This window comes from Onychomys torridus, unplaced genomic scaffold, assembly GCF_903995425.1.
Source record: "Onychomys torridus unplaced genomic scaffold, mOncTor1.1, whole genome shotgun sequence".
NCBI lineage: Eukaryota > Metazoa > Chordata > Mammalia > Rodentia > Cricetidae > Onychomys > Onychomys torridus.
The window spans coordinates 51,754-177,411 of record NW_023412124.1 but is presented as its reverse complement, the minus strand read 5'-3'; the positions used below and the strand labels follow the sequence as shown (position 1 = coordinate 177,411).

The following is a 125,658-nucleotide window of genomic DNA, read 5'->3' as shown; positions in this document are numbered from 1 at the left end:
AAAATGAACATATTTGTCCAGCTCTATGCCTGAGCAGTATCAATTGTGACCAGCCATGCAGATAAGTACATCAAATGGGCAGTCATGTATTCCAATCTACTTTTATTTCTGTGGACGGAGAAGAGACACCTGTGCATTTATGAATTTTTTTCTGGTGTTTCCTCAACCCTTGAACTGACACTTTCTTCTCTGTGGCTCTGCATCTGATGTCTGCAGTCCATGTGAATAAATTTGGTTGATAAATATATATGAAGGGAGTTCAGGTAGTATCATGACATAACTCATCTTTGTGGAAATTAATGCCACTGGTAGGATGAAATCATGCAAAAATTATTAGGGAGCAGGACTGCCTCATCAACCCATTCATATTAATGCCTTTAGATGGGTTGTCATGGAATTTCAATGATAATCCACAGTTAGGCATGAATTCTGCTGTTCCAAAGCTATGCAGCTCATCAAAGAATCACAGTTCATTTGTACATTAAATATTGATTTTTAAGCCGGGCGGTGGTGGTAGATGCCCCTAATCCCAGCTCTCAGGAGGCAGAGGCTGGTGGATCTCTGTGAGTTCAAGGCCAGCCTGGTCTACAAAGTGAGTCCCAAAACAGCCTCTAAAGCTGCAGAGAAACCCTGTCTCAAAAAAACAAAAAAAAAAAAGATTTTAAACAGTCAACAAGGGCCAGAGAGAACAGCAGACCACTGTTCCTCTTTTAATATACTATATGAGACATATCTCTTCTCCTCCTCCTCCTAATCAAACATTCTTAATGAAAAGACAAGCTGAATATTTGATTTCATAACATGGTATTCCCTCCTGATTCTTGCATCTCACAGATCAATACCTTTGCAATAACCCATTGATTCTTCTTTGTCTTTGATTTCCCACATTGTTTTGGCTCACTTTATAATCCAGTAGTGGCTGCAAAGAAGACTATTTTGAGTTTCTTATGAGCAAATAGATATTGGCATGTGACCTCCTTATACCATGTCCTCAGTCTTCTACTTAGTCTGCATTCTAAGACATGTACTGCCTGTGTGAGAGTGTTCTGATGAGTATGGAATGATGAGCCTCTGTCAGTGGACATGGACTTCAGAGAAAGTAGGAATATATGAAGCAAGTCTTTGCCATGTGTGGTGATATGTCTTATTTAGTATTTGAGATGAGGCAAATGGGACTACTGTCCTCTTCTAGATCTTATTGAACATTTAAATAGAAATATTTAAAATGTACATGACCTCTGGTCCTGTTACAAGCTATTCTGGGATCCTAAGATGTAGATATGGAGGAATATGAAAGGAAGATTCTTTCATATGAAGACAGAGCAAATTCACCTTTACTATAGAATGCAAATTAAATTCCAGTGGTTTAGAATCAGGATTGTTTCTAATTTTGTTTTTGGTGCAATAATGATTTTTATTTAACATACATCATAAATGGTTTCATTATGGCCATTGACACATGTATAGCATATCATTTGTTGGTATTTGCCCCTCTGTTACCCACACCTATTGCTCACATAAATACTAATTCCATTTCTTATTTAGAACATCTTTATTTTCACTTTATTATGTATGTGAGCTTGTTTAATTTATGAGACATGTGTGAGGTTTTCTTCATACTTATTTCAAATAGTATACTTGTCCCAATTCCTTTAGGCATTCTGTCTCAGATAATACCTCTCCGACTATGTTCATGTAAAAATATGTGTATATGTGTATATATGCACAACCAAAGAGAGAGGCATAGCATGATATCTAGAATCTTCATAACATCTATATTTCCAGAGTCTTTCTCTTTAGTTATAATGACATCCTGCCTCATCCCCTATTCCTGCTAAAGACATCATCTACTTATTTCAGATTGGGGACAACTTCACTATGTGTATATAAATCCTGTGAGACTTTCATCTGAATTTGCATATGCCTAAGAGCATTCTGTACCCAGTAATCATATTTGTTAATTTTCATCACTGGTTTAGTCATTTGTGAATTGCATATAAGCTATTTATTGAAAGTTCTCTAAAATTAATATATATGGTATAGTAAAAAATCACTTGGCCAGATGGTAGTGGCACACTCCTTTATAGCCAGCTTTCTGGAGGCAGAGGCAAGTAGATTTCTCTTATTTCAAGACCAGCCTGTTATATAGCGTGAGTTTCAGTACAGATAGGACTATTACACAAAGAAACCCTCTCTCAAAAAGGCAAAAAAGAAATCATTGTGTATATGATTAATTGTAGTAATTAATGAAATGAAACATTTAAAATTCTATGAATGAAGTGGAAATAGCAATAATTAATCTTTATTTATATGAAATAAAAATAAAATTTTACATGAAGTATTTTATTTATTTCCTGTTAAGGGGCATTAAGCTTGATGTCATGTCTTCTATATTCTGAATAAAGCTGAAATAAACATGGGCAGACAAGTGTTTATGTGCTGTGCTGACTTATCTACCTTCAGAAAGTTCCATAGATGGTATGGATGGACCTTAAGATATTGATACATTTACTGACTGAATTAGATGTATGTACTTACAACAATGAGGACATTAGTTTCTACTCATACTAAAACAATGATGGGAATTCCCACAACTCCTACATGCTCATTAATTTATTTGGTCTTGTTTTAGCTATTCATTCTCACTGTAAACTGGGACATCTTCACTATGGTTTTCCATTATTACAGCTGAAACATTTGAATGTATTTTCACACTCACATTGTCTTATATGATTTAAAAAAGGGAAGTGAAAAATACCGGCTATAAAGAAATCAGCACTACTAATTTTTTTGTGTTGGCCATGTACTTGCTGTCAACTGTTGAGGCAGTTCCCTTACATACCGGTTCTGTTCCGAACTTTTATGATGAAATGGTTTTGGGTTTTGTCATCTAATGACATGGCCATGTGTTAGTTCTTTTTTTTTTTTTCATTTTGTTTATATGGTTGACACCTTAGTTGGTTTTCATCTATTGAACCATCCCTGTATCTCTGGGATGATCATTTTGATAAGATATTGGATTAGGTTTACAAGTATTTTATTGAGTATTTCTGCTTTGATGTTCACCAGGAAAATTGGTCTGCCATTCTCTCTTTATTAGGCTCATCTGTGTTTTGCTGATCAGGGTAACTCTATCTCATAATATGAATTAGGTAATATTGATTTTGTTTCTGTCATGTTGAGTAATTTTAAAAGAATTGATGAATCCACCAGGTTTAAATGAATCCCCAGGGGTGTCTTGATCCTGGAGGATATGGGAATGGAGGGGAGGGGCTGAGGAGAAGGTGGGAGTGGGGGTGGGAGGGAGGAGGACAGGGGAACCCATGGCTGATGTATAAAATTTAAACACACATAAAAATAAAGAAAAAATTTAAAAAAAGAATTGATGTTAACTCATCTTTGAAAGTCTAGTTCAGTTTTTCACTAAAACCCTATGACTGTGGGCTTCCCCCTCCCCATAGGAGACTAATAATGACTGCTTCTATTTCACTACAATTTGTAGGTCTATTTAAATTATATATCTGATATTGAGTCAGATTTGGTAGGGAGATCTATCAAGAAAATTATCCATTGATTTTATATTTTCCAATTTGGTGGAATATAGGTTATAAAAGTATGTCCCTATGATTCTCTGGATTTCCTTTGTGTCTATTGTTTACACCCCTTTCATTTCTAATTTATTTTTTAATCTGAATATTCTCTCTATTTCTACTAGTTAGGATAGATAAGGATTTGTTTATTCTAATAGCTTTCCCCAAGAATCAGCTCCTTGATTCATTGATTCTTTATTTTTTTTCAGTTTGATTCTATTTTATTTATTTCAGACATATATATATGATTATATTTTCCTCTCTGCTCCTCTGGGGTAAATTTAATCCAGCAGGATCTCTGTGAGCTCGAGGCCACCCTGGTCTACAGAGTGAGAAGCAGGACAAGTTCCAAAACTACATGGAGAAACCCTGTCTTGCAAACAATCCTGAAATATCATTTTTCCTTTCATGAGTATGCAGTGGCCTTCTTAACACTTTTGGCTCGCTTTGGTTTGAAATCCTTTTTTGTCAAATATTAAAATGTCTACACAACCTTTCTTCTTAGGTGCATTTCCTTGAAATAATTTAATCCAACAATTAATCTATCCTTGATGTTGATGTATGTTTATTGCTTGCAGCCAATGGATGAATCCTGTTAAATGACTGATATGAAACCAATTTCTTTTTAAGTAGGCAGTTAGTGACATAAACTTGCCTCTTACAAAGGCTATCAGTATATCTAAAGTGTCTGTGTACACTGTGTGTTCATTTTTACTGAGTTCTAGAATGTGTTAAATGTCTTTTTAAAATTTTGATCCATTTTTAATTCATTAAAGAATTGTTACATTTCCATGGTATTGTAAGTCTCATGTTGTTGCTATTGTTTTTATATCCAGCCTTAATCCATGATTATCTGACAGAATGTGGTGAGATTTGTTTTTAATATTCATGTATGTATAGTGACCTAATTTATGTCTAATTATGTCATCAGTTTTGGAGAAAGATTTTTTTTAATTGTGAATTATATGGCCTATGGTTCAGGCTTCTTACAAACTAGCTCTTATAACTTAACTCAACCCTTAACTATTAATCTATGTAACACCACATATTCTATAGCTTTAGCTGTGTCCCATTACAAGTTGCTCCTTGGGCAGCAGGCTTGCATCTCCCCCACTCCTGCCTTCTTCTTTTTGTATTTTTGGATTTCCTGCCTGGCTATAAGCTCTCTTGCTATAGGCCAAAATAGTATTCTTTATTAACCAATGGAAACAGTATATATTCAAAGCATACAGAAAGAGATTACATAGCACTTCCCCTTTTCTGACAGTCTCCTCTGTGAAACAGGAACCTGAAGAACCATCTCACATTGTTTTGGCAAAATTCAGTGGTCATTTTACTATGGATCCTGTGTATCTAGTTTATACAACACCCTGTCAAACAGGTCAGGCAATACCAGTTTCTTGCCCTTTTCTTCATAAAAAAAGCAAACTCCATATGAAGGTTCTTTGATGGCCCCTCACCTTTTCTGAAGTGAATTGGTGCTGCCTGGAGCAGACATGTCTCAATGTTCAGAAAGTCAAAGTTCTGAAAACACTTTAAATGCCATATTCTGTAATTCTTTGAAGTGTTTAAAGATCGAATACTGAATTGAAATATATCTACATCTATCTAGAAAACTCATTAACATGATTATAAATTTGATTATCCTATAGATGACTAAATATTAATCTATATTTCTTAATTATATATTACAATTTTAAATGAGTTGCATAAGCATAATACTTTATACAAGAGTTGAAATAAACATGCAATATAACTAAATTAACTTTAAATTTGTATCAATAATCTAAAATCCATAGCAATATAAAGTGTGACACTTTGCATAGCCTTGGTGCAGCGGGAAGGGTCTTGGACCTGCCTAGGCTCAGTGTGCTGGGCTCTGCTGACTCCTAATGGCTGATCTCAATTTGGGAAATGTGGGGATACTGGATGGCTTGGGAAAGAGGGCAGGGGTGGGAGGACGGAGGAGGAGAGTCTGTGGATAGCATATGGAGTGAGTAGAAAAATTCTTAATAAAGAAAAATGAAAAATAAAAATAAATATATAAAAATGGTTTCTTGGATGCATGCTGCTTGACGGAGACATACACCCACTCTCCAGAGCTGGCAATAAGTGTACCTCTGCTATGTTGTGAAGCTGAGATGGGCAGAGCCAGTAGCAAAAGTCATTACTTCAGTCCTGGTCAGGCTGCCATTTAAGGCAATGATCAGAAAAGTATTATAGATAAACGAAAGACAGATTCTGGTGGAATAGTCCTCTAAATGGTTTACAATATGTGTAAAAGGTATGTATGCTTAAGGGAAAGAAGATAAAAGATATAGATAGTCATAAAAATAAAATAAAGTAAAAAAAATAAAAATATATTAACAGCTTCATGAAGATGGATATTACACAGAGAGTCTGAATTATGTTATCTTGGGAATTTTTAAATGCAAAAAGACATTTGATTATTAAGTCTGCTAAATTAAACACATACACACACACACACACATGTTATCTTGACTTCGAAATTTGGATCTAAGGATATGTTGCTTTGCAAAGAAGGATCTGCTTATTTTCCACAGGAAGCCAGAGGCTATGGATTCACTGGAGGTTAAGATGGATCAGATTTGATCAAATGAGATCTCCTGAACCTTAACGGATGGTACCTATCAACAAATGTTATAGTCAGTCTTCCCAGAACTTGACCATTATTGGAAATTTCTCAGGATCCCAATAGGATGGCCAACATCCCCAATTAGCAGGAATTAATATGAAAAACTATGCCCGAATTCCCAACATATTGTTTATAAATGTTTATTTTTATTTAAAGGGGGTTGATAATAAATACAATATCTTTCTAAAGAAAAAAAGAGGGATATAGATATGATAGGATAAAATTGGTAGATTATTAAATCTTCTTTTAAAGAACAACAACTTGTTTGAATTTTTTTTTCTTTTCAAGACAGGTTTGATATGTCAGGAGTATCACCTCCAATATAAAAAGAAACAGAATTACAGACTGGATGTGGAAAGAGTATCTCTCCTTCTGGAAATAATAATAAATATATCTCAAAATCAAAGATATTTTTATTATTATATTTTTGTTTTAATTTTACACATCAGCCATGGGTTCTCCTGTCTTCCCCCCTCCCACCCCCATCCTCACCTTCCCCTCATCCCCTCCTTTCTCTTCCCATTTCCTCCAGGGCCAAGACTCCCCTGGGGATTCATTTCAACCTGGTGGATTCAGTACAGTCATGTCCAATCCCCTCCTTCCAGGCTGAGCAAAGAGTCCCTGTGTAAGCCCAAGGTTCCAAACAGCCAGCTCTTGCACTAAGGATAAGTATAGGTCCCACAGCCTGGATGCCTCCCAAACAGTTCAAGCTATTCAATTGTCTCACTTATCCAGAGGGCCTGATCCAGGTGGGGGCTCCACAGCCTTTGGTTCATAATAGTCTACCTCAGAGTTAATGGCTTGAAAATTTTAGCAAAATAATGTAGAAAAGAAGAGAGGGAAGCATTTCTGACATCTAACAAAATAAACTTCAAACCCAAATTAATCGAAGAAGATGAGAATGAATACTATATATTTATATAGGGGAAATCTATACAGATAACATTTCACTTCTCAATATCTATGGTCTAAATGCAAGGTCACTCACATTATTAAAAGAAACATAACTTAAAAAGAATGAAAAATAAGTGTAACTATAGCTTAAATCACACATTGACTCTTAGACATTAATAGTAGGCGATTTCATTATCCCACTCTATCCAAAGGACAAGTCATCCAGACAAAAGCAAAGCAGACTAATACTATGCCAACAGATGTTATAAACGAAAGACCTAACACATATCTACAGAACATTGCACTCAAACACAAAAGAACACTTCTTCTTTTCAGGACCTCATGGAACTTTGTCCAAAATTGACCAAACACTTAGTCACAAACAAGTTTCAAACAATGTAAGAATATTGAAACAACCCCTTGCATTCTAACAGACTACTACAGATTATTCCTAAACTTCAACAAAAAGAGAAAAAAAAACCAGAAGGCTTTCAAACTCATGGAAAATGAACTCTGTAATAAATGACTAGGGGATTAAGAAAAGAATAAAGAAAGTAAAGGCTTCATAGAATTAAATGAATATGAATGTAACATACACCCAAAGTTACAGGACAAAGTGACAGTGGTGGTAAAATAGGGTTCATTCATCTATCTTTTTACAGAATAAATTGGAGAGATCTGATAATAGCAATGTACAACACACCTGAATGCTCTAGAATGAAAAGAAGTAAGCACATCCAAGAAGAATAGACTCTAGTTTAATCAAACTGAAATCTGTAATCTAGAAGATAGAAAAAAAGTGAACAATAAAAAGTCAATGAAATGAAGAATTGTTTTTTTGAAAATGTCAAGAAGATAGACAAACTATCTAAAAGACAGAATATTCAAATTAACATAAACAGAAAATAAAAGAGAAATAACAAGAGATATCAAGTAAATCTGAATAATCATTAGGTCATATTCTAAAAACTCATAATAAACAAAATTGAAAAATCAAACAGAAATGGATAATTTTCTCAGTAGATACCTCTTACCAAGTTAAACAAAGATCAGCTAAAAAATTGCCACACACCTACAAACCCTAAGGAAATGAGAGCTGTCTTAACAGTCTCCCAACCAATAAAAAACAGAGTGAGATGATTTTAGCACACAGTTTTACCAGACATTCCAGTGAGAGATAACACAAGTTCTCTTCAAATTATTCTACAAAATAAAAACAGAAGGAAGACTGCCAACTTCATTTTATGAGGCCAGAGTCTCCTGGTTCAAAAAACACAAATAATTCACGCATGGAAGATTACAAATTCCCTTTATGTACATAGATATAAAATATTCAATAAAATATTTTCAAATTGTAGAAAACATGAAAAAAAAATCATCCATCATGACCAAATAGCCTGTATCCAAGAGATTTAAATATGATTCAACATCAGGAAATCTTTCAATGTAATCCACCATGTAAAAAAACCCAAAAAAAAAAACCCATCATATAATAATCTCATTAGATGTTGAAATAACCTTTAAGAAATTCCAATAGCCCTTCATGATAAAAGTCTTGGGGAATGTTTTATTTTTTTATTTTTTCAAACTCTAAGTAGGAAAGTGAGGGGGAATAAAGAAATTTGTAAATCAATCTTGGTGTCCACCAACAGAGAATTGAATGAGGACAATATGGTATACAAACTGTGAAGAGGCAGAATATATGTGATGGAACAATGTATAGTGTCCTTTCTTCACTCAGCATCCAGGCTTGGAAGTTTGAGGGTAACTGGGAGAAAAACAAAACACTTTCTGGAAAAATTAAGAGTTGAAATGGCATTGGGTCTCTAAAAGAATTTGGGGTTGTTTAATGGTATGCAGGTTCATACAAGGGCAAGTTTAGGAAACATGATTGCAATTTAGATGAGTCATTGCATACTTGAAGAAAGTGATGTTTTGCTTCCAGATATTAAGTCATTTTACTTAAAACAATGAATTTTTAAACACATGTAATTAGTGAATTTATGGAAAGTTGCCTCAGCTGTTGGCTTCTGCTTTTGCAGAAGACCTAAGTTCAGTCCACAGCACTCATATTAGATGTTGCATAACTGGCTGTAACTCTAAATACAGGTGTATTGGATGTCTCTCAGCTGCATCTGTACTTGGGTAGAAATAACCACCCATAACACATACATACAATTAAAGGCATAATAAAATATTTTTGTTTAATTCCTGTATTTATTGTTGTAAACATCATTTACTCTGATCTGTTTTTACATTGAAAATAAATTAATTATACTTTGTTTAATTAATTTGGTGGATGTTGTATACAGGAGTACCTGGAGATCCAAAGAAAATTTTTAGGTGTTGCCTACCTCCTACTACTACATGGGTCCATCCTGGGGATGAACTCCCATCATCAGCATTAGTCACAAGCGTTTCGACTGCTGAGTTGTGTCACTGGCCAAAAAGTCCTTTAAGGAATTTCATTTCATTTTGTAGGTTGACAGATCAATGAGAGAATAATATCTGACTGTCATTTGTATGTAGAAAGCCATAACTAAATAATCATTTGGCAAACATGGGCTGTGTAGGTGAAAACACTTTTTGAATAATTGTGGCTACCTGATTATCATACAAAACCATTTTATTCTATTACTTTGTGGCATTACTAACTGGTTGCTATATAAAAGAATATTGAATATAGGACTACTCATATTTGGCACATCATGTGTCAATATGTGTACCAACTTCCCTGAATTTGAATCACATTGAACCTTTGAAATGAGGTGTCAAGATATGTTATTAAATAGTCACTCTCATAATTAGCAGTTTCTGATAGTTTTCCAAGTAATTAGTTTCCCTTTTCATTACTCTTAAAGAGCAATTACATTTGGTTCCCAGCACACATATGTCAGAGTTCAAATGGATCTCATGCTCTGTTCTCTTTTCTATGAGCTTTTATATGTGCATGAACTTATGTAGGGACACATACATGCATGCAAAAAAAAAACTATCTTTAAAGATGTGTGAATTGAACCTGATCTACAAGTCATTTAGAGGAGATTAATCACTACAGAATATCTTGTATAGTATTTCCTGACACTGCAGTTTGGTTATTGAAACTACTTTTTTGACAAAAAGTGTGATTCACCTTGAATTTACTGAAACAAGATGTGAGTCGAGGCATAGGGAGTTTTATGTGGGGACATTGTTAGTGATCATATTCCTATAAAGCCTTACATAAGAAAATGGTATTTTTATTTATGCAATATTCTTTTAGATCCCTTCAGAATTCCAGTGAGGAGGTTGGGGAGCATGATCAATGTGAATGATTTTGTGAATAAACACTCCCTTGACTTATTAGAAACTTTATTTTCTAAGCAGGGTATACACCCAAACAGCAGGCAGTCATTGCCTCCTGACATAAATGACCAAATCAAGAAGCACAATCAGCACTAGACACAGATTATGGGATCTGAGGAAAATTAAATACATGCTAATATAAAGAGTTTTACATACTCCCCCATAACTGTATTATATTATCATGTTGAAGTATCAATACACTTATTTTATATAAAAGTAATGAGAGAACACATATAAATTAGTATATATGTTAATATATATATATTATAATGTCAAATACATAAAATTATGGAAACAAACTGATATAAAGTTGAGGAGTTAGCCAATACTAGCAATTTAGGAAGAAGAGCTAGTTGTTCCTTATGAGCAAACACAACAAAGCATGTAAACTGGGTTTTCTAAATAATTTCTGTCAACCTGACACACATTAAATTTAAAAAAATAGAGGTAAATTCTACTAAAAATTTATCTCCATCAAACTAGCTTGCTGTGATATTATTTAAGTATATATTAATGGATAATCGATGTAGGAATGCCAATTCCACTATAAGAAGTGCTTTCCTTAGGCAGGGATGTATGAGAAATCAAGCAGATGAAGCCAGTACACAGTGTTCTTTCTGTGTGCATGTCTTCATTGCAGTCTCCAGATTCCTGCATTTTCTTTCCTTGACTATAACCCATAAGCCAAATCAGCTCCAGCTTCTCACTTTGCTCATAGTCTATGGTTGATCACAACAACAGAGTAGTGAGCAAGGCCTGTCGGACACCTAAAACAGGAAAAAGATCTCGCCAAATCTTAGATAGTAAAACTGAACTCATGTAAAGGACCACTGCAAAGGAAAATGCTGACTAGGTAGAGCCCAGTATATTTATTGTGAAGAAGTCCAAAGTTGTATATTGACCTGCAAGGCAAAGCATTTCCTTATGTGAAAAGTCCTTACTAAGACTGCAAATGCAAAGGAAACCTGATTAAATGTTATATAATTTAAATTTATTTGAAATATGTCTTAAATTTGAGAAATATGTAAGTATCTTTGTAATACCACAATCCTCGTGATGGGGATCTATATGCTACTTTAGAATGTTCCCAATTCTTTTTTTCTTTTGTTTTTTGTTTGTTTGTTTGTTTATTTGAGACAGAGTTTCTCTGTGTAGTTTTGATGCCTGTCCTGGATCTCACTCTGTAGATCAGGCTGGCCTCAAAATCACAGAAATCTGCATGGATCTGCCTCACAAGTGCTGGAATTAAAAGAGTACACCACCACCAGGCTATTTTTTTTCTTTTTTCCCCAAATCCTTGGTTGCTAACTTTGCTTCCTTTTGTGCATCTCCTTTGCACAGGATCATCTCATGTTCCTACAATTCTTCCTTTTCTGTTGTTGTTGTAACAGGGTCTCACTGTGTAGTGTTGATTGACCTCAACTCACTAACTAGACTAGGCTATAATCTTTCCTTCTCCTTTGTATTATTTTTCCCCATTAATCAATATTTTAATGGATATTTTGAAGAAGGGTAAGTAAATTCATATTTTGTTCATTTTCTATTCAGTTCTTTCAATGCATTGTTTCCATAAGAGACCCTGTGTGATATAATTGCTACATAGACAAGGCTCTCTACAAGAGGACAGAGATGTTCTACCTGTGCTTCCAATGTGCTTGGATTGAAGACATTCACTACCATCCATACCTGTCATCATTTCAGATTTTACTGAATATTATTTGTTCTCTAGTGTAGGACAATGCTGTCCATAAGTTTACCATAGCAAAATGTAAAATGTGAAGATATGTTCATTCTATTCTTTCAGGCTTTGTTTTATTTTTTAACTCTGAATGGTTGCTAGATTTTCTTAAGTACCTTTTCTGCACATTTTTAATAAAAATGTAGTTATATCCTTATAATTTATTATGTAGTGTATTACACTTAACTGATCTGCCTGTGTTGAACTTTGCTTGCATCTCTTGAATGAAGTTAACTTGGACACAGAGGTGGATCTTTCTGTTGTGTTGTTGAGTTTTCTTGGAAGGTGTTTTCTATTGCTCTAATATGGTAAGTACAAATGTGATTATATTGCTGCCATCAGAAAGGATACTTAGCTCAGTAGCTACACCTTTAGCTCATAAGTCTTTTCCAAGAGAATGATTAGCCTTATTACTCTGAGGAAGAATGTTAACTGCCTATTTCATACTATCTGAGCAACCTAAAATAGCACTTAAAATCAAGTTAGAATACTTTTCTGAAGTTAACTCCTTTAAAAACCAATCCATTTTTTAGTTGGTCAATTAGAATTGGGTACCTTAAAACTATCCACATCAGAATTCATACCTATATTTATACCAAGACATATAAGAGAACATTTCATTCACAAATTTCCTCAAAGCCAAAATTTTATTACTAGCAACACGTGCCATACACAGAAGCAAACTAGATGTACTCTTACTGGTTTGAATGAACTATACAAGAGTATTGGGAACAAAGTAAGATTCCTCTAGTGAGCAATATTTTCACTGGGCAAATTTCAAGGTTGGAAAGATGGCTCAGCTGTTGATGAAGGGGATCAAAGTTTGATTTTCAGGTCCAATTGATTGGCATGAAGTTATCTCTATTTCCCAGGATCCTAAGTCAGTCTTCTTTTATCATTACACATCAGTAATGCCTCTGTTGCACAGAAATATATGCAGACAAAATACCCATACCCACATAAAGAAAGAAGAAAGAAGAAAGAAAGAAAAAGATAAAGTTGTAGTTCCTACAATTCCTAATATGGAGCATGAAAATGTGTTTTTGGAATGAAGTGTGGAAGATCTAGGACCTCTTTGTAAAAAGACTTATTCAAAATTATATGATACTGTCCTTAGTGCATGAGCTGGCTGTTTGAAACCTTGGGCTTACAGAAGGACACATCCTCAGCCTGGAAGGAGGGGACAAGACCTGCCTGTAGTGATTCCACCAGGTTTAAATGAATTCCCAGGGGAGTCTTGGCCCTGGAGGAGATGGGAATAGAGAGGAGGGGATAGGAGGAAGGTTGGGGTGGGTGCGGGAGAGGGGAGGACAGGGGAACCAATGGCTGATGTGTAAAACTAAAACACAAATATAATAATTAAATAAAGCCAAAAAAACCATGATCTATACTTAAAAAAATATATACGATAAAATTGAATCTCTTGTGCATGTTGACTTGATTCTATCCTTCAGTTAGCCAAATTCTTTTCAACATCTATTCCTGAGATTTTGCCCAATGGGAGCTAAATGTACTTTGCAGTACCTTTGCAGAAGGTTGTTGAAATAGTCTTTCTCCAATGGCCATTGCACTCTCCTAAGGAAGAACACACAATCTGTTAACAAGCCTCCATCCTTGTCTTTATTCTGCTTCATTCCCCAAAAGCACCGGGGATGAATGAAAATGGACACAAAAAGAGGAGTGTTCAAGAGCAAGAAGAGGAAAGTTAAACTGAACGTCTTTGTCCTGCTCTGAGCCTTGACAGTGTGTATTGTGAAGTGCTGTTCAGAAGAGTACATTATGTTTGAACACATATATTCCCACATGCCTTTATTTGTGTAGCCAAAGGAAAGGCTACCTGTGCATTCATAATTCTTTTTATTCCATGTGGTTCCTCACATCTGTAAGAATCTTGGACACTCTCCTCCCTGGGTCTCTGAATATGAGGTCCATGTGATTAATTTTGGTAGAAAATTATATGTGAGGAGAGTACAGATACTTTCATGACATCATTCATATAGGTAGAAATTAGGGCTCCTTTGAGATGCTATTTTGGAAAATTTGGTCCCAGGATTGCCTGAAAACTCTATTTACATTAATGGCTTTAGAAAAGATGTCAGTAAATTTTGTTAGATGATCCACATTGAGACATGCAGTAATGGGTCAGGGAGGGTTCATAAATCTGGAATTCATGGTTACACACTGTGAATTGTACCATACATCCCAGTCAGGGAACAGCAGCTCCATGTTTGTTTTTTGAGACAGGGTTTCTCTGTGTAACTTTGAGCCTTTCCTAGAACTCACTCTGTGGCCCAGGCTTGCCTTGAAGTCACAATGATCCACCTTCCTCTGCCTCCCATGTGCTGGGAGTAAGTCGTGCACTACCACACCTAGGTTTAATCCCAGAACCAGTTAACCATAGAGGTCAGAATGTCAGTAGAGACAGACAGGAAGTGATGGAGCTGAGTGGAAAGAGGAAGTGATGTAGCTCAAGGAGAGAGGAATTAAGATGGCAAGGAACAGATAAGTATATCAGTGTGAATATACAGGAAGTAGCTCTATCTTGTGCTGGGGTTTTCCATGAGTAAGAACTTGTGGCTGGATTGTTTTATCACTCTGGTCTTTCAGCTTTCACCCCAATATCTGGGTCCTGTTTTTTTTATTAATAAGACCATTTAGCAATTCATGTTACACAGAATAGCTGAAATAATGATGAAAAACTGAAGGTTCAGCATTCCTGATTTCAAATTGTACAAAAAGCTATAATAACAAAAACAGCATAATATTGGAATTAGAAGAGAGAGGTTGAACACTGGAATCAAATTGAAGTCCTAGATATAAATTCACACACCTATGGAACCTGATTTTAATAAAGAAGACAAAAAAACACAGTAGAAAAAATAGGGCATCTTCCACAAAAGTCATCATACAGAAGACATCCTGCACTAGATCCATACTGCAAAAACTCAATTGTCAACTGCCTTAACATAATACCTGTACTCTGATACCGGTAGAAAAGAAAGTGGGCAAGAGAAATGAAGTGATTGGAATGGGAGAAGAATTTCTGAAAAGAACACTATTAGTACACACACTAAGACCAACAATTAATTAATAGCGCCTCATGAAACTGAATAGCTTCTCCAAGGCAAAGATACTATCATTGAAAAAAAATCATCAGCCTAAGGAATGAAAAAAAAAAAGGTTTTACCATCTCTACATCTGATAAAGGACTAATATCCAAAATATATGAAAACTCAAGACAGTAGTTATCAAAACACAAATAATACAATTTCAAAATATGGTAGAGATCTAAACCCTGAATTCACTAAAGACGAAACTTGAATTGGTAAGAAACACTTAAAGAAATGTTCTTTTTCCTCATCTTACTGTGTATTCTTTTGCCTCATATGGTGTTTGTATCTTTGTGTCCTGCTCTTTTTGGTAGGTTAATAGAGGCATAGTGGATATGGGAGAAAGGATAGGGATAGGTGTGGTGGTATTGTGTTCCCTAAAATATTGTGCACCCTAATAAACTTATCTGGGGTCAGAGAAGCAGAAGAAAGGACAGCTTCCTCACCTTGGCAGTTCCTCAGCTGATTTTGTTTCCTCAGACTGTAGCTTCTGAGTCCTCATCCAAATGGATCTCAGCTGAACTGTGCTGCTCAAAGCCTAAAAGCTTAACCAGAGAAAAGCTCCTAGTTTGTAGTCTTCACACCTTGTATACCTTTCTGCTTTCTGCCATCACTCCCTGGGATTAACGGCTCAGTTTCTGGGATTAAAGGCATGAGTCACCTGCTTGGCTGTATCCTTGAACACACAAAGATCCAGGTAGATCTCTGCCTCTGGAATGCTAGGATTAAAGGCCTGTGCTACCACTGCCTATCCTCTAGGTTTAATACTGGGACTGTTCTGTTCTCTGACCCCAGATAAGTTTGTGTGCACAATGTTTTGGGGAACATAATATCACCACATTTCCCCTTTTTGTCTAAAATTTAAAAAGCTTATAACTAATACAAGAAAAACTATATACAATATATACAGTCAAGAATTACATTAACAGTGTCTAGTCCATTAACATTTGACAGGTTCAGATGAAAAACTTCATTAATACATAACAATCTGCAGTCCAGTAACATATGATAAACTCAAACAAAAATTTTCATTACTTATCCTATTTTCCTATTTAAAACACTTAGTTCTTTTTAAAAAGTAGACTCACTAATTGACCTTTTAATCCTATCATATCAATATTATCTCTTTTTTCTTTCCATAATACATTCAGTAATCTACCTTTTGTTATTTTTATATCTTCCTCTTTTTCTTTTTAGTGTATATTAAATGATCTACCCATTTATCCTCTTATTTATATTTTTTGCTCAGAGTAGTTTTAATGATCTACCTCATATCTATATTCTCTTATTTCATAAACAAAAACTCTAAATACAATCTTCTTATTCAGCTTTTTTCCTGACCATTAACAATTAACAACTTGTAGCCAACCATCATAAATAATAACAATATCCAAAACTCTTTAAATGATCAAAAACCACCACTCCATCTCTTAGGAATGCGGTCGTTGTTTTCTTAAAATTACTTCCTGCTTTCTAGGGGTGAAGGCATCTTTAGGGAATCCTGAAAAGAAAAAAATTTGTGGTTAATTGTCAAGTCCTGTATCATTTGTCCAGTCACTGCATAATGGGAAAGTGCAGAGCTTGTTTGATGTCCTTCAAGTAGCCTGTCAGGCTGGATCATCTCAGCTAGCCATCTCAAATTTGTCCTGAGTAGTTTGTAGTCCAGAGTTGATCATTCCTCGTCGTGTTAATCAGCTTAATGGCTTTACCATAGTCCATGTGGAATCATCTTTGTGGGTTCCTGTCATCCTTTTGAAGATTTCAAAGTTGCTGTTATGCTTAGTCATGGTTCACTGTAGACATTTTTTGGTGCCTCCATTGTTGTTTGGACCAAACACAGTCTGGTAAATGTCTGTCTTTCAGAACCATGAATGTTCTTCCTTAGAAGATAAAATCTTCACAGCAATTTCTACCCACCATTTGTCTTGCCAAACTTTACCAAACTGACCTTTGCCAATTATTTTTTGTAACATGATAGTCCTGGCTATTGGTATCTGAACAAACAGCAGTAAGCGCTTCTTCCCAGGTAGCAACATCACCACAGTCAACAATATGAAGAGAAGGAGCCAGCAACTCAGACCAGCAGCCACTGCCTTCATGATCTCACTGCCACACTTTGCAGTTTGTCCCAGCCAAAGTTTCTCCTTAGCAAGCCTCCTAGGCTTGCCTCAAACTTAAAATCCTCCTGCCTCTGCCTCCTTCCATAAATCCAACCAGTGTGCCACCACAAATACCTGAATGTAGCTTGGGTCTGAGCTGGGGCCAGCAAGGCCAAAGGCAAGAGGCTTTTTCTTGAGTTCATACCATGAACATTGGGCGCCAGACTCCACATGACTGTGAATTCAAACTGATGAGCCCCCTCTCCAGCCACACCCCATTTCCTGGGATGAATGGCTCTCTGCTCCAAACCACATTCCCCCAGAAGCAGGTCATCTATGAATGCTTTGTATATTATTGATATACAACATGCTTGAGCTTAAGGAAGGAGAGAGCCATTCTCCAACTCCAAAGCCAACTTTTATTTTTAATTTAACTGGGACTACGAGAAGACCAATAGTATTAATTTCTTTAGAGAAGGGCAGAAATAAACATTTAGGAAGATTTGTGAAATTTTATATATGATATACCAATAGGCCATTTTACTCTTTTTCCTGGGACAGATGATTTGTCCTTTTTCTTCAGCTGTCTCATTTGTCCAGTGTTCTTCAGATTCCTTAGCTTTCACTCTCCTAATAGTCAAAAAAAAACAAAAACAAAAACAAAAACCTTTCTCCAAGACCAATTTTGGGCAGGTTCCCTTTCAGCATTATCTGATTAAATGAAAAGGCATGTGTTAATGGTATAAGTTAGTTTAAACTGGATGGTCATGCTGATTGAAGAACTATCACCTCTTCAAATAAGAGTTCTCTCTTGTTCAAATCAAAGCTTTATCAATTTTGATGGTACCTGCAGCTTATCTTCTCCTATAGAAACAAAAGCAAAACCTCATCCCCAACATAACACATATCCTGGATTCCATTCTGAGGTCAGCACATCCTTAAAACATATAGGCTGATTTAATTCTGTAGTTTTTTTTCCATTATCCAATATTTTTCTGCTCATGTTGTTCCTTTCTCATTAGCAATGAGAAAATTCAAAGTTAATAAGCATTATTCAGTCTATTTCTGGGGATTCTTGTTACCCCTTTCTGTTTATTTTGTATATCCTTTAGACTTCTGCTTGATCTTTCTATAACTGCTTGGCCTGTAGGATTATGTGGTATACCTGTAATATGCTTTTATTTGTAATAAGAATTTTTTTTTTAATTTAACAGAGACATATGCTGGAGCATTGCCAGTTTTAATTTGTGCAGGTTAATGGCCATAACTTCTACCAAATGAGTGATTACAGAGTCACCTTTGCATTACATCCTGCTGGTAATGGCATCTGATTGTAAAAGGAACAAGAAGGACATTTCCTTACAATTTCCTTGGCTTGTTGCCAGGTTATGGAAAAATCCTTTTTTGAACCTTTACTACTGACATGTTTTTTATGAAATTCTGAGGCCTCCAGCATATTTTCTATCAATAGTTTATCAATCTTGTCATTACCTCATGATAGAGGGTCTGGCAGACCCATATGGGATCAGATGTGACTTATATAAAGGGGATGCTTCCTATTCCTGATTATATTAACTTGTAACTGAATGAATAACAATGCTAATTCTGACTCCTTGGGGATAAATTCTACAGTCTCAATATATAATACCACTCTTTCAGCATACTGAGAGTCAGTAACTATGCTGAGACATTCTGAAAAATCTATTAATACCAACAGAATATCATACAATTCTGATTTCTTAACTGAATTATAAGGACTTTGAGCCACTTTACTTAAATTTTCTGATTTATAACCTGCCTTTCCTTGCTTGTTTGTATCTGTATAAAATGTGCAAACTCCAGATATAGGTTTTTCCCCATACAATTCGAGGCAAAATTAAATCAGCTCTCTTTATAAGATGAATTCTATTGATTTGGGGATATTTGCTATTAATTTCTCCTACAAAACTACTGCAAGTTCTTTGCCAAGGTTCACTTTCTGTCCACAATTTTTCAATGTCCTCCTTAGTTAATGGTATAATAATTTCTGCTGGATCTATTCCTGTTATTTGTCAAAGTCTAAATTTTCCTTTCCAAATCAATTCAGAGATTTTTTTTTTGCCACATTAATTTTTAATTTTTATTTGGTTTATTTTGTAAAAATATCCATTCCAATATAATATCTTCTCTCTGGATTAAAATTCCTGTAGGAGAATACCTAGAGAGTAAAATAAACAAAATGCAATCAAGCTCTGGATCAATATCATCTGCAGGTCCTTCATGTACTTTCTTTTAAACCAAGGACAATTATTTCTCAGTTTCAAGTGATAATTCTCTGGGACTATTTAAGTCCTTGTCACCTTTTAAGGTTTTGAACAAATTATTCAGTTCATCATTTTTTAATCCAATAATAGTTTGTAGATGAGAAATGTCTCCAAATAATCTTTGAAATTCATAAAGAGTCTGAACTCAATCTCTCCTAATTTGCACCTTTCAGGGTCTAATTATTTGTAGCTCTATTTTATGTCCTAAATAATTAATAGAATCTCCTCTTTGTGTCTTTTCAGAAGCAATTTGTAATCCCCAGAAAGGCAACATTTTCTTGACTTCTTCAAACATTTTTTCTAAAGTATCTGCTTTTTGAGTCAGCTAGTAAAATGTCATCCATATAATGATAAATTATAGATTAAGGAAATTATTACTTATCATTTCCAATGGCTGTTGTACAAAATATTGGCACAGGGTTGGGCTATTCAGCATTCCCTGTGGGAAGACTCTTCACTGATATCTTTTAACCACTTGAGAAATATTGTAAGTAGGCATCATGAAGGCAAATCTTCCTCTGTCTTTTTCTTGTAAGGGCATTGAAAAGAAACAGTCTCTTAAATCAATAGCTATAAGAAGCCATCCTTTTGGTAACAGAGTAGGCAAAGGAATTCCAGATTGTAGAGAGCCCATTGGTTGAATTACTTTGTTAATTGCCCTAAATTCTGTTACCATTCTCCATTTACTGGATTTCTTTTTAATAACAAATACATGAGAATTCCAAGGGCTGGTTTATTTTTCAATATGCTGAGCGTTTAACTGTTCTTCTACCAGCTCTTCTAAAGCCTGGAGTTTCTCTGTTGTTAAAGGCCATTGATGAACTCATAAAGGCTTGTCTGTTAACCATTTTAAAGGTAGAGCTGTTAGTGTCTTTGGAAGATCATCAGGTTTCTGCCCTGTTCTTGTATAATATGGATGGCTGGGGACCACTCATTAGAATAATACCTTCTAATATTTCTCTCAGAAACATGTGCTAGTTTATGATTGTTTCTGAGGTCTAAGGGATGTTAATCTGAGTATTCCATTGTTGCAACAGGTCTTGACCCCACAGGTTCATAGCTATGTTAACCACATATGGTTTTAATTTGCCTCTCTGTCCTTCTGGACCTATACATTTGAGCCATCTTGCACTCTGTTTCATTTGAGATCATGTTCCAATTCCTAACATTTGAAGGTTTACCTCCTGAAGAGGCCAAGTTGGATGCCAAAATTCTGGTGCAATCATGGTCATGTCAGCATCTGTGTCTACCAGACCAGACAACAAAACACCATTTATTTTTACTGTTAATTTTGGTCTTTCTTCATTTATAGAAGTTTGCCAAAAATTTTTCCTTTTGGTTTCTCCTGAATTTTCTGGTTTCTCTGTCTCAGTTGTTCCACTACCCTGAGTAGCCTGGTTTGTTCCAATAGTCATTTGGTTATTTAATTGCTCTGAGTAGGGGTTTCCTCTATGACTGCAGGAAAGGTCTGAACTGGATTTTCTGTGGGAGCCTGTCTGAGACCCCTCTGGGAGTTTTCCAAAGAACAAAGCAAAATATTACCTTGCCTGTCCCTTGTTGATCTACATTCATTGGTCCAGTATTTTCCCTTACCACACCTTCTGCATACTCCAGAAGGAGTGAGCATTCTGGTGCCCTTGTTCCTTGAAGAAGCATTGTTTCTAGGAATGCCCTGTTTACAGTCCCTTTTCAAATATCCTTGCTTTCCACATCCAAAACATCTGATATTCCTCAAACCTCTTGAAATTGCTTCTCCTATCCACATATCATTATGGTCATGAGACTCAACATTAACGTGTCTCTAATCCAGTCTTCCAAGGATGCAGATCTTGCCTTTAATGGTCTGATTATTCTCTTGCATGCTGCATTCGAATTGTTGAAATCCAAATATTTGATTATTATCTTGCTAGCTTCTGAATTCGGGACCATACTATTTACTGCTGAAGTCAATCTTTGTAAGAAATTTGTGAAAGATGCCTTTGGGCCCTGTATAACCTTTGTAAATGACTCAGTTTCTTTCCTGGTTCCTCAACTCTGTCCCATGCATTCAAGGACGCCATTAAACATAGAATTAGGGTTTGGATATACTATAAATATTGTGTTAGTATTGCAGCATATTGGCCTTCTCCACCAAGTTGATCCTGGGAGATTTATATATCTTTAGCCATCCATTCATTTTCTATATTTTTAGTTTCCTCTTTGAACCTCATTTGCCACTGCAGCTGTGCCCTGGGTTCCAATACAGCATTTACCAGCTCTTGCCAGGCCTGTGGTTTAATCTTATTATAAATTGACCAGGAGTTTAGCATTTGCTTTACAAATGAGGAATGCATGCCATAAGATTCTATTCACACTTCTCTGATCTTCCAGCATTCATACCAGGGGCTATGACTTTGAAAGCCAGAACAACAGTAACTGTTTTGGCCAATACAGTGAAAATAGCCAGAGAAAATACAACTCCAAATGTGATTTGCTGCATGATGCATTTAGCAGGATTGGGATGGCCAATAAAGAGCAAGGGACACAGGAAACAAAATATGAGTGAGATGAGCAAGGTGTAGCTGAGACTGTGGTTATTGGCCTTCACAATAGGCATGTCATGATACCTCACAAAGATCCCAAGAACCGAGGCTGTGCATGCAGTGAGGCACAAGGCCATGAAAGTCAAAGCCATCCCAAAGGGGTCTTCATAGGTCAGAAAGCTCAGATTTGTGAATGCACTGGTTCTGGTCTGGATTCGCATATTGCTCTTCTGGACACTTCACACACTGATGCACATCTGATGGAGAAAGGAAAGTATGATTAGGGCAGATTCAGCATATTTAGAAACCAGATATTTCAATGAAGTGTGTTGCAGAAGCATAACAATGTATACATTCTTTCTGTGGATGGAGGTGTAAACCATGGCAATGCTTCAATTTCACAATATTCATTCATTATATTTATGTTTAAGGAAACTAAACAATAATTATGTTGTCCATATACCATGTGTTCATGATTCCATTTGTCATCTTAAGGAAAGCACAGATATTTTAGTACCATTGTGGATGTTATGATAAAGTTACTTAAAGTCTTTAATGAAAGAAGCTGAAATCATTAACCATTGTTTGCACAGTGTATATTTTAAATTCTCAGAAGCACAGATACATTGCCTACTGATTTTTTTCTTTCTGTTTTATGGATTCTGTCCACATTATACATGAAGACTGTGTCTTCTACTGGGACAAGACCTGTGATATATTTTCTAGTGTGAATTTGTCAGCCCCAAAACATTGACATATAAGCAACACTAAACAGATTCAGCAGGAAACCTCAGAGTCAGCAAGAGATACCCTAGGATCAAGTTCTCAACATATTTACCACAGAAGTAAATGTAAGTGAATAAGAGATAAAGATGGGAGATAAGAGGATGAGGGAAAAGGGAAAGAGACATGGGAGATGGGTATTTGGATGGAATACAAAGAACTTCCTCTGGATACAGAGGAGACAGACATACCCTTCAGTAAAATGGCAGTTCATAAAGGTAAAAGGGGCAGCTCATCTTGGGATGAAGTGTTTAATTGGATAGTCAAGTCTATTAGGACAGCCACATGGGGTGTTGCTATCCTGACTTCAATAGTTTGATAGCTGGACTTTGATAGTCAGCCCTAGGAGGAAGTAGTAGCCAAATAAGGGAAAAGTCCTTAGTGGCTAGTTTTAAGTATGTAATTCTCAGCCCTAGGTGGTGTCTTATGTCTTTAATCCTAGCACAAGGGAAGCAGAGGCAGGCAGAATTCTGTGATTTCAAGCTCAAGATAGTACCAGGATAGCCAGGGCTACATACATAGAAAGAAAAACCTGTCTCAAAAAAACCGAAAAAAAAATGTAAATGTTTCAGATAGTATTTCTATTGATGTGAATCGAAACCATCACCATGGCAACTCTTACAAAGAAATACATTTAATTGGGTATATTATAATTCAAATAATAAAAGAGTTCATGAATTTGAGGGTGATTGAATTTATCCAAGGTAAGTAGGAGGATGAAATGATAAAGGAAAATTAAATAATTTTGATGTTTGAAAATGCAAAAATAATTAATTATATTAATAAATCCACCCCTTTGTGCCATCATCATTGCAGAAAGGACCCTGTATTCCTGAGGCTTGTTCATAAGAAGAGTAACCCACTGGACCAGAGAGACCTCAGGCATTTCCAGAGACTTAGAAAAGAGCCCCCAGCTTCTATCCTGCCCTGGAACTCCCACCTGGACCAGAGGTGAGTGCCTGGGCTTATAGTCAGAGAGGCACCCACCTCTAGGACCCACCCCTGGGCACCAGCCATTCTGGGGAAGACTTGAAAAACTGGTCCTCAGGTTCTGGCAATAGGGCAGGACCCTCCCATCCCCACCTGGAAGGTTCCCCCTCTCCAAGACCCTATTGTGGACCCTGATAGAAGAGAAAGTAGGAAGTAGTCTTGAATGCATTGGCACCAGAGAGTACTTTCTAAATATAACACCAGTAACACAGACACTGAGAGAAACAATCAATCAATGGTACCTGTTGAAAGTGAGAAGCTTTTGTAGAGCAAAGGACATGGTAAACAAGACAATGTGAAAGCCTACAGAATGGGTAAAGGTCTTCACCAACCCCACATCTGACAGAAGGCTGATATCTAGAATAAGTAAAGAACTTAAGAAATTAGACATCAAAATGCCCAACTGTACAATTAAGAAATGGGCTATAGAACTAAACAGAGAATTCTCAACAGAGGAAGTTCAAATGGCTGAAAGACATTTAAGGAATTGCTCAACATCCCTAATTATCTGGGAAATGCAAATCATAATGACTCTGAGAAACCACCTTACATCTGTCAGAATGTCTTAGATCAAAAACACAGAAGACAGCTTATGCTGGAGAGGATGTGGATCAAGGGGAACTCTCCTTCACTGCTGGTGAGAATGCAAGCTGTACAGCCACTTTGGAAATCAACATGGAGCTTCCATACGAAATTGGGAGTCCATCTCCCCAAGACCCAGCTATACCACTCTTGTGGATATTCCCAAGGAATGCTCAGTCATACCACAAGGGCATTTGCTCAGCTATGTTCATATCAGCATTGTTTGTAATAGCCTGAATCTGGAAACAAACTAAATGCCCTTCAACTGAAGAATGGATAAAGAAAATATGGTACATATACACAATGGAGTACTACTCAGCAGAGAAAAACAATGACATCATGAGGTTTGCAGGCAAATGGATGGATCTAGAAAAAATCATCCTGAGTGAGGTAACCCAGACTCAGAAGGATGAACATGGTATGTACTCACTCATAGGAGGATACTAGATGTAAAACAAAGATGACTAGACGGCTATACAACTCCAGGGAGGCTACCTAGAAAATGGGACCCTAGGAAAGACACAGGGATCACCCAATGACAGAGAAATGGATGAGACCTACATGAACAACTTGGACGACAGTGGGAGTAATGAAGAGCAAGTTTCAAGGGACAGAAAGCTTAGGAGAGCAGGAGATCCCAGCTGGATCAAGAACAGAAAGGAAGAACAAGGAGTAACAGACCAGGATAAATGATGACCACATGAGAACAGGAATAGGCAGAGTGCTGGAGAGGTCTCCAGAAATCCACAGTGATACATCCTCTGTAGACTGCTGGCAATGGTTGAGAGAAATCCTGATCTGACCTACTCTGGTGATCAGATGGCCAAACACCCTAAAGTTCATGCTGGAACTCTCATCCAATAACTGATGGAAGTGGATGCAGAGATCCTCAGCCAGGCTCCAGGTGGAGCTCCAGGTGTCCAATTGTTGAGAAAAAGGAGGAACTGTAAGAGTGTGAATTGTTGAGACCAAGATTGGAAAAGCACAGGGACAAATAGTCAAATGAATGGAAGCACATGAATTATGAACCAAAGGCAGTGGAGCTTCCAGCTAGATGAGGCCTTCTGGATAAGTGAGACAATTGAATAGCTTCAACTGTTTGGGAGGCACCCAAGCTGTGGAACCAGGACCTGTCCTTAGTGCAGGAGCTGGCTGTTTGGATCCTTGGGCTTTCACAGGGACACTTTGCTAAGCCTGGAAGGAGGGGACTGGACCTGTCTGTAGGGAATCCACCAGGTTTAAATGAATCCCCAGGGGAGTCTTTGCCCTGGAGGAGATGGGAATGGAGAGGTGTGGCAGGGGGAAGTTGGGGGTTGGGGCGGGGGGGGGGGAGGACAGGGGAACCCATGGCTGAGGTGTAAAAATATAACACAAATATAATTTTAAAAAGACAAAAGAGAAAGAAAGAAAAGCAAATATATCACTTATGGCAGAAACCTCTGTATATTTTTATCATTTAAAACCCCTTTATCCAGATTCCATCACTGCTTGGAACAGACATGTACATTACTCCTCCCTGAATTTCCAATTATGTGAGACCGAGACTGTGAGAGTCCTCCAGTGTGAAAGAGATACTGATACAACACCATGAGCAACTCAACACAAGATCATTCAAGTAAGAGTGATAGCACAGAATGTTTGTTTTGAGGAGTAGGACTCCATTAATTACCCGTGATCTCTAATCTGGCAATATTAGGAAATGTGATTATAATTGCTCTGAATCAAAGGATTATTGAGGAGGAGAATATGCCTCTAGATTTTAAGTCTTTTGTATATAGAATAATGCATTTAAAGTCATATGTAATTAGTTAATTTGCTTAAGGGACTGAAAGTTGCCTCAGCTGTGAAGAGAATGTTCTGCTCTTATCGAAGCCCTGAGTTCAGTCGCCAGCACCCATGTCATGTGTCTCACAGCTGGCTGCAACACTAACTACAGACACATTGGATGCCTCTCACTTGCACCTGCAGTTGTGTACACATAACCACTCATCTCACATATATACAGAAAGTGAAAAAATAATATTTTTTGCTTAAATTTTGTTTTATTTATCATTGTAATTACCCATTACTCCTTTATGTTATTACATTTGAAACAATTTCCCTAGACTTTATTTAATTACTTCAGTAAATATTATATTTGTTAGTGCATAGAGGTCAGAAGAAAACTTCTAGGAGTTGGGTACCTCTTCCTACAATGAGGAATTTAATTGCTATATAATATTACTTGCCATGAGTGTCTTTTATACACTTTCATTTCATTGTACACGATGACAGGCAATAAAAGAGCAAAATAATCTATCTGCAATTTGCATGGAGCTAACTCTAATCAAATAATTTTTTGATTAAAAAGAGCTGTGTAGGCGACAACACTATTTAGAATATTGTGACAAGTTGCTTTCATACAAAACAATTTTAATCTTATATTTGTAACATTAAGAAATGGGTGATATATAGAAAAATATTGAACACAGGACATTATATTTTCTACATCAGGTGCCATGTCTTATTCACAATTTCCTAAACTTCAAATTACATTGATCATTTGAAAAAGGATCTCAGGATATTGCTTGAAGTTTTCTGTATCATGCTAAACAGTTTTTGATAATTTTACAAGTAATTATTCCTTTCTCCATTAATCTTACAGAGGATTTTCATTTGGTTCCTAGCAGCCACATAACAGAGTTCAGTGGCTCTGCTGCTCTGATCTGTTCTCCACTGACTCTTTCACATACATTGTGCCTTCAACTCATGTTTAAATTTAATAAATAAATATTAGTAAAGACTCATAATTGGAATTTAATCGACCTGTAATTTTAGAGGAGATAATCACACTAGAAAATGCTTTTTGTAGAATTCCCTCACACTGTAGTTTGATTATCAAAACTTTTTTTTTGATGACCCATGAAATGAATTTTCAACGAGTCAAAGCTATATGACAAGGCAAAGGGTATTACTTGAAGATAAGGTGTTATTGATCACATTACTGTAAAAATGAACATAGGAAAGTGATGTATTTGACTTGTGGAGTGGACTTTTAACCCTTTAATCATCCTATGTAGGTTAGAGAGGATGAGCATGAGAAGAATTTATCTAGCTGCAAACACTCACTGGTCTCATTAGAAACTTCATTTTCTGGGTAGGGGTTGCAATCAAAACAGCAAGCTGTCATTCCCTCCTGCCAGAATTTTCTGAATCCGGGACCACAATCAGTACTGCACACAGAAGGCGGCATCTGAGGATAATTAGACATATGCTATTATCAATAGTTTTACTGATTTCTTCCATATCTGCATTAGATGAACATGGTGATATAAACTTATTTTATATATAGCAAATGAGTTACCAGATTTCACTTAGTATATTATATAATGTCATTTATATAATGTGTGGAAACATTAATATAAAGTTGAGTAGCATCACATTGCTGGACAATTAGGAAGAAGAATAGGTTGTTTGTTGTGGGCAAACACTATGGCACTGCAAACTGATTTTTCTAGTTAATTTTAGTCAACTTACCACAAAGTACATTAAAAAGTTAGTGGGAACCTGAGCTAAAAGAATCCTCTTCATTGAACTAGCCTGTTGTCTTACCTGTAATACATTTAATAAAGAGGCACTTGATTTAGAAGTGCTCAGCCCACTGTGGGCATTTTCCCTAGACAGGGCATATGGGAAATAAAGCAGAGCAAGCCAGTAAGTAGAGTTTTCCCCCCTAAGGATTGCTGCTTCAGTTGCAGAATCCAGAATCCTACCATGTCCTCCTGTGATTCTAATCCATGAGACTATTCAACCACTCTTCTTCACTTTGTTTTTAGTCACTGTTAAATCACAATAATAGCATTGCAACCTAGAACTAGTGAACATATGAAACAGGGAAAGTATGTCCTCATATCTTAGATAGCGTACATGAACTCTAATAAAATACCACTGCAAAGCACGAAACAGACAGCATAAGAAAAAGTAGGTAAATGGCAGAGCCTGGTACATTTGTAGTGATAGCATGCTGAGTTGACAAAAATTGTTGCTCACTGAAATTGTCACCACTGAAAGGTGAAATGTTTTCTGAGGTGAAAATGCTTTACAAAAGCTTTAAGGACTAGGAGAACCTGAATAAAAGTTATCTTACTTAATCCTAATTAAAGGATTTCTTAAAGTTTAAAATAAAAAGTCATTTTTTCATCCAAAACCTGTTTAGAGTCATCTGAATGCTGCTTCAGAAAGCTGCTGATCATTGCGTCTTCACTTTGCATCCTCTCTTCATTCTGAGTTCTGTGTTGAAACTGCAGTGGCTCTTATACACTGGGCCTTTCATATTCTCCACAAATCTTCCTTTTCTTTGGCAGTTTTATGAAAGAGGGTTTCACAATGTTGTTGGGAGACCTCAACTCCTGATAGAAACTAGTTTGACATAGTTACCACAGAGACCTGTGTTTCTTTCCTCCTGAATACTGGAATTAAAATATATGCTATCAGCAGGCACATTCTTTCCCTTCTTTTTGGTTTATAGTGTTTACAACTTCTTTTTGTTCTTGCTACGATACTAAGGACTATTTTCAAGAAAAGTGGAGAATATGTATGTTCTTGAACCATTTCTGACCATGTATTTTTAGGCAGGGTCTCTCTAAGCAAACCTAGTTTGCTTGGACTTACTATCAATGCCAGACTGGACATAAACACTAAGGGATTTGCCTGACTCTACCTGCCAAGACTTTGGATTAAAGATATAAACCACCATGTACATCTGACCTCATTAATGATTTTAATGGAAATTCTTTGAGCTTCTTCTCATATAGTACAATGATGACAATAGGACTGATCTTTTTAAATGTGACTGGTCTGGACAATAATTATTAATCAATAAAAAAATTATCAAGTCAAGATGTTTTCAGTCTACTGTTTCAGGTTTTTGTTTTAAACTTTAACTCTGAATGGATGTTTGCTAAGAGCTCTTTTTGCCCACATTTGGATGGTCATATATCATGTATTTCTATCCTTGAGTGTATTTATGTGCCACATTTACTTTCCTGATCTGCATGTGGTGAACCATCCTGTATTCCTGGAATGATGTTATCTTTGACACAGGACAGGTATTTCTGTTGTGTTGTTGAGTTATATTACACAGTGTTTACTTGAGAATTGTTTCTACCACATAAATCAATGTGTTTAGTCTCTAGTTTTCTTTATTTTGTTCTATTTCTTCAACATTCTTCGCCTACATATTTACAGAATGGATTTCTGCATGTTTATAAGTGAGGTTAGTTTCTGGAAGCAAAAATGACTTTTTTCCCAAACCAATGTTGATGTATGCATATTTTGATTAGAAAATGTGAAGATTAACAGTTAATTGTTACTGAGAATTATTTACTAATTATGGCCTATTATTGTTATTGCATTATTTGATATTATACTAACAGTTGCCTTTGTGTCTGATGTTCTAATGCTGTCATTTTATTACTTTGTGATTTGAGTATATCTTATTTTTCCATGTGTAGAATTCTTCTAGTGTTTTCATAATACTGTAAGAATCATTATGAATTCATAAAATTTATGTTCACTGTTGAGCATATTTCTGTCTCTGTGCTAGTTCGGGTTCTCAGGAGTAAAAGGACTTATAACATGAATCTGTCCTTATATCTCTCTATCTTTCTCTGTCTCTATCTCTATCTATCTATCATCTATCTATCTATCTATCTATCTATCTATCTATCTATCTATCTATCTACCTATCTATCTATCTAATGTCTTATAGGCTATGGTTTACCTATTCCAACAATTGTAAACAAATGCACAGACCAAGAATCCAAAAACTTCATAATCCACGAGGGTGAAGTTTTCTGCTGATTTTCGGTATTCACTAGATTACCAAATAAATAGTTTTCGATGCCAATGAAAGAACAGACTTGCTAGACTGGTGACTGCAAGGAGATAAACAGCAAAAGCTTCCTTTTCAATGTCCTTATATTCACCACCAACAGAGGGTGTAACCCTAGACAAATATTAGCTTTCCAAAATCAAATTATCTGGTAAATGTTGTGTCTTCTCAAATTAAGCCTCAAATAAAAGATATGTTTTTCCAATCTTAAAAGATCTCTATTTGGAGTCTGTTCTCCGACCTGATGACCTTAGCCTCTAGGCTTTAAGCCAAGGATTACAACCTGTGCCCCTATACCTCCACCCACTGCAGCTCAAGTTGCAGGTCAGCAGGCAGGTCTCTTGCAGGCAGGGCTCACTACCACCCCCTCATCAGACACTATAAAGTCTAAGCCCACTCAACTGCCGAAACCCACCCATCCCCCAAGACTGCAACTGCTCCCTGAAACAGACTATACCATCTCCAATTGGACCAAGAGCTCCAATTGGACCAAGAATGCTTATGAGACCAAGTGTGGCTCCCTGACACACAGAAAAATTTGGCAGTGATTTGAGCAAAAGATGGGTAGATGCCAGTGTAAGAACATATTCAACACCATAAAGACCAATGTGGCACCACCATTTGTTTCTGCATCACCAAAACCAGAACATCCCAAAATAGAAGAAACAGAAGAAAATGACCTTAACAATGATTTAAAAATTATTGTCTTTTAAAGAGGGAATAAAACATCCCTTTAGGAAAAGAGACAAGAGAAACAAACAAAACAAATTGGAAGAAATCAATAAATCCCTTAAAGAAAGGCAATAAGACCAAGAAAAAGTAATAAAACTGGGAAAAGAATCAGTGCAAGAATTGAAAACTAAAATAGAGGCAAAAAAGAAGACGAACTGAGGGAATGCTGGAAATTAAAATCTGAGCATATGTACAGGAAATGTAGATGCAAGCATAACCAAAAGAACACAAGAAATGGAAGAGAGACTCTGTGGCACAGAAGATACAATAGAGGAAATAGATTCAGCAGTCAAAGAAGATATTAAAGCCAACAAAGTCATGACACAAAACCTTCAGGAAATATGGGACTCCTTAAAAAGACCAAACCTAACAATAATGGGGATAGAAGAAGGAGAAGAACAGCAGCTCAAAAGCACAGAGAATATATTCAACAAACTCATAGAAGAAAAATTTCTCATGAAAAAAATCAGATTTAAACAATATGTATCCACAAATCCAGCCCTACAGAAAGCACTAGAAGAAAATCCAACCTAAGGAATTTAGAAACATCCAAGAAAACACAGGAAATAGACAGTCCCATACCAACAAATACCCAAAAGTGAAACACACAACACTATCATCAAAAAAAAATGACAGGAATTAACAGTGAATAGTCATTAAGGCTGGGAAAATCCTTTCCATTCAAACAAATTTATGAAGCTAGAATGTGTAGTTATTCTCATAACTAAAAAATAGATTTCAAACTAAAATTAATCAAAGGAGGCTAGGAAGAAAATTACATATTCATCACAGGAAAAATTCATCAATATGAGGTCTCTACTCTTAACATTTTTGCCTCAAATACAAGGGCACCCACAGATGTAAAAGAAGCATTACTAAAGCTTCAGTCACTCATAAAACTCTACATGCTAATAGTGTGAAACTTCAACACTGCACTCTCTCCACCATAAAGGTCTGCCAGACAGAAACTTAATGGAGAAATAATGGAACTAAGAGATGTTATGACTCACATGGACTTAATAAACATCTACAGAACATTCAAACCAAACACAAGAGAATATACCTTCTTCTCAGCACCTTATGGAACCTACTCCAAGTATGTGACCACAAACTTGTTCACAAAGCAAATCTCAGCAGTTACAAAAATAAATAGAATAATCCCCTGTATTAGTCAAACCACCTTGTCTTAAAGGTAGAATTCAACAGAAACACAAATTATAGAAAGCATACAAACTAATGCAAACTGAATAATGCTCAACTGAATCAACACTGTGCCAAGGAAGATAGAAGAGAGAAATTAAAGACTCCATACATTTCAATGGGACACTTATGGGACACTAGGAGACAGTACTAAGAGGAAAATCTGTAGGTCTAAATGGCTACATAAATATGTTGGAGATATCTCACACTAGTGACTTAGCAGCATACCTGAAAGCTATAGAAGAAAAAGAAGCAAGCTCACCCAGGAGTAATAGATGACACGAAATAATAAAGTTGAGGTCTGAAATCATTAAAATAGAAATAAAGAGAACAATACAAAGAATCAATGAAACAGAGAGTTGGTTCATTGAGAAAATCAACAAGATGGAAAAAAAAACTTATCTAAACTATTAAAAGGCAGAGACAGAATGTCCAAATTAACAATACCATAAATGAAAAGGAGACATAACATCTGAGAATGAGGAAATCCAGGGAATCATAAAGTCATACTTCAAAAACCTGTACTACACAAAATTGGAAAACTAAAGGAAATGGAAAATTTTGTATATAAGTGCCATATACCAAAATTAAATCAAGACCAGTTAAACAATTTAAATATACCTATTACCCATGAGTAAAAGCCAATGACCAGATGGTTTCAGTGCAGAATTCTACCAAAATTTCAAAGATACAATAATACAATGCTCTTCAAATTTTTCCACACATTAGAAACACAGGAAACATTGCCAAATTATTTCTATGAGGCTACTGTTACCCTAATAGCCAAGCCACACAAAGATTCAAAAGAAGGAGAATTACAGAACAATCTCCCTCATGAACATTGATGCAAAAAATACTCAATAAGATACTGGCAAACCAAATTCAACAAAATATCAATAAATCATCTACAGTGACAAAGTAGGCTTCAACCCAGAGATGCAGGGATGGTTCAACATATGAAAATCTATCAGTATAACCCATCATATAAACAAATTGAAAGAAAAAAACCTACATGATTGTCACAATAAATGGTGAAAAAGCTTTTGAAAAAAGCTAACATTCTTTTATTATAAAGTTCTTGGAGAAATCAGATATACAAGAAGTAAACCTAAACATAATAAAGGCAATTTACAGCAAGCTGATAGCAAACATCAAATTAATGGACAGAAACTCCAGGTGATGCATCTTAATTCAGGGACAAGACAAGACGGTACACTCTCCCCATATAAATTCAATATAGTACTCAAAGTCAAAGCTAGAGCAATATGACAACAAAAGGATATGAAAGCACATAAACAAGACAGGAAGAAGTCAAACTTTATTTGCAAATGATATCATAGCCTACATATGTGACTCCCAACATTTCAACCAGGGAACACCGACAAATGAGGAGTACAATCAGGAATGTGGCTGGATACAACGTTAATTTAAAAAATCAACAGCTCTCCTATAAACAAATGATAAACAGGCTGAGAAAGGAATCAGAAAAACATTACCCTTTACAATAGCCACATATAAAATACCTTGGGGTAACTCTAAACTAACAAATGAAAGACTGGTATGACAAGATCTTTAAGTCCTTGAAGAAGGAAATTCAGGAAGATATCAGAAAATAAGGTCTCCCATGCTCATGGATAGGTATCATCAACATAATAAAAATGGAAATCTCATCAAAATAAATTTACATATTCAATTCAATCCCCACCAAAATACCAACCCAACTCTTCACAGACCTCCACAGAACAACACTTTAACTTCATAAGCACAAACAGAAAACCTAACATAGCTAAAACAATCCTGTACAGTACAGCAACTTCTGGAGGCATTATCATCCTGACTTAAGTTCTACTATAGACATATATAAATAAAATAAGCTTGATATTGGCATAAAAATGGACATGTGGACAAATGCAATCAAAGTGAAGATACTGACATTAATCCACACACCTATGTACACCTGATTTTTTTGCAAGAAAGAAAAATTTTTCAAGGAAAAAAAATAAAGGATCTTCAACAAACGGTGCTGGCATAACTGTGTGTCAACATGTAGAAGACTGCAAAATAATCCGTATTTATCGCTATGCACAAAAATCAAATCAATGTGTATCGAAACCCCCCCCCAGTCATGCCCTCTGGATAAGAGAGACAGCTTACTAGCTTGAACTGTTTGGGAGGCCCCCAGGCAGTCGGACCTGGACCTGTCCTTATTGCATGAGCTGGCTGTTTGGAACCTTGGGCCTATGCAGGGACACCACTCAGCCTGGGTGAAGGGAGGAGGGGACTGGACCTGCCTTGACTGAATCTACCAGGCTGAGCTCAATTCCCAGGGGAGTCCTTGCCCTGGAAGAGAAAGGAATGGGTGGTGGGCAGGGGGTTGGTTGGGGGTGGGCAGGGGGGGGAGGAAGGACAGAGAAATCCATGGCTGATATGTAAAATTAAATTAAATTATAAAATAAAAAATCCAGCTACATTGAACCTGAAAGAGGGGAAAGTAGGAAGTAGCCTACATTGCACCAGCACAGGAAACCACTTCTTAAATATAACACCAGTAGCACAGACACTGAGAGCAACAGTTAATAAATGGGACCTCCTGAAACTGAGAACCTTCTCTAAGGAAAGCACATGCTGGTGGGTGTGCTAATTTGTACAGCCATTCCAAAAGTCAGTATGGGGACTTCTCAGAAAACTGGATATCAATCTTCATCAAGACCCAGCTATACCATTCTTGGGCATACACCCAATGGTTGCTCAATCATACCACAAGGACACTTGCTCAGATATGTTCATATCAGTATTATTCATAATAGCCAGAACCTGGAAACAATCTAGATGCCACTCAAGTGAAAAATGGATCAAGAAAATGTGGTACATATACACAAAGGAGTACTACTAAGTAGAGAAAAAAATGACATCATGAAATTTGTAGATAAATAAATGGAACTAGAAAATATTGTGAGTGAGGTAACCCAGACTCAGAAACACAAACATGGTAAATGGATACTAGATGTAAAGCAGAGGATAACACATCCCCACAGAAGCTAGGACACAAGGCAGACCCTAAGAGGGACATAATAATCACCTTGAGAAGGGGAAACAGAGATCTCCAGGAGTGACCTGAGGATATAGAGGGGCAATTGAGGGGTGGATATGGAGGATGAGAACATGATGGAATGGGGTGGCTTAGCTGAGGGAGAAATGGAGTGGGAGAGTGATGAAAGAGATATTTTGATAGAGAGACACATTATAGGGTAAGAGAGAAACCTGGTGCTAGGAAAATGTACCAGGCTTTACTGTCCCACCATGAGAGAACTTACTTTTTTAGAGGCAGGGATGAAGGGTAGCTCAGGGGAGTTAGGTAAGGATTGGGGGTGCAGGAGTAGAAATGTGAGGGGGAACTGTGTTTGGTATGTAAAATGAATAAATTTTTGTTTTAAATAAAACATTAAGAGATGGTCTTAATTAACAGTATGTCTTCTTTTTCTTTCTTTCCTTCTTTCTGCCCATTTCTTTATTTTTTAATTTGTTTTTAGAGAGAAAGATTCTCTTTGTAGCTTTGGTTATTCTTGAACTCAGTCTGTAATAAAAAATAAAGTTTTGCATATGTGTAATTTTCTTCTCATTTACAATTAGCCTCAGTTTTTCAGCACTGTTGTCAGAGGTTCAAAAGAAGAGAGGAAAATCTTTGGGTAGTACTCAGAGTGCCAAGAGAATTTCACTTTATTGGAAATAATATTAAACAGTGCTAACAGGCATTTTTATATTTATATTAAAGACATAAACATGTTCTAGTATGATAAATATTCACTGTGTTCATGTCTGGTATCTTCAAAGAATTAATAAAACATCATATCAAAGAGTGAAAAGGAGAGTCATACTAAAGGAGGCTAAAGAATGGTCCCTAATGTGACAATGTATTTCATTTCAGTAAGTTACAAGGAATCACAAAAAAGAATGCTGTGTCATGGAAATAAGAACAGTTAGGTCAGACCCACCTCTCTACTTCCTGTGGCTCACTCTATAACATCTTCATATTAATGTAGCTGTTGACCAAGTGGAAAATATGGTATAAACTTTCCAATTTTCACCTAAAGTCCAAGACCATTTGGGAAATTCCAAATCTGGAAAATGTCATAATCCACTTGCAGTTTTTCTTTCTGTTTCATTATCACATTGTCACCAATAGTATAGGTGAAGTGGGTCTTCCTAAGAATGGAGTGCAGCTGAAAGATAGTCAACATTCTATAGTTTTTGTGCCCTTACTTGAAGTCAGAAAATATATTCTGATTTCAGCATAAATACAACTTTATTGAAGGTGCACAGTTGAGAAATCTCAATGACAGCAAGGGAATTAATAAAATTATCAAAATGTCCCTAGAATTGCAGTTCTCCCAGAGGAAACTACCAAACACAAATGCAGATATACATGCAGACACAAAACATAAATATTAAATATGCACACATACATGCACCCACTCATACAGATATAGAGATACATACATAATACAGCTACATACTATTTTCTCACACATACATATATAGGCCAAGACACACATGTAAACACACAGACACACAAAATCACACTTATGCACCCAAACAGACACACAGAAAAAGAAACTCACAAAAAACATACACAGGCTCACACACACACTCACAAGTTCATAGATATATACAGATACCAATTGCACAGGGAGACACTGGTACAGACAAATTTATGCTGAAATCCAAAGACAGACAGCCACACACAAACACAAATACACTGAAACAGAGACATACATGAGCACAATCAAATCCAAAAATACACACAAATAACACATGTCGGTACATGGAGACCCATGCACTGACAAATACATGCAGGAAGATACACATAGCAACACAAACCTATAGGAAAAACATTGATGTAAGACAAAAAATGCTAAGTTCTACACACAGACAGATATGCAGATTAACAGAAACACATTCACATCAACACAGATATACACCTAGATACTCAGAAACAAACACAAACACATCCATAAACAATGATAGCTATCCATCCACACATATAGATACACATGATGTACTGAACATAATCCTATCATTATTTTCTGTTTGTTTTCCAATGCCCAGATTCACAGTACTTTAGAAAATGATCCCCTACAAAGACTACCATTTATTTGACAACTAACGAACAAAATATCTTCCTATCAGGGAGAGGATTAATGAAGAAGGACTCATATGTTTCCAGTATTAGAAGAGGGGTGATGATATTCAGGTGCTCTGTAAAAATTAATTGATTTACCTGAATAAATTGTGTGTCCCACTCTACTGCCTTTGCAATTGAGATTTATACCAACCTCTAGATTTACTTTCTTGGTAGGAAAAAAATGTTCAGAAAGCTTTATATTTGGTAAAATATTCCCTAATCAACAGGAATGTGACATCAGAGAGACTATTAAAGACTCTCACATTGATGACACCAAATATCATCCAATAGGAGAAACAGCACCTTCAAGCAATTCAATAGATATCCTTCCACATTACCCATTGTCTTAAGAACCTTCTCCTGGGGCTAGAGAGATGGCTCAGCCATTAAAGGCTAGGCTCACAACCAAAAAAAGAAGCTTCTCCTGGAAGAAATAGGCCACGATATGCACAGCATCATATATATAATAATTACCACCATTAAATTCCAGGTCAAAAGTCTGTCCCAGCAGTCTACAGAGGATATATCATTGTGGATTTTTGGGGACCTCTCCAGCACTCTGCCTATACCTGTTCTCATGTGGTCTTCATTTATCATGGTCTGTTATTCCTCCTTCTCCCTTTCTGTTCTTGATCCTGCTGGGATCTGCTGCTCCCCTAAGCTTTCTTTTCCTCAAATCTTGCCCTTCATTACCCCCACTGTAGTACAGGTTGTTCATGTAGATCTCATCCATTTCTTTGTCATTGGGTGATCCTTGGGTCTTTTCTAGGGTCCAGTTTTCTACGTAGCTTCCCTGGAGCTGTGTAGCAGTCTAGTCATCTTTGTTTTACATCTAGTATACTTCTGTAAGTGAGTACATACTGTGTTTGTCCTTCTGAGTCTGGGTTACCTCACTCAGGATGATTTTTTCTAGATCCATCCATTTGCCTGCAAACCTCATGATTTCATTGTTTTTCTCTGCTGAGTAGTACTCCATTGTTTATATGTACCATATTTTCTTTATCCATTCTTCAGTTGAAGGGCATATAGGTTGTTTCCAGGTTCTGGCTATTAGAAACAAAGCTGATACGAACATAGCTGAGCAAATGCCCTTATGGTGTGATTGAGCATTCCTTGGGTATATGCCCAAGAGTGCTATAGCTGAGAAAGCCTGATCTGACCTCGTCTGGTGATCAGATGGCTAACACCCTAACTGTCATGCTGGAACTCTTTTCCAATAACTGATGGAAGTGGATGAAGTGATCCTCAGCCAGGCACCAGGTGGTACTTCAGGTGTCCAACTGTCAAGGAAGAGGAGGGTCTGCAAGAGCGTGAATTGTTGAATCCAAGATTGCAAAAAGCACAGGGACAAATAAACAAACCAATGGAAGCACAAGAATTATGAACCAAAGGCTGTGGAGCCCCAGCTGGATCAGGCCCTCTGGATAAGTGAGACAATTGAATAGCTTGATCTGCTTGGGAGGCACCCAGTCTGTGGGACCAGGATCTGTCCTTAGCGCATGAGCTTGCTGTTTAAAACGTTTGTCTTACACAGGGACACTTTGCTCAGTCTGGAAGGAGGTGACAGGACCTGCCTGTACTGAATCCACCAGGTTTAAATGAATACCCCGGGTTGCCTTGATCCTGGAGGACATGGGAATGGAGGGGAGGGGCTAGGGGGAAGGTGGAGATGGGGGCGGGAAGGGGGAGCACAGGGGAACAAAAAAAAAGTCTGTCCCATTAGCCATTGCAATGAAGCGTTGGATGAGCAATTCTTCAATGTCTTACAATTAGAAGCTGAGCCTTCACAGTTAAAGTTCATCCACTCCAGACATGCCAGGTACTTGATTGTGGTGAGAGGGCTCAATGTCTGGAGAAAATTTTTTAAACCAGAAATCTCAGCATGATGATGTGCAAAACCTAGAGTCCTTTGAGATGAGTCAAATGTGAAGTCACTCTTACTTATAGAGACATCCCACTGTGAGGTGGTGACCCATATTTTCTACATGTCTTGAGATTCCCATATTATATACCTCAAAGCTATAAATGATAACACCATAAATGATAACATTTGAAGATGAAGTCATGTTATGCTTATAATATGTTTCAACTCTTGACACATATAAGTGTATATTGACTGGAATCATGTTTACAAAGGCAAAGCAGACTGTATTTTCTTCCATCTCTCTTCTCAAATATGAGAGAAACTGGATACCATGATCATTGTCTGAGATTGTCAGCCCAATCCAGTTCCAGTTGAAGTGAATCATGAGAAATCATGGCCAGAGCTAGATATGTGTCCTTGGGGGCCATCTGATAAAATAAGGAAATTGTTCATGATCACTCAGGATAGGATGGAAGGGTCCAAAGGTAAGTTGAACGACCTGGGACACAGGGAAAACCATGAGTACCAAGCATTAAAGTAAGTTGTTAAACACACTTTTCTGCAAAGACATCTTAAATACCCCTTTACCTATTACTTATTCCCTTATCTATACTTTAAAAAGAGAAATATGCAAGGCCCATGAAATTTCTTAACAGTACCATTGAACTATATCATTTGACATAATTGTAAGGTCAGTTTCTCCCTCATACTCTTTTTGGCATCTCCATATGACACCAATAGAGACAGGATTTCTTGTAAACTACCACATAAAATCTCACCTGCTGACAATTGTAGAGGTCCATTGCTTTCCCAATGACTAGGGAGTCTGTGAAGTTTGGTCCTGAAAGCACCACTGAAAAATGTCCAGATTATTACAGTTATAATTAGGTGTATTATAACGATGTTTTACAGAAGATTGAATGACATTGTATTATTTTGACATGCATTTACAGTCACCTGCTAGAAATCCAAATGATAAAGACATATTTGGTAAAAGATCAGGTGCCTGTTGACTTTATCCACTGAAAAACTAAGGCCAGTGCAAACTGATTGTTGTCATTTCCTCCTCTGTAAAAGGATTCAGTGATTAATAGAGACAGAGATTAACAGATAATCATGTGTAATCAATATAAGGATTATCCTGTACTGGATGGTATTCCCAAGCAACCCCAAAGACTGAAATACTTTTTATATGTTGAGATTTTGTGATGACATAGAAGGATGGAAGCTTACAAAAACATTTAAAGGTACATGAGAATATAGGTCCTATAATTACAACAAGCCATAAGTATCTTCCACAGAATGCCTTATATATCTCTGGTTTATCAGTACTTTCCCAAAAGGTAAAGACAATGCACAAGGCTTTGACCAAACAGTGAAGCTGATTGTATTTTTTTATGTGTTTTAAATTTTATGCATCAGCCATGGGTTCCCCTGTCCTCCCCCCTCCGGCCCCCAACCCCACATTCCCCCCAGCCACTCCCATCTATTCCCATGTCCTCCAAGATCAAGGCACCCCTAGGGATTCATTTATACCTGATGGATTCAGTACAGACAGGTCCTGTAACCTCCTTCCTGAATGAGCTAAGTGTCTGTGAGTAAGCCCAAGGTTTCAAACATCCAGCTCATGCACTAAGGACAGATCCTGGTCCCACAGACTGGATGCCTCCCAAACAGATCAAGGCATTCAATTGTCTCACTTACCCAGAGGGCCTGATCCAGCTGGGGGCCCCACAGCCTTTGGTTCACAATTCATGTGCTTCCATTTGCCTGGCTATCTGTCCATATGCCTTTTGCAATCTTGGATTCAACAATTCACACTCTTGTGATATCATTTTTAAATTATTGAGCAGTATGTAAAGTACACATAATATGTGAGCCATTGATTTTATAGTATTTTCTTATGAACTTAACTGAATAGGGTAAAGCAATCTCCAATGTCAGATTATACACAATAGTTTGGGCAACATTTGGCTCTGTTACTTCCAGTTCTTTATATTCAGTGGACAATAAAGCTGACATATGCCACCCTGACAATCTTTATCTTTCTTCTTTCTGGTTTATTTTTTGTGGCCATAAAATCATTTTTAAGGATTTATTTTTAAATAAATTCAAATACCAGAGACGGATTTGGTAAAAATTCATGTCTGTATTCATCTTGGGTATGAGTAATATTAATGTTCAGTTAGTCAATAAGTAGGGAATGGATTCAAACTGTAGACTAAATGGACCTCAAATTCCATGGATACACTTCCTTTAGGTCATGAGTGGAGAGATTAAGGGCATGTACTACCTTTTAAGTATTGTTCACTTATTTTATGAAAAAGATTATGGAGTTTTATGTAAAAAAAAAAAATGGGTGACAGGTCTGTTGGAAGAGAATGATACCAGTTTTTGTTTTTGTCTATGGTAAGAATAATAACTCCACTTTCTTCCTAGTCATACCATCTAACCAATAAAGATAAAATATACACAAAAACAAAATGTAGATAGTCTTGAAATTGGTAAAATAAAAAGATATAATGAATATATTTACTTAATGAAAAATAAAAGTGTTAAATGTGATGTGTCAGAGAATAAGTAGATTAGACATACACACACACACACACACACACACACACACACACACACACACACATAGATATATATGACTCAGCTTATGAAATAATGGTAAAGGTGAGCTACTGGCAACACCTCTATCCCTACTGTCAATTGCTGCCAATTATCACATGCTACAGCTGTCTCTCAGGCAAATGACTAGGGAAGGAAGCAGTCACCACGATTAAGGACAGCCACAGTTCTCAAAGAATGCAAACCTATCATTTATAGTCCATACAATCCTTCTTTACTGTAAAGAAAGAATGAATAAATAGACTTTGAAATTAAAGGCCAGTGATGATACATGCATATAAGTGAAGTGTGGAGAAACTGAACGTCTATGTGAAAATTTTCTGTAGCTAGTGTGCCAAAAATATCATTTGACCTAGCAATGTGTTAAAAACTACACATCGGTGGCATGTCCATCAGTTGACTCTACTCTATGGCCAATTATTTTACCCAGTTAGAGTGGCATCCACTGAAATAGAATGAAGTTCATTTTGATGAGACATCACCAGTTATTGTGATATGGAAACTGTGAAGAGGCAGACCACACGGGATGCAACAATGTATGGAGTCCTTTCTTTATTCAGCTTCAAGGCTTAGAAGCTAGAGGGTAACTGGGAGAAAAACAAAACACTCTCTGGACAAATTAAAAGTAGAAAAAGTGGTATTAAATCTCTAATAGAATTTTGGGATGTTTATTGATTTGCAGAAATATTCATGATGTCATCTATGTAGATATTATAAGGCACTTACCTTTCTTTGAAAGGTTGTATGAACTCTGTTATCTCCACTGGCCCAGGTACTATGCCAAGTACAAAGGCACATGACTGAAATATTTCATCCTTGTCTTCACTCTGCTTCATTGTCCAAAAGCAACTAGGATTAATGGAACTTGATATGTGAAGTGGAATGTTCAAGAGCAAGAAGAGTAAACCCCATGTAGGGATGGAAGCTGGGGGTTTGGAGTTCTGGTGCAGGATGGAAGCTGCGAGTGGTTTATAAGTCTCAGGAATTGGCTTGGGTCTCCATATCTTGTCCCAATGGGAGCTCCGGGGCTTGGATGCATCTTTATCCCCAAGGGCTTCACAATTTTGTTATGAATAGACAGACATTGTCCTCAAAGTATCAGAGAGAAATCATCTTCCTGAACTTGTATATAATGAATTTTCACTGGCAAATAAATAGTTGGTACATAGACAAAAAATATTGGATTACATTGCAAGTCCTATCTTTTTTAGAATGACTCTCACTATTTTCTCTAATGATGTTTCCAAGCATATCCTGTCTAGTATTGTTTCCTGCATTGTTTCTTATAAACTACTCAGCCATATATAAGACCTAGCTATTCAGCAATAGTGTAGATTGGAATACTCTACTCTGCTCTAAAATACACAAGTGTTCAAAGTAAATTCAAACTTCTTATTTTAATATCTGAGTGAATGCTTGACTATGATTCAGTTGAGGGGTGAGAGAACAAGACAGGATATTTGTTAAACAGTGAAAATTTTGTCAATGCGAGTAAAGCACTATATGCTGTGGAATGATCTGTATGTAGATGTAACCATCTTGTTAAATAAGAAACACAGAGCCAGTTGCAGATTAAAAGCCAAGAGGTCAGAGCAATAGCTGAGAGCTGAAATCCTTACCCTTTAATGCTGTTCTGTATTTTCTCTCCACAAGAGACCTACTTCCTGTGTCCTGTATTTTATATAGACTTTCTGTTCTGCCTACTCATTGGTTGTAAACCCAGCCACATGACCTCCTTGTCACTGCCTGTCTGTACAGACCTCCAGGTCTTCTATGGTTGGTATTGAGATTAAAGGCATGTGTCGGCATGCTGGCTACATCCTGAACACATAGAGATCTTGCCTAGCTCTGCCTTCCATGTGCTGGGATTAAAAGCATGCACCACCACAGCCCAGCTTCTGCTATGGCTTGCTCTGACCCCAAGGCAACTTTATTAATATACAATTAAAATTACATTTCAGTACAAATAAAATATCACTATATTTCTCCTTTTCTTTTCTAATAAAAAGAAAGAAGGAAGAAAATTAACTAATTTAAGAAAAACTATATACAAATGTACAATAACTTTATACCATATATATAAACATTAAATACCTAAAAAAAATCTCGTCCATTTGTATTTGACAAATTCAGAGAAAATATTCCATTATCTATCCTATTTTGGTAAGTCCAAAATGTACATGATTCACTTTCTATCCTAACTTTTATTACTAACAGAACTGTCTTATAATATCTCTCAAATCTATACACTTACACCTCTAGTGAGTTTCTTTTCTGATATTCTTAACAAGGAAAACTGTAACTATAACTAACTGATCTTCAACTGCCTCAGAGACCAAAGAAGGAAATACTATTTACCTAATAAAAATAAAAATAGGAAATGCATGCAAGCAGCTTCCAAAAAAATGTGAGTTGACAGGAACGGCCAGCTGCCTGGAGAGTCACCTGAGGTTTCTCTGCAGTGTTGGGGCATCATCTTCAGCCTATAGGCTTAGCATATCTGACAGACTCTTTTGTGAACTAGGATGTATACAAGGTCAACAGTTTGAAGTCACATTTGGTGAGAGCAGTCTGTGTACCAGAAACACCTGAATTCCATTAGAGTCATGTCATGATTCAGGATGTTAAATTCTGGAAATTGTTGATTTTTTTGTTTTGGTTTTGTTTGTTTTTTTGTTTTTGTTTTTGTTTTCAGCTGTCCATTTTTCTTGGCTGTGTATATGTGGCTTCATCTTGGCATCCCGTTCTTCTCCACATCCCTCTATTAAATGCCAGTCTAGTGTTGAGAGGGGTGAACTTAGTTATTCTTCAAGAATAACTGTTTCATCTGCTGTACCACTGCACCTCAGAAGCCATTGGCCCACTGCCTTTTCAACTGCCTTCAAAGAAAAGGTCACAGTACCTTTTGCAGATTGCAAAGGCCACTCACTTCAGGGATGGTGCCATATATATTGTCCTGGCTTCAGAAGATGCCTTTTGTTAAGCCACAACCACACTTGTTTTTGGCAATAATAGGTAGTTCTTTGTTTCATGCCCTTTCTGTCCTGTTTGTCATCAGTTGATTCGAGGATGCTTTGTTGTCTAGTAGCTAACATTTGTCACAATGAAAGTTAACTCCATATGCAGTTTCTTCAATGCCCATATTTTCTCTGAAGTAGAATGGTAATGCCAGGAACTGACATGTCTCATAGACATAACAAAGAAGAAAAAAATTCTAAGTTATTAGAATATTTTAAATGCCATATTCTGTAGATCTCTGAAGGGTTTGAAGATGTCCTGTCTATCTAAAATATATCTGTTTGATCTTGGAGAATATGACTACAAGTTCGATTGTAATGTCTAATCAGTAACTTTCATTTCTATATATCCTAATAGTTGGTAATATTAAAATTCAAGGATTATCAAATTGCATTACATTGTTAAATGAATGGTATAAATACAATATCTCAACAAGATTAGAAATATGTATGGTATATTCACACACACACACACACACACACATATATTGCATATAATATAAAACAATCCAATCCAATGTAAAGTATTTAAAACTAGTAATTGTCTAAGGAAACAAGACCAGCTGAGGAACAGGCAAATGATGTGGCTGTGGCTTGTTTTGTCTTTCTGATCTTCCAGCATTCATTCAAATAACTGGCCTCAGGTTTATTCTTAATAAGACCTGTTAAGATTCCTGCTACATCTGTATGATAAATGTGTTGCTCTGATTGGTTAATAAATAAAACACTGATTGGCAAGTAGCCAGGCATGAAGTATAGGTAGGACAGGCAGAGAGGAGGATTCTGGGAAGTGGAAGGCTGAGGCAGAGAGATGCTGCCAGCCACTGCCATGACAAGCAACATGTGAAGATGCTGGTGAGCCATGAGCCATATGGCAAGGTATTGATTAATAGAAATGGGTTAATTTAAGATAGAAGAACTTGATTGCAAGAAGCCTGCCACCACCATACAGTTTGTAAGCAATATAAGTCTCTGTGTGTTTGTTTGGTTGGATCTGAGTAGCTGTGGGCCTGGTGAATGAGAGAGATTTGTCCAGACCATGGAACAGGCAAGACCAGGAAAACTCTAGCTACAACTATAACTTCTTTCAAGAAGATAGGAAGAGAATTCTTTTGCTTCCTAAGAGTTAGAACAGAAGAATTTAGAAGAGAGTGGTATGTTTTGGTAAACAGGTAGAAATAACATTACAGAAGCTAAATTGATATCTCTAGTTAATATCACATATTTCTATTACAGAGGTCCTCATATGTATCCTCAACAAAATGCTCTTCACAACCACTTGTATCAGTAACTTGAAAGGCTCAGATGGCTTCTTTGGGACTTCAGAATTTTCTCAACTCACATGTGCACATAACCACATATACACACAAACACACAACTCAAGTTACCTAATATTTTTTAAATATAGAAAAGTATTACAAAGACTATGCACTGAGATTTCACTTTTCAATAGGTTCTTAAGATGTCAACATTGGAAAAAATCTACAGAGGAAGCATGAGATATTAGAAGTGATGAACAGGGCTCTCTTCATGCATATGACATAAGAAACTTCAAATTTAAGTGTACCAGAAAAGACACAATTATGGAATTGATGTGGGAAGAACAACTTGGCAAATAGATCTCATGTAGTGTGTATAAATTTTAGATGATCTGACCATCAAAACTCCCTGAATTTCTCAAATTTCTATTTAAGGAAGTCATGAGTCCTAATATAAATGTTTTATAATAAGAACTACCAAAGACTACAAAAGATTTATTTTTGTAGTATAGATATTCCTGGTCACAGTTTCTAATGGGTAGTGTTCTCATCTGAAAATATTTTACTTTCATTTCCTGTATAATGTTTTCTAATAAGCATGCAGTAACCATAGAGACAAGAATATAGCTTTGAATCATAAGAACTGGCTTTATCCACTTCCAGCAGTTATTGGATGAGAGTTCTAGCACAACAGTTAGGGTGTTTGGTCATCCGATCACCATACTAGGTCAGTTTGGGCTTTCTTTCGACCATTGCCAGTAGTCTACAGTGGAGGTATCATTGTGGATTTCTGGGGGCTTCTCCAGCATTTTGCTTCTTTCTGTTCTCATGTGGTCTTCACTTATCTAGGTCTGTTATTCATTCTTCTCCCTTTCTGTTCTTTATCCAGCTGGGATCTCCTGATCCCCTATGGTCTCTTTCCCTCGAAATTTGCCTTTCAATATCCCCACTCACGTCCAGATTTTCCATGTAGATCTCATCCATTTTTCTGTGATTGGGCGATCCTTGTGTCTTTTCTAGGGTACTGTTTTCTAGGTGACCTCCCTGGAATTGTGAGTAGCAGTCTAGTCATCTTTGTTTTACATCTGGTATCCTCCTATGAGTGAGTACATACCATGTGTGTCTTTTTGAGTCTGGGTTACCTCACTCAGGATGATTTTTTCTAGATCTACCCTTTTGCCTACAACCCTCATGATGTCAATTTTTTCCCTGCTGAGTAGTACTCCATTGTGTATATGTACCACATTTTCCTTATCTATTCTTCAGTTGAAGGGCATCTAGGTTGTTTCCAGGTTCTGGATATTACCAACAATGCTGTTATGAACAAAGCTGAGCAAATGCCCTTGTGGTATGATTGAGCATTCCTTGTTCATATGCCCAAGAGTGGTATAGCTGGATCTTGGAAACAGAGATCCTTGACCAGGCCCCAGATGGAGCTCCAGGAGTCCAATTGGCGAGAAAGAGAAGGGATTGTATGAGCAAGAATTGTTGAGACCAAGATTGGAAAAAGCACAGGGTAAAATAGCCAAACTAATGGAAACACATGAATTATGAACCAAATGCTGTGGAGCCGCCTGCTGGATCAGGCATTAGGATAAGTGAGCCACTTTAATAGCTTGAACTGTTTTGGAGGCACCCAGACAGTGGGACCTGGACCTGTCCTTAGTGCATGAGCTGGGTGTTTGGAACCTCGTGGTTATGTGGGAAACTTTTCTCAGCCTGGAAGGAGAGGTCTGACTTGCCTGTACTGAATCTTCCAGGTTGAGCTAAATCCCCAGGGGAATCTTTGCCCTGTAGGAGATGGGAATGGTGGGGGGGAGGTGCTAGGTGGAAGGTGGGGCAGAGCCTGGAGGGGGAAGGACAGGGGAACCCATGGCAGATATGTAAAATTAAAACACAAATATACGTATAAGAATGTTTGAAAAATTTTTTTTAAAGGATAGGATTTATGATTATTATTAAATGCCAATTGGGTTGTTGTTGGTGAATTTCTAAGTGCTCTTAGTAAATAAAAAACACAGAGCCATAATTTGGAATTAAAGCCAGAGAGATTTCAGAAGAATGGGACAAGCCACCAACCAAACTCATCTCACCAAATTTACAGATTCCAAAAGGAGCTAATTCCTGTCTACTCATGCATATGTACCTTTCTGGTCTGTTCTCTCATTGGTTCTCTTAGTCAAGCTACATCACTGTTTCTTTCTGCCCAGCTCTGTCACTTCCTGTATATCTGTACAGAGTTCCAGACCTCTGTGGATGGTCTGGGATTGAAGGTGTGTGTCACCATGCTTGGATCTGTTCTCTAGAGTGGCCTTGAACTCATAGGCATCCAGACAGATTCCTGCCTCCAAAGTGATAGGATTAAAGGTATATGCTACCATTGCATGAATTCTGTGTTTACTTATAGTTGCTACCTTTTTCTTCTGATCTCCAGGCAAGATTTATTTATTAAATCACAAATAAAATATCACCATGTATTAGCACAAAATATCACCGTATTTCCCCTTTTTGGTCTAATAAAAAATAAAAAAGTTATAAGTAAGAAAAACTATATACAATAAGTACAACAACTATATACATATATACAAGCAGTAAATACATCAACAATGTCTAGTCAATTTGCATTGGACAAATTCAGAGAAAATATTCCATTATCTATCTTAATTGGTGACTCCAAATGCACCTAATTCGCTTTATATCCTATCTTGTATTACTAATAGAAAACTAACTTATGATAACTTTCAAAACATTTTATACATTTTATACATTTTATACATTTTATAAGTTTTTGTGAGTTTCTTTTCTGAAATATTTAATAAGGAAAACTGAAACTACACCTTTATAATCTTCAATTCCCTCAGAGACCTGAGAATGAAATAATATTACCAAGAAAAACAGGAATTGCAAGGTAGTAACTTCGAAAAATTAAAGCTTAATAAATTGCTTTAATATTCAAGGTCATAAATTATATAATTATCTTGACATGTGAAGAAAACATTTCTAGAATTCTTCACTTTCACTAAAATACTCAGCATAGAAGAAAATATTAGGACAGCATGAAAGAACATATGACAAATGTATGTCAAGAATTAAAAAAAAAATAGAAAACTGAGAGTCTTTCCTATAAAACAACAAAGGATAAAAATACACATTCCCCTGAAAAAAGAATAGGACTTTTTGTATTCTTCTAGAGTAACAAGTCATTGGGAAAGAAAGGGAATCACATTATCTATATGTGCTAATGATTTTGTACACATACATGAGGCCCTAAATATAAGCTGTGAAAATTCTTCCATTTGATGATTATTCTCTGGAGGGTAGCAGATTGTAAAATCACTACACAAATTTAATTGTTCTTCCATATAACAGAAAGGATCATACTGAGTAATGTATCAAGGAAGCAACTCCATTGTAGTAACCTCTAAAACATTAAGTACCTGGAAATAAACATTACCAAGGATGTTAAGCATCTTCATGATGAACATTTTTAACACCAAGGAACGAAACCAACAGACACTGAAAGACGGAATCTATCTTCAATGCTTCTGGATTGATAATTAATATTGTGTGAATAATATTGTCTATATAATGAACAATATGCTGATATTATGCACAATGTTCATCAAAATTCCATTATATTATAAAGACAAAATGGAACTATGAAAAAATACCTAAAATTCAAATAGATGGATGGATCAAGCAATGGACAACAAAAAGAACAAAGCTGGAGGTATCATCATCTTTATATTCCATTACACATTATTGATATAGTCACAGAGGATCATCATACTGACACTACAGTAAACAAATCTTTCAGTGGGGTAGAAAACTCATAATCAGATTGCACAGCTATAGCAAGCTTAGCATGGACATTGATTTAAAAAACACTAATGGAAAAGACAAAACAGCTTAACAAATACTTTTGGGATCCTGGGATTAAAGGATTAGTATATCTAGAATCTAAAAGAATGTAAAATCTGAACAAGAAAAAAGTTAGCTCAATTTTGAAAAGGTACACAACTAAGAGTTCTCAGAAGATGAAGCACACATGGCTGAGCAATACTTAAGAATGTTCAATATCTTTAGCTACCAGGAAAATGCAAATCAAATCTACTTTGAAGATCAAATGTGGAGAGGTCTGGCAGGAAGGAAGAGTGAGGAAATGTGTAGAAAGGTGGCTAAAATTAAAGGCCACTTGAGGAGCATGGTGTAAACCTAATACAGTAGAAGCTTTCTAAATTTTACACATGCCTAAAGGGGATCTAAGTAAATTCACTGAATAATAAGGGAGACAGAGACCCAACTGGCCATTTCATCACAAAATGAAGTTGGGTCACATCTAATTATATTGTTGCTTATAGGGATCCCATAGGAGTCACCAAACAACCCAGGCTTTGCTGAGGATTATAGGTTGTTCTCCACAGACTGGTGGCAAGGACCAATTAATAAGACCTTCACAGCTTCACCTTCACAACAGATTGAACATGCAGAAGTTGATTTTGTGCCTTCATTGAGATTTCACACAGTATTCTTGTATCTTTGGTACTGAAATGTACTCTGGCCATTAACAAACGATAAATGTAAATACAAACACATCCAAAAAGCCTTTGATCTAAAATGATGTCCTGCCTGAAAGATAGCTAGGGAAATGCTTGTACAAATTTGTAAGAGTATGCAACCAATATCTGATTTGACTGCATAAATAATCAGTTTGGGTGAAAAAAATCAGAGACTAGATATCCCAGTTACCTACAGTACAAACAAATGCTACAGTTCTTTACAAAGCAATACAAGGGCTGGAGGGAAGGCTCAGAGGTTAAGAGGCCTTGCTGCTCTTCCATATGTCATGAGTTCAATTCCCAGCAATCACATGGTGGCTCACAACAATCCATTATTAGATCTGGTGCCCTCTTCTGTATACATAATAAATAAATACATATTTTAAAAAAGCAATACAATATCATGTAATTGCATTGTGTTATACTCTTAGATCAAGGCCTTGTTAAATAATCATCAGATAATCTTGATTCTGAAACAGACAATAATGAATATAGAAATTAACAGCCAGATATTCTAGTGAGAAATTTAAAAGGGCTGTCTCCTTCACATATCTCCTTACAAGGCACAGAGAATAGCATGAATGCATATGTACAAAGAGTATGAAATCCAGAGGGCATTCAGGACACCAGAGAAAAAAGATCTTCTAAATAAATGGCATTGATATACAAAAGAAATCACAGGACCTGAGGGTATAGGAACAGTATCTACATAGATGTTTTCCCATTTGGGGTCCAAGACCTGAAAGTAGAATGAACAGAAGCCTCCTCCCTAATTCAGAAGCAAATTTGAGTTGATAACCACCAGCTAATGGGAATTTACTTTGCTCAAAAGGAGTCTCAATAAGGAATTATACGACTTTTAATTGTATACCGAATGCCCAGAAGTAGATGAAAACAGACAATTCAGTCAATCTAATTTTTGGAAGTAAGTCCTTGTCTCAAGTCAGAGTTCCCTCTTTTCGCAGTTTTTTTAGCAAATACACACAGACACATACACACACACGTATATCTATGTATATATATACTATTTTATATATTCATAATGTATTTTAAGTGTACAAATACATATATATGTATACACACACACACATATATATATATATATGTATACTCTCACACACACAAATATATATATATATATATATATAGATAGATAGATAGATAGATAGATAGTTATAGATATAGGTATAGATATAGATATGATTTTTATGGAAATCCTGATTATGAAAACACATGGGTCAGATTTCCATGCATTCTCTTGGGCTGTTTTCCTTCAGTTTGCCGATTTTGACCAATTCCAATGTGTTAGATAGTCTTTATCTTAGTATATTTTTATTATTATCCCATAGAAACCTGTCTGTTTTTAAATTATGATAGATATGAGGAGGATTCAGACTGGAAGGGATGTGGGGAGGAGCAGAGGGAGGTGGAACTTAGTTATGGGACATGATATGAAAGAAAGTCCATTTTCAACGAATGAGAAAACAAAGAAAAAAAGTGTTGCACTATAGTGCTATGTAAAATTCAACTTAAAAAATTCATTTAATTTCAGTTTTGTGTTTTTGCTTTTTGAGTGTGTTATCATTTTCATATGTGTGTAGGTATTTTTGGAATACAGAAGAGGGTTTCAAGTCCATAGGAGGCTGTGGACTGTAAGATGTATGGATAGGTTAGTGAAACCATTTCCTCTGATAAAGCTACACATGATTGTAAATGCTGAGATATCTCTCCATATTTCTCAATATTCTTTCCATCTATTTAACAAAACAACTTCCTGTATTGTAAGTTTTACTCTTCTAACTTCCAGGATACAACAGGTTTCTCCTGTCTTCCTCTGCAAGGGGAAAATGAGTTTCATCATCTGAAAACATTCATTCACTTTACCACAAATTTTCCCTAGTTTTATTTTACATTCAAAGATAAACATTCACTCAGATATCAAAAGAATTACTCAGAGTTTATTTCAAGTCTATTTTTGAATAAGAGAAACAAAAGAATACATCCCCCATGTGCTAATATCCAAGAACAAGGTCTTGTATAATAAGAGGCTAAATGGAAGATTTTAGGCCAGGATGTACAGAAAAGTAGCATACATGGTGTTTCTTGACATAATCTTTAGAAGAAGCAATGGGAATCACTAGCTAATGCATCCACCTCACATTGTATCAGAGTAGCTGGTTCTGTACCAGCACTACAGTTATCAGTAAAAAGTTATGAAATGAGTGTTCAGGAAGATGTTTTCTCCCTTATCTTTTCAAGAGAATTTCTCTCTGGTTTAAACAATATTATGTAGCACTTGGGAATAAAGATACATCCCAGCAGGCCTGCACTGGAGACCAAGATGGAGAAGACCTCCACAACAACCATGACCTTGCCCTTGGTGCTGTGGTAGACAGGGAGAAAGGTGACCCAGACACTGCAGAACAGCAGCATGCTGAAGGTTAGCAACTTGGCTTCATTGAATTTGTCAGGGAGATTCCTGGCCAAGAAAGCCACAATGAAGCTCCCTAATGCAAGGGAGCCATGTTACCCCAAGACACAGTAAAATGCAGTAATTGAGCCCTTATTGCAGACAATGATGATTTGGCCATGCACAGAGTGCATGTCAATGTCAATAGAGGGAGGAGAAACTCGAAGCCAAATTGCACAGAGAATAATTTTGATGAGGGTACAGATGGCTATTATATAGTTGGGTGCCCCCAATACCAGAAAGTATCTCATCCTTCCAGGGGCAGTGACTATGAAGGCCAGCAGCACAGTCACTGTTTTGGCCAACACAGTGGAAACAGCCACAGTGAATACAACTCCAAATGTGATTTGCTGCAGGACACAGGTACTTGAGATGGGTTGACCAATGAAGAGCAAGGGGCACAAGAAACACAAGATGAGTGAGATGAGCAATATATAACTAAGTTTCCGGTTGTTGGCCTTCACAAGGGGAGTGTCATGGTGCTTGACAAAGATCCCAAGAACCAGAACTGTGAATGCAGAGAGCCACAAGGCCATTAAGGCAAGAGCTAACCCCAAGGGATCTTTGTAGTTCAGAAAGATCACGGCTTTGTGAATGCACTGGTCCTGCTCTCTGTTGGCATACTGGTCCTCTGGACACCTCACACATTTATCCATATCTGATGGAGAAAGAAAAGTATGATTAGTGCAGCTTCAACCATTTATTAACAGGATATTTCAAAGAAGTGTGTTGAAGAAGCATTGCAAAATCTACATTTGTTTCTGAGGTTGTAGTTGATGGACATTGCTGCATAACAATGCGTCCATTGCAATATAGTCATTCATTTTTTTTATGAGGAATGAAATCAAAAGATTATTATGTTTTCTATTTAACTGTGTGTTGATGATGCTATTTGCTATATTATCACAGGTATTTTAAGTACATTCTGAGCACTATGATGAAAGGACTTAGTCTGGTGAATTGACAAAGGGTAAAATCATTAACCATTATTTTGCACAGAATTTATTTTATAGTATCAGTTCCCATGGTTGTAGTACCTCCTAATGTCTTTCTGTCTGTTTTATGACAGCTGTTAATGTAATTGATGGAGACTATGTTTTCTATTTGGACAATTCCTGTGATATACTTTCTAGTTTCAATTTACCATCCCAAACATATTGACTTCGAAGAAATACTAAACAGAATCAGTAGGGACGCTTGCAGTCTGCACATGACATGTCAAGACCACATTCTCAATGCAAAGTATATTTATTTGTACCAGAGGACAATGGCCAGGAAATAGGAAGCAAAAACAAGAGACAGGGAATGACAGAGAATGGTGAAAACCAAGAGAGATGGGGAAATGGTTTTAGGACAGGGAGGACAAAGAACTGCCTCTGAATAGAGAGTCCTTTAGGAAATTGACAGTTTATAAAGGAAAAATGGGAACCCCATGTTAGGATGAAGTGTTTAATTTTGATTTATAAGGAGGCCCAAAAGGGAGTTTTGCTAGTTGTACTTCAATATTTTGGTAGCTGGACCTTGATAGTCAGCATTAGTAGGAGGAAGTGCCAAATAAGGGAATAGACCCTGTTGGGTATCTTGAGGAATGTAGCCTCATTTAGGGTTCCTATTGCTTGCTATAAAGAGAACCATGACCATAGTAGTGGTTATGAAAGAAAACATTTAAATGTGTGGCTTATAGTTCAGAGGCTCAGTCCATTTTAATCATGGTGGACCATATTGCTAGGCAAGCAAAAGAAGTGCTGGAGTAGAAGCTGAGCATTTTGCATATTTTGATCCATAGGCAATAAGAAACATAAAGTAAGTTGTCTCTTTGAGTATGGCTTAAGCATTTAATGGTCCTTGAATTCTGCATCCACAATGACACACTTCCTCCAATAAGACTACACCTTCAACAACAAGCCCACACCCTCTGAAGGGGCCAATTTCATTCAATCTATCAGTGGTATCTAATGGATTTTAGCAAGGCAAAGGGAATGGGGGGAATAGGGCAGGACTTGCTAGAGCCATATTTGCCCTAATCATCCTCACTAGAGTCCCTTCAGGATAAGTAATGTGTGTGTGTGTGTGTGTGTGTGTGTGTGTGTACATAAAAAAGTAACAACAGAGCACAAATATGAGAGGAAGGGTTTATATGAGGAAAATGGGAGAATGAGAGAAGAATGTTCCATAAATATAATTCTATGTTGTAAAATGCAAAAAAAAATAAATCAAATAAATATGTTCCTAGTTGTGTCATCTTATGGCAGTAGAAATGTTTATCCCTGAGTCTTGTTCATAAGAAACAGTAACTCCCTCCTGAAGGTAGAAACCTCTGCACATAAATAGCATTAACAAGCCCTTCTTCTTGATTCTATTACATTTGGGAACAGCCAGCCTCCTTTCTTCCTCTTTCACTGATTTCCATCTATGTGAGTCTCAGATTATGTTAGTGTACTCAAGTGTGAAGTAGATACTGATTACACAATGCTCACAATAAAAGAAGGACACTCATGCAAGAATGATAGCACAGAAGGTTTGTTTGGAGAACTAATATCCTATCCATAAGTTGTAATCTCCACTAGGGAAAGTTTGTCAATTGAGAATACACTTGCTCTGAATCATTGGATAATTGAATAGAGTGATGAAGTGCTTCTAGGTTTCAAGTCTTTTTATCTAGAACAATGCATTTATGGACCCATGTTATTGGTTAATGTTTTTTTGGAATGGGAATTTGTCTCAGTTGTGAGAAGAATGTGCTTCTCCTGCAGAAGAAATGTATTCAGTTCCAACAACCCATCTTGGGTGTCTCACAACTGGATGTAACTCTAAATACAGGGGCCTTGGATGCTTCTCACATGCACCTGCAATTGTGTATACATAACCACTCATCTCACATACATACACATAATATAAGGAATAATAAAAATATTTTTAGTTAATTATTGTTGTATTTATTGTTGTAAATACCCTTTACTCCTATATGTTTTCATATTTAAAACAATTTCATTAAAGTTTGTGTGATTAAAGAGGAGTATATTTTATGTGTGAGTGCATAGAGATAAGAACACAACCTTTAGGGGTTGGAAACCACTTCCTACTATATGGGTCCTAGGGATGAACTCATCATCAGCTTTAGTAACAAGGGATTTAATTTCTGAATCATCTTAATGGCATAAAATCTTCCAAGGTCTTTCATTATATACGATGTCAGGGAATATGAGTGAAAACCTATGTATCTGCCATTGTTCTCTAACCAACTCTAAACAAATACTCATTTGACTAACATGGGCTGGGTAGGTGACAACACCATTTGGGTAACTGTAGCTAGTTGCTTTCATATAAAACCATGTTAATCTTCTACTTTTGGAAATTATTAACTGTGTGCTGTATATAAACAAATTGAGTATAGGACTCAATATTTTCTATATTATGTGCCAACACTTATCCACAATTCCCTAGATTTCAAATCACATTGAACATCTGAAAAGGGGGCTCCCTGGATAATGCTTGACATCTTTTTTATCATAGTGAAAATTTCTTATAATTTTACAAGAAATTATTTATACTCTTCTTTAACCTTACAGAGGATTTAGATTGGTATTCTAGTACCCACATAAATGAGCTCAATTGATCTGATACCCTAGTCTGTTCTCACTTGATTTCCTTCATGTACATGGTACCTATAAATGGTACCTTACCTATGTAAGCACACATATAAATATGGAAATACAAAAGAATAAATATTATTAAAGATTCATGACTGGAATCTAACCCACATGTAGTTAAAGTGATGACTAATAACTACTTAAGACACTGTGTAGAAATTGGTCACATTATGGTTTGATTATCAAAATTTTTCCTTTGAACAAATTTCATCTACAATGGATTTTCAATGAGTCAAATATATATGTCATGGCATAACATGTTACTCAAAGTGGCATTGTTAATGATACTAGTCCTATAAAAACTAAATTGGGAAAGTGATGTGGTTTATTTGTGCAGTGGTCTTTTAGAACCTTTGACCATTCCAGTGTGTTTGGGAGAGAATGATCTATGTGAAGGATTTATGTCAGCAGAAATCACTCACTTGTCTCATTAGAAACTTCGTTTTCTGGGCAGGGGATGCAATCAAAACAGCAGGCTGCACTTCCCTCCTGATGGAATTTTCTGAATCCCCAACCACAATCAACACTGCACACAGAGGGTGGCATCTGAGGAAAATTAGACACATGCTAATATCTGTAGTTTTAACTATTCCTTCCCTAACTATGCTATATTAGCATGGTGAAATATTGATAAGCTTATTTTACATACACCAAATGAGTGATCACATTAAATTTACTGTATGTTAAAATGCCCAACAAGCAAATTTATGAAAACAATCTGATGTAATTTGAGTAGCTTCCCAATCTTAGAAATTTAGGAATAAGGATGGGTTGTTTGCTGTGGACAAACACCATAGAGTGCAAAGTGATCTTTCTAGTTAATTTTCATCACCTTGACAAATTTTTTATTGAAATGTTAGAAGAAACCCTAACTGAAATATCTCTCTCCAATGACTAGCCTTCCGTCCTATTATTTATGCATTTTAAAAATGGGTAATTGATGTAGGAGTGTCTAGTCCATAGTGATATGAAATAGATACCAGTAACCCAAAAACCCATGTGGCAAAGTACATTATAGAAATTGGTTTATTTAAGATGTAAGATCTAGCTAGCGAGCATCCTGAACAAATAGGCCATACAGTTCATAATTAATATAAGCCCTCTGTGTGTTTTTTGGATCTAAGCAGCTGCAAAACTGCAAGGATGCAGAGCCTGGTGGGCACAGGTAACATGCCAGGTACAATGGGCAGTGCTGTCTCTAAGCAGGGCTATTTGAGAGGTCAAGCAGAGCAAGCCAGTAAGCAGTGTTCCTTCAGAGTTTAATTGCAGGCTCCAGATTTCAACATTGTCTTCCCTTTACTGTAACCCATGAGCCTAATCAACCATTCCCCTCAGTTTGCTTATGGTCAGTGTATAGTCACAGCAACAGTGCAGCAAGCTAGGATAAATGAAGATCTGAAACAGGGGAAATATGTCTTCAAATGTCTGACAGGAAACAAGAACTCCAATAAATACCACTGCAAAGCATGACAAACAAAGTGTAAAAGAAAAAAACAGCTAAACAGGCAGAGCCTGGTGCATTTGTGGTGAAGAAGTGATGGGTTGGTATGTATGGAGCATGATGGTGGAATGTTTCCTGATGTCAAAGTACCTTACAAAGGCTGCAAGTATTTGGGGAACTGGAATAAAAGTTAAATAGTTTAAGTTAATGAAAGGATTTCTTAAAATTTATATTACAAAAAATTTGTATAAACAAAACCTGGTGATAGTGATCTACTTACTTTTTAGACACCTGCTTCTTGTTGCACACTCATTTTTCTTAATTCAGTATTGAGTTCTGTATTAAAATCACAGTGTCTTTATGCATGGCCTCTTTCACTTTTTACATAATATGATTACCTATAAATATTCCTTTTTTGTTTTGGTTTTCTTGAAACATGGTGTCACAATGTATTGGTGGTATACCTCAACTACATATATAGAGTAGGCTAACTGAGATCACACAGAGATCTGCCTCTCCTGCCTCCTGAATGCTAGGATTAAAGGTGTATGCTACCAGTGGATGCATTTATTCCCTTATTTCTGTATTTCATGTATAACATTTTTACTTGTTTGTTTGTTTTGATTTTTGAGCTGAGGATTGAACCCAGGGCCTTTTACTGGCTAGGTAAGCACTGTACCACTAAGATAAATCCCCAACCCAACCATTTCTTCTTGTATTTGCTAAGATTAAGGATGATTTTCAAGGAGAGTATTGAAAATGTACATCCTTCTCCAATTTCTTTTATAAGAAAATATTTATTTTACTTACCAATAACAATTGCCTCTCTCTCCATTCATCCTGTTCCTTTTTTGCACCTCCTTTCATCCACCCTATCTACTCCTCAGAAAGGGTAAGAACTCCCACGGGTGTCAACAATGCATGGTATACCAAGTTGAGGCAGGACCAAGTTCTCCCCCACCCCCGCATCAAGGCTGGGCAATTAATCCCACCGTAGGCTATATGTTCCAAATCCATCTGGTGTACCAGGACAGATCTTGGTCTTGCTGAAATGGCTACAAACAGACTCAGCTACATCATTATCACCCACATGCAAGGGGCCTAGGCAGGTACCATGGAGGACCCCTAGCTGTAGTTTTAGAGACCCTAAGCTCGTACTGCTTGGGTCAGCTTTCTCTGTGTGTTGCCCTGTCATTATCTTGACCCTACTTGCTTAAATAATCCCTCTACCTCTATAACTGGACTGCCAGAGCTTGGCCCGGTGCTTGACTATGAATCTCTGCATCTGCTTCTATAGTTATTGGATGAAGATTCTATGAAAGAATTAAGATAATCAAAAATCTGATTTCAGGAAAAGGCCAGTTCAGGCACCTTTTCTAGGGGTCTTTGCTGTGGTCTTTGTTGGGAAATCCTAGGAGTTTCTTTGGCACCATGTTTCTCCCTAACCCCACAATGCCATAATGCCCCACTCTATCAATATGTCTCTTTTGTTGCTGTCCTTCAACATTCCTCCCCCAACTGGACCATCCCAGCTCCTTGTGTCTCCATTCCCCATCTTCTTTCCTCTTCCCTTTACCCCTAGCTTACCCAGGAGATCTCATCAATTTCCCCTTCCTGGGGTGATTCATATGTCCCTCTTAATGTCTTCCTTGTTACCTAGCTTCTCTGAGGCTGTGGAGTGTAGCAGAGCCTGGTTTTCATTTGCTTTCTATTTAATATCCACTTTAAATGAGGACATAATTTGTTTGTGTATCAGGGTCTGAGTTACATTGCTCAGGATGATTCCCCTTGTCCAAAGAATACATAAAGATAATGTGGTACATTTACACAATTGAGTATTACTTAGCAGAAAAAAAAAACAAAAAAACAAAAAACAAAACAATGACATCATGATATTTTCAGGCAAACGGATGGAACTAAAAATATCATCCATGTCCAATTTCTTCTCATTTCTTTAGAGGGAGCTTCTCTCATGCAACCCTCACTCATTTTTACTCTCTATGTATGCCAGAATGGCCATAAACTTAGAAGGTTTTGCCTGAGCCTCTCTCCAAGAGTTTTGATTTAAAATGTGCACCACCACATACGACTGACCTCTGAGAAGTTTCATGGAAACTTTTTGAGTTTATTTTCATATAGTACAATGTTGTCAATAGAATTGCCATAGGAAAAAAATTAAAGTGAAAAGGCTGGTACAATAAACTTAAAATCTTATCAATCAGGATGTGTTCCTTCTATTTTGTCAGGTTGTGTTTGTTTTAAATGTTAAATCTGAATTGTGCTGGACTTTGGGAGGAGCCCTATCTGCACATATTTGGATGATCACATAGTCCTATTCTTGATTCTATTTTTGTGCAGCATTTACTAACTGATACACCTGCATATGTTGAACCATCCTGTATCCCTGGAATGTAGTCATGTTTGTCATAGGGACAGATCTTTCTGTTGTGCTGTTTAGTTACATTAGTCAGTGTTTAGTTGAGAATATTTTCTATCCAAGTCTATCCAAGAGCTTAGTCTATCATTTTCTTTATTATATTCCATTTCCTCAAAATTATTTCCCTCTATATTTACAGAAGGGTTCTCTGCATGTTTGTAAATTTGGTTTGTTTTTGGAAGCAAAAATGAATGTTGGTATTTACAAAACAATCTTGACATTGGTGTATTATGATTAGAGAATATGAAGTTTAAAACTGAATTGTTATTGAGAATCATTTGCTAATTACTGTTCATTTTGTTAATGCAATACATGATACAGTTAAGTTATTTTTCTGTCCAATGTTCTATCGGTGCCTCTGTCTTCTATCACCACTTTTATTTATCCTGATTTTCAGTGTGTAATCATACTTCATGTGTCTTCCATAAAAATGTTTGTGTTGTTATGAATTCTTATAACTTACATACATCACCTAACATTGGTATGTCTCTGTATTAGATAGGGTTCTTTAGAGTAACAGAAATTATAAAACGAATCTGACTCTGTCCTCTGTAAACTGTTAGGATGTCTTTTAGGAAGTACTCTAGCTAATCTAACAATTGCTAGGTATAGATAGTAAGCCCAAGAAAGTAGAAACTTCTCATTCCTTGATATAGAATGCCTCAGTTGATCTTTATTAAATGCTTAAATCCCATAGATTTAGCTTCTAATGCCAGTGAAGAAATGGACTCACTAGAAGCTGCGAGCAAGCAGACAAATAACACAAGTTTCTTTTTTCAGTGTCCTCATACAGGATTTTGGAGAGGGTATAGCCCAGATTAGAAATGTATTTTCAAAACAAATGTTGCAATTTAAAGTTGTGTCATCCCAACGTGAGATGCAGATAAAAGATGTGCCTTTTCCCACTAAAAAACACCAATTAGATCTACCCCAGGATTCCCATCTGGACCAGAGGTGAGTGCCTGGGGTGATACCCATAGAGGCCCTCACCTAGGTCCTAGGCCTGAGCACCAGCCATTGTGGGAAAGACCTGCCCAACTGGGCCCCAGGTTCTGGTCATAGGCCAGGACCACCCCATCCCTGTCAGGAAGGATCCCCCTCTACAAGACACTACTGTGGACCCTACAACCTCCACACCATGCCCCCACACCCATCTGCTGGAGACCCAGCCATTTCTGGAGACTTAGAAACCAGCTACCATCTGGACCATAGGTGTGTGCCTGGGGTTATTGTCAGAGATGCACCCGCCAATAGGTCCCATCCCTGGGCACCAGCCATCCTGGGAAGGCCAGGCAAACTTAGCCCCAGTTTCTGGCCATTAGGCAAGCACTGTGGGAAGGCTCCCCTTTCCCAAGAGAGCAGAGAGATGCTACAATCTCCAATCCCTGCCCCCACACCCATCTGCCTTACACCCCAGCCCCTTCCTGAGACTCAGAGTCCAGCCCCCAACTCACATCCAGCCAGCACTTTCATATGGATCAGAGCTCCCATCCGGCCCAGAGCTTCCATCTGGACCAGAGAGATGCTCCTTAAATCTGTCATCTTGTATATTTTTGATTGTGAGCTCAGCTCAAAAAAAAATAATAATGTTTTTATATCTGTCTTCTCTGTCTGGACCAAGTGCACTGATAAAACCAAGAATGAATCCATGAGGAGATGGGCAGACATCAAAGAAGACATACATACAACAAAATAAAGAACAATACAGCATCAACAGAACCTAGCTCTCCTCCAACAGCTAGAACTGAACATCACAGAATGGAAGATGCAGAAGAAAACCACCTTATAAGTAACATCATGAAGAGTCTGCAGCCGTAAATAGAAGAAATAAAAAATAAAGTAGAGGAACAGACAAACAAAAAAATTAGAAAAATGCTATAAAAAACTGGAGGAAAGGACAAATAAAGCAGAAGAAAACCATCAGTCCCAGAAAGAAAATATAAAAAAACAATGAAACTGACAAGGGAAACAGTCCAGGACCTGAAGAGGGAAATAGAAAACGTGAAGAAGACACTAGCAGAAGGACTGCTGAAAATAGAAAATCTGAGAAAATGAAGAGGAACTTCAGATGCAAGAATAACCAACAGAATGCAAGAGATGGAAGAGAGTATCTCTAGTGTTGAAGATATGGTAGAAGAAATAGATTCATCAGTCAAAGAAAACATTAAGGCAACAAAATCATGACCCAAAATGTCCAAGAAATTTGGGACACCATGAAAAGACCAAACCTATGAATAATGGGGATAGAAGCAGGAGAAGAATACCAAGTCAAAGGCACAGAAAATATATTTAACAAGATCATAGAAGAAAATATTCCCAACTTAAAAATGGAAATACCTATGAAGATACAAGAAGCCTATAGAACACCCAATAGACTAGACCCCCAAGAAAAGTCCCCTAGTCACATAATAATTAAAAAACTAAATGTACAGAATAAAGAAAGAATATTAAGGGCAGCAAAGGAAAAAGGTCAAGTGACTTATAAAGGCAAACCAATCAGAATAACACGCTGTTTCTCAATGGTGGTTTTGAAAGCCAGAAGGACCTGGACAGATATAGTGCAGACAGTAAAATATCATGGGTGCTAGCCTAGACAAATATGCCCAGCAAAACTTTCAATCATCATAGAAGGAGTGAACAAGATATTTCAAGACAAAGCCAGATTTAAACAATACTTATCCACAAACCTAGCCTTATAGAAAGCGCTAGGAAGAAAATTCCAACCTAAGGAAGTCAGATACAACCTCAGAAACACAGGCAATAGATAACACCATAGCAGTAAAACCCAAAGAAGAGAAGTACATACACACTACCAACAAAAAATAAAAATAATAACAGGAACGAACAGTCACTGGTCATTAATATCCCTTAATATCAATGGACTTAATTTACCTATAAAAAGAAACAGACTAAGAGAATGCATACAAAAATAGGACCCATCATTCTACTGCATAAAAGAAACCCTCCTCAAATTCAAAGATAGACACTTCCTAAGAATAAAAGGCTAGGAAAAAATATTCTAATCAAATGGTCTTGAGAAGCAATCTGGTGTAGCCATCCTAATATCCAGCAAAATAGACTTCAAACTAAAATCAATCAAAACACATGATGAAGGACATTACACACTCATCACAGGAAAGATCCACCAAGATGAAGTTTCAATTCTGAACATTTATGCCTTAAAAACAAGGGCACCCACATGTGTAAAAGAATCTTTACTAAAGCTTAAATCACATATAAAACACCCCACTTTCACATCTGGACAGAGCTGCCAAATTGAAACTTCACAGAGAAATAATGGACTTAACTCGTATTATGACTCAAGTGGACTTAATTGATATCTACAGAACATCCCCCCACAAAAAAGAATACACCTTCTTATCAGCATCCCATGGAACCATCTCTAAAATTGACCACACACTTGGCCACAAAGCAAATCTCAACAGATACAAAAAAATTGGAATAACTGCCTGTGTTCTATCAGACCACCATGGTTTAAATTTAGATATTAACAACAACAACAACAAAAACTACAAAAAACCTACAATCTCATGGAAACTGAATAATGCTCAATTGAATCACCAATGGGTTAAGGAAGAAAGAAAGGAAGAAATTAAAGAGTTCCCAGAGATCAATGAAAATGAATACACTACATACCCAAACTTATGGGACAAGAAAGCAGTGCTAAGAGGGAAATTCATAGCACTAAATGCCCACATAAAGAATTTGGAGAAATCTCACACTAGTGACTTGACAGCACACCTGAAAGCTATTAAACAGGAAGAAGCAAAGTCTCCCAGGAGTAACAGACACCAGGAAATTATCAAATTGAGAGCTAAAATCTATAAAATAGAAACAAAGAGAATAATACAAAGAAGAGTTAGTTCTTTGAGAAGATCAACAACATAGACAAGCCCTTATTCAAACTAACCAAAAGACAGGGAGTCAGCATCCAAATTAACAAAATCAGAAATGAAAAGAGGGACATAACAACAGACAATGAGGAAGTCCAAAGAATCATCAGGTCATACTTCAAAAACCTCTACTCCACAAAACTGGAAAAACCAAAAAAAAAAAAAAAAGATAATTTTCTGGATAGGGACCACATACCTAAGTTAAAACAAGACCAGATAAACCATTTAAATAGTCCAATAACTGCTAAGGAAATAGAATCAATCATTAAAAGTCTCCCAACGAAAAAAAAAAAAACCCTGGACCAGATGGTTTCACTGCAGAATTCTACCAGATCAAAGAAGACATAATACCAATACCCTTTAAATTGTTCCACACAATAGAAGCAGAAGGTATATTACAAAACTCCTTCTATGAGGCTACAATTACCCTGATTCCTAAACAAAACAAAGATGCAACAAAGAAAGAGTACTAAAGACCGATCTCCCTCATGAACTTTGATGCAAAAATACTCAATAAAATACTGGGAAACAGACTCCAAGAACACATCAAAACAAATATACCATGATCAAATAGGCTTCATCCAAGGCATGCAAGGGTGGTTCAACATATGAAAGCCAGTCAATGCAATACACCATATAAACAAACTCAAAGAAAAAACACCACATGATCATCGCACTAGATGCAGAAAAGGCATTTGACAAAATCCAAAACCCCTTCATGATAAAGGTCTTGGAGCAATCAGGAATACAGGAAATATACCTAAACATAATAAATGCAATCTACAGCAAGCCAGCAGCCAACGTCAAATTAAATGGAGAGGAACTCAAAGCAATACCACTAAAATCAGGAACAAAACAAGGCTGTTTCCTCTGCCCATACTTACTCAATTTAGTACTTGAAGTTCTAGCCAACTAAATATGATAACATAAGGAGATTAAGGGGACACAAATTGGAAAGGAAGAATTCAGGCTTTCCCTATTTGCAGATGACATGATAGTATGCATGTGTGACCTCAAAATTTAACCAAGGAATTGATGCAGCATATAAACACCTTCAGCAATATAAAAGAATACAAGATCAACTCAAAAAATCAGTACCCCCCCTAGATGCAATAGACAAACAGGCTGAGAAGGAAATCAGAGATTCATCACCCTTTACAATGGCCACAAATGGTATAAAATACTTTGGGGTTACTCTAACTAAGAATGTGAAGGACCCATATGACAAGAACTTTAAGTCCCTGAAAAAAGAAATTAAAGAAGATGTCAGAAATTGGAAAGACCTCCCATGCACAAGGATAGGCAGGATTAACATAGTAAAAATGGTGACCTTACCAAAAGCAATCTATAGGTTCAAAACAATCCCCATCAAATTACAAACACAATTCTTCACAAATCTGGAAGAATAATACTCAACTTCATATAGAAAAACAAAAAACCCAGGATAGCCAAAGGAATCCTGTACAATAAAACAACTTTGGAGGCATCTTGATCCCCTACTTCAATCTCTACTATAGAGCTACAATAATAAAAACAGCTTGGTACTGGTATAAAACCTGACCTGTGGACAAATGGAATCAAAAAAGAAGACCCTGACATTAACCCGCATACCTATGAACATATAATTTTTGACAAATAAGCCAAAAATGTACAATGGAAATAAGAAAGCATCTTCAACAAATGGTGCTGGCATAACTGGATGTCAGTGTGTAGAAGGCTGCAAATAGTTCCATATCTGTCACTGTGCACAAACCTTAAGTCCAAGTGGCTCAAAGACCTCAACATAAATCCAGTTTCTCTAAACCTGATAGAAGAGAAAGTAGGAAGTACTCTTGAACGCATTGGCACCAGAGGTCACTTTCTAAATATAACACCAGTAGCACAGACACTGAGATAAACTATCAATCAATGGGACCTGTTGAAACTGAAAAGCTTTTGTAGAGCAAAGGACATGGTCAACAAGACAAAGCTACAGCCTTCAAAATGGGAAAAGGTCTTCACTAACCCAACATCTGACAGAGGGCTGATATCCAGAATATATAAAGAACTCAAGAAATTAAACATCAAAATGCCTAACAGTCGAATTAAGAAATGGGATATAGAACTAAACAGAGATTTCTCCACAGAGGAAGTTCAAATGGCTGAAAGACATTTAAGGAATTGCTCAACCTCCCTAATTATCCGGGAATTGCAAATAAAAATGATTCTGAGATACCACCTTACACAGTCAGAATGACTAAGATCAAAAACACAGAAGACAGCTTATGCTGGAGAGGATGTGGAGTAAGGGGAACTCTCCTCCACTGCTGGTGGGAATGCAAGCTTGAGTGCCACTTTGGAAATCAATATGGTGCTTCCTTTGAAAATTGGGAATCCTTCTCCCCAAGACCCAGCTGTATCACCCTTGGGTGTATACCCAAGGAATGCTCCACCACATCACAAAGGCATTTGCTCAACTATGTTCACATCAGCATTGGTTGTAGTCGCCAGAACCTAGAAACAACCTAGATGCCCTTCAACTGAAGAATGGATAAAGAAAATATGGTACATATATACAATGATATACTACTCATCATAGAAAATCAGTGACATCATGAGGTTTTCAGAAAAATGGATGGATCCTGAAAAAATCATCCTGAGTTAGATAACCCAGACTCAGAAAGACAAACATGGTATGTACTTACTCATAGTAGGATACTAGATGTAAAACAAAGATTATTAGACTGCTACACAAGTCAAGCGAGGCTACCTAGAAAACAGGACCCTAGGAAAGACACAGGGATCACCTAATGTCAAAGAAATGGATGAGATCTACATGAACAACCTGGATAACAGTGGGAGTAATGAAAGGCAGGGTTCGAGGGGAAGAAAAATTAAGGGATGGGGAGATCCCAGCTGGATCAAGAACAGAAAGGGAGAACAAGTAATAACAGACCATGATAAATGATTACCACCTGAGGACAGGAAGAGGCAGAGTGCTGGAGAGGTCCCCAGAAATCCACATTGATGCATCCTCTGTAGACTGCTGCCAATGATTGAGAGAAAGCCTGATCTGACCTAGTCTGTTGATCAGATGGCCAAACAACCTAAGGGTCGTGCTGGAACTCTCATCCAATAACTGATAGAAGTGGATGCAGAGATCCTCTGCCGGGCCCCAGGTGGTGCTCCAGGAGTCCAATTGAGGAGAAAGATGAGGGAATATAAGAGTTTGAATTGTTGAGGCCAAGATTGGAAAAGCACAGGGGCAAACAGCCAAAGGAATGGAAGCACATGAATTATGAATCAGAAACTGTGGAGCCTCTACTGGATCAGGCCCTCTGGATAACTGAGACATTTGAAGAGCTTGCATTGTTCCTAATCTTTTGTATGCCTCCAATGGATGTGTTTTGTAATTCTCAAGTCATCTTGATTAGAGAAGTCTTGAAATTTCTTTGCTGCTCTCTGAATGGATAGAAAGTGCAGTTTCTATACCTTCAACACATAAGTCCTCTTCACTGATAATAACTTTCCTTGCCATTTTGAAGAAGAATGTTTTTGTAGATTTTATACTATCTGTTCTCCATGAGATATAACTTTATAATAAGCTTGAAGACTTTTCTGAAGTTATATTCTTTAAATTTCAAGCTACTTTATAGTTGGAAAGATGGAATTGGATAACATAAACCTACCTACATCCCAAGTCACACCTATAGCATACCATAGACTTATAGTAGAATAAATCATTTATAAATTTTTGAAAACCATTTATTTTGCTACTAATACTTCCTCCCCATACGTAAGTAAATCAGACACACCATTGATTGGGTGGACTGTGAAAGAATTAGTGGTACCAATAAATGTTCCTCTAGTGAGCAATTTCTTCTACACAGGACATGCTGTAGGACTGGAGAATTGGCTTAGCTGTCTATAACAATTCCTGAGCAAGTCAAAGGTACAATATTGATTTTAGTACCCTCTGTGAGGCCCTGCACTGTAGTGGATAGGCATCCCAGCATTGGCCTGGAAGTTCCAACCCCCACTGAGGCTTCGGTAATGGTCACACCCACAAGGCGGGGCAGAGGAGGAAGCGGAAGACGAAGGATCGGGAAGGACTGACTCTCTTGGTTCCGGGACGCGGGACGCGAGAGGTGGACCGAGCAGAGTTCTCCAGTGAACGCCTCCGGACTACCCTATACCTTTGCCAGACTCTGCGACCTACCCCTTCATTTGTAAGTTACCCCACAAAATAAACTTCCCTTTTAACTACGTGGAGTGGCCTTAATAATTTCACCAATATCTGGCGCTCACGTGGGGCAAATTCCAAAGGCCCAGGCGGCTCGCTCCCTCAGCCTCCTCCTGGCTGGCGGCTGGCGGGCACCTAAAAACGCCTGCAAAGTTCCATTTAACCAGGGGACGCCTACAAGGTCCCATTCCCGAAAAAGGGAACAGCAAGTCGGGTGTCAGTTTCCGGGCTTAGCCCCCAGACCAGCAAAAAACCGCTGTGAGTGAGGCATTCCCACTCCTCCCTGAGTGCTGGCTCCCTGCCACCTTGACTCTGGTGGCTCCTGCCTTCAGCTGCCGCCAGCCAAGGTCACTAGCAGGCCTTGCTTTGGAGCTATACCAACGCCTCCTGCTGGCTGAAAAGTGCTACTGCACCCCCCAAAACCACGGAAAGGTAAGCTTCTTTCAAGTAAAAGTACTTGATAATTTTACACCTTAAAACTGACTAACAAATCTTGAGTAATTCTTGTAATATGGCTGACAACATTACCTCACAAGAATTTAAAAACCTTTTTGCCTGTATGATGAATGACATTTTCCTGGAAATATACGACCTCCCTAAGACATATCTGGCCTGTACCATTTTGACATTCATTGTAATAATTCACACAGTGTTCAAACACTGGTTTAATAGTAAGAACAAAGATGAGTCATTATTGGGACTGATACAGGCTTTAAAAATTAGCAATGAAGGCTTACAGAAAAAGATTCTGTCTATGGAATCTGCTGACCAGGACTTACATAAAAAGATTCTCTCTCTGGAATCTGCTAACCAAGATTTACGAGTTTTAAAAGATAGCAATGAAGACTTACAGAAAAAGATTCTCTTTCTGGAATCTGCTAACCAGGAATTACAGGTTTTAAAAGATAACAATGAGGACTTACATAAAAAGATTCTCTCTCTGGAATCTGCTAACCAAGATTTACAAGTTTTAAAAGATAGCAATGAAGACTTACAGAAAAAGATTCTCTTTCTGGAATCTGCTAACCAGGAATTACAGGGTTTAAAAGATAGCAATGAGGACTTACATAAAAAGATTCTCTCTCTGGAATCTGCTAACCAGAATTTACAAAACAAGCTTGTACCCAAAATTGCTTTTATTGATAATAAATATGAGTATTTAATGGATAGAACACTAACTCTCCAGAGTGAAGTTGTAGCTACTCAGACACTATATAAGGAAGAAAAATTATCATTACTTGATAAGATAAGGTCCATGGAATCATATGTTTCAGAAGAACATAAAAACTTCCATGAGTCCATGAAAAATCTGGAATCCCTTACAAGAGAGGAGGTTTACTCCCTGGAACAGACCCTAGGAGCTCGTTTACAAGACCTGGAGGAAACTCTCAATAAACATGACAAGGGACCTAATAAGCAGAAGGGCAAGACCATACAGGTTGTAACATCTCCAAGTGGCTCTCATACAATGGCTTATCCTGTTATCATCCATGAGAAGCCAGCAGATGACACACACCCCGAGCCATATACGACATATACATTACAGCCAATTTCAACAAGGGACTTTAAAAATATAAAGGAAGCAGTAGTTACATATGGGATACACTCCACATATGTAAAACAGATGTTAAATTCGTGGTCTACCTCACATAGAATCATTCCAGATGACTGGCATCAGTTAATTTCAGCTGTTCTAGAATATAGCCAGCAGTTACAGTGGAAAAGCTGGTTGAGAGAAGAGGCAAGAAATTTAGAACAAAAAGGTAAACTCAGAGGTTTTGAGGTCTCCCAAGATAAAATACTTGGTGAGGGATGTTTTGCTGACAGGAATGTACAAGCCATTTATGATGAGCATACAATATCCCTATGCCGTACAGCAGCTCTAAATGCTTGGGAAAAAATTCCAGAACCTGGAAAAGCAACTGAGGTATACACAAAGATATTTCAGGGACCACATGAACCCTTCACTGATTTTTTACAAAGGCTGAACACAGCTATAACAAAAGCTGTATCAGATAAAGAATTAAGAAAAGTATTAACTGAGTCCTTGGCATTTGACAATGCTAATGCAGAATGCAAAAGAATACTTACACCATTAAAGATCAGATCAGCTCCTTTGGAAGAATGGATTCAGTATACTAATGCTGTTGAATCTTTTAACTACAGTAATGAGGCTTGGATAGGAGAGACAAATCCCAGAGGTGAAAGAAGGCCCCGTGGTACCAAATGTTTTAGATGTGGTACACCAGGTCATATAAGTAAAAACTGTACATGGGGTAATCCTAGAAGTAATACTCCTTCTAGGAATAGCCTAAACAGGAGACCCCAACCACCTCGTGGATTATGTAGAAGATGTGGCAAAGGCCGACATTGGACAAGTGAGTGCAGATCAAAAATAGATATACAAGGCAACCCTTTACTGGCGGGAAACGCCTCAGGGGGCCTCTTGCAGGCCCCCAAATCAAATGTGGTAAGAACATTCCCGGCCACTGTGGAAGACATTCCTCTCCAGGACAACTGAATAAACCAATGCCTATTGTAAAAACCAATACTGCAATGGATGATAAAACAGCTCTGATAGATGAATCACAGTTTACAAAGAACCCAATAAAACAAATATTTTGGCAGACTTCCATAAATGAACAAAGACCAAAGCTTAGAATTCGAATTAATGGCTTGGTACTGGAGGGCCTGGTAGACACAGGTGCAGATGTGACTGTAATTACACCAAAATCATGGCATCCAAATTGGCCTCTTCAAGAGGTAGATGTCCAACTTTTAGGAATTGGCACCCTATCTCAGATAAAACAGAGTTCGAGATGGGTTGAATGCATAGGGCCAGAAGGACAGAGAGGAAGGCTGAAGCCATATGTAGCGAATGTAGCAGTAAATCTATGGGGCCGAGATCTGTTACAACAGTGGAATACCCAGATTAAAATTCCTACACTCTCAGAAAAGGAATACAGGCCAATGCATGTTTCTAGGAATAATATCATAACATGCTATAAAAACCAGTCACCAACCATTCAGGCTGTACACAAACAGAGCACAACTGCTGTTGAACTCCCAGAAGTACCAACTGCCTTACCTTTAAAATGGCTAACTAATAAACCTGTCTGGGTTGGACAGTGGCCTTTGACAAAAGAGAAGCTACAAGCTTTAGAACAGCTGGTTCAAGAGCAGTTAAATGCTCAACACATTGAAGAATCTACCAGCCCTTGGAATTCTCCTGTATTTGTTATTAAAAAAAAGTCTGGTAATTGGAGAATGCTGACAGATCTGAGAGCTATTAATAAAGTAATTCAGCCAATGGGCTCCCTACAGACTGGGATGCCCTTGCCCTCTCTGCTACCCAAAGAATGGCCTATAATAGTTATTGACTTAAAAGACTGTTTCTTTACCATACCATTACAAGAAAATGATAGAGAAAAATTTGCCTTCACAGTTCCTAATTATAACAATTCTCAGCCAGTCAAGAGATATCAATGGAAGGTCCTCCCACAGGGAATGTTAAACAGCCCTACCTTATGCCAATACTTTGTGCAAAAACCATTGGAGATAATTCGTGTAAAGTTTCCACAATCCATAATTTATCACTATATGGATGATATCCTATTAGCTGATCCAAAGTTAGACACATTAGAAAGCATGTTTGAAGAAGTAAAAAAAGTTTTGCCTCGCTGGGGACTGCAAATTGCTCCTGAAAAAATACAAAGAGGAGATTCTATTAATTACTTAGGATATAAGATAGAGTTACAAAAAATTAGACCCCAAAAGGTACAACTGAGGAGAGATCGATTAAAGACTCTTAATGATTTTCAAAAGTTGTTAGGAAGCATTTCCAACTTATTGGGTATCATGGGAATACCCAAAGATGGACTACAAAATTTGGCTAATACTCTAGAAGGGGACAAAGAATTAAATAGTCCTAGAGAATTATCAGCTGAAGCTGAGAAGGAATTGGCTCTAGTAGAAAAGACAATTCGAGAAGCACATGTGGATCGTGTGGATCCAGAACTTAAATGTATTCTGGTCATATTCCCCTCCAGACATTCCCCCACAGGTATTTTGATGCAGAGGGAAGATATTATATTGGAATGGATATTCTTACCACGTAAACCAAATAAGAAATTAAAGACTTATATAGAAAAGATCTCTGATTTGATTCAAAAAGGTAAATTAAGACTTCGTCAGTTGACAGGAATGGACCCAGCAGAAATTGTAGTACCTTTAACTAATGAGGAAATTGCGTCACTATGGAAAGATAATGAATACTGGCAGAGAGCCTGCAGTAACTTTTTGGGAGAGATTAACAACCATTATCCCAAAAGCAAGAGGATAGAATTCATAAAGAAGACTGAATGGGTCCTTCCTCACATTGTACTACACAAGCCAATTTCTGGAGTCCTCACATTCTATACAGATGCAAATAAATCAGGGAAAGCAGGATACAAATCAGGAGACTTAAGTAAAGTGGTACAAAGTCCATACAGCTCTGTACAAAAGGCAGAACTGTATGCCGTTCTTATGGTACTGATGGACTTCACAGAACCCCTCAATATAGTCACTGACTCTCAATATGCAGAGAGAGTTGTTTTACACATTGAAACTGCTGAATTTATTCCTGATAACACAGAATTAACTTCATTATTCATACAATTGCAGGAAATCATCAGAAAAAGGGAACATCCTATATATATAACACATATCAGATCCCATACAGGTCTGCCAGGACCTCTAGCACAAGGTAATGATGAGATTGATCAGTTACTAATAGGTAATGTGCTAGAAGCCTCAGAATTTCATAAGAAACACCATGTAAATAGCAAAGGTTTGAAGAAGGATTTCTCCATTACTTGGCAACAAGCTAAGGATATTGTGAAAAAATGTCCTACTTGTTCCTTCTATAACCAAACTCCATTACCTGCAGGAAGCAATCCAAAGGGTATACAAAGAAATGAAATTTGGCAGATGGATGTGTTTCATTTTGCAGAATTTGGAAGATTAAAGTATGTACACCATACCATTGACACCTATTCAGGATTTCAGTGGGCAACTCCTATGAGTTCTGAAAAGGCTGATTCTGTGATTACACACCTATTAGAAGTTATGGCCATCATGGGAATACCTGTACAAATTCAGACAGACAATGCCCCAGCATATGTCTCCAATAAAATGAGACAGTTCTTTGCTTATTACAATATAAAACATGTTACAGGTATACCACACAATCCCACAGGCCAAGCAGTCATAGAAAGATCCAATCGAACTTTAAAGGATATGCTAAATAAACAGCAACAGGTAACAATGACTCCTCGAAATAGATTGCATAGTGCTTTATTAACCTTGAATTTTCTCAATGCTGATGAGAAAGGAACAACAGCTGCGGAGAGACATTGGACGACAGACAAAACTCCTGAGCTAAACCAACCGGTTTATTTCAAAGATGTGTTGACCTCAGAATGGAAACCTGGATATGTCCTACGTTGGGGAAGGGGTTTTGCTTTTGTTTCCACAGGAGAAGAAAAGCTATGGATACCAACAAAATTAATAAAAATTCGATTCGAACAGGAGAAACCCCTTGAGGAGGAGAAATAAAAGATCATCCACCAATATGACATCTCTTCAGGTTGTAAGAAAAATTTAACAATCAAAGGTTGGGGTAGGGTTCTGTTTTTGTCTTTCCAGGATAATGGAAATACCCATCTTCCAGAAATCATAAGGCCTTGGATATCCGGATGTTTACAGCAGAAAGAAAGAATCTATTGGTACCAATCTACACAGGGTAAGATATCACTGTCTAACATCTATATCTCTATCAATCTAGAATAGTTGTGGTTCCAATTTAATCATAAACCAAGCTGGCTTTGGAGATGGAACTGGCTCACTCCTTCTCTAAACCCAAGCATATTGATAAAAGAAAAGGTTGAGAGATTCTTCAGTCCCATATCAGAAGAGCCCTCTGGTGTGAGACAGAAGGAAACCAATTATAAGGGACCATTATCTTCAAGATTCTAATTCTCTCCATGCTTACTCTTGATTTCTTGGAATCCTTTCTTACATGTCATGACATCTTTAAATCCAAACCTTCCATTCTGATAAAAAATAAGTTTTTTCCAATAGCAATCTCTGAAGTCTCCAGAAGGAAAATGGGGCCCCAACAACAACAACAACTCTACCCAATCCAGAATGATGCCATGGTAATCATCATCATACTACACTTCTTGCCAAAATTTCAGACAGTCTTACCCATTACTCTGAGAGTTGCTGCAGAATCTACAGTTAGTCTAACTGAGATTTAACTATCTGAGCTTTCTCACAATACCCAACAGAGATACCATCGCTCCCTAAACAGCAGGAAGCAATTCTAAGAAAACGACGCCCCTTCTCCCTAAGGTTCATATTTCTCAGGGTTATGGTTCTAGGGTTGGGGGTGGAAGAAACTGTTAAACTCAGTACTCTCCTTAAGGAAAGAAAATATGTCTCAAAAAAAAAAAAAAAAAACATGGGAAAAGAAGAAATGGAATGAATAGGTATAAGATATTATGGTAGACTGTCATATACATTAGTAAACAAATTTAGTGATATAGCAGCCTTTGCACTGTTATGAATTCTTATATGTTGATAAAATTATAAACTTTTTACATTCCTATTTAAGATAATTTGTATATTGATACAAATACAGAACTATGTTTGTTATATTATACACATATTTTTACTCTCATGTGAAATATTTGTATATTGATACAAATGTGAATTTATATCTGTCATACTGTATGTATGTTCTACTTCTGTTTAAGATATTCTGTATACTGATATATATTTAGGATTTGCACTATACATTCCTACCTCTGTTAAAGTTATTTTGTGTATTGTCACAATTTAAAGTCATTGTCCTTTTACTGTACATTTGCTTACAGACTGTTTGCCTTATTTATAGGAAGCTTAGTCCTTAGGTTGTTTAGGTAGATAAGACTTACATAGTTATTGTCACCTATGCTTGTCATCTCTATAATTATGTTAGTTAGGTTATCCAGATTTATAAATACATAGGTCAGATGGACAGGTAATCTTCAAACACTTCATGGACCTAGAGAACATGGCATTTAAATAACTTAGAATTCTGTTGACGTGAGACATAATTGCTCCTGGCAGCACCAATTTGATCCCAAGAGAATGTTGGGCTTCTAAGACATTTCCATTTGGAAGTTTGTCTTCTTGGCACAAAATGGCCTACTGGGCAAAGAACTGCCCTCGCCTCAACTGCTGACAGTACAAATGCTGTCCTTTCTGGACAAGCGGGACACAAGGAAAGCGACCACTATACTTTGCCAAGACAGGGTAAGATGGTCTTTCAGAATTCCTGCTTCTGAAAATGGTCTGTCAGATACTCTAGGCTGTAGCCAATTTGAATGCACCAACGATACTGAGAAACGTTAGGTGACTGTCCAGGCTGCTAGCTGTCTCTGTCTACTCTTGCAAGACTCCCGAAAGTTGCTTGCATCCTTCTCTCATTTCTCAGATATTATTATATTCCTTCTCAGGTCTTTGATGAGGTTGGAGATTAGCAGTTATAGTTACAACTTAGTATATATACATATATAATATCTTAGATAGGATATATTATGTATTAGACTCAGGTTCTTTAGGATAGGACACCTTTTGGAATGATCTTTGTAACACGCCACCTACCCATGCCCTAGACTTCCCTGGATTTTACTATGTGTTTTTTGCTTGATATTGTTTGTACTTATTGTAATTCCAACTTATCTAGGTCATTATCCCTCATTACTCCTGGACAATATTTGATAACCATCTCTTTGTATATAGTCTTGTATTAGGTTAGAACTTTCTTATTTAGACAAAAGGGGGAGATGTAGTGGATAGGCATCCCAGCATTGGCCTGGAAGTTCCAACCCCCACTGAGGCTTCGGTAATGGTCACACCCACAAGGCGGGGCAGAGGAGGAAGCGGAAGACGAAGGATCGGGAAGGACTGACTCTCTTGGTTCCGGGACGCGGGACGCGAGAGGTGGACCGAGCAGAGTTCTCCAGTGAACGCCTCCGGACTACCCTATACCTTTGCCAGACTCTGCGACCTACCCCTTCATTTGTAAGTTACCCCACAAAATAAACTTCCCTTTTAACTACGTGGAGTGGCCTTAATAATTTCACCAATACTGCACCATCTCCACTTGCCAGGAATCCAAGTCATTGTTTTGTCATCTATATGCACTAGGCATACCAGTGTTGCAGAAACATATATACAGATATATACATTTAATAGAAAAAAATGAAAAAATAATAAAGAACATTGTTATCATCTGTAGCGTCTCTAAATGGGTTATGAAAATATTATCTTAATGTATGGTTAGAGATATTGACCATTTAGAAGACTGTTGGTAAAAAGGATTAAAGCAAATTATATAATAAGAAATAATGGTTTGCATGTATTTACTTCATTCCTCCTTACATTTAGCCTCATTCTTTCAGTATCTATGTCAAAGGTTCAGCAGAAAAGAGGACAAGCACTGTGTACTAATCAGAATGGCATCGAGAGGATATTGCTCACTTTAATTGAAATGAAACACTATAGTGTTAACAATCAATTTTCTTTATATATAAAACACAAGAAACCTGTTCTAGAGTGATAAAAATTCACTGTGTGTGTGGTATCCATGTCTGAATCCATCAATGACTTAATAAAATGTCACATCAAAAACTGAAAAGAAAAAATATAAATTAGAAGGCTAGAAAATGCTTGTTGCCCACCCCTAGATCCCAACCCTGGGGACCAGCCATTCAAGGGAAAACCAGTCCAACTTGACTCCAGGTCCTGGCAATTGGGGGGTTGGGAATTAAAGGCATGTGCTACCAACGCCCTATCTGGCCATTGGGTAGGACCCCCACCCCCACCAGGAAAGATCCCCTTCTCCAAGTCACCCCCTCCTGCCCCACAGACCTAGAATCTCCACGCCCTGCCACCACACCAATCCTCCTGAGAACTCAGCCACTTACTGAGACTTAGAAAGCAGGCCCCAGCTTACATCCTGCCCCAGAACTCCCAACTGGACCAGGGGTGAGAGCATGGAGTCATAGCTGGAGAGGCCTGCCCCTAGGTAGCACCCCTGGGCAACAGCCATCCCGGGAAAGACCAGCTCAACATGGCCCCAGGTTTGATCATCCCATAGGCCCTGCAGATAGGTTCCACTTTTCCAAGACTGCAGGCAGGCCCTGCAATCTCCACATGCATCTGTCCTAAATGCCAGCCATTTCCTGAGAGTCAGAGAACTGCCACCAGTGCCCATCTAAACAGCACTCCCATCTTGACCAGAGCACCCATCTGGCCCAGAGCTTCCATCTGGACCAGAGAGAGGCTCCCTAAATCTGTTAGCTCTGTATGGACCAAGTGTGCTGATAAGACCAAGAACGAATCCACAAGGAGATGGGCAGAATCAAGGCAGAAGTACACACAACAAAATAAAGAGAAATACAGCATCAACAAAACCTAGCCCTCTTCCAACAGCTATAACTGAACATCACAGAATGGAAGAAGCAGAAAAAAACAACCTTATGAATAACATCATGAAGAGGCTAGAGCCTTATACAGAAGAAATCAAAAATGAAGTGGAGGAACAGACAAACAAAAAATGGGAAGACTGCTAAAAAACTAGAGGAAAGAACAAATAGAGCAGAAGAAAACCATCAGTCGCTGAAAGAAATTCAAGAAAAAGCAATGAAACAGATGAGCAAACAGTCCAAACATAAAAAGGGAAATAGAAAAAAATGAAGAAGACACTTGCAGAGGGAATTCAGGAAATAGAAAATCTGAGTAAATGAACAGGAACTTCAGATACAAGTATAACCAACAGAATGCAAGAGATGGAAGACAGAATCTCTGGTGTTGAAGATATGGTAGAAGAAATAGATTCATCAGTCAAAAAAAAATTTCTGAACTCTCATCCAATAACTGATGGAAGTGGATGCAGAGATCCTTGGCCAGGCCCCAGGTGGAGCTCCAGGTATCCAACTGTCAAGAAGGAGGAGGGACTGTAAGAGTGTGAATTGTTGTATCCAAGATTGCAAAAAGCACAGGGACAAATAGGGAATCGAATGGAAGCACATGAATTATGAACCAATGGCTGTGGAGCCTCCAGCTGGATCAGGCCCTCTGGATAAGTGAGACAATTGAATAGCTTGATCTGTTTGGGAGGCTCCCAGGCTGTGGGACTGGGACCTGTCCTTGGTGCATGAGCTGGCTGTTTGGAACCTTGGGCTTACACAAGGAGAGATGCTCAGCCTGGAAGGGGAGGAATGGACCTGCCTGTACTGAATCCACCAGTTTTAAATGAGACCCCACGGGTATCTTGTTCCTGGAGGACATGGGAATGAGGGGCGGCTGGGGGGAGGTGGGGGTGGTTTTGGGAGGGGGAGGACAGGGGAACCTATGGCTGGTGTATAAAATTAAAACACATAATAATAAAAAATAAATAAAAATTTAAAAAAACGTTAAAGCTAACAAAGTCAGAAACCGAAATGTCCAAGAAATTTGGGACACCATGAAAAGACCAAACCTCCCAATGATAGGGTTAGAGGAAGGAGAAGAATACCAAGTCTAAGGCACAGAAAATTTATTTAACAACATCATAGAAGAAAACTTGACAAACTTCAAGAGGAAAGTGCCTATGAAGATAAAAGAAGCCTATAGAACACCAAACAGACTAGACCCCCCCAAAAAGTCCCCTTGCCACATAATAATAAACAACTAAATATATAGAATAAAGAAAGAATATTTAGAGCGGCAAAGGAAAAAGTCCAAGTGACTTATAAAGGAAAACCCATCAGAATAACACCCAATTTCTCAATGGAGACTTTGAAAGCCAAAGGACCTGGACAGATAAAATGCAGACACTAAGAGACCAAGGATGCCAGCCTAGACTAATATACCCAGCAAACTTTCAATCATCATAGATGGAGTGAACAAGACATTCCAAGACAAAACCAGATTTAAACAATACTTATCAACAAACCCAGCCCTACAGAAAGCACTAGAAGGAAAATTCCAACATCGGGAAGTCAGATACACCCTCAAAAATACTGGCAATAGATAACACCATGGAAGTAAACCCCAAAAGAGAAGTACACACATGCTACCACAAAAAATCAGGAATGAATAATCACTGGTCATTAATATCTCTTAATATCAATTGGTTTAATTCACCTATAAAAAGACACAGACTAAAAGAATGGATATGAAAGCAGGACCCATCTTTCTGCTGCATACAAGAAACACACATCAAAATCAAAGATAGACACTACCTAAGGTTCAAAGGCTGGGCATCCAAATGAACAAAATCAAAAATGAAAAGGGGGACATAACAACAGACAATGAGGAAATCCAGAGAATCTTCAGATCATCCTTGAAAAACCTCTATTCCACAAAACTGGAAAATCTAAAAAAAATGATAATTTTCTGGATAGGTACCACATACCTAAGTTAAATCAAAACCAGATAAACTATTTAAATAGTCCAATAACCCTTAAGGAAATAGAATCAATGATTAAAAGTCTCCCAAAAAAAAGCCCAAAACCAGATTGCAGGGGCAGGGTTGGGAGGTGGGAGGACAAGGGAACCCATGGCTTATATGTAAATTTAAATTAAATTTTAAAAAAGTATAAAAAGAAAAGAAAATGCTTCTCAATGTGACAATCAATTCACCACCTAACAATGTTACCACTGTGTAACAGAAATAATTGCAGTTAGGTCAGAATCACCTGTCTATTTCCTGTGGCCCACTCTATCATGTCTTCATATAAATGGAGCTGTTGACCATGTGGAAAATATGGACTATACTCTCCTATCTTCACCTTAAATCCAAATCCATTTGGGAAATTCCAAATCTGGAAAATGTCATACTCTGCCTGCAGGTTTCCTTTCTGGTTCATACTCACTTTTTCTCCAACAGGATTAGTGAAGTGAGTCTTCCTCAGAAAGGAGTGCAGCTGAAAGAGAGACAGCATTCTATAAAGTGTGTGCCATTCCTTGATGTCAGAAAACATATACAGATTTCTTTTTAAAAGCAATGTTATTGAAGGTGTCCAGGGGAGAAATACAATAAAAGTAAGTGGATAAATGAAATTATCATAACATTCCTGGAATTAAAGTTCTTTCAGAGGAAACCACCAAAAAGAAACCCAGACATACGTACAGATACCAAACATTGATATGAAAAAATGCACACAGAGAGAGTGAGAGAAAGACACATGGACAGAGAAAGAGACTCACATCCATATAGACTTACATATATCATACAGCTACATACAATATACACACACTTAAATATACATATACATGCTAGACACACACCTGAAAATCCTGTTATAAACAGACAAACACAAGAACACAAGCAGACACACAGAAACAGAAATCTGCAAACACACAGGCTCACACACAAATGCACACTTTTATAGACAAATACACACAAGAAGATACACACAGATAGAAGCACCCATACAGAAAGCCATTGACACAGAAAAATTTTTGCTCCCATCCAAAGAGATTTTGACAGACAAATATACAGATAGACACAGAGAAACACAGATACACAAATGTGCATGAAGTATGCAAAACACACAAATGGTCACAAGCAGACAAATATAATGAAAAAAACACACACAGGAAGATATTTACAGAAACAATCTCCCTCAAAAAAAGGCACTGACATTTTATTCTCAGTTCCACAGACAGATAGATATGCAGATAGAGAGAAATGCATATATAAACAGCAACACAAATATACACAAAGAAACATACACCCATACTCAGTGTGAACCATACATTCACACATATAAATACACATGTATGTTCTGAAATGAATTGTAGCACTCTTTCCAGGGTAATTACTCTCAGAGTGCCAAAGGAGTTCCCCAGAGCCTAAAGTGGGACAGAAACTGCTGAGACCCCTTCTAAAAACCATCTGAACACTGATCACCACATATTTGACCATTGATGAACAAGGGCTCTTCTTCTTTCCATGGAGAGCATTAATGAGGAAGGACTGTTATGTTTCCAGTGGTAGAGCAGGGACAATGATGATATTCAGATGCTCTGTAAAATAATTACTAGTATTCTTTGATAACTTGTGTCTTCCACTCCACTGCTTTTGCATTAAGATTTATGCGACCTCAAGATTAAGTTCTTACTAGGAAAAATTTTTTTTTGAAATATGTCTATTTTATAAAACATTTACTAATATAGTAAATCAGGGCATCTGACAGACTCTACAGCTATGATATTGATGACACAACATTGCATCCAATAGAAGAAGCACTACCTTCAAGCAGTTAGGATAGTGTCCTTTCCCATCATCCGCTGTTGAAGAAGCATCTCATGAACAGCATGGGCCACAGTGTACACAGCATTATATATGTCATAACTGTCATCACTAAAAGCCATTTCAAAAGTCTGTCTCATTAGCCACTGCTGTGAAGCAATGGATGAACAATTCTTCAGTGTCTTACATTTAGAAGCTGAGATCTCACAGTTAAAGGTCATCCATCCCAGCTCTGTGAGGTATTCATCTGTGTATTTGAGAGGGTTCAGTGTCTGGACAAATTTTTTAAAACCTGAAATCTCAGAATGGTGGTGTATAAAGGCTAGTGTCCCATGGGATGAGTCAAGTGTTAAGTCTCCCTTACTTATAGAGATATCCCACTGTGAGGTGGTCACCCATATTCTCTGTAATCCTAGAGATTCCCACATTCTAAAGTTCAAAGCAACAGTACTGTCTGGTTCACCATAAATGATAACTGTATTTGTGGATGATGTCATGATTTGGTTATGATACAGTTTGGCTCTTGACATGTATAAGTGCATGTTGACTGGGATCATGCTCACAAAGGCAAAGCAGACTGTATTTTTTTCCATCTCTCTTCTCAAATGTGATAGAAATTGGGTACCCTCATCATTGTCTGAGATGGCCAGTCCTATCCAGTTCCAGTTGAAGTGAAGCATCAAAGAAACCATGGCCAGTGGTAGAGCTGTGTCCTTGGGGGCCATCTGATACAGATAGGGAAATTTTTCACGATCACTCAGGATAGGATGGAAACGTCCATAGGTAAGCTGGAGGATCTAGGACACATGGGGGAAGCATGAGGTTGCATGCACACTGAAGAACTTGTAAACAAACTTTCAGCTAAGAGTTCTATAATATCCTCTTACCTGTTACTTCTTTCCTCATCTCAATTTCAAAAAAGGAAATGAAGCCCTATCAAGTCTCTGAAAAGAACCCTTGAACCACATTGTTTGAAATAAATGTGTGGCTAGTATCTTCCTTACACACATCTTAGCATCTGGGAGTGGTACCAACAGAGTTACATTTTTTTTCCTTTTTTATTTATTATATTTATGTTTTAATTTTGCACATCAGCGATGGGTTCCCCGTCCTCCTCTCTCCTACCCCTGATCCCACCTTCCCCCTTCCCCCCAGCTATTCCCCTGCTTAGCCTGGAAGGAGGGGAATGGACCTGCCTGTACTGAATCCACCAGGTTGAATTGAATCTCCAGGGGATACTTGGCCCTGGAGAAGATAGGAACAGAGTCACATGTTCTTGCAAATCCACACCACAAATCTCTCACCTGTTGAGATCTGTAGGGGTCCAGGCATGTCCCAACCTTTGCTGATGTTGCCCAGTGTGGTCCACTCAGCACCAATATACACACAGGCTCTTCATTACAATTATAATTAGGGAGAAAATATTGATTTTCTTCAGATAAAGGCATGAGACTGTATAATTCTGACACAGTCTTACAGCCTCCTTCAGGGAACTCAAATATAAATGACATATTTGGCAAAAGATCAGTGTTCCTATTGACTTCATCCAGGGAAAAAGCTAAGGCCAATGGAAAGTATTTGTTTTCAGTTGATGTTCTGTAAAAGGGTATGGTGTTTATTATGGACAGCGATTTACAGATAATCCTTTGTAGTCAATAGCAGGACCAACCTGAAGTGGATGGTATTCCAAACCACCCCCAAATTCTGAAACAAATGGCCAGTGCTGTGAGGTTGGAATGACGTAAGAAGCTGGAAGCTTACAATAGCTTTTAAATTTCATGAGAGTATTCTCCCATAAATAACATGAGCCATTGGCATCTTCCATAGATAGTAGTGTCCATTTCTTCTTTGAGAGTCCTTACTTAGCAGATAAAGACAAAGATTATAGGCTTTATCCAAACAGCAATCCTGATAATGTCTTCATTTTAGAATTATCAAGCAATATGAAAAATACATGTGATTTGTGAACCAATGAGACTTTGATATTTCCTTTTGATTTTAACTTAATTGGCTAAGGCAGTCAAATAATATCTTATGAGCCCACAATAGTTTGCACATTTGGTTCTTGTGCTTACAATTTTTTTATAATCAGTGGGAAATCTAGTTAACATATACACTGATATCCATTTTCTCTTGTTCTTTTATTATTCTGGTTGATTTAACTCGGGTGTAAAATCTTTATTTTAGAGATTTGTTTTTAAATAAATGTAACTACCAGAGATGCATTTGCTAAAGATATATGTCACCATTCACCTGTGTGTCTGGACAGGATTAATGCTTACATGGGCCATAAGTGGGGAATGGATGATATGCTTTTGAATGATACTTTGCTCTAGAGCACACTGGCCTGAAATGTATGGGGATATACCTGCTGCAGGTCCTGAGCGCAGAGATTAAGGGCATTTGCTACCTCCCCTATTTTATGTTTACACAGGCACGCCTTTCATTCATACTTGGTATATCAGATCTACATGATTTTTTCTAGAAAACATCTCATGACTATCTTTCCTCTTATACTAACACAAAATTCGCATCCTACTGAAGTTTGGATATGCCAGTAATAAATCTTTATAAAATAGAAGATTGTAAATTGTAAAATGTATGAAAGAATGTTTATGAGGATATTTTTTGTAATAAAAATGAGTAATATTCAGTTGGGGGTGAACAATACCAACTTCTGTTTCTGTTTATGAGAAGAATAATAACTTATGTTTCTTTATAGTCAATTCATATCACCTGACCAATAAATATCAAACATAATCTTTCATTTGAAATTATTTACTCAGAGTTAAATGCAGTCTCATTTTCACTTAGAAACTGTACCACTGCTTTTCTTGATATATAAAAATAAGATTTACCTGTACATTTTAAAATAAAAATTATTTTAATATCTCTTTATAACAACACAGAGAAATATAATTGAAATTTTCAGGATCCCACAACAGGAATTTGGAACCAGAAGTTGTGAAGGTCAAACACTTACTCTTGCATAATAAACAGTCAGAAACATCAAGTACCTGAGCCATTAGAGTGGGCCAGTGAACTGAAGTTGTATTTGATAACTGCCATCAACAATCTACAGAATGAAATGTGCATTATGACCATTTATACAAACTATGCAGATACAATAAGCAAAATTACAGAAAATAAGCATAGGAGGTAATTGGGATGTAAGTGTCAGAGAATAAACAATTTAAATATAAAGAAAAAAACACATGTTTCTTAAATAATGGCAAAGATGTGCAAATAGGTACCTTCTCTAACCCTGTTCTCAAGTGTTATCAAGTATCTCTTATCACAGCTGTCTCTCAGGAAAGTGACAAGGGAAACGACAGCCCCACTTTCAAAGAAATTAAACACATCGTTTATACTCCATAAATTCCTTATTTACTAAATAGAGAGTGAAGAACTCAACTCTGAAATTAAAGGCCAGGGGTTGTACATGTATGTAAGTTAAGCATGGAGGAATCGGAAAATATGATGTTCACAATGAATATGTCTGCTACTTTCGTTCTCAATGAGGCTTCAGAAGACATAATGTAAGCACATTCAGAGCATCAGAAATAGTAACTGTACATCTGTGTGAAAAACTCTCTGCAGCTAATTTTGCCACAAATATTAGTTGCCCTAGCTCATGCATTAGGATCTAAACAGTAATGGAATGATCATTAGCTGACTCTACTCTATGGCTGTTTACTTGTACCCTGTTAGGATGATACTAATTGAAATAGCATTGTAGTCCATTTGATTAGTCATCACATTCAACTGTGCATCGAAAACATTGAAGAGGAGGGCTATATGTGATAGAACAAGGTAGAGTAGAATCCTTTCTTAACTCAGTTTCCATCCTTGTAAGTTGGAGTTGTAACTGAGAAAACACTCTGAACAAAATAAAATTAGAAAAATAGCATTGAGTATGTAAAATAGTTTTGGGTGTTTGTTAATGTGCAGATTTGAAAAATGGGGGAGAAGATTCAAAGCTTTGCTCTGATCCTCATCCTCTATCCCTCATGAAATATTGATGATGATATTTCATAAAACATACAAAGAAACTAATGTATATTTTACTCACTCATAGGAGGGCACTAGATGTAAAACAAAAGATGACTAGACTTCTACTCACAACTCCAGGGAGCCTACCGAGAAAACAGGACCCTAAGAAAGACACAGGGATTGCCCAATGAAGAGAAATGGATTAGATCTACATGAGCAAACTGGAAGTGAGTGGGGTAATAAAGGGCAAGATTTGAGGGAAAGGGAGCTTAGGGGAGCGGGAGATCCCAGCTGGATCAAGAACAGAGAGGGAGAACAAGGAAAATGAGACCATGATAAATGAAGACCACATGGGAATAGGAAGAAGCAAAGTGCTAGAGAGGTCCCCAGACATCCACAAAAATAACTCCACAATAGACTACCGGCAATAGTCAAGAGAAAGCTGAACTGACCTGCTCTGGTGATGGGATGGTAAAACACCCTAACTGTCATGCTAGAACTCTCATCCAATAATGGATGAAAGCAGATGCAGACATCCAGGGCCACACCCCAGGTGGAGCTACAGGAGTCCAATTGGTGAGACAGAGGGGGGATTGTATGATAGAGAATTATTGAGACTATGATTGGAAAAAGTCCAGGGACAAATAGTCAAACTAATGGAGACACATGAACTATGAACCAACAACTAAGGAGCCCCCAACTGGATAAGGCCCTCTGGATAATTGAGACAGTTGATTAATTTGAATGGTTTGGGATCTCCCAGGCTGTGGGACTGGAACCTGTCCCAGTGCATGAGTGCATGAGCTGGTTGTTTGGAACATGAGGCCTATGCAGGTACACTTTGCTCAGCATGGGTGAAGGAAGGAGGGGACTGGACCTGCCTCAATTGAATCTAGCAGGCTGAGCTGAATCCCTAGGGCAGTCCTTGCCCTGGAGGTGATGGGAATGGGGGGTGGCCTGGGGGGATGAGGGCTGGAGGAGGGAGGATAGTGGAATCTGTGGTTGGTATGTAAAACTAAATTAAATTATAAAATGTAAAACATTGTTGAAATTCTCTTTTTCCACTGGCCACAGCACTGCTACAAGGGAGAAGACACAACCTGTCACCAAGTTTCCATCCTTGTCTTCATTCTACTTTCTTTTCCAGGGTCATCTGAGATGAATGAAACTGGACACAAGAAGTGGAATGCTCATGAGCAAGAAGAAGAAAGTCAAAATGAACATATTTGTCCAGCTGTATGCCTGAGCAGTGTCATTTGTGACCAACCATGTAGATAAGCACATCAAACCAGCATCTATGTATCCCCATTTGCTTCCATTTCTGTGAACGGAGAAGAGACTCCAGTGCATTTTTTATTCTTTTTGTGTTTGCTGGTGTTTTCTCACTCTTTGAACAATCTCTGACACTTTCTTCTCTGTGGCTCTTCATCTGATGTCTTCAGTCCATATGATTAAATTTGGTTGATAAATATATATGAGGAGAGTTCAGGTAGTTTTCTGACATCACTCATATTTGTGAAAATTAATGCCCCTGGTAGGATGAAGTCTTGGGAAAATTAGGGACCGTGATTGCCTCATCAGTCCATTAATGTTAATGCCTTTAGATGGGTTGTCAGGGAATTTAAGAGATGATCCACAGTGAGACATGATATTAGTTAAGGAGGACTCAAAACGTCAGAACTGGTGGTTACATAGTGGGCATTGTATCACAACGTTGTTGTCAGAGTAAAGCAACTTCATATTTGGAGGAACTGAGTTCCAAACAACATGTAGAGTGGGCCCTAGGCTACAAAAGTGACAGGTACAGAATAGTTAGCGTATTTTGTGTTACTGTTTTCTTTAGAACCAGTAATCAAGCCTTATTCAGAAATTCCATGAATTCTGCTATTCCAAAACTATCCAGCTCATCAAAAAAATCACAGTTCATTTGTACATTTTACATTGTTGATTTTTAAATATTCAACAAGACCCAGAGAGAACACCCAACCACTGTTCTTCATTTAATATACTATATAAGACTTATCACTTCTCCTCCTCCCAATCAAACAGTAGTAATGAAAAGACAAGCTGAATATTTGATTTCTAAAACATAATATTCCTTCCTGATTCTTGTGTCTCACAGTTCAATTCCTTGCGATATCCCATTTCTTGTTCTTTATCTTTGATTTCACACATTGTTTTGGCTCATTTCACAATCCAGTAGTGGCTGCAAAGAAGATTATTTTGAGTATCTTATGAGCAAATAGATCTGGGATGTGACCTCCTTATACCATTTTCCTAGCCATCTACATAGTCTGCATTCTAGGACATGTGAGAGTGTTCTGAGGAGTATGGAATGATGAGCTTCTGTCAGTGGACATGGACTGCAGAGAAAGTAGGAAGATATGGGGCAAGCCTTTGCCATGTGTGGTGATATGTCTTATTTAGTATTTGAGATGAGGTAAATGGGACTACTGTCCTATTCTAGATCTTATTGTATATTCAAATAGAAATATTTAAAATGTATGTGACCTCTGGTCCTACAATGACCTGTCCTTGGGTCCTAAGATGTGGATATGGAGGAATGTGAAACAAGATTCTTTCATATGAAGACAGAACAAATTCACATTTCTTAGAGATTGTAAATCAAAATTCCAGTGGTTCAGATTCCAGTGATTCCAATTTTGTTTCTGATGTAATAATGATATTTACTTAACATACATCATAAATGGTTTTATTATGGCCATTAATACATGTATAGCATGCTGTTTGTTGATATTTGCCCCTCTGTCACCCACACCTATTGCTCACATAAACACTGATTTCATTTCTTAGTTAGAACACCTTTATTTTCACTTTATTATGTATGTGTGCTTGTTTAATTTATGAGACATGTGTGATGATTTCTTTATTCTTACTTCACATAGAATTCCTGTCCCAGTGCCTTTAGGCCTACTGTTCTCAAATAATACCTCTCCTTCTTTCTTCATGTAAAAATATATGTATATGTCTATTTATGCACACCCAAATGTCTCTCTAGACACATTGTGACCAGTAGGAGCTGTGAAAAATCTGAATTTCCAGTATGTCTCTTTAGTTATTATGACATCCTAAACCATCCCCAATTCCTGCTAACGGCATCATCTATGTATTTCAGATTGGGGATAATTTCACTAAGTGTATATAAATCCTGTGAGACTTTGATCTGAATTTGAATATGCCTAAGAGCATTCTGTACCCAGTAATCACATTTGTTAATTTTCATCACTGGTTTAATCATTTGTGAATTATTTGTAAGCTATTTATTTAAAGTTCTCTAAAATCAATGTGTATAGTATAGTTAAAAATCAGTTGGCCAGATGGTAGTGGCACACTACTTTAAACCCAGCACTCTGGAGGCAGAGGCAAGTGGATCTCTGTTAGTTCAAGGGCAGCCTGTTCTATAGCATGTGTTTCAAATTATAATTTGATGAATATATAATTAAATTATATATTTAATTGTGGTAGTTAATGAAATGAAAGATTTAAAATTCTATGAATGAATTGGAAATGGCAATAATGAATCTTTGTTTATATGAAATAAAAATAAAATTTTATGGTAAGTATATTCTTTATTTCCTCTTCTGTTGAAGGACATCAAGGTTGATTCCATATTTTCTGTATTCTGAATAATGCTGAAATAAACATGGGCAGACAAGTGTCTATGTGCTGTGCTGACTTATCTACTTTCAGAAAGTTCTATAGATGGTGTGGATGGACCTTAAGATACTGCTACATTTACTGACTGAATTACATATATGTGCTTACCACATTGAGGACCTTAGTTTCTATTCATACTAAAAACAATGATGAGAATTCCCACAACTCCTACATGTAGTAGGAATCTTAAAAGGTACTTGTTAATGAAATCAAACCTGAGGCCAGTTATTGGAGTGAATGCTGGAAGATCAGAGAAGCAGAACAAGCCACAGCTTTCTCACGTCTACAGTTCCTCAGCTGATCCTGTTTCCTCAGGCTGCAAGCTTCTGAGTCCTCATAACAATGGCTCTCAGCTGAACTGTGCTGCTCCAAAGCCTGAATACTTTGCCAGCCAAAATGCTTAACTAACTAAATACTTAACTAACCACGTGCTTTACTCCTCAGTTCCTGGTCCTCACACCTTATATACTTTCTCTTTCTGCCCCCACTCCCTGGGATTAAAGGCGTGGGTCACCATGCTTAGCTGTTTCTAAAGTGGCCTTGAACTCAGAGATCCACCTGGCTCTGCCTCCCAAGTGCTGGGATTAAAGGCGTGCACCACCACCTCCCAACTTCTGCTATGGCTTACTCTTCCCATTTTCTAGCCACCATTTTTGGCTTTTTTTCTAGTGGCTGTCTGTTCTCTGACCCCAGATATGTTTATTTCGGGAAACACACAATATTTCAGGAAACACAATACCCACCACACCTACATGCTCAATAGTTTATTTTGTCTTTTTTAGCTGTTCATGCTCACTGTAAAGTTGGATATTTTAACTATGGTTTTCCATTATTACAGATAAAACATTTGAATGTACTTTCACACTCACATTGTCTTATATGATCTTAAAAAGGAAGTAAAAAATACTGGTTATAAAGAAGTCAGCATTATTAATTTTTAGTGTTGGCCATGTTCTTGTTGTAAGCTGCATTCATCATGTTGATGCAGGTCCCTTACATACCTATTCTGTTCAGGACTTTTATGATGAAATGGTGTTGGATTTTGTCATCTAATGAGATCATCATGTGTTCTTCCTTCTTTTAAATTGTATATCTGATATTGAGTTAAGTCTAGTAGGAAGATCTGTCTAACAAACTATCCATTTGTTTTAGATTTTCCAATTTGGTGGAGTACAGGCTATGAAAATATGTTGCTAGGATTCTCTGGATTTCATTGGTGTCTACTGTTTGCACCCCTTTAATTTCTCATTTATTTTTCAATTTATTAATTTTTAATAAACAGAATATACTCTCTGTTTCTTTTAGTTAGAATAGATAAGGATATTTTTATACTGCTAACTTACTCCAAGAATCAGCTCTTTGACTCATTGATTCTTATTTTTTGCACTTTGATTCTTTTTTATTGATTTCAAACGTATGTATGATTATATTTCCCTTTCCACTCCTCTGTGGAAAATGGTGTGGGACAGAAAAAAACCAATATTTTTATTTAAATCAGGTTGTTATAAATGTGATCTTTCTAAAGAAAAAAAGGGGATATGATATACATATAATAGGATGAAAGGGTAGATTAATGAACTTACTTCTAAAGAGCAGCAACTCATTTAAAATGTTTTACATTGGTATAGATTTTAGTCTATTTATACAAACTTAAAGTTAATTTTGTTATACTGTGTGTATATTTCTACTTTGGTTTAAAGCATTATGTTTGTACAGCTCATTTAAAATTGTAATGAATAATTAGAAATAGATTAATAATTAGTCATCTATGATAATCATACTCATAGTCAAGTTAGTTAAGTCTTCTAGGTATACACAGAGATATTTCAGATAGATAGGTAATCTTCAAATACTTCAAAGACCTACAGAATATTGCATTTTAAATATTTTTAAAATTTAGACTTTCTGGACAGTGAGACATGTCTGCTCCTGGCAGCACCGGATTTACTTCCGAGAGGAGGATGGGCATTGAAGACACTTCATATGGAATTTATCTTCACCTTGGTAAAAATAGCCATTTGAGCAAGAAACTGTTCTTGCCTGGACAGCTTGATCAACTGGACATGCAGGACCCATACAAAGGTGACCACTGAACTTTGCTTGGCAACATGGTCCTTCAAGTTCCTGCTTTGCAGAGGAAACTGCCAGACATTCTACAGGACACTGAGAGAAGTGACCCAGAGACTCTCGCCCTGTGGGCTGACAACAAATGCCCCAACTTTTCAAAGGAACATTAGGTGACTGTCCAGGGGGCAGCTGTCTCTGTCTACCCTACAAGACTCCTAAAAGTTGCTTGCATCCTTCTCCCATTTCTCAGGTAATATTATATCCTTCTGAGGTCTTTGATGTGGGTGAAGACTAGATAGTTATAATTTTCTCAATTATGATAAAAGATAAGTTTGACATAAAACCTTAGACTCACAAATAAAAGATAGATAGGATATCTTCTTTAATAATGTAACTGTAATTCTTGCTTGGTAATTGTTTTGTTATATGTAATTTTATATGTAAAGAAAGAAAAAGAAAAGGGGAAGTGCTGTGGATATCGCTCTGTATAAATAAAATGCTGTTTGGTCAGTGGCCAGGCAGGAAGTATAGGTTGGACAAGAGAGAAAAGAATTCTGGGAGATGGAAGGCTGGGGGAAGAGACACTGCCATGAGAAAAAAGACATAAGGTACTGTTAAGCCACGAGCTATGTGGCAAAGTATAGATTAATAGAAATGGGTTAATTTATTATTATTACTATTATTTTTTTGTTTTTGTTTTTGGAGACAGGGTTTTTCTGTGTAGCTTTTCACCTTTCCTGGAACTCACTCTGTAGACTAGGGTGACCTCAAACTCACAGAGATCTGCCTGCCTCTGCCTCCCGAGTGCTGAGATTAAAGGCATGTGCCACCACTGCCCAGCTGAAATGGGTTAATTTAAAATAGAAAAAATCGATAACAAGAAGCTTGCCACAGCCATACAGTTTGTAATAATGTAAGTCTCTGTGTGCTTACTTGGTTGGTTCAGAGCGTCTATGGGCCTGGCGGGGGAGAGAGATTTGTCCTGACTGTGGTCCAGGCAGGAAAACTCTAGCTACAGGTAAATTTAATCCTTTTTTGCAACAGACTTTAAGCATTTTGTAAAGTTGTTAGTGTGTGATCTCTCCAGTGTTTTTATGTAGGCAATTAGTGCTGTGAACTTTCCTCTTAGTAACACTTTTATCTTGAGGCCCACAATTTTGGGTATGCCGTATATCCATATTCACTGAAGTGTAGGATGTCATTTTTTTTTTATTTGTCCCTATGTACTTTTCATTCACTAGAGAGTTATTTGGTTTCCATGCATATTATGAATTCTGTTACTGTTGCTTATATCTAGATTTAAGTTGTGATGGCCTGATATGTTGTAGAAAGTTATTTCAATTTTCCTCTATCTGTTGAGACTTGCTTTGTTTCTGAGAATGTAGTTAATTTTTGGAGAAAGTACCATGATGCACATAGAAGGTATATTCCTTTGAGTTTTGGTGCAATGTTCCACAAATATCTGTTAGGACTATTTTGTTTACAACATTTGTTAATACCAGTATATCTCCTTTAAGTTTTGTCTGGATGAAATATCTCTTGTTGGGGATTGGCAATTGATTCTCCCCCTATCAAAATGTATGTTCAATACATGATTTAAGAAGTATTGGTGTTCCCCTGATGAAATTTGACCACCTTGTCTGGGGAGTATAGATGTTAAGAATTGAATCAGGCACCAGTGGGGAAAGCCTTTAATCCCAGTACTTGGGAGGCAAACCCAGGCAGATCTCTATGAGTTCAAGGCTAGCCTTGTCTACAGAGTGAGAACCTGGCCATCTCAAGAACTTCACAGAGAAACCCTGTCTCAAAAAAAAGTATTGAAATGTCATTTTTCCTTTGACAAATATGCAGTGACTTTCCTAACACTTTTGACTAGGTTTGAAGTATTTTTTGTCAAATATTAAAATGTCTACACAACCTTGCTCTTATGTACATTTCCTTGAAATAACTTAATCCAACAATTTATCCTGAGGTAATGTCTTTCCTTCCTCTTGAGGTGTGTTTATTGCATGCAGCAAAAAGATGAATCCTGTTAAATAACTGGTATGAAATCAATTACTATTTATGTAGTCAGTTAGTGACATAAACTTGCCTCTTACAAAGGCTATGAGTATATCTAATGTGCTTGTGTGAACTGTGTGTTCATTTTACTGAATTCTAGAATGTGTTAAATGGCTTTTTTCTATTTTGATCCATTTTTAATTCATTAGGGAATTGTTAAGTTTCTATGATATTGTATGTGTCATGTTGTTGCTATTGTTTTTATATCCAGACTTAATCCATGATCATCTGACAAAATGCAGCAAGTTTTTTTAATATTCATATATGTGTTGTGAATTGATTTATGTCTAAGTATATCATTAATTTTGGAGAAAGGTTTTTGAAGTGCCAAGAGGAATGCATAATTTTTTTGGTTGCGTGAAATGTTCTGTACAATCTTTTATGACTATTTGTTTTACAAACTATATTAGTTCCAGTATATTTCTGTTTATCTATTGTGTGACTGATCTGACCATTGTTAAAAGTGGGGTGTTGAAGTCCCCCACTATAAGTGTATGAAGGTCAATACGTGAAACTATAATTATAATTATTTTGCAAACCTGGGTTCCCTTGTTTTGAGGCCATACATGTTAAGTATTCAAATATCATCTTGGTGGGCATTTCTCCTGATGAGTATGTAGTGTCTATTCCAAATTCTTCAGATTACTTTTTATTTGAATTTCTATATTGATTTATATTAAAGTGAATGCAAGGATTGTTTTTTAGGTTCATTTTCTAGGAATATCTTTTTGCAAGCTTTTAACCTAGGGATGTTGAACCTGGACATTGAAGATTCTTTATTGGATTCTATAAACAGATGAGTCATATTTTTACATCCATTCTGTTATTCTGAGTCTTTTTGTTGGTAATTTGAAGCCATTCCTATAGAGAGATAGGAATGAACAATGAGTGTTGATTTCTGTTAATTTGATTTTGTCATTGTAGTTTTGGAGGTTGTGTGTTGCTTGGTAGAAAATTTTTGGCATCATGACAGAAATGTCAATTGAGGTTCTCATGTAAAATATATTTTTTAGATAAGTGGGAGCTGAAACTTATTAATCAAGATAGGCCATGTGGAGGAATCTGAAGGGTTCTATTGAAGAAAGGAAAACAAAGAAAAAGAAATTTAGCTCAGTGTTAGAGCACTTGCCTAGCAATTCAATGACCTGCTCTGAAAAAAAAGAAAAAAGGAAAAGAAAAAGAAGAAAGGAAAGCAGGTTTTCCTCACTTATATGTCTTTGTCACATAGGAATGCATTAGAGAGTCAGGAAAGTGCAACACAAAATATCTGTTTCAAAACTGAGGATGGTAGTATGCGATTTGACTGGGAAGAATGGAAGGAAAGGTGAATATCTGTGGATAGCCCATCAGCTTCTCTGGCCACTGTGTACTGAGTGTTTCATAGCTATAGTTGTTCAGGTTGCATGACTGCGATAAAAATCATAGAGAAGGGAATGGGGAAGATGGTTGTGATCCACTGGAGAAGTTAATGTGGCTGGCTGAAGCAGGTAGTTGTCTACAGAGCTGGGTTTATATATGATATGGCATTGCATTTTTTGTCGAGCTGAAGGAAAGGTGAACGTCTGCAGATAGCTTTTATTTTTCCCTGGCTGAAGTGGGCTGTGAGTACCCAGGAAATTTCTTCTGGAAATTGTGACTGCATTAATGCAATGAGTGATAGGAACAAGGTCAGAAAACAGGAATATAAGATATGGAGTAGAGAATCTAAATCATTGAGATACAAGAGACAAAATAGATACAATTATCAAAGGAAATGTTAAATCTAAAAAATCCTTGACACAAAACATCCATAAACACTTGAGAAGTCCCAACATAAGAATAATAGGAATAGAGTAATGATAAGAATCACATCACAAATGCCCAAAATATATTTTTCCCAAAATCATAGTTTTCCTAACATAGAAAGGAAAAGCCTGCAAAGGTACAATAAAGTTTAAAAAACACCAAATAGATTGTAATGGAAAAAGGATGCCCTCAGAATATAATCAAAATTTCAATATACAGAAAAAAAACAATATTAAATGGTATGAGGAAAAAGGTGAAGTAACATATAGATGTAGAACTATCTGAATTTCATCTGACTTTTTAATGGAGGCTATAAAAACCATAACTATGTGGTCAGTTGTCCTGCAGATGCTAAGAGAGCACAGATGTCAGCCCATACCACTATACCGATGTAGTGGGTAGCCATCCCAGTCTTGGCCTAGAAGTTCCAACCCCCATTGAGCCTTTGGTAATGGTCATTATCCCACTCTCTCCAAAGGACAAGTCATCCTGACAAAAGCAAGCAGAGTAACATTTGTGCCAACAGATGTTATAAATGAAAGACCTAACACGTATCTACAGAACATTGCACTCAAACACAAAAGAATATTTCTTTTCAGGATGTCATGGAACTTTTTCCAAAATTGACCAAATACTTGGTCACAAGCAAGTCTCAAACAATGCAAGAATATTTAAACAACCCCTTGCATCCTAACAGACTACCACAGATTATACCCATGCTTCAACAATAAGAGAAAAAAAAAACAGACAGCTTTCAAACTCATGGAAAATGAACTCTCTAATAAATCACTAGGGGATCAAGACAAGAATAAAGAAAGTAAAGACTTCATAGAATTAAATGAATATGAATGAAAGATACCCCCCCAACTTATTGGACAAAGTGAAAGAGGTGGTAAAATAGGGTTCATGCATCTAGCATTTACAAAATAAATTGGAGAGATCTGACTAACAATGTACACACCTGAATGCTCTAATTATAAGAAGAAAGCATATTGAAGAAGAATTGACTCTAGTATAATCAAACCAAAGTCTGTAATCTAGAAGATAGAAAAAAAAGAGAACAATAAAAAGAGTCAATGAAACAAAGATAGATTTTTTGAGAAAATCAAGAAGATAGAAAAACCTTTATCCAAACTAACTAAAAGACAGAATATTTAAACTAACATGATCAGAAAAGAAAATGGAGACATAACAAGAGACATCAAATAAATTTGAATAATCATTGGGTCATATTTTCAAAACTTGTAATTAACAAAATAATAAAATCAAATAGAAATGGATAATTTTCTCAATAGATGCCTCGCACCAAGTTAAAGATCAGCTAAACAATTGCTAAACACACCTCCAACCCTTTAGGAAATGAAAGCTATCTTTCACAGTCTCGCAACAACAACAAAAACAGAGAGAGATGGTTTTAGCACACAGTTTTACCAGACATTCTAATAAGAGCTAACACCAGTTTTCTTCAAATTATTCCACAAAATAAAAACAGAAAGAAGACTGCCAACTTCATTTTATGAGGCCAAATCACCTTATTCAAAAAACACAAATAATTCAACCATGAAATAGATTTACAAACAAATACCCAGTATGAACATAGAAGAAAATATTCAATAAAATATTTTCAATTGAATCCAAGAACACATGAAAAACATCATCCATGATGACCAAACAGCCTTCATCCCAGAGATTGAACTATGATTCAACATCAGAAAATCTGTCCATGTAATCCACCATATAAAGAAACTGAAAAAAAAACCCACCATATAATAATCTCATTAGATGTTGAAATAACCTTTAAGAAATATCCAACAGCTCTTCATGATAAAAGTCTGGGGGAACTTTTTTTTTAATCTAAGTAGGAAAGTGAGAGGGAATAATGTAATTTGTAAATCAATCTTGGTGTCCAACAACAGAGAATTGTAAGAGGTATACAAGCATAAAATTTTTCAGTATTAAAGGCATGAAGTTATTTTTTGTATAGGAAATTAAATGCAACTGGAATAATAATATTAATCATATTAAGCAAATCACAGAATAAAAAACAAACTTTTTCCTCTCAAAAAATTCTTGGGGAAAGTAGGAATACAGGGAGCATACTTCAACATAATGAAGGCAATTTACATCAATCCCATAGCCAACATCAAATTAAATGGAAAGAAAGAAACTCAAAGTAATCACAATACAATAAGGAACAAGATAAAGCTGTCTATTCTCTTTATATTTATTCAATAAAGTATTTGAAGTTTTAGCAGGAAGAGTAAGACTATGGAAGGATATCATTATCAACAACCACATGCACACACACACACACACACACACACACACACACACGCCCACTGCTACACATAGACACACATCATCTAGAAATAAATAAATAATATATTCACATACTCATTTCTACACACTCAGATACATGCCCAGACACACAAATAAACATAGTGGCACACATAGACAGAAAGACATATACCTCCTAACAGACACAAGAAAGTTAAACTTACAAAACACATCCACAGGCACACACAAACATGCATAGTCTCAGAAATACATACAGAGTGAGACAGATGCACATACAAACAACTACACAGAGTGACATTGACACAGAAAGATTTATGCCCACATCCAAAGACATACAATACAAACAGACACATGCACAGCAACACAGATATATGTATGTGCAAAAACATACACAGAAACATACAAAACACAAAGAGGCATATGTAGACCCATGCACTAACTAGTACACACATAAAGATACACACAAAAACAAACACTCATACAGAAAGATATTGGCATAGGGCAAATTTATGATCACTTCTACAAATAGACAGATAGCTATGCAGCTAGGTAAAATACACACACAAATATAAAGCAACATAGATACATACAAGATACACAGAAACAAACAAACAAACATCCACACACAGTGAGAACACCCATTCACATACACAAACATGCATGTATGTACCAAAAAGAAACTTAGCAAATTTCTTATATAATTACTCTCCTAGATCTAAGTGAGGTTCCCAGAGCTTAGAGTGGGAGCAGAATCAGCTAAGGACACTTGTAAAAACAATCTCCTACACTGATTAGAACATATTTGAGAATTAATAAATGAAGGTTAATTTGCTCAACATGGAGAGCATTAATGACTAAGGACTGATACGTTTTCAGTATTAAAACAAAGTGAGGATATTCAGGTGCTTTGTAACATAATCACTGATTTTCATGGTTAAATTGTTTCCTTCACTTAATTCCCTTTGCATTAGAGACAAATAACAATGACAAGATTTACTTCCTCAGCAGGGAAAATGTATAGAAATCTATTTCATGAGTATTTTTAATACATTAGATTTGAGCATCAAAGAGATTCTTAAGCACTATAAAATTGATGACAGCAAATATCATCCAATACAAGAAACACTACCTTAAAGCAGTTAACATACTTTTTTCCATTGTCCATTGACTGATTATCTTCTTGTTGAAGAAGCATCTCATACAGAGCATGAGCCACAAAATACACTGTATTGTAAACATTGTAACTGCCCTCATTAAAGGCCACATTGGAAGTCTGGACCAGTGGCAATTGTAATGAGGCATTGGATAAGCAGTCCTTCAGTGCCTTAGACTTAGATGCAGAGACTTCTCAGCTAAATTTTATACACCCAAACTTGCAGGTATTTATCTGAGTATTGGAGATGAGCCAATATCTGGACAAAAATTTTAAAACCAGATATCTTAGTATGGTGGTGTTTTGTAGGAGTTTGCTAAGCCTCTGTGTGTCTGTTTGTGACCAAGCTGCTGCAGGAAACAGCAAAACTGTCTACAGTGGTGTGCAAAAGCTAGAGTCCAAGGAAGGAGTCAAGTGTGAAGTCTACCTTATGTGTAGTATTATCACCCTATGAGTGGGGAACCCATATTCTCTGAATACCTGGAGATTACCACATTCTATAGTTCACACCTTGAGTACCGTCCATGTCACCAAAAATGATAACTAAATTTGGGGTTTATGTCATGATTTTGGTTATAATACACTTCAGCTCTTGGCAAGTATGAATGCAAGTTGCCTAGGATCATGCTCACAAAGGTGAGACAGACTGTATTTTTCTATCTCTGTTCTCAATTGTGAGGGAAATTGAGTAGAGTGATCATTGTCTGAGATGGCCATCCCAATCCAATTACAGTTGAAGTAAAGCATCAATGAGATCATGACCAGGGCTACAGATGTATTTTGGGGGGCATTGATACAGATAGGGAAACTGATAATTATCAATTGAGATAAGATGGAAAGGTACATAGGAGAGCTGAATTACCTAAGACACAGGAAGCAACATGAGGTATCATGCACTCCTAAGAAATTATAAGCAGTGTTCTAGAAAATCCTCTCATTACTTCTTCCCTTATCTCTGATTCAAACAAGGAAATGTGGAAGTCCCATCAAGTCTCTGAATAGTACTCTTAAACTGAACAGTTTAATATAATTTTGAGGTCTGTCTCTTCCTCATACATCTTAGCACCAATAGAGACAAGCTTCCTTGCAGTACCATCCCCCACCACACACACACACACACACACACACACACACACACACACACACGCACAAAAGAAAAACTCACATACTGAGATATGTAGAGGTCCAGGAATATCCCAATTATTGTAGATGCTTCCTAGTAGGGTCCTGTAAGCACCGCTATATACCTGATTTCTTCATTACAGACACAATTAGGGGAGTTTCATGTTTTTGTTCAAAAAAATGAATGAGACTGTGTAATTGTGACACATTTGTATGTTCTCTGCTAGTAATTCAAATAGTAGAGACATATTTGGTAAAAGATCATAGTCCCTGTTTATTTCCCCAAAGACCAAGCTAAACTGGTAGGTTACAGTTGATGTTCTATAAATTGAAGAGTATTTATTGTGGATAAAAATCTACAGATGACCATTTGTAGTTAGAATGAGGATCATCTTGTATTGGACAGTATTCCCAACCATCTACTATAATTAAAACAAATCTCCTGTGTTGTGAGGTTGGGATGACATAAGAAGCTGGAAGCTTGCAAAAACTAAAAGTTCATGAGAGTGCCTTTCCCATAAACAAGACAAGACTTTGCATTTTTCACAGAGAGGGATGTCCATCTTTAATTTCTGAGTGTTTGCTCAGAAGGTAAATACACGGGCATAGCCTTAACCAAACAGTAAACATAATCATGAATTCATATTTAAATTATTTAACACTATGAAAAATACATGTAACGTATGAGCAAAGTTTCTGGTAATTTTAAGGAAACAAACTGAATTGGGTAAAGCATTCAAAGCCTAACTGGTAAGTGCTCAGTAGTGTTTCTGTGTAAATGTTTGGCTCTTGTACTTATAATTAATTGTAATTAGTAGACTATATATTTAACGTACTCTCTCATGTCCATCCTCATCTTAGTCTTTTTTTTTTTTTTTTGGTTTATCTGTTGCAGGCACAAAATGTTTTTTCAGAAGATTTATTTTTAAGTAAATTTAAATACCAGAGTGTATTGGAAAATATATGCATCTGTGTTTATAGACACGAGAAATACTCCTTGAGAAAATAAAAGTGCCATGAATTCCACAGTTTTGAATGACATTTGGCTTTAAAATGGACTGGCCTCTAAGTCACAGAAATACTCTTGCTATATTACTGAATGCAGAGATTAAGTGCATGTATCCAGTATTGTTTACATATTTTATGTTTACAGAAGTATGTTCAATGTAAATATACTTGGTATATCTGTCCAACATCAATTTTTTTATAGGGAGCACCCTTTATATACATTTCAGTTACAAATCCACAAAACTAGCATTGTATTGAGAACTAGGGACATCGAGAAATTGTAGTGAGATTTGTTTGTGGCAGTATTACATATTTGTAAAGTAAAAGAATATAAAGTGTATGATGAGTGGGAAATATTTATAATTTTGAAAATAAAAATTATCAATAAGTTAGTAGGAATAGAACAATAGCATTTTGTGTTTATATTTTTGGGAAGAATAATAACTTCCATGTCTTCTTACTCATTTTATATCATCTGACCAATAAAAATCAAATTCAAATAAACATACTCTTTCATTCTGAATGATTCTGTGATTTAAACACAATGTGTTATCCACTTATAAATTGTATCATTATGGTATCTTTATGTATACATATATTTATCTGTACATTTTTAAAATAAAAACATCTTAGAATTGCCAAATGGAAAATGTCATTGAAATTTTCAGCAACAGTTAACAGGTACTTGAGATTACAACTTATGAATCTCAAACACTAACTTCTCCATACTATACATTAAGAAACATCAATGACTTGAGCTGTAGACTAGTCTACTGGACTAAAGAGCTATGTTTAAAAACAACTATCAGCAATACAAACAATCAAAATGTGTATTGTGCCCAAATTGGTAAAATATGTAGCTATCATTAGTAAAATTACAGAAAGAGAAACATAAGAAGTTAGTGTGATATAAGTGTCAGAGAATAAACAGCATAGACATGAAGGGAAAAGACACATTCTTCTTAAATAATGAATGGCAAAGAAGAACTGGTAGGTAGCTGCTCTCAAGTGTTGCCAAGTATCACATGTCAGAGCTCTTACTCAGGGAAGTGACAAAGAGAGTAAGCACAGTCACTATGTTAGTGACAGTTTACATTTCAAAGAATGCAAATATATCTTTTAGAGTCCACACATTCCTTCTTTACTCTTTAGAGAGAGTGAAGAACTAGACTTTGAAATCAAAGTCCAATAGTTATACACATACATAAGTGAAATATGGAGAAACAGAAACACATATGAAGTTCACAGTGGGCAGGTCTCCTACTTCATTCATGATGCAGCTTTAGAAGGCACAATGTGACCACATACAGATCATCTGAGAGAGTAACTGAATATACATGTAAAAATCTCTGACGCTAGGGTTGCTGTAAATATTAGTTCTCCTAGCACATGCATTAGGAGCGACCTAGTGAACAAAGGGTCATCACAGATTCTATTGGACAGTCACTTAGCTACACTCATTTAGAATGATACTCTTTGAATAGTGTGGGGTTTCCTTCAGTAAGACACCACCAGCTACTGTGCTGTGGAAGCTGTCATGAGGAGAGCCATATGTGATGGAGTCCGTCACTCAGTTTCCAGGCTTTTAAGTAGTAGAATAACTCGGAGAATAATAGAATACTCTCTGGACAAATTAAAAGTAGAAAAATAGCGCTTAGTCTCTAAAAGAACTTGAGGTCATTTCTCAGTTTTCAGATTAGTTATCAGGCCAAATACTCAAAGCATTGCTCTGACTCTCATATTCCTACCCCGAATGAAATATTCATGATGGCATTTACATTGAAATATATAGGAACTTACTGTATATTAAGAATGTAGTTGAAATAATCTATCCCCACAGGCCACTTCTGTCTTCTAAGGAAGAAGGTACAATCTTTCATCCAATCTCCTTCCTTGTCTTTATTCTGCTTCACCCTCCAAAAGCATCTGAGATGAATGACACTGGAAACAAGAAGTGGAATGTTCAGGAGCAAGAACAGAAAAATCAAAGTGAACATCTTTGTCCTACTTGAAGCCTGGTCAGTATGTTTTGTGAAGTGCTATTAAGACTAGCACATTATATAGGCTCACATATATTCCCACCTGCTTTTTCTCTGTATCCAAGGGAGAGTTTACTTGTGAGTCATGATTCCTTTTTTTCCAGATGGTTCCTCCACTCCCCCATAGGAATATTGGACACTCTCTTCCCTGGGGCTCTGCATCTGATGTTCATGTAATTAAATTTGGTTGATTAATATATAGGAGGGGCTTCAGCTAGTTTCATGGCATCACTCATAGTCATGAAAATTAAGGATCTTCAGAGGATGACATTTTGGCAAAATTTGATCCCAGGACTATTTAAACATTCTCTTTGTTTTAATGCCTTTAGAAATTACGTCAATAGATTTTGGCAGATGTTTCACATTGAGACCTGCCATAATGATTCAGGAAGGATTCACCAAGTCAGCATTCCTGGTTACACGGGAAATTGTATTATGAAGTCCTTGTCAGGGAAAAACAGCTCCGTTTTTAGAGCAATTGAGTTCCACACAGCATGCACAATGGGACCTATACTACACCAGTAACAGTTACAGAATATCTAACCAAATCCTGTGCTTCCACTGTGTTGAGAACAAACAATCATGCAAAATTCCAAATTTTCTGAATTCTGTTGTTCTGTACCTATCCAGCTCATCATAGAGGCACTGTAACACTTACAGTACAAAAAAATGTTGTTTTCAAATATTCAACAAGATCCATAGAAATATTCTGTCCTACATTTCAAATACTAAATAAGATCTCTCACTGATCCTCCAAACCAATTATTATTAAAGAGAAAATAAAGTAAATATTTGATTTCTAAAACATCATCTTCATCCCCAAGCCTCAGTTTTAATAGTTCAATTCCTTGTTTTGACCCATTCTTTTTGCTTTATGTTTGATTTCCTACATGGTTTTTGCTCATTTTACAGAGCTCAGTAGTGGTTGTGAAGAAGTCTGTTTTGAGTATCTTAAAGCAAATAGAAAATGGGAATCAACACTGTGTTTAATATGAAAATTGTTCTTATAACATTTTCCTAGACCTCTGTTATTGTTTGTATTCCAGGACCTGCACTGCCAGTGTGAGAGTGTTCTGATGACTGTGGGCTTATGAGCCTCTTTCAGTGGATATGGGCTACAGAGAAGACAGAAAAAAGTAGGACAAGTCTTTGCTGTGGTTGAAGATGTGTCCTATTTAATGTCTGTGATGAGGAACACAAGGCTAGTGTTCTCATGTGGATCTGATTGGCATTTAATAATAAATATTTAAATAGTGCATGCCCTCTGGTTTTTTGATGAACTATCCTGGTGGTCTAAGATGAGTGAATAAAATAATATGACAAGGAGAATCTTTCATAGGAAGATAGAAAATTCACATTGTATGGAGCATGAAAATAAAAATTCCACTTGTCCATTTTTGGTATTGTATCTTGTTTTGTTTTGTGTGTAATAATTATTATATTTTAAAATTAATATACAGCATAAAGGACTTTAATCTGACAATTCACATATGTGTAGCATGACTTTTGTTGGGATTTCCCCTCCCACCCACATCAGTTGCTCATATTACTATTTGTTCCATTCCTCCATGTAAGAAGTTTCCTTCTGACTTCATGATGTCTTTGAGCATACTGAATTAATGAGATGAGAGTGATATTTTCTTTATCCTGACTTCACATGGTTCCCAATCCCTAGTTCCTTAAGGCCTTAAATTATCAAATAATTCCTCTCCTACTTTAATTGTTTTCATGCATGTACACACACATGCACACATAAATTCACAATCATACACATAAACACACACACACACACACACACACACACACACACACACACACAAACACACACACTTATATCTAGAGACTGAAAAGTCTGAATTTCCAGAGACCATATGTTTAGGTAACATAATGACCTCCTAATTCATCCCCAATTCCTGCTAATGACATCATTTTATTCTTCCAGGCTGAAGACAACTCCATTTTATCTAAATAAATTTTATGTGGCTTTCCTCTTAATTCTATTATGTCAAGAGAAGTCTGGACCCAATAATCTTATATGTAAAACATCATAATTTGTTTCAGTCATTTAGGAATTACATAGAATCTATTTATTTAAACTTCTTTAAACTCCATGTATATGGTATAATTAAAAACCACTGTGTAAGCTGGGCAGTGGTGGTGCACACCTTCAATCCCAGCACTCAGGAGGCAGAGGCAGGTGAATCTTTGTGAGTCTGAGGCCAGCCTGGTCTACAGAGTGATTTCCAGGAATGGCAAAAAGCTACACAGAGAAACTCTGTCTTGAAAAACAAAAAACAAAAACAAAAAAATCACTGTGTATATATTTATGTATGGTAATTCAAGGGGAAAAAGTTTCAAAATTCTAAGAATGCATTGCAAATAGCAGTGATGAATCTTCATATGAAAATAAAATTACAAAATTAGGTGATTTTTAAAATTTTCTCATCTGTAGATAAGCATCAATGATGCTTCCATATATAAAAAATTATGAATAACTATGAAATAAACATTGTCAGTCAAGTATTTGTTATCTACACTTACTTATATATTTTCAGAAGGCTCCATGAGAGATGTGATTGTCCCATAATGTAGTCCTATATTTACTGACTGAAATAGCATTCCTATATGCTTATTAATTTATTTGATAATATTTTGTCCATCCTTTCTCACAGTGATAGGGGATTACCATCTTAACTATGGCTTTTTATTTTAGTAGCTAAAACAATTTTATATATTTTGTACTCATGTTGTCTTTCATAATTAGAAAAAATGAAGGTAAAATCCAACACTGGTGATAAAAATATCAGACTACTAAATTTTTAATGTTGGCCATGGACTTTCTTTAAATGGTATTAATCAGGTTGAGCTATGTTAAACATGGGAATAGAATTAAAGTCCTAGATATAAATTCATACACCTATGGACACCTGATTTTAATAAAGGTTGATAAAAATACAGAACTGAAATCATGTTGTATCTTCAAAACATAGTGCTGGAATAACTGGATGTCTGCTTACAGAAAAACCAAAATAGATTTATACAGCTCACCCTGCACAAAATTCAGGTCCAAATTTATCAAAAACCTCACAAAGAAAACCCTGATACCCTGAATCTGGCAGACAAGAAAACGGGGGATAGCCTTGAACTCATTGGAATGAAAGAAGAATTTCTGGAAAAAGCACAATTAGTGCATACACTAAGACCAACAATTAATAAATAGGGTTCATGAAACTGAAAAGTTCCTCCAAGGCGAAGGACACAAGCCTACAAAATGGGAAAAAATTTTTACAAACTCTATATCTGGTAGAGGACTAATATCCAAAATATATGAAGACTTCAAAGAAATAGATATTAAAAACTAAATAATGCAATTACAAAACAGTATACAGATCAATATAGAAAATTATGAAAACAGGAAATTACAATTGCTGAGCAACAGTTAAAGAAATGTTCTTTACCTTGTCTTATTCTATATTGTTTTGTCAACTTTGTGTCTTGTCTCTAGGACTCCTATTTTTGGAAGAGAAATGGAGGTATAGTAGATCTAGGAGGGAGGTTAGGTAGCATGGTGTGTGTGTGTGTGTGTGTGTGTGTGTGTGTGTGTGTGTCTGTGTGTGTGTGTGTGTGTGTAATCAACACATGGATGGTGTTTAGTCTATTCATTCAGCTGCTGTTAAAGTCACACATTCAATCAGACATCAAAATAAGGACTCCCAGTTAATCTTAAATGTTATTTTATATTACAGAAATAAAAGAATTTCTGTTCTGCACTAATTTTCACTAATTTTACAAGCCAGGTCTTGTAAAATAATTGGCTGAGTGCAACATTATGGGAGAGAGTACATTAAAAGGTGGTATACATAACACTTCTTGACATCTTTATTAGAATAATAATTGAGAGTCTTTCACTAATGCACACAACTTGCATTGAATCCATATACATGTTTCTGTACCAACATTACGGTTATCCATTATGATTTGAAGTGTGAGTTCAGGAAGATGTTTTCTCCTTTAAAATTTGAAGAGAATTCCTTTCTGGTCTTAACAAAATTATGTAGAACTTGGGGATGAAAATACATTCTATCAAGCATGCACTGGGGGCCAAGATCGAAAAGACCTCCCCAGACACTGTGATCTTTCCCTAGGTTCTGTAGTAGACAGGGAGAAAGTTGACCGTTTAATGCAGAACAACAGCATGCTAAATATCAGTAACTTGGCTCCACTGAATGTGTTAGGGAGACTCCTGGCCAAGAAAGCCACAAGGGAGCTCCTAAAAGCAAGGGAGACATAGTATCACAAGATACAATAGAATGTAGTAACTGAGCCCTTGTCACAAACCATTATGATATGATCATGTTAAGGGTATGCATCAATGTAGATAGAGGGGGGAGAAACTAGCAACCAGATTGCACAGAGAGTAATTTCAATTAGTGTGTGTGTGGTAATGATGCAGTTGGGTACCCCTGAAACCAAGAAGTACCTCATCCTTTTGCCAGGGGCTGTGACTTTGAAAGCCAGAAGCACAGCAATTGTTTTGGCCAACACAATGGAAACAGCCACAGTGAACACAACTCCAGGAACTTAAGGAAATGTTATTTGGCCTTGTCTTACTAGATGTTGTTTTGGCATCTTTGGTTCTTTTGTTTGGAGTCTGTCTCTTCTTGGAAGGTTAATAGAGGCATGGTGAATGTGGGGAAAAGTGTGGTTAGGAACAGATTGTGTGTGAGAACAACACACTGTGTTTAGTATCACCATTGTGCTTTCAAAGTCTCACATTTACTCAGACATCAAAGAACACAGTTTATTAGAAATATTATTGTGTATTAGAGAAAGAAGAGACCTTGAACAGTGGAATATTGTCTAATACCCAGGTCTTGTGGAATAAGTGGTTGATTGAAATTTTATTAGAGACAATGTAAAGAAAATCAGTATTCATGATAATTATTGGCATCATCATTAGAAGAATGGTTGAGAGTCACAAGATAATGCATGCATCTTGCATTATATCCTAAGAGATGGTTCTCTACCAACATTAAAGTAGTCAGCTTCAATAAAGGAAATGTCAGTACAGAAAGATGTTTTCTCCTTTAACTTTTGAAGAGAATTTCTCTCTGGTCTTAAAATTATGTAGCACTTGGGGAAAAAGATGCATCCCAGAAGGCCAAAACTGGAGGCCAGGATTGAGAAGACCTCCACAGCCACCATGACCTTGCCCATGGTGCAATGGTAGACAGGGAGAAAGGTGGTCCAGACACTTCAGAGCAACAACATGCTGAAGGTCAGAAACTTGGCTTCATTGAATGTGTCAGGAAGATTCCTGGCCAAGAAAGCAACAGTGAAGCTCCCAAAGGTGAGGGAGCCATGGTACCCAAAAACACAATAGAATGCAGTAACTGAGCCCTTGTCACACACTATGATGATTTGGCCATGCTCAGTGTGTGTATCAATGTCAATAGATGGAGGAGAAACTGCTAGCCAGATTGCACACAGAATAGTTTGGATTAGGGTACAGATGCCAATGATATAGTTGGGTGCCCCGGAAGCCAGGTAAAACCTCATCTTTCTCCCAGGGACTGTGAATTTGAAAGCCAGAACAAGAGTAACTGTTTTGGCCAACACAGTGGAAACAGCCACAGTGAATACAACTCCAAATGTGATTTGCTGCAGGATGCATGTAGATGCAGTGGGATGGCCAATAAAGAGAAAAGGACACAGGAAACAAAAGAGGAGTGAGATGAGCAAGATGTAGCTGAGACTGCAGTTATTGGCCTTCACAATTGGACTGTCATGATACATGACAAAAATCCCAAGAACTGCAGCTGTGATTGCAGTGAAGGACAAGGCCATTAAAGTCAAAGCCATCCCCAAGGGGTCTTCATAGCTCAGAAAGACCACAGATTTGGGAATGCACTGGTTCTGCTCTGCATTGGCATACTGGTCCTCTGGACACTTCACACACTGATCCACATCTGATGGAGAAAGGAAAGAATGATTAGAGCAGTTTCACCATTTTTAGAGACAAGACATTTCAATTAAGTGTGTTGTAGAAGAAGGCCAATGTCTGCATTTGTCTTCAGGATGCTGATGAAAGAATTTTCTGCATGGCAATGCTTCAATTTCACTATATTCATTCATTATATTTATTTGTAAGGAAACAAAACCATCATTATATTGTATATTTACCTGTGTGTTAATGAGAAAATCTTTTTACCTAATAAGAAAAGCATAGATATTTTCAGTACATTCTGGATGCTATGATAAAGTGACTTAATGTTTTTAAGTGACAGAAGCTGAAATCATTATCCATTGTATTACACAGAATATATTTTAAAGTCTCAGATCCCATGTATGACTTCATTATGTTTTATGAGTGCTGTCTGTCTCATAATTAGGGACTGTGTCTTCAACTGTAACAAGACCTGTAATATATTTTTCAGTAAAAAATTGTCAGTCTAAAAACATTGACATAGAAGCAAGACTAAACAGATTTGTTAGAAAACCTCCGAGCCAGCAAAAGACACCCCAGGATCACGTTTTCAACACAAAGGAGCTTTCTTTGCCTCAGAGGTGAATGGTAAGTAACTAAGAGACAGACAGGAGGTAGATGATGAGGGAAAAGGAAAAGGAACATGGGAGATGGGGACAGGTGTTTCGCTGGAATATAAGTAAGTGACTGTGGAAAGAGAGGAAACAGACATGCGTTGTAGGAAAACAGTGATCTATAAAGGTAAGGGGGAGGTCATTTGAGTATGAAGTAATTAATTTGATAGTCAGGTTAATTAGGACAGCCACAGGACTGTGGCTAGCATTATTTCAATACTTTGATAGCTGGACCTTGATAGCCTCAAGAGTAGGAAGTGTGCAAATAATGGAAAAGACCTTGGTGACTAGCTTTAAGTATATAATTGCCAACCTGTATGTTTTGTTTCATGTCTTTAATGCTAGCACTTGAGAGGCAGATGCAGGCAGAATTCTGTGAGTTCAAATTCATCCTGGTCTACAGAACTAGTTACTGGATAGCCAGGCCTACAAAAAAAAAAAAAAAAAAAAAAACAAAAAAAAAATCAAAAACAAAAACAAAACAAAACAAAACAAAACAAAAAAAACCTGTGTCTAAGAAAAACAAACAAAAAGAATAGAAATGTCTTAGGTAGTGTTTCTATTTCTTTGAGGAGAAACCATGACCTTAGCAACTCTTATAACAAAAAAACAAATTTAAGTGGGTGTCTTATAGTTCAAAGGTTTAGTTCATTATCATCATAGTGGGACAGGGTGGTATGTACACAGACCTGATGTTATGCAAGTACCTTAGAATTATACATCTTTGATCCATATGCACCAAAAATAAACTGACTCACTGGGTGTGGATTGAGTGTATCTCAGACTTCAAATTCTGCCTCCAGAGTGACACACTTCCTCCAAAAAGACCATACCTTCTCCAACAAGATGACACCTGCTAATGAGATAAATCTATGCAGTCTGCCTGGCTAGCTCATTTGGTAAAGCATGTGACCCTTAACCCCAGAGTTGTGGGTTCATGCCCCACACTGGGCACCAGATAATGGGAGAAATCCATGAAGTTCGCTTTTTGGGTAAAAGAATTTATTTGAGAAAGAAACATCACAAGAGAGAATACAGGAATTTGTCTCAGGATCCTGGAAATGTGAGACATGGTCCCACTCGGTTCTTCCATCAGATCTGCCTGGTCCATCACATTATCTGAAACCACAAGGGAGCCTATGTGCATCCCAAGTCTTAAGGGACACAAGCGACCAATCCCCAGGAACACACAATTCAAGATCTTAGGCAAGTATAACAGTTGCCTGTTACTTCAATGTGGATGGAACTTTGAGGTCATAGCAAGAACAGCTACACACTATAACTCATGATATTATGGAAGTGAGTCCTATTCAAACTACTACAGTAATCTAATGGTCCGTAGCAAGGCTAATGGAATGTGAGAAAAGGATAGGGCTTGATATAGACTTGTTGACTAAAATCCTTTCAGAACCATTAAGTTGTTTGTGTGTGTGTGTGTGTGTGTGTGTGTGTGTGTGTGTGTGAAGATTTATGTGTATGTCTACATGTAGAGTACAAAAAGAGCTCATGGATAGGAGAGTGATTCAATTTATATGGGATAAGAAGGAAGAATGAAATGATAGAAGCAAGTTGCATAATTTTGATGTTTGAAAATGCAAAAATAGTTAAATACCTTAAATAAACATTCCCTCAGTTGTGGTCTCATCTGGCAGTAAGGACCTAGTGTTCCCAAGGTTTGTTTATATGAAACAGTAACCCTATCACTCAAGGTAGATACCTCTGTATAATTTTAGAAGTAAAAAGACCTACATCTTGATTCCATCACCCTTGGTAAGAAACAAGCACGATCTTCTTCCCATAATTCTCATCTATATGAGACCCAGACTCTGCAAATATCTTCCAATATGAAGGAGTTTTTGTTATAACACCATGAGTAACTCAACACATGAACATTCAAGCAAGAGTGATAGCACAGAACGTTTGTTTTGAGGAATAGGAACCCATTCATATGTTGTGATCTCTACCTTGGCATGTTTATGAAATATGATTCCAATTGCTTTGAATCAGTGGATAATTGAAGAGAGTCATGATGTGCTTCTAGATGTCTTATTATGTAGAACAATAAATTTAAGGACACACAAAATTAGTTAATTTGTTCAAGTTAATTTGTTGGTGCAAATGAGAAGAGAAAGTTATGTTCTTGCATGAGCCCTGAGGTCAGTCCCTGGCACCCATGCCAGGTCACTCATTACTGACTCTGACTCTAACTACAGAGGCTTTGGATGCTTCTTACTTGCACTTGCAATTGGGCACACATAACCACTCATCTCACATACACGCACATAATTAAAGTAAAAATAAAATAATTTTTATTAAGTTTTGCTATATTTATCATTGCAAATCTCTATTACTTATATATATTTTTACATTTAAGATCATTTCACTAGACTTTGTTCAATTAATTAAGTGACTGTTGGAGGTGTGAGTACATGAAGGTCAGAAGACAACATCTAGGAGTTAGCTATCTTTTCCTACTACATGGGGGTGAACTCATCATCAGCTTTAGTAGAAAGGGAATTAATTGCTGTGGCATATTATTGGCCACAAGTGTTCTTCAGAGACTTTCATTTCATTGTATATGATGAGAGGCAATAGAAGAGAAAAACAATCGGTCTGCCATTTACATGCAGCCAACTCTAAACAAATAATCATTTGAAGAATAAGGGCTGTGTGGGTGGCAACACCATTTACATAATTGTGGATAGTTGCTTTTATACAAAACAAATTTAATCTTATTTTGTGACATTATTAAATGGGTGATGTGTATAAAAATATTGAACAAAGACTCTATTTTCTCCATCAGGTGCCATCTCTTATTCATACTTCCCTATACTTCAAGTCACATTGATACATTGAAAGGGATATCCTTTATATTTCTTGAATGGACATCTGAAACAGAAAGTAACTCCTCGTATCTCAGATATCATACTTGAACTCCAATAAAAGTAGCAGTGCAAAGTGTGAAAAAGAGAGTATAAGAATAAGCAGGTAAATGGCAGATCCTGGTCCATTTGTGGTGATAAAGTACTGATTTGACAAGAATTGAACTGGCAGGTGGAGTGTTTCCTGAAGTGAAAATGCTTTACAAAAGCACTAAATACTGTGGGAACATGAATAAAATTTAGCTTACTTAACCTTAATTAAAGGGTTTCTTAAAGTTGAAAATTAAAATGTCTTATTTCATAACCTGCTTAGAGGGATCTGTATGCTGCTTCAGAAACCTGCTGATTGTTGTCTTCACTTTGCATCCTTTTTCAGTACTGAGTTCTGTGTGGAAACTGCAGTGTCTCCTATGCACTGGCTCTTTCATAGTCTCCACAATATGATTAACTAGAAATCTTCCTGTTCTTGTGTAGTTTTCCTGAAAGTGGGTGTCACAAGGTACTGCTGGGAGACCTAAAATCCTGTTATAGACTAGGATGATATAGTTACTACAGAGACCTGTGTTTCATTCTCCTGAATATTGGAATTAAAATATATGCCATCAGCAGGCACATTTCTTCCCTTCTTTTTTGGTTATCATGTTTACAGTTTCTTTTTGTATTTGCTAATACATTAAGAAGTATTTTGAAGAAGAATGGAGAATATCCAATTTTTGCCCATGTACTTTTAGACATGGTCTCTACATATAAACTTAGCTTGCATGGACTTGCTATCAAGGCCAGACTGGATATAAACAGTTAGTGAGTTGCTTCTATCTGCCTCCCAAGAGTTCGGGTTAAAGATATGAACCACCACATACATCTGGCCTCACTAATGATTTTAATGGAATTTTTTAAATTTTTTTCCTCATTTAGTAATGTTGTCAATAAGATTGTTATAGAAAAATCTTTTTAATGTGACCACTCTGCACAATAAATATTAATTAATAAAAAAGAAGCCTTACTACGTCTAGATGTGTTCAGCCTATTGTTTCAGGTTATTTGTTTTGAATTTTAGCTTTGACTGCATGCTGACCTTTGGTAAGCTCCCTCTCTGCCAATACTTGAATGATCATGTATTTCTATCCTTGAGTCTATTTATATCCCACATTTAATTTATTGATCTATATATCTTGAACCATCCTGTATTCCTGGAATGCTATAATCTTTGATACAAGGACAGATATTTCCATTGTGTTGTTGAATTATATTACTTAGTGTCTAGTTGATAATTTTTCCATCCAGGTACATCAATTTGTTTAGTCTCTAGTTTTCTTTATTATGTTCCATTTCTTCAACACTCTTTCACCTCATATTTACAAAATGAGTTTCTGCATGTTTATTGATTTATTGCATGTATTTTGATTAGAGAATGTGAAGATTAACAGTTTATTGTTATTGAGAATTATTTGTTAATTATTGACTATTATTGTTATTGCATTATTTGATATTATTCTAACAGTTGTTTTTCTCTCATGTTCTAGTGCTGTCTTTGTATTAGTTGATCATTTGTATATATTTTTCTTTTCCATGTGTAGATATTCTTCACATGTTTCCATAGCATTGTAAGAATCAACGTGAATTCCTATAACTTATGTTCATTGTTGAACATTTTTCTGTCTCTGTATTAGTTAGTGTACACAGGGTTAAAAAAAACTTAGAAAATGAATCTGTCTCTGTATTTTTCTGTGTATGTATGTCTACATACAATTATTAGAATGTCTTATAGACTATGGTTTAGTGATACCAAAAATTGCTGCATAGGAATTCAAAGACCAATAATACAGGAACTTCTTAGTCCATGAGCCTGAAAGTCTCAGCTGATCTTCAGCATACACTAGAATCTCAAATAAATAATTTCTTGTACCAGTGAAATAACAGACTTGCTAGCAAGGTGAGATCAAGTAAAGAACAAAAGCTTCCTTTTTCAAGGTTCATATATAGATGTCCAACAGAGGATGTAGCCCTAGATGAACATGAGCTTTCCAGAATCAAATAATCAGGATTAATGTTGTGTTTTTTCAAATTAAGTTCCAGATAAGAGATATGTTTTTTTCCTATCTTAAAAGATCTCAATTTGGAGTCTGTTCTCCTGGCTGATGACCCTAACCTCTAGACTTTAAGACCAGGAATACAACTTTTGCTCCCATCATGCTACCTATTGCAGCCCCAGTTACAAGCCTGCAGGCAAGAGGACTCTTGCGGGGAGTGCTGACTACCACCCCTTCATTGGACACAGTAAACTACAATCCCCAATCCACTGCCCAAAACCATCCATCCTTGAGGACTGCACCTGCTTCTTGAAACACAGAGTGCTCCAGTTCCAATTAGACCAAGAGCTCCAGTTGGACGAAGAGTGCTGATGAGAACAAATTTGTCTCCCTGAGACAGAGATATCACTGGCATTGATTGGAGGGTGAGATGGGTAGATGCCACTGTAAGAATATATTCAAATCCATAAAGAGCAATATGGCAGCACAATATGGTTCTACATCAGCAAGACCTGAACATCCAAAGTAGAAGTGTCAGAAGAAAACAACCTTAAAAATTATTTTAAGATGATAAAGGATTTTAGAGAGGAAATGAAAATTTCTCTTATAGTAATCAAGAAAGAGAGAATCAAAAAATTGGAAGAAGTTAATGAATCCCTTAAAGAAAACCAAAAAAAAAAGCAATCAAACAGGTGGAGGACTTACTATAAGACTTGAAAACTGAAATAGAGCAATAAGGAATACACAAACTTGAGAGAGACACTAACTTGAGAGAGACAATAGAAAGCTGTTTTTAGCTCTGTTTTAGAATCTTTTTTTTTCCTCAGGTTTTAGGTGGAAACTCTTGCCAACACGTTGGGCGTCCAAAAGTAAAAGGAAATAACAGTCACTAGTCATTAATATCATTTATTATCAATGCACTCAATTTGGCTATAAAAAGACACATGGGTATGAAAACAGGATCCATCCTTATGCTGTTTACAATGAACACACCTCAACATCAAAGACAGTCACTATCTCAGAGGAAAGGGCTTGGAAAAGTATTTCCAGTCAGATATAACTAAGAAGCAAGCTGGTGTAGCTACCATAATATCTAAGAAATAGATTTCAAACTAAAATTAATCAAAAGAGATTAGGACATTACATATTCATCAAAGTAAAAATTCATCAATATGATGTCTTAATTCTGAACATTTATGTATCAAATACAAGGAAATCCACATATGTAAAAGAAGCATTACTAAAGCTTAAATATCACATGAAACCTCACAATCTAATAGTGGAAAACTTCCACACTGCACTCTTTTCAACAGACAGGTCTGCCAGACAGAAACTTAAAAGAGAAATAATGGAACTAAGTGATGTTATGACTCAAATAGACCTATACAGAATATTTCACACAAAAAGAAGAGGCTATACTTTTTTCCTAGCACCCTATGTAACCTTCTGTATGTATGTGACCAAATACTCAGTCAAAAAGCAAATCTGAACAGTTACAAAAAAATGCAATAATCTCCTGTATTTTGTCAGACAATGATGTCTTAAAGATAAAATTCAATAGCAACACAAATTACAGACATCCTACAAACTCATGGAAATGGAACAATACTCAACTGAATCATCACTTGGTCAAGATAGAGATAAAGAAAGAAATTACAGACTTCCTAGAATTCAATAAAAATAAAAGTGCAATGCAACCAAACTTATGTGACATTTAGAAAGCAAAATTTAAAGGAAAATCCATAGGTCTAAATGCCTACATAAAGATGTTGGAGATATCTCACACCAGAGACTTCGCAAAGGAAATTAAATCTATAGAAGAAAAAGAAGAAAACTCACCCAGGAGAAGTATGTATCAGGAAATATTCAAATTAAGGTCTGAAATCAATAAAATAGAAACAAAGAGAACAGCACAATAAATCAATGAAACAAAGTACTGGTTCTATGAGAAAATTAATAAGATAGAAAAACTCTTATCCACCCCTAACTTAAAGGTGGAGAGAAAATATCCAAATTAAAATAATCAGAAACAAAATGGAGACATAACAAGAGACAATAAGATAACCCAGCAAATCATCAGGTCATACTTCAAAAACCTATACTCCATAAAATTGGAGAGTCTAAAGGAAATGGACAATTTTCTGGAGAAGTACCATATATAAGAATAAAATCAAGACCAGATAAACAATTTAAAATCACCTATAACTCCATGGAAATAGAAGTAGTCATTTAAATTCTCCCATCCAAATAAAAGCCTATGGTCATATGGTTTCAGTAGAGAATTCTACAAAAATCTCAAAGGAAAGCTAATACAATACTCCTCAATTTGTTCCACACAATAGAAACAGGAGGAACATTGCCAAAATATTTCTAAGAGGCTATAGTTACCCAGACAGCCAAACCACACAGACATGCAAAAGAAACAGAGTTACAGACCAATCCCCTTTATGAACATTGATGCAAAAATAATCAATAAAATAATGGAAAAACAAATACAACAACATATCAAAAATTCATCTATCATGATAACGTAGGCTTCAACCTAGAGATGCATGGATGGTTCAACGTACAAACATCTATCAGTGTAATTCATCATATAAACAAACTGAAAGAAAAACCTGCATGATCATCACATTAGATGCTGAAAAAAGCCTTAACAAAATCTAATAGCCCTTCATTGGAAAGCCCTTGTAGAGATCAGGAATACAAGGAACATAGCTAAATATAATAAAGGCACTTTACAGCAAACCAACAGAAAACATCAAATTTAATGGACATACAATCTAAGCGATGCCACTAAAATCAGGAACAACACAAAGCTGTCCACTCTTCCCATATCTATTCAATATAGTACTCAAAGACCTAGCTAGAGCAATAAGACAACAAAAGGAGATAAAGGAGATACAAATAGGAAAGGAAGAAGTCAAACTCCTATTTGCAAATGATAGTATACAGACATGACCCCAAAAATTAAAACAGGAAACTCCTACAACTGATAAATACCATCAGTAATGTAGCTAGATGCAAGATTAATTTAAAAGAATATTAGTAGCTTTCCTATACACAAAGAATAATGAGTCCAATAGAGAAATCTGTAAAACATCACCCTTTAAAATAGCCACAAATAATATAAAATACCATAGGTCAACTCTAAACAACAAGTAAACGACCTGTATGACAAGAAATTTACATCCTTGAAGAAAGAAATTCAAGAATAGCATTCCTACATGTTTATTAATTTATTTGGTAATATTTTGTCCAACCTTTCTCACAGTGATAGAGGATTACCATCTTAACGATGACTTTTTACTTTAATAACTAAAATAATTGTGTATATTTTGTACTCATGTTGTCTTTCACAACTTGAAAAATTTGAAGTGAAAATCCACCACTGGTTATAAAAATATCAGCCTACTAATTTTTTTTGATGTTTGGAATCTTTTTTATTTTATTTTATAATTTATTTTAATTTTACATATTAGCCAGAGATTTCCTGGTCTTCCTCCTTCCCCCTGCAACCTTAACCCCAACCCATACTCCTCCATTCCCATCTCCTCCAGGGCAAACACCCCCCTGGGGATTCAGCTCAACCTGGTAGATTCAGTCCAGGCAGGTCCAGTCCCCTTCTCCCAGGCTCAGCAAAGTGTCCCTGCATAAGCCCCACGTTCCAAACAGCCAGCTCATGCACTACGGACAGGTCCCCGTCCCACTGCCTGGGTGCCTCCCAAATAGAAACCAATCAACTGTCTCAATTATCCAAAGGGCCTGAAACAGTTGGGAGCTCCAGAGCTATTGGTTCATAGTTGATGTGTTTCTATTAGTCTGGCTATTTGTTCCTGTGTTTTTTTCCAATATTGATCTCAACAATTCTCGCTTATACAATCCCTCCTCTTTCTCGACAATTAGTCTCCTGGAGCTCCACCTGGGCCTGGCCATGGATCTCAGCATCTTCTTCCCTCAGTCATTGGATGAGATTTCTAGCACAACAGTTAGGGTGTTTGGCCATCTGATCACCAGCGTAGGTCAGTTTGGGCTTTCTCTTGACCATTGCCAGTAGTCTATAGTGGAGGTATCTTTGTGAATTTCTTGAGACCTCTTGAGCACTTTGCTTCTTCCTATTCTCATGTAGTCTTCATTTATCATGGTATCTTATTCCTTATTCTCCCTTTCTGTTCTTGACCCAGTTGGGATCTTGTGCTCCCCTAAGGTCTCTTTCCCTCAAACCTTGCCCTTCATTACTCCCACTCACGTCCAGGTTGTTCATGTAGATATCATCCATTTTACTGTCATTGGGCGATCCCTGTGTCTTCCTTAGGGTCCTGTTTTATAGGTAGCCTCCCTGAAGTTGTGAGGAGCAGTCTAGTCATCTTTGTTTTACATCTATTATCCTCCTATGAGTGAGTACATACCACGTTATTCTGATGGGTTTGCCTTTATAAGTCACTTGGCCTTTTTCCTTTGCAGCTCTTAATTTTGTTTCTTAATTCTTTTTTATTATTATATTTGTGTTTTAATCTTACACATCAGCCATGGGTTCTCCTGTCCTACCCCCTCCTGTTTTGAGGGGTATACTATGTTTGGTGTTTTATAGACTTCTTGTATCTTCATAGGCATTTCCTTCTTTAACTTGGGAAAGTTTTATTCTATGACCTTGTTGAATATATATTCAGTGCCTTTGAGTTGGTATTCTTCTCCTTCCTCTATCCCTATTATTCATATTTTTGGTCTTTCATGGTGTCCCAAATTTTTTGGACATTTTAGGTCATGGCTTTATGTTTTCTTTCACTGATGAATCTATTTCTTCTACTGTATCTTCAATGCCAGAGATCCTCTCTTCCATCTCTTGCATTCTGTTGGTTATACTTGCATCTGAAGTTCCTGTTCATTTACTCAGATTATCTATTCCAGAATTCCCTCTGTTTGCATCTTCTTCAATTTTTCTATTTCTCCTTTCAGGTCTTGGACTGTTTCCCTCATATGTTTCATTATTTTTTCATGATTTTCTTTCAGGGATTTATTGGTTTTTTATTTTTTATTTTTTGCTTTATTCATCCTTTCCCCTAATTTTTTATAGTGTTCTTCCCATATTTTGTTTCTCTGGTCCTCCATTTCATTCATAAGGTTGTTTTCTTTTGCTTCTTCCATTTTGTGATGTTCAGGTTTAGCTGTTGGAGGAGGGCTAGGTTCTGGTGATGCTGTATTGCTCTTTATGTTGTTGTATGTACTTCTGCCATGACATCTGCTCATCTCGTCATGGATTCATTCTGGGTCTTATCAGCACTCTTGGTCCAGACAGTGCTGACAGATTCAGGAAGCCTCTCTCTGGTCCAGATGGGAGTTCTGGGCCAGATGGGAGCTTGGGGCTTATCTCTGAGTCTCAAGCAGTGGCTGGGGTCTCAGGTGGATTGGTGTGGGGGCTGGATGTGGAGATTGTAGAGTCTGCTGGGGTCTTGGAGAAGGGGAACCTTCTTGGTGGGGGTGGAGGGTCCTGCTCAATCGCCAAAACCTGTGGCCAAGTTGGGCATGTCTTCCCCGGAATGGTTTGTGCCCAGGGATGGGACCTAAGGGCAGGTCTCTCTGTGTATGACAATAGTAACTCACCTCTTGTCCAGATGGGAGCTCTGGGGTGGGATTGGAGGTATGGGGCTTGATGGGAGCTCCTATTTAACTGTATTGATGAAATTATATATCATGTTTTCAGAAGGCACAGAAACAATTAATACTTTTTAGATGCTATGATGAAATGAATTATTAGGGGAATGAAGAAGGTCAAGGCTTGTTCAATCCATGTTTGCCATGTTTGGATAGAATAGAGTCCTTTCAGAATCAGTAAGCTGTAGGTGTGTGTACATGTAAAAGTAACAAAAGAGCTCATGAATATCCATGTGACTGGCTTCTTATGGGGTAAGTAGGAGTGTGAGAATAAAAGAAAAAAGTTATATAAATATAACTTTGGTATTTGAAAAATGCAAAAAAAGATAAATATATATTCCCTAAGTTTTTTTTCTTTATCTGGCAATGTGGACATTGTAGTCATGAGTGTTGCTTGTAGGAATGAGTAGCCCTATCAGTGATGGTAGAAACCTCTGTAATACTGAGCATTACAGATCTTACATCTTGATTCCATTATCTTTTGGAGCAAACAGCATCTTTCTCATTCCCTATTTTCCATCTCTGTGAACCCCAGACTCTGTATGTGTTCTCAAGGTGGAATAGATACTGATAAACATCATGAGCACAATAATGCAAGAGCTCTTAAAAAAGAGAAGTAATATAGAACTTTGGGTTGAGCAATAGTACCCCGTTCATTATTTGTAGTTTGCACTGTGGAAACTATAGGAAACATGATTGAAATTGAGATGAACCATTTGATAATTGAAGAAAATGAAGATTTGCTTCCAGATATTAAATGTTTTTACCTAAAACAATGGATTTATAGACACAAGTAATTAATCTGTGGAAAGTTGGAGCAGCTGTAGAATGTACTGTTCTTGCATATGACCTGAGTTCAGACTACAGCACTCTCTCTCATTACTGTCTGTAACTCTAAATACAAGAGCATTGGATGCTTCTTTTTGTTGTGTTTATTGTCCTAAACACCATTTATTCTGACTTGTTTTTACATTGAAAATAATTTCATTACACTTTGTTTAATTAATTTGGTGGATGCTGTATACAGGAACACAAGGGGATCTAAAGACAACTTTTAGGAGTTGGTAACCTCTTCCTACTACATGGGTCCTGAGGATGAACTTTGTTCACCAGCTTTAGTTGCAAGAGTTTCAACTTCTGAGTCATCTCACTGTCCTAAAATGTTCTTTAAGGACTTCCATTTCATTGTGTAGGTTGACAGATCACTGACAGAATAACATCTGTCTGTCATTTGTATGTAGGAAGCCATAACCAAATAATCATTTGACAAACTTGGCCTGTATAGGTAACAACACTTTTTGAATAACTGTGGTTAATTGATTTTTCATAGAAAACCATTTTATTCTATTACTTTGTGGCATTACTTACTGGATATATTGAATATAGGGCTATTCATATTTGCCACATCATGTGTCTATATGTGTACTGAATTCCCTAAATTTTTACCACATTGGACCTTTTAAATGAGGAGTCCATATATGTTACTAAATGGTCAGTTTCATACTTTCCAGGTTCTGATAGTTTTCCAAGCAATTATTTTCTGTTTTCATTAAACTTACAGAGGAATTTCATTTTGTTCCCATCACATACATGTCAGAGTTCAGTGGATATAATGCCCTGTTTTGTTTTCTATGGGCTCTTGTACATACATGGTATGTATGTTCTTATGTAGGGAAACATATATGCATGCAAAAGGAATAAAACTTTCTTTATAGATTTGCGAATCAGATCTGATCTGCATGTATTTTTATAGGAGATTAGTCACTAAAAATATGTTATTCCCTGACACTGAAGTTTGATTATTAAAACTTTTTTTTGAGAAAATTATGATTTACCTTGAATTTAAAGAATCAAGATGTGAGTCAAGGGACATTGTTAATGATCATATTCCTATAACGCTTAACTTAGGAAAGTGATATATTTTATTTTTGCAATAGTCTTTTAGATCCCTTCTGAATTCTGATGGAGAGGGTTGGGGGCATGACCAATGTGAATGATTTACGTGAAGAAACACTCTCCTGACTTATTAGAAAATTCATTTTTCTAAACAGGGGATACACTCAAAACAGCAGGCAGCCATTGCCTCCTGACATAAATGATGAAATCAAGAAGCACAATCAACACTGCACAGAGACTGTAGAATGTGAGGAAAGTTAGACACATGCTGATATAAGGAGTTTTACATACTCCCCCATAACTGTATTATATTATCATGTTGAAATATCAATAAGCATATTCTATATACAACAATTGAGAGAACACATTTAAATTTGTATATTATATAATGTCAAACATATGAATGTATGGAAACAAATTGATGTAAAGTTGAGAAGCTAGCCAATCCTACAAATTTAGGAAGAAGTTCTGGTTGTTTGTTGTGAGCAAATATTACCAAGCTTGCAAACTGGGTTTTCTAAATAATTTCTGTCCACTTGACATACAGCAAGTTTGTAAAAATAGAGATAACTTTAACTAAAAATTTATCTCCATCAAACTAGCTTGCTGTGATATTATTTAAGCATTTTATTAATGGATAATTGATGTAGGAATGCCCAGCCCACTATGAGAAGTGCTTTCTTTAGGCAGGGATATATGAGAAATCAAGCAGAAGAAGACAATAAGCAGTGTTCCTTCTGGGAGCATGTTTTCATTGCAGTCTCCAAGTTACTGAATTTTCTTCACTTGACTGTAACCCCTGAGCCAAATCAGCGGCTGCTCCTAACTTTGCTCATGGTCTGTGGTTAATCATAACAACAGAGTAGCAAGCTAGGCCTATTGGATATCTGAAACAGGGAAAAGATCTCAAATCTTAGATAGAAAAATGAACTCATGTGAATGACCACTGAAAAGGAAATGGCTGAATAAGCAGAGTCTAGTGTGTTTATTTTGAAGAAGTGCTAAGTTGATGTATATTGAGCTGCAAGGCAAGTGTTTCCTTTAGTGGAAAATCCTTACAAAGACTGTAAATGCAAGGAGAACCTGAATAAATTGAATAAATGTTAGATTATTTAAACTTATTTGAAAGAATTTTTAAATTAAAAAATATGTAAATATCTTTGTTTTACCATGAACCTGGTGATGGAATCTATATATTCCACCAGAAAGTTCCAAATTCTTGCTTGCTAACATTGCATCCTTTTTTTGCATCTCCTATGCATTGGATCATCTCATGTTCTCCCCAAATATGGATAACTATAAGGCTTCCTATTCTGTTATGGTTGAAACAATGTCTCACTGAGTAGTGTTGGTTGAGAGCAACTGTCTTTCTTGACCCTGCTAACATATTTCCTTCTACTTTGTATTCCTTTTTTCAGATGCCCCAAAGTTTTACAGACTATTTTGAGGAAGTGTGGAGAAAATGCATATCTCTGTCCAATTTCTGTTTAGTTCTGTCAAGGTAGGGTTTCCATAAGAGACCCTGTCTGACTTGGATTTGCTACATAGGCCAGCTCTCTACAAGAGGACAGAAATTTTCTGCCTGTGCATCCAATGTGCTTGGATTAAAGACATGCACTACCATCCATACCTGTCCTCATTTCTAATTTTAGTAAATATTATTTTTTCTATAATATAGTACAATGATGTCCATAAGTTAACCACAGTAAAACTTAAAATGTAAAGATGTGTTCATTCTATTTTTTCAGGCTTTGTTTTATTTTTTAACTCTGAATGGATGCCAGATTTTGTTAACTATCTTTTCCACACATTTTGGACAGGAAATGTAGTTGTATCCTTATAATTTATTATATAGTGTATTACACTTAACTGATCTGCCTGTGTTGAACCATTCTTGCATCTCTTGAATGAAGTTAACTTGGACACAGAGGTGGTTCTTTCTGTTGTGTTGTTGAGTTTTCTCGGAAGGTGTTTTTCTATTGCTATAATATGATAAGGATAAACGTGATTGTATTGCTGCCCTCAGAAAGGATACTTAGCTCAGTAGCTACACCTTAGCTCATAAGTCATTTCCAAGAGAATGATTAACCTTATTACTCTGAGGAAGAATGTTAACTGCCTATTTAATACTATCTGAGCAACCTAAGATAGCACTTCAAATCAAGTTGGAAGACTTTTCTGAAGTTAACGCCTTTAAAAATCAATCCACTCTTTTAGTTAGTCAGTGTGAATTGGGTACCTTTAAACAACCCACGTCAGAATTCTATCTATAATCATGCCCAGAACATATACAGAATATTCCATTTTAATGTGTAGAAACAAACTGATGTAATGCTGAGTAGCAGGAAAATCCTAGAAATGTTTATTACTACTGATGCCGCCCATACAAAGAAGCAAACTAGATGTAATCTTATTGATTTTAATGAACTATGCTAGAATTATGGGGACAAAGCAAGTTTCCCAGTGAGCAATTTTTTCATTGTGTATATTTCAAGGTTGGAGAGATGGCTCAGATGTCAATTATAATTGCTATTCATTAAGAGGACTCATGTTTGAATTTCAGGTCCAATTCATTGGCAAGAATCTTTCTCCAGTTCCCAGGATCCTGAATCATTCTTCTGGTATCATTACCCATCAGGAATGCCAGTTTTGTACAGATATACATGCAGACAAAATACCCATACCTACATGAATGAAAGAAAGAAAGAAAGAAAGAAAGAAAGAAAGAAAGAAGGAGGAAAGAAAGAAAAAGAAAAAGTTATAATCTGTATAATACATGAAAAAATATTTTTATGGCTTAAAGTATTGACAATCTAGGGCCTATTTGTAAAAAGACTGACACAAAATCAGATAATAAAAATGAATAACTTGTGCATGTTTATTTGACTCTGTCCTTCAGTTAGCAAAACTCTTTTCAGCATCTGTTCCTGAAAGGTTGCATAATGGATTTGACTGTAGTTTGCAGTCCATTCGCAGAAGGTAGTTCAAATAATCTTTCT

The 125,658-nt window shown here is 36.8% G+C and overlaps 2 pseudogenes; both read right to left on the bottom strand.

The window, feature by feature from the left end:
* Positions 1 to 22,079: 22,079 nt before the first annotated feature.
* On the bottom strand, positions 22,080 to 39,982 carry LOC118575515 (annotated as a pseudogene).
* Positions 39,983 to 53,154: 13,172 nt separating this feature from the next.
* LOC118575517 lies at positions 53,155 to 103,557 on the bottom strand (annotated as a pseudogene).
* Positions 103,558 to 125,658: the final 22,101 nt, after the last annotated feature.